This window comes from Myotis myotis, unplaced genomic scaffold (assembly GCF_014108235.1).
Source record: "Myotis myotis isolate mMyoMyo1 unplaced genomic scaffold, mMyoMyo1.p scaffold_m19_p_2, whole genome shotgun sequence".
NCBI lineage: Eukaryota > Metazoa > Chordata > Mammalia > Chiroptera > Vespertilionidae > Myotis > Myotis myotis.
The window spans coordinates 62,317,572-62,436,288 of record NW_023416324.1 but is presented as its reverse complement, the minus strand read 5'-3'; the positions used below and the strand labels follow the sequence as shown (position 1 = coordinate 62,436,288).

The window sequence follows — 118,717 nt, the reverse complement described above, 5'->3', positions numbered from 1 at the left end:
TAAACATCATTACATAAAAGGGTACAGTCTTTTTTTTTTTTTTAGTTTTATTCATTTCAAACGGCCGGATCCGGCCCGCGGGCCGTAGTTTGCCCACTGCTGGAATAGGCCATTGCCCTTGCTGGTTTGGCTCAGTGGATAGAGTGTCAGCCTGTGGACTGAAAGGTCCTGGGTTCGATTCTGGTAAAGGGCACATGCCTGGGTTGCAGGCTTGATCCCCAGAGGGGGCGTGCAGGAGGCAGCTAGTCAATGATTCTCTCTCATCATTGATGTTTCCATCTCTCTCTTCCTCTCCCTTCCTCTCTGAAATCAATAAAAATATATATAAAAAAATAAAAATAGAATAGGCCATGATTCATAACTTCTCAATGAATATTAGAGCTTCAAAAAGCTTTTCTTGCATGGTCTATAAATGTGCAGATCCATTCACCTGGACCAGCCAGAGAGATCTTTATTTCATAATGAGCTCACCACACAGGTTGGTGAACTTTGTTCTAGTTAGGACTTTCTGTGTGCAAATGTCTCACATCTAATTCTGTCCTGGTGGCAATAACCAGCTCAGCTGTCAAAAGCTTGCACTTAGCTGTGGATGGGCAGAGATATGAGCAGCCTAAGTGTCCTGTCATTAGGGATAAAGCTGTCAGTCCTGATGGGAGGCTTAAGGTCTCCAGTGTGCACAAGGTGTCAAAACCCTAGTCCTTCACCCAGGGCAAGACCCTCCATTCTCTACTAGAAGCCCATTGCCCTAACCCAGCGGTTCTCAACCTGTGGGTTGCAACCCCTTTGGCGGTCAAACAAACCTTTCACAGGGGTCGCCTAAGACCATCCTGCATATCAGATGTTTACATTACGATTCATAACAGTAGCAACATTACAGTTATGAAGTAGCAACAAAAATAATTTTATGGTTGGGTCACAACATGAGGAACTGTATTTAAAGGACCAGAAGGTTAAGAACCACTGCCTTAACCAAATGTGAGGTAGCAAATGAAAAAGGGTGAGAGAGGATGTCCAGGAAAAGCTCTTAATGAGACTCAAATCACTACCCCCCAACCCTCCCGAGAGTCAGTATCATAACAACAGAGGAGTTCCTGACCTGGTGGAGGCCTAGGGGCAGAATATCAAGTCTAGGAAAAGCACAGCAGCCCAACCTTTTGATGTAGGAGCAAATGGTCAGTCACCCTCTAGTGCCTGAGGTCCTCCCTGTACAAGTAGCCCAGCACTGTCACTGAAATTCAGGGATCGCTATAGTCACTGGGGAAGTATGTTCAATGAATGGCTATGATGGTCTTGACCACAGATTGTTCCTGTCAATATAAAGAGCTGTGATGCTTGAAGATATGATTCCATTTGAGTGGTGGACACATAATGCAATATACAGATCGTGTGTCATAGAAATGTACACTTGAAACCTCTGTGATCCTATTAACCAATGTCACCCCAATAGATTCAATTAAAAAACATATGACTCCAGATACCTGAACAATTCAACTGGGCCCACCACTTACTCCAGTAAAATTGCATGACTAGACCCCATTGTACTGCTATCTGTTTCACCTTTAATTTCATAGAACTTGAGCAAATTTTATTTTGCTACTCCTGACTTGACATTTGAACATCTCAACCACAGTAGGCCAATGATGCTGAGTCTTTCTCTACTGAACATCTAGAATTTCACACTACTTGTGAAAATTGCATGAAGTAGCTCTATGTGGCAGGTGAGTGAGACCCCTACACATGCCACTCTAAGCACAGCATTCAGATTTTAGGCACTGGAAGAAGGACAGTGAACCATAGGCACAGGATTGGGAAACTGGTGATTTGACATGTTGCATTAAGTCCTGAGTGCCTTCACTTTCCCTTTTTCCCCACTTGAGATACCCTGGGCTCTGGATGTTGACCATTAGTAGGGCCATCTTTGTGACCTGTGTGTTCCCAAAGGACCAGCACTTGGTTTAAGGCTCTGCTATCACAGTCTTGAAAATTTTAATAGGTTTTTTTTTTTTAAATAAGGCACCCCCCCCCCCCCCCCAGTTTCAATATCCGAAAATGTTCAGTGGAGCTTTTGCTTGAGAAAGTAATTTCTCTACTGTTATGTAGCACATTCTGATGATAAGAAAGTATAACTCAGTGAGTCACTCAGTGATTAGAACATGCCCTTTTAGGGAAAGGCTAGGAAATCAGCATTGTACTTTTTCTTTAAAACAATTTAAATGTAATAAAAGGAAAGTGTGAACCTGAGAAGGAATTGCTTTTGAACAGACATTTGGATACACCATTTTTCTCAGTCTCTGTCCTCACAAGTGGCCATGAGCTTCTTCCTAACTCAGAGTAGAGATTAAACTGTGGTTGGAGATATTGATCAATATAGTTTCCATATTGCACACATGGACAGGTTGGATGCTGGGCTGCTTAATTCCCGCTCCTGCCCGCCCCCCACTCCCACCCCATGCCCTACCTCCTATTGAGGCTTAGCCTCACTTTATGGCTTTCCGTTTAATGTTTTTTGCCTTGACAGAGAATCAGCTAAAGGTTGTTCATCTCCTAAACTCAAGTACATTTGCCCAGTTGCCATGTGACCTCTGACCTTGAACAGAAAAATCCTTTGGGGCCTGCTGCACACATGGACTTTCCAGCACTCTCTCCCAGCTCTCTACAGCCACTTGCGTTCAGCATGAAGGGCCTGTCTTTGAACAGGAACCTGTAGAATTGTTCAACACGCTGTATTGGAGAAAATAACCTATTAACACTGGGAAGGCTTCAAATCAACCAAATCTCAAAATAGACACTCAGGTTGTTAGGGAAAGCAATGCAGTTCATGGCTGTTCTACCATGGGCTCATTTACAGCAAATGCTGCTGCAAACCAGTGGGTAAAAATAATGGCAAATGTTTCTCTGACCATCTGTCTGTGCCAGAGAACCAGGGAGTGAATGAGAGGCTAAATAAGTTACAGACGAACATTTGCTCGCCACCTCACATAACAAGGGCAGCAAAACTCTGACTTTTTAAAGACCCCTGGGAGCTATTGACTGCGGTGAATGGGAGAGACAATTTATTAGTGTGATGTATGTTTCTTAGTTTCTAATGACACATAAGTTATCCCATGAGCCAGGATACATATGGTTTAAAGAGAATTTTAAATGAAAGCCATTTTTTTTTTCTGGCAACACTAATTGCCTAGCAGCAGTAAATTACTCATCCCCCGCTGGCTGTGGGCTATGGTCATCACTCTCTCCTGGAGGTTGAGTGGATGCCCCCCAAGAGGAATGTTTGCTCTGACAAAGGGAATTTACATCCTCACTTATGAGTCTGCCATGTAGGTCTGTCTATAGAAGGAGAGCGAGTTAATAGTGCCTTTCAGACTCTGCCCCCTGCGTTCGTGCCATCCTGCCTGTGTTGTCTGTGGCAGCAGGACAGCAAGTTGGGCCTTCGCTCTTGGTTGCCCTGGAGGGAAAGTAGTTAACTCCTGCCTGCCTGGAGTATACATTACGGCCTCTTGAAGAGAACTAGACAATGCTAGGAGTGAGACTTGAGTATGATACTGTATTTGACCAGATGGCCAAGGTGTGTGTGTGTGGGGGGGGGGGGGGCGGGCGGGGGGGAGCTTTCTAGATAAAAGGAACCCTGGGGCAAAGGCTTGGATGTCTGAGAGAGAACCCGGAAAATGACCGAAAACTAGAGAGGTAATAAGAGAAGGCCATAAGGACTGTGAATACTGTGGGGAAGTTTTAGGCCTGGGTGCTACATGACTGGGAAAGGCCGAAGTGTGAGGGATGGAAGGGGTGGAATGAGCTAAGCAGGGACATCAGATACAAAGCTGCTGCAATCATTCAGATTAAAAAAGACTGATGCTATAACTCTATAATTAAACACAATAACAAACACAATGAAAAATTTGCCTGAAAACTGTCTCTAAAGAAAATACCAGATCTCACATATATGTTTGATCTATCTGCACACATATATATTTTTTCTTTATTAAAAGACTTTTCAGCTAAATACTCTGTCATTTTCTTGAGAGTTCATGGTTTGGACTCTGTATTTAGGTGGGAGGGTCTCTTTTCATCACTTTTATTATTGAGAATTATACTTATTAGGATGAATGGATTAAATGTGTTTTTCTATCACACGGGTCGTTCTCCATCCCACATATTTAAAAGAAGCTTATCCAAGACTTCCTGTTTCTGCATCATCCCTCCCCACCCATCCTATACATGCCCATATTCTGAAGAACTGACCTTGGCCAGCCACAATTTGTATCTATACAGGTGGCGAGACTTGTGGGTGTAACTGCTAACAAAGCCAGCCCGTTGTCTGTAGTCTGAAGCTTACAGACCAAACGGAGGCTTCGTGAGGAGTCCATCCTCCCTGCCCCTCCCCATGACCACCGTCAGGATTTGGGTGCGGGATCCCAGAGTCTCAGAGCTCAGTGTGGCGGCCGGGGAAAGGAAGGTGGATAAGTAAGCACACAGTGGTGCTGTGTCTTATGTCTCCCTAAGGCTGGGCAGTGTATGTGGGGTGCAGGAGGTTGAGGGCTAGGGCACAGGGAGGTGAACTGACTGAGGGACTCTGAGAAAGGATTGCATGGTGCTCCCCCCACGGCCTTGCTATGGAGGGTGGTAGTGAATGTAGCCATGTTAGAGGCTTGCTCCTGCCCAGGTAGACCGAGATGGGTGGGCAGGACAGAGAGGGTGGCATGGCCCCTGCCTCACAAATGTTCACAGCAGGCAGCTCAGAGGGTAAGTTACTGAGACAGAAATGGGTACAAGCCAAGTGGGCTAGTATCATCAACCAGTATCATCAGGAATGTGTCTTAAACAGATAACTAGTCATCACCTTACAGCCATGTAGCCAAATACATTCCAGGTGGAGTAAAAAGGTCAGTGTGAAAAACCTTGTGAAAGTGTGCTTAGCCTGTAAAAGAACTAGAAAAACACAAATAAATATAGATCTGACCCAAGAAGCAGAGGAGGGCTTTCTGAGTTTAGAGCTAGCCATCAAAGAAAAGTCAGATTACTACATAAACATGAAAAATTTCAGGGAATTGAGAACGTAAACAACATGTTTAAAGTGCACCAGGAAAAAATAATTGCGGCATATCTGAGTGGCTTTGTACTTTTACTATATGAGGAAACATCACAGGTTCCTGGAGGGTCACCCCATGGCAAGGACTAAATTTTCCATGCCTCTGTATTTCATGCAGAGCAAGGCTCCTGGAAGGTAGCAAGCACTCAAAGTTGTATAATTTTATAAGCCCTTTTTGGTTGAGTCCCTACTATGAACACCTATTATTTCTACTCATCCCAACAAATTTAGAGCATATGTATCAGGATTCCATTTACCAAACAGAAAAACTGAGCACAGAGAAGGTGGCAGAGCCCGGCTTTAAATCCAGAGCTTGTGACCCCAAAGCTCCCCCCCCCACCCCACTTTCCCTGTCAGCCTGCTAAATAATACTCACTGAATAGAATTATATGGCAGGAAAAATGTTTGACCTACTTAATGAGAAATGTGACTTCTATTTTCAAACAACACCTTGTAAAGCAGCATTCCTTGAACTCACACAATACTGGTGCTAATGAGAAAGAATCCGTATCTTCATGGGGGAGTGGAAAGCTCCATAGAAGGTCCCAGCTCAGCACTAAATTCCCAAGTGATTTAGACAAGTTGTGAAGCTGCCCGAGCCCAGAATCCTTATCTGTAATACAGGGATAATAAAATTGAGGAGAAGCAACTTGTCCAAGGTCACACAATGGTAACCACCAGAGCTGGGACTCAGACCCAGGCAGCCCATCTTCAGAGCTGGATAGTTCACAAGGTTGATGTCATGTCTAGAAGATGATGGATGTAAGCAAGGTTTGAAAAGAATGAACTGGACATGCTGGGGAATGGAGATAAACTTAAAGTTATGAGCCTTTTGATGCAAGAATTGTGAAAGCCAGGGCCTGATAGGGACATCACAGATATTTGACTTAGCTGACTATTTTTAAACTCTATAGCTTAAAATGTACACTGGCAGACTGATCATCCCCCCACCCCCACCCCCTTTATGTAAATCAGCATGGTAGTGCTGATTAATGAATCAAAATCAACAAGGCCACATTTAGAATCTTATCTAGCCCGCCTCTTAAAAGAAAAGAAAAAGAAAAGCGATAATTGCATCCACTGGTATGTGCAATAATGAATCACCAGGTAGTTGTGATGGAAAGAAGATAGCCACCCCATAAAACCTCAACCCAGCACCTCTTTCCTCACTGTGGCCAAAAGCCAGGAAAGTGGGTGTTAATAATGTGTTTTAATATTGCTCATGTACTTTTCATGCCTCAGTGCAGTATTTGATCATTGACAAAGTCAGCGATTGTATGCGCATCTCAATTCGTGTATCTTTTGGGAAATGCCCTTCATATTCTCTGTCTCTCTAATTTATTTTTCTGAGCCATTTGAGAGTTGGTTGAATATATGATGCCCCTTTATGCCTTCATACTTCGGTTTGTTATTTCCCAAGATCAAGAATAGTCTCTTATAAAAATCACAGTACAATGATCAAATTTAGGGAATTTAATATTGATACAATGCTTTTTATCACATCTGCAGCCCATAATTCAATTTCAACAATTGTCTCAATCATTCTCTTTATAGCATGCTCTTCTCTCCAGTACAGGACCCAGTCCGGGCTCACTTCCTCAGCCTCTCTTTGTCTTTATGACACGGAGATTATTGAAAAATACTGACCATTATTTTGCATAGAGCTCCTTAATTTGAATGTGTTGATCTTTCCTCGTGATTAGATTCAGGTTATGCATTTTTTACTTGAACACCACAGAAACATTGCCGTGTGCTCCTCGGTGTATCATATCCAGGGGCATATGACATGGGTGCCCCTCACGGGTGATGTTTGGTTGCCCAGTCATGATGTTGTCTCGTTTCCCCATCATTGTGGTGGCCATAAAAGCACACCGCTCGGGTCTCGTGCGGCGAGAAGCAGGTCCGATAGCTGCCTCAGCAGCTGCGAGGAGACTCACCTCCCAATGGCGGCTCGTAGCCAGTGAGTGATGCACAAGGCCGGGCCCTGCCAGGTAGGAGGACCCGTCTGATGGACTCCCCATCATCCTGGCTGATTCCCTCTTAGAACTGCGCTGTATGTAAGACTCCTACCCAAAGCTTCATCTTTCACGCCCCCTCCCCCAAATTCTCTTGCATTTCCAATCCTGTCTTGGCGTCTGACTCTTGAAGGGTCTGAACAAACGCAAAGTGATACCAAAAGAGGTCGGAGAACACAAGCGCTAAAACGGAGGCTCGGGACTGGTTTACTCGTTGCTGGTGGGTCAAGAGGGTGCTGTCCTGGGTGATAGGACAGATACAAGGTGGTGGCCCAGTTGCCAGCGATTTTCCTGGTGGCGACCTGGGAAAGGGTCCTTGTGGTAGAGAGTGCATCGCAGCTGCGATGATTCTGGGTGATTCCTGCGTTTGGGAGCTGTGGGAAAGGGATGCATACAAAGACAGTAGAGGTAGCTGATTACTCGTAAGTTGATTGACACTCTGCGGAGGGATGAGAACTGAGGGCTGAGACCAAGTAGTTAAAGGTGAAGTGGGAGAACCAGAAGTCTGGGTGGTAGCTTACAGGGAGGCCCTGGTCCCCTGCAGTGTAAGAGCAGACCTACTGAGCAGCAGACTGAAGCTCTGTGAGACTTTCTTACCCGTGTTTTATAGATGAGGAGATGGAGGCTCGGAGAGATGGAGTAACTTTGCCTTATTCATTCCGCTTTTTGGCTGGTGTGCCTACCTTCAGAGCTCTTACTCCTTCTGCAGATACATTTGTGTGGGCCCTGGCTTCTCCAGGGGAAGAAAGCCATGGCCTTGGGAGGGAACATTGCTGTACCATAGTCACTGTGTATTCATTCTATCTCATCCCCCTTTCACCGCAATTTTGACTCTTTTTTTTTTTTTTTGTCTGATTCATGTTCTCCACCTCAAGAATTCAGGGTTATCTTATATAGAGTAAAAGGATCAAACTGTGGAAAAGTACAGCAAGACATTCTAGTCATGCTTACAAGAGTTAAGCATCGACCTATAAACCAAGAGGTCATGGTTTGATTCCCAGTCAGGACACATGCCCGGGTTGCGGGCTCAATCTCCAGTGTGGGGCATGCAGGAGGCAGCCAATCAATGATTCTCTCTCATCATTGATGTTTCTATCTCTCTTTCTCCCTCTCCTTTCCTCTCTGAAAACAAACAAACAAACAATTAGAAAACCCATTGCTAAGAAAATACATTCCTTTAAACTAAACACTGAAATGAGTTTCCTTCTCTTTGGGTGTACACATAGCTTTAACTGTGTGTGTGTCCAGTGAGAGAAAGGTGAATGCTGAAACCGTTTTACTGGGCCATGATTTGCTAATATTTGTGTAAATATGTAAATAGGAGTAATTTTACTTTGAAGATTAGATAAAGCACAATAATAGGTAATTGAGATTTTGCAGGCTTGTTCAAGAAATGGTGAGGAAAGCTTTTAATACTAACAATCCCGCATAGGATCATGGATGCATAATAATACCTTCCATTTGCATAGTACTAAAAAGTTTGCAAAGGCCTTTCACATGTATTATTTAGTTTTATTCTCACAATAATACTGCACTGGGGAGGGCAAGTTTTATTATCCCTATTTTATATACAGTATAGTGAAATTACATTCTTTCACAAACAGATAAACTAAATAAAGCTCATTGAAATGTCCATGCATTACAAGAAATGTATCTGAAACCTGGCATAAGAGCAAAGCAATTTCTGAAGCAACCTGCTGTTCTGCCTGGAAACTTCCATTTGTTTTATAATATTTAATATTTAATATAATTGCTAATACACTGGAGTCAGTATTCCCAACCTGCAAACAACCCTCACTTAAATCTATAATTCCTTTTGCTGCTCTTTGCAGTCAGAATTTAATGAATAAAATAACACGAGGACTCAACACGAATCATTTTCCTTTGACATTGTTAACATTTTCAAGTGTCCTTAAACCCTGTAGATTGCCATGGGGTTAATTAAAAAGGAGAGAGAAAAGAACTAAACCTAGTATTCCTAGATATGATCTATTTGGGAGGTGGGATAGGAAGGTGTTATTATCTTTTTCCCACTTCTCTGAAGGGCGCAATCAAAGTTTTGAGAGAAGTTTTATAGACAAAACTCTGCTTTTTAGCAAGTAGCTTCTTGGAGAATGATTTCTTTTATGTATGTGTGAGTCTCTTTATCCCAAATAGTACTTTTTGCCTTACGGTCTTTCATTTAACATTAACAGAGTTACACAGGCTTTCTATTGGCATTTGCTTACTCTATATTTCTTCTCATTATGACTGAACTGTGTCTCACTCACATAATTTGTAGCCGGATTTGTTGGTTCAATTACAGTACAATATCTCTCTTTGAATATCATCATTTAGTTTGTTTATATTGTTGTGATAACAGATATTGAATTTATTTCTACACCCCTAATTTGTGTTTTCCATATATCATGTTTGTTTGTTTTTTCTTGTTTCTTTCCCTCCTCTCTTCCTTCTGTTGGATTAATGGAGTTTTTCTTTATTCCCTTTTATTATTTTTTTTTAGTATATACTATTTACATAAATTATAAAAATCTAAAGTTAATAAAAATCTCAGGCACCCTCATTCTCCATTTACTCTCTGTCTTACATGTTTTTCTTGTGTAGTAATTAGTTCCTTTTTCCATCTCCTTTTCCCCATAAATTGTTATTTTTACTTATTGTCTGGCATGGGCAATGCTTATTCAGATTTACTCATGTTTTTAACCACTTACCTTAGTCAAAATGCTTTTTGTAAACCACTTCTTCTTTCTGGGTTCAATTTCCTTCTTTCTGTAGTAGCTTTTTTATTGAGCCTCAATCTTCATCTGAAAAATATCTTTATTTCTCCCTCGTTTTTCAGTAATTCTTTAGCTGAAAATGAAATCCTGGGTTGCCCACTCTTTTCCTCCCATACTTAGGCAATGGCATTGCATTTCTATTGGTCTCTGTTGTTGCTGGGAAGTGTTATCAGTCCTAGTGATTGGCCTGTTCTTGCTGGTTGCTTGTAAGATTTATTCATTTTTAAAATACTTCATTGTGTGAATTTGCGTGCATTTAAAAAATGCAATAATTTGAGGTAATTATAGTTCCTGAATCAAAAAATGCATGTCTTTCTTCAATTCTGAAAAAAAAAAAATAAGTCATTTGTTTTTAAAACATACTATTTCCTCTGTCGATGCTCTCATCTTAATTTCTGCAACTGATTAAAAACATGTTAAACCATCTTACTCTTTTCCCTATCTCTTACTCTCTTTCCTATTTGCAATTCCTTTTTCCTCTCTGCTACAGTTTAATGAATTTCTTTAAATTATATCTTTCAGCTCATTGATTTTCTCTTCAACTGTTTTAAAATTTTTGTTTAAGAAGTTCATTGAGATATTTATTTATTTCCAGGACTCAATTTTTCATTTCTAGAAGTTCTTCTTGGTCCTCTTTATATGCTCATCTCTTTCCTTTTTAAAGTGTCTTATATTTTCAATATATTTTTGCATGGGCTGGACTCATTAAGATGTAAACAGAATAGAAATTTTTTCCCCAATTGCCCATTTAAACCTGATATATGATTGGCCTTTTTTCTGCCTTTTTGATGAAAACTTAGCCAAGTCTCATAAACGTTCTAGCTTTTATTAGATAACTAGAGACTTGGTGCACAAAATTTGTGCACAGGGCGGGGGGGAGGGGCGTCCCCTCAGCCCAGCCTGTACCCTCTCCAATCCAGGACCCCTTGGGGGATGTCTGACTGCCAGCAGTCGAACATCCCTCTTACAATCCAGGATCACTGGTTCCTAACTGCTCACCTGCCTGCCTGCCTGATCACCCCTAACTGGCCCCCCTGCCAGCCTGGTCACCCCCAACTACCCCCTCTGCCAACCTGGTCACCCCTAACTGTCCCACCCCGTTGGCCTGGTTGCTCCTAACTGCCCCCCCCCCACCAGCATAGTCGCCCCTTACTGCCCCCCCCACCAGCCTGGTTGCCCCTTACTGCCCCCCCTGCCAGCCTTGTCACCCCCAACTGCCCTCCCCACCGGCCTGGTTGTCTCTTACTGCCCCCCCCCTGCTGGCCTGGTCACCCCAACTGCCCCCCCTGCTGCCTTGATCACCCCTCACTGCCCCCTCACCAGCCTGATTGCTGCCAACTGCACCCCCTGCTGGCCTGGTCACCCCTCACTGCCCCCCCTGCCAGCCTGGTCGCCCCACTCAGCCTGTTCAGTCATCCATTTGGTTGTTTCGGATGTGACAGCCCCTGGCGCTCTCTCTCTCTCTCTCTCTCTCTCTCTCTCTCTCTCTCTCTCTATATATATATATATATATATATATATATATATATATATATATACACATACACAGTGGGACCTTGACTTATGAGTTTAATTCGTTCTGAGACCGAGCTAGTTAGGAGCTCGTTAACTCAAATTACTCTATCAACTCAATGCAAAAAATTGGCCGAGAGACAGCTGGTATCTCAAAAAACTCATTAGTTGGGACACTCGTAAGTCAAGGCCCCACTGTATGTATGTGTGTGTGTGTGTGTGTATGTATGTATGTATGTATGTATATATATATATATATATATATATATATATATATATATATATATTATATATATATAGTATCTTGTGATTACTTTTAGATACAGAAATGGTTCTGTTTCTATCATTGTAATTTCCTACCTGGTATAATTATTAAATTTCTGAATTTCATTTGAAGTTAAACTTTTTCTCCTTCCAAGGCTTGTTTTTTTCCAGCTGGCAAATCTGCAGTGGGAGAGGGGAGCCTGGTTGTCCTTGGTGCTATTTTTCCTTTCTGTGGCTCTCTTTGTTGTTGTCTTAGTTTCTAACCTCAGGATCTAGCCCAAGAGGTTGGGGGAATAGGAGAAGGGGCACACTCTTATATGGCTGGTACCCTCTTCATCTTGCTTTGGGACTCTCTGGATAGGAAATGTTTAATAGCAATTTCTTTCACAGGATGCTTTTCTGGGTTTTTCAGAGATTACCCACTCCCCACCCCCAAACACCCTTAGGCAAATATAGCTGCAGCTACCACGAATGGGCAAAGCCTCACTTGTAGCCAATTCTTCCTTGTCCAGTCTTGGCCCTGGTTTTCATAACTTTTTACTTGTATGGTTATTCCTACATACATGGGCCATTTATCCTTTCTACTGATACTCATACCTTTTCCCCTCATTGTTATTTGCCGCCACAATATCTGTTCCCATCAAAATATAATCAAAGTAAGCTATGCCCCAGTAAACTCAGAGATTTGAGTTTCCTAGAAAATCTTGTATTATAGCAAGATAATTTATCATGACATATTTTCTTTCTTATAAGCAAACTATTTATTAACTAGAGGCCCAGTGCACGAATTCGTGCACGCGTGGGGTTTAGCCAGCCCACTCTGATCAGGTTGGGGGGGCCAACTGGGGGCAGGGCCGGTTGGGGGGAGGGTTCGCAGGCGGTTGGCCAGTTCCCCCCCCCCTCCCCCCCGGTCAAACTCCAGGTTGAACTCCTGATCAAACTCCCAGTCGAGGGTACAATTTGCATATTAGCCTTTTATTATATAGGATGTTTGCAACACATTTAAAATTATGCAATGTGATTACTACAATATGATTCTCTCATAAAATTATAAAATCCTATTTTATCCTATTTATTTTAGTACATTAAAAAAGAAGGCTGAAAACTCAACTCTTGATCTTCCATTTTAAATGAACCAACCTTCTCTTTTACATGGACTACAGATTAACAGCTCAGACTGGTTTTTATATGGCATTTATGTCTTAGTCTATTGTGTTAGTATCCAAAATACAAAACCATTAAATATTAATCTGGCCAGTAGTCATAAAATCCAATTGGAAAAAAATCAAGGCAGGGGATGGGATCTTAGTGTCATATTACAGCTTTCTTTCGCAAAACAAGAAAAAAGCTTAGTGCATAGAATGCAGGAAATTCTAACAAGATTTATTTACAGCTATTTTCTTTTTCTTTATCAGGTTTACCAGAATAAATATTTGTACAGCTGAAAGTGTTGCTGGTAGCGAGTTGTTGGTGGCTGCCTCAGGCAAGGCAAATATCTGTAGCATCAGGTTTGGAAGAAGTTAACCTTTTCTTTTTTTTTAATTAAAAAAATATTTATTGTTGAAAGTATTACATAGCCCCCTTCCATTGACCCCTTCCAGCCCGCCCCAGGCCCTCGCCACTCTAATGTCTGTGTTCATGGGTCATGCATATATGCATACAGGAACTTTGGTTGATCTCTTCCCATCTACAGAAGTTAGCCTATTATAGAAGTTGTTACCACACATAGCTTCAGCTTTGCCTGAGGGGACCCTCAGCACCCATATGTTGACTATATGCAACCTTCTTGATGCTTTCTTAAAGTATCTTGGTGCAGTACATACACATTTCTCAGGCTGCAAACTCTGCTGGCAAACATATAATTATTTATCTAAATATAAACCTAAATTCTATTTTGAACCTCCCTATTTCTATCACTGACTGAAAATTTACTTGTCTTACATTCCAGGTAAATGGATGCAAATTCAGCAGTCTTGGTCATTTGATGTTTATACTTATGCTCCTGCCCCTCACGTTTTCTTCATTGTGAGATATGAGTTCTGAATGGACCTCATAGTGTTCAGGTATTGGGGTGGGGTGGGTAGGCAATGCATGCCTGGTTCACTACATCCTTTGGAGAAGTGAGTCCCCTCCGAATCATGCTGGCCTCTGTGTCTGCTGCATCCATAGCCAATGCGTCCCTTTAGGTACTTTTCCACAAGGTACTGACTTTAGTGCTGTTCTCATGCTGGGGCCCAAAGAAAACTCAGGATTCAGTTCCTCTTATGTCTAGATATGTCTGGTCACCACTTCAATATTGCTGTTCCCATATCATCATGGCATGGAGCACTTGTGCATGAATGTTCCTATCCAAGTCTCAGATGGACAGTTGGGTATAGTACATTTTTGTTCGTTTGTTTGTTTTTTGTTAATCCTTACTGGAGGATATGTTTTTCCATTGATTTTTAGAGAGAGTGGAAGGGAGGGTGGGAGAGAGAGAGCTAGAGAGAGAAACATCAATGTGAGAGACACACATTGATTAGTCCCACCCATGCATGAATTCACACACCAGGCCTCTAGTTAATAAATATTTTGCTTACAAGCAAAGAAAACATGTCATGATAAATTATCTTGCTACAATACAAGATTTTCTAGGAAACTCAAATCTCTGAGTTTACAGGGGCATAGCTTACTTTGATTATATTTTGGTGGGAAAAGATATTGTGGCAGCAAATAACAATGAGGGGAAAAGGTATGAGTATCAGTAGAAAGGATAAATGGCCCATGTATGTAGGAATAACTGTACAAGTACAGTGGGGCCTTGACTTACGAGTTTAATTCATTCCGTGATGGAGCTCGTAACTCAGATTACTCGTATGTCAAATCAAAAAGTGAACGAGTGAGACATGTGATGCTGGGCTGATGTTGTGGTGTTCACTGTGACATTCGCTGCGCCAACTAGCGGTGGGGTATCTGAAGCTGGCTCGTAGCTCGAATTTTAGCTCGCAACTCAAAGCAAAAAATCGGCCGAGAGACGGCTCGTATCTCGAAAAACTCGTTAGTCGGGACACTGGTAAGTCAAGGCCCCACTGTACTAATCCCAGGTACCTGCCCTTGACTGGGAATCGAAACTGACACCCTTTGGTAAGTGGGGTGATGCTCTAACCTCTAAGCAACACCTGCCAGGGTTATAGTACACTAGAGTCCTGGTGCATGAAATTCGTGCACGGGAGCGGGGGGTCCCTCAGCCTGGCCTGCACCCTCTCCAATCCGGGACCCCTCGGGGTTGCTGGCTCCTAACCACTCACCTGCCTGCTGGCCTGATCCCCCTAACTGCTCTCCCTGATGGTCTGATCTCCCTAACTGCTCTCCCCTGCCTGCCTGATCTCCTCTAACCGCCTCTGCCTCAGCCCTGCCACCATGTCTTTGTCCAGAAGGACATCCGGAAGGTTGCCTGGAAGATGTTCAGTCTAATTAGCATATTACCTTTTTATTAGTATAGATGCCACCTTGCCTAAAAATTTAGGTTGTTAGCAGGTTTTCCTATCATGGAAGGGGAGCCTGCAGTAGCATCCTGGGTTCTGACCTGGGCTTATGCACTCGTGCTTTATCTCAGCAGATGAGATTCCTAGAAGAAGACTCTTGGATGTACCTTGAACATTTCTATCAATTTTGCCAAATCAACCTCCAAAAATGTTGAACCACTTTAAACTCCCACCAGCAACCATGCATGTGCCCTCTGTCCTACTTTGATGCCAGTATCATTGATTTCCCTCTAGAAGCTTCCCTCCCCTCAGTGGGGACTGCTTGGCACTTGAGCCAAACTAACTGTTCAGCCCAGGACTAGAATTATGGAGGAGGAAAAATAGTTTTCCTCTACCCTTCTGAGTTCTTAGCGGAGGCCCTTGTAATGAAAGACAGATTACCAAGAGAAAAACCAAAGTTCATTAACATGTGTACCTCGTGTATATGTGGGAGATCCCAGGGAAAAATGAACAACTCCCCAAGGTGGCTTAGAATTCAGATTTAAATACCTTCTTCCTAGGGAAAGGGGACGGGAGATGTAGGCCTCTTAGAGGAGAGTACATGATTTTTAGGAAAGATGAATGGGGGCAGGGGAGATAGTTTGTAACAAAGTTTGGGTGTGATGTCAACTTCTAGTCTCCTGTCCTGTGACAGGAGTCAGTCTTCACTGGCTTATGGCACTTTTCCAATCAAGGGAACCTTTTTGGGGGGTCTGATTTTAGGCAGAGCAGGAGACTTCAGTGAAAACCTCTCCTTGCATTTGTTGTTTTTCAAGCATCCGCAGGTCAAGATCATCAATATAACAACATGGCATATCTTGGGGTGGCCTGTTCTCTGAGCTTCAGAATAAACCCAACAAAAGCTTGTTTCCTCTCTTAGATGATTTGCCACAGTAGCCTTATTCCCTGGAGACAGTATTCTGACCAGACCTTCCTGGGAGTGGTCATAACATACCCTGTGCTTGTAGAAAGGTGTGGGCCATATCACTAAATAAATCAGGGTCAGTTTTCTCATCTTGTGGAAAGGGAGATAAAGTTATGATAGTTTATCTCTCTTTCCACAGGTTTCCTGCTGGTTTGTGTCTCTGCTGCAGCCCCAGTGGCCCCAGCGCCTCTGCGGCCTCTGGGCTTGGGGCTACTGTGTGCCAGGCCCCTTGAAGGCTTGTGTCTCTGCTCCTCTGACCCCAGCACCGAGGTGGGGCTTGGGGCTGCTGGCTGCCGGCCCCCCTGCGGGCTCTGTCTCTGCTCCTCCATCCCGGCAGCAGTGCTGACCAAGCAGGCCCAGAGTCCCTCCACCAGTGGGTTGGGGCAGAACGCCTGCATCGTCGCCATGACCCTGCCGCCGCCATCTTTGTCATGGAGTTACGGCTAATTTGCATATTACTCTTTTATTAGATAGGATTTTTTTGTGTTAGAATGGGCTAGGTTCTGCTATGGTGACAAATACTCCTTAAATCTCAGTGGATTCAAAGGACAAAGGTCTACTTGCCACTTGTATGTCATTCCTGAGTCAGCGTGGTGCTGCTCCCTGCCCTCTGGGCCCAGGCTGCTGGAGCTGCCTCTATCTGGGACACTGCTGATATCAGGGTAGAGCGAAGGAGAACACAGTGACCTCTGTGCTGGCTGACACAGCTCACACTTTATTGGCCAAAGTAAGTCAAATGGACAAGCAGCGAAGTATCATTGTCCCTGAGGGAGGGGCAGCTTGTATTTTCAAATAATACAATCTACCACACTATTTCTGGGTTTCTAGCCTCAGGGAGAATGTATGTTTCTCTAGTAACTTAGCCTGAGGAGTGGTGAGGGGTCAGAAACCTCATGCCCATGTCTTTTGTTGTTTCTTCTCTAGATCAAATCCTTCTCCCTGGTTGGGAAACTTTATCTAGTCTTCAGGGAGGGTGGTCTGGTTCTTCTGTTTTCTTCTGATTGATTGTTTATGGGAAAATAAAGTTTGTGTTCGACTTTTTTTCAATGCTTAGCCCTTTGAAACTCCAGAGAACCCACCTTTTGCAAAGCACAAACCCTGCTGTTTAGATAACTTTTTTTTCTACTGCTCTGAGCTTCAAAAAATCTATTTAGGAACCCAAGAGCTAAAAACTGTTTTCTTTTCTTCTTTGGGGTTTTTCTCTTAAAGATCTGTTGTTTTGTGTCCTCCTGTCTTAAATGCTCCCCAAAACAATGAATGCTGAGGGATCAGGAGGGCAAAATAAGAAAAGGTAGTAAAAGAAAACCTCAATTATTATCTCCAAATGCAATTTATCACAGTCGTAAGAAAGTGAAACAGTTGCTCAAATAAAGCCTGCTTGGGGGAGGAGAGATTGAGGGCATTATTATCCTGAGAGAATATTTCCTTGGTTGTGGGGGATTACCATTTCCCACCCCATGATCTCCAAGGCTCACTCTAAAGGAGGTTTGTAAACAATATCTAGCTTTTGCTTAACACCTTTCTTCTGAGAAGTACAAATGTTTGCCTGTGGCAGGAATCTAATCCTCTGCACACGGAATCTGGTTTCTCGGACCATATAAAATTGAACAACCCCTCAAATCTCAATTTGACTGTATACACATTTCTTTATAATTATTGGCTTGAAAAATCATGTGATCCAATATTAAAATTATTGTATTTAGAACATTTAGGCTATAAATGTTATACATGTTCACTGCAAAAAAATTTGAAATTATGGAAAAGTATATAAAAATAAAAATATGATAATTCCACCTTCTCATGATATCTACAGTTAACATATGGGGGTATTTATTTGTAGTAATTTTTCTTTTATACAAAGACATGTTTGTTTTTAAAGGGAAACAGATTTAGTTATATAATTTTGAATTCTACTTTATATAAAAATTTAATATGAAATGATGAGTATGTCCCTGTCATTATATATCCTTTGAAGACATGATTTTTTGTTTGTTTGTTTATTTTTTGTTAATCCTCACCTGAGGATATTTTTCCCATTGATTTTTAGAAAGGGTGGGAGGGGGAGAGACAGAAAGAGAGAAATATCAATGTGAGAGAGACATATCGATTGGCTGCCTCCTGCACATGCCCTGACCAGGGCCAGGGATCAAGCCTGCAACTGAGGTACATGCCCTTGACTGGAATTGAACCCGGGACCCTTTAGTCCACAGGCCAATCGCTCTATCCACTGAGCCAAACCGGCTAGGACTGAGGCATGATTTTTAAGGCTGTATAATATTCAGTCCTATAGATGCATAATGATTTATTAGATCAATTTCCTATTGGATTTTTAGGTTATACTTATAGGTTGTTTTTAATATGTCAATTGTATAAATAATACTGAAATATTGATATTTGTATTAAAACCTTTGTGTGCCTTCAATGGCATCTTCAGGCTAGTGAATTTACTGAGTCAAATGGTAGGATCATTTTTAAGGTGCTTGATTTAGCATAGTACATTATGCCCAAGATCTCATAAAGTGTAAGGTATCCCAATATTTTATGTAACACAAAGAAAGAAAATGATGCCAATTAAACGTAATGTTATCTTATCTCATATACCTTTTACTTTATAATAATTGAAAGAGCTTTTTTGGACTTATTTAAACATACAATCAGCTTATATTTTATTTTTGTATACCCATAAAAGAGAAGCAAAATGGATGACTATGGCATTTGTTCCTAAACTTTCTCCTTTTTTTGGACTCACTTTTTGGCTCTGTGCAGTCCTTGACCTGAATGCCGTCAGAGCATTTGGATGCAGGTTTTTTTTTGTTTTTTGCTTTTTAAGTGCTCTATTGTTTTGCTCCAGGATTTTCTTCCAAAAGCCGATATCCATTCTTTAAATATTGGTATGTACGGGCAGGCAATGACAGCTAAATCACAACTGTGGCCTGTCTGACAGTGATCATAAACCTCATCTCAACTTAGAGATATTAGCCCTGACTGGTTTGGCTCAGTGGAGAGAGTGTCAGCCTGTGGACTGAAGGGTCCCAGGTTCCATTCTGGTCAAGGGCATGTACCTTGGTTGCGGGCACATCCCCGGGGTGTGTGTGTGTGTGTGTGTGTGTGTGTGCAGGAGGCAGTTGATCCATGTTCCTAACTCTCCATTCCTCTCTGTAAAAAAATCAATAAAATATATTTAAATAAAAACAAATCTTAGAGCTATTAGCACATGAAAAAAAGTACTTCTGAGCATGAATGAAAGCTGCTATACTGCAAATTGCCCACCAAAAAACTTTTACCCATGTATATTCCCAGCAGCACCACATGAAGTTACCTATTTCCTTTAAACCTTTGTCAATCTGGGGAATTTCTATAATCAGAAACCTTTACCAATTTGATAGGTGACAAGTAGTATCTCATGTTAATTTATATTTGTTTTACTACTTTACACTTGTTGACATTCATTTTTATATACTTTTGGTCATTTGTATTTCTTCTTTTACTCATTCTTCATGTACTTGACTTATTTTTCTGTTTCAATGTTAATCTTTAAACATTGAGATTAACAAAGATGCATTAAGAGTTCTCTACATGCATCTCAGTAAGTAATGTAGGACAGGTATTCACCTTTACCGATTATATGCTGCAAATAGTTTTCTCCCCTAGTTTTTACTTTTATTTTTAAATTTAAACTTACAGGATTATTTTTATTATGTGCAGAAGTATCTAATTTGCACACAGTCAAGAAATTAATATTTTCTTCCTTTGCTTAAAAACATCCACCCCAAACCTCAAATCAAATAAATAGTAACCTTTATTTTCTTTGAATTTTTTTATGGTTCTTTCTCTTTTTTAAGAAATTAACTTTTTACTGCATATGAAAATCACTTTAGTAAGCATCTAACCTTATTTCTCCACAAAAGTAAATACACTGGACTGAATAAGCCTCCCTTTCTTACTGATTTAAGATGCCAACTTCTTTAAATATAAACAGTTTTATACTTACCAGAATCTGTATATGGGATAGCTATTCTGGTTAGATGTTTTTCTCTCTAGTTTTTGCACCCACTACCATATTGTTTTAATTATTAATTAAATTCACTATATAATTTGTCAACCAAACTAGGATGCTTTTGCAAGTGGATGACAGGCACAAATCTGGGCCCTGGGGCACCCTAGTCATTATGGCTTTATAATAAATTTTCATATCTCATAGAATAAGAGATCCACCATGACTTTTATTCTCAACATTGGTCACTCTTTTTTCAAGCACAAAAATGTGCATAAATTAAGTAGTGATGGGATGAATATCTAAGAAGTATTTTTGAAAGATTCATGCATGTCATATGAGATGGTTTGTTCAATTTAAATGAAATTAAGTTGATTTTGATTTTTGATTTTTTGGTATTTGTTGACTCTTTCTGTGGCTTCCTATTGCTTCCCACTTGAAGTTACAGGCAATTGAAAGACACTCTACAGGCCATCACATGGCTTCCTGCCATCTCCTTTTCTTTGATTTCTGTGGTTAACCATTTGCTCAGTCTTCCCTCAGAATCTTCTAGCTCAGCGCTCTTCAACCTTTTTCATTTCATGGCACACATAAACTAATTATTAAAATTCTGCTGCACACCAAAAAATATATTTTTTGCTGATCTGAAAAAACACACAATAGGTATAATTTTGAAATCATTCACACCAGAGGACTATTGTTGTGTTGGCTATTGCCATTTTTTCACTTGACAATCTAAGGAAAAGGACCAGTGCCCCTGACTAAATACTCAGTTATTGCATGTTTTACAAATCTTTGTGGTGCCCGGCCTGCAGGCATGGCTCAGTGGTTGAGCGTTGACCTATGAACTAGGAGGTCATGGTTCAATTCCTGGTCAGGGCACCTGCCTGGGTTTCGGGCTCGATCCCCAGTGTGGGGCGAGCAGGAAGCAGCCAATCAATGATTCTCTGTCATCATTGATGTTTCTATCTCTCTCTCTCCCTCTCCCTTCCTCTCTGAAATCAATAAAAAATATATATATTTTTAAAAAAATTCTTGCAGCACAACGGTTGAAAATTGCTGTCCTAGCTAACTGTTATTTCAGGTACCAGTTATATCCCTTGCTTAATAACTGCCTTTCCGCTTTCTCACATTATTCTGTAGGCATCCTAATTGCTAATTAGTACAGATTAACAAAATATAACAGTTTTGTTACATTTGAGTAGAGATATTTCAGTTCAGTCATTTCCCAAAGTTAAGAATGCAAACTCTATGAATTCCTGTCCCTATGATCAGAGGTCCAAGCCAAACTGGGGGGCAGAGGAACATGGGCCTCTTTCCATAAATCCAGAAAGGAAGAAGCTTGCCTGAGTCCTACAGCGCTCCTCACTGGGCAGGAGGCAGTCTTATTTTTAATTTAATTTGTTTATTTATTTTTCAGCATTCATTCCCTGCCAAGCACAATGCTGGCCGACACAGGGTCTCCAAGGCCATCACAACTCTTCCATCAAGCACTGTGGAATGCCCCCTTTCCCCTTCCAGAAACAATGTTATAAATCTCCGCGTCTCCAGGAACACAAAACACAGCATTATACAGGGGGCTGGCCCGCAAATGAACAAGTTCTGAATGACTTTCCAGCCAGTGATCTTTAAGGCAAAGTATACCCTCAGGCTTTGTGTTTGCCATTTTTTATATTGGTTTTAACTTGTTTTACTAAGAAAAACTTTCCGGTAGAGACACCACAGACCCTACAAGGACTTAAAGAAGGTTCTGGTGGTTTAATCCTCGAGCTTCTTTCTAAAAACTAGGATTTGGGGCAACACCTTTATTTGTACTATCCTTTGCATCTTGTCCCTTTTCTCCTGTCCTTGTGTGTAGGTCTGTCTATATGTAAGCTGGGTGTTCTTCCCTGCCCTCTTCCTTCGGCTTCTATTCTTTGCCTTCTGCTCAACTATAAACCACATTTGTTTTTTTAAAAAAAAAATCTAGTTAAAACGTCTTTCTTTTTGCAGCACAGCTCACCGTATTCCCTTCTCCTCTCTCCTCTGTGTAGGATTCAGACGTGAAAGGCAATCCCATCTGGCTTTACCAACTCCCTGTTCTACTTTGCAATGCTCAGGTTCAGGAAGTTCCAAGTGACAATAATGTGTTTCCAAACTGCCTTTGCTAATGAGTTGTTTGGAACTTGGAACACATTTTTCCAGCAAAAGTAGTCTCTACCTGGTGTTTACAGGCCCCAGTTCAGCCTGCAACAACTTACTGGACATGCTGCGCATTTGCTGAGTCAAGTGTTTGCTAAGTGCTTGCTGGCGTGGGGGAATTTTGGGGTTCACCAGGTTGCCCTTCAGCATTGTGCTACTTGTTGAGCTGTTCACTCCCCTGACCTCGTTCTCATATGTCATCTGCAAGGTTTTTGCTTGTTCTGGTGAACAGATCTTTCTTTAGTACTGGCTTTGCAAGTTGTAGCCCTCTGTACACAGTTCATCTGTAAGACACCACAGTACTTTTCTGAACACTCAGGCGAGGCAACAATGATTTGTACATGTTGGTCAAAATTTAGCCACATCGCGGGGAAGGTTTGAGGCACACCAGGCCGTCGTGGCCTTTGGGATGAGGTCCGCTGTATAAGGAATAAAACATTATTAAGACATGATCTTCAGAGAGAGCAGAATTTCTTTGGTTGTAGGGGACAGGCTGTTTCTTAGAATATGGTTCCTAGTTGGATACAGAAGTGGAATGAAGAATGAATGAATGAATGAATGAATGGCAAAGGGTTACAGGCAGTCCCCTGGGCACTCAGGGTTGCACAAGGTTTTGAAGCATGGATAAGAAGGGCCTCGCATTACAGTATTTCCCTTCTGTGAGGTCACCAGGAACACCGAACTTTTAGCATGTCTGTGATTTTATTTTACTTTTCAGAGTTCAGAAAGAACAAAGGCTTCATGACATTGTTTTACTTTGCATCTTTCTTCTTTAGCAAAGGTGGGTCAGTGGAGGCATTAGATTTCATCTCTCAAGAACAAAGTATTCAGGACTATTTACCCCAGGAGGCCAAGAAGCCTCTCTCATAACTTTAAATCTTTTTTTTTATTTCCTGTTTCAATCAAAAGGTGCCTAGGAAAGCCCCCCAAACCAGATATACGTGACCATCCTTGGACTCTGGGGCTGCCTGCACCCTCCCTCGGGTTCGAGTTTTAGAACAAGTGCTCCTCTGACAGTGAGCCTGCTTCCCACAGAAGGTGGGGGCGGATGGGTGTGGCTGCACTTGCCCGCAGCCTCTTCAAACAAATCCGAGGGACAGAGAGAAAGCACTGAACTCGCAACTCTGAGGTATGGCTCCGTAAGCCCTGCGGATGGTAGCGGTCCTCTGGCTCCTTCTCCTCCAGGCTGGCCACCTTCTTGGGGACCAGTTCCAGGCAGCAGAGCATCTGCATTAGAACCCGATCCGTGCCTCGCCGGTGGGGGGCGCTCTCCCGTGGGAACGGTCGGGCTCCTGGGGCGGGCAGGGCGGGGCAGGGCGGGGACGAGGCCCCTCCGCCCCCTGGGCGCCACCCCTCGCTTCGCCAAACTTTCCTTGGGCTCGGGACGCGTCGCAGCCGCAGTTGGCAAAGAGGCGCGCCGCCGCCACCACCGTGTCCTCCGCTGCTCCTCGCGCCCGGCGGAAGGCCAGCGCCCGGCCGCCCCGTCGCGCACGGCCCGAGGGCATGCGGCAGCCGCAGGGGCCCCCCGCTCCCGGGCTCGGCGGCGCGGGCGAGCGTGAGCGGTGAGTGGGGCGCCGGGCGCGGGAGGGCTCTGGGGCGGGCGTGCGGAGGCCGGCTTGCGGGGGGCCTCCGCCGGGCCCAGCTTTACGGGACTGCCAGCTCGGGACCCAGATCCACTGCAGGCACCTGGGTCAGGACCCTCCTGGCGGCGTGAGGCGCACCCGGCCCGTTCTCCCTTTTTTCCGAGGAGTAACCAGCCGTCGGAATGCCAGCGCCGGTGGCTTCGCTCTGGCCGTGGGCTGTGGGCTGGGCGCAGGGTTCCGCTTGCGCAGGTGCTGCTTCTCCAAACTCGGTCTTAGCGCCTTGGTTCTCCCGCGGGGCCCGGGGATATAACATTCTTCAGCCTCCAGTTACTCCCCGTACAGTGGTGTGTCAGGGAACAGCTCGAACCAGGCGAGTCATCTAAACACTCGGGAAATACTTATTATTAACTAGTAACACTGTTAGGGGGTTGTGCTCTGTAAGGGAAGGTCCCGGGTGGCGGACAAACGGGCTTTGTTCTGTAGCAGTGTTACTTTATTGCTTTTCCTCAGCAAGCTGCGAATACCCAAAATTGTTTAGAAATTTCTCAAGCATGTAATTCGAGGAGTGACAGTGAATAATGGAAACAATTGAATAGAATAAGGTAATCATTAAAACGGTTCCCCAGACCATTTGTAGGTCAACTTTTAAGCGAATAATTTCCACGAAATGCCCCCCACCCACACACACACACCCATAATTTGTTGTTGGCATTGCAACACGTTTGCCTCCTTAGTCCTTTGCCACCCAGAACAATACCTGGTCTTGGAATGTTGCTTTAGAAGTTAAGGGCCACCTAGCAGCTCACGGTTCCTACTTGTTTGTATAAATTGGAGAGTAAAGTGAATGTTGGCCACAGACAGATGATTCCTTTGTAAGTAGGCTGTTACTCCATGCACGCACCACATTTCATTAATGCATAAGCTCTTGTGTTGCTAAGGTTTCCCAGTGAAGTGTCTATCAGTAGTTGCTTCGCCTGCTTCCCATGAGACATTGGATCCACTTTTGTGTGGTCCATCCAGTGAGTAGAATTTTCCTCACCGCCCCTCCTCCACGCCCACAGAAGTGATACAGTTAGAAACACACAACCTTGGCTCTGCTAACACCATGCTTGTCTAAACAAACTGGGTTATTCTTAAAAAACCAAAACAAAACAAAAAAAAAGCAACAGCAAGCAAACCCTGCCAGTGAGGCTGATGTATTTGAGATAACCGTCTAGAGTTGTCTTTTGTGCCTTGAGTCTGGGACCCAGTGTCATGTCCCAATATCTGGACATCTAACCACCTGGACATAATTTGATTGTCACTACCATATAACTAGAAAAATAGATCATTTAGGCACACTTTTTTCTTGATTTATTTTATTTTATTTTGTCTTTAGAACTTTATAACTTTAACTACAAATGACACATCCTCTTTTTTAATTCTGACAAAAGCATAAATCAACTACCACACGCTATCAGATCAGGTCTCTTTTAGGTATCTGGCTGTTTTACAAGATGTTGGATAGAACAGATCTGTGTATGTTTTCTATGAATGAAGACTGAAATGAGAACACTAAACCACGTGATCATTTTCCATGTACGTTCATCAGAACCTGTTCGAAAGTCTACAACATGTTCATTCTCATTTTCCCAGAACACCCATGCTCACAGGAACAAGTGTGCACACAGCATTGTAGCCAGGCACAACCAAGGCACACACTCTCAAAGTCATGTCCACATGCCTAGGGCTGGCTGGGTCTCTCCCAGGTTTTCCATCTTCCTGCTGAAGAGCAGAAATCCACCACAACTTAAGCCCAACCTCTTACTTCTTTGGGCTGGAGCAAGGGGGAATCACTGTAATTCCAGTGGGGATTACAATGGCTCAGATGACCTATTAGCCATTCTCCTGGGAGTGTACATTAGTTCAGAATGCTTTCTGGCTTGTGATTATATCCACCAGGGTGGTTAAGGCTGATTGCAAGCTTCTACATGGCAGAGCCCAGGCCCAGGGCATTATGAATGTGGTGTGAAGGGAAGAGAAGGGCTTTGCAGTCAGACCAGCCTTTGTTCCAGGCCGGGCTTTGTGACCTGGGCTACATGGCTGTGCCTCTCTAAGCCTTCATTTCCTTGTCTGGAAAAACGAAGATGACATCCACCTCCCGAGATTCACAGAGAAAAGCACTTAGCAGGGTACCTGATATACAGGAAGTGCTCCTTAGATGTCGGTTGCCTTCTTTTCCTTCTAGATAGATGAACATTAAAGTATTGATATTTCTAGAAACATGGGTGCAACCCTACCTTTTTCTGGCAAAGGTGGATCCTTGAGAAGTTTCGAGCACTTTCCTCACTTGCTTCCCCCACTCCTGGCTCTGGTCCTTATGTATCCCCCCTCCCCTCCTCTCCCTGACTCCCCGCCACCACCCCCCCCCCCCCCCCCCCCCCCGCCCCGTCATCCCTCCTGCAGGTAAGACGCTTCCTTTCTGGCCTCGCTGATCCTTTGTCCTTCGTACTGGAGTCTATATGTATGGGGAGGAGGCCCCTGGAACTTAGTCCTGTTGTAGATGGCAGAGGTGTCTGCAGAAGCCCTGAGAGTTTGTGGTTTTTACGGTGCTGGTTAGAGGGGAGTTGGAGTACAGGAGTCTGGGTTCTAATCCCAGCCCCACTTTTGTGAGTTCTTGTGATCTTGAATAAATCGCTTGTCATCCTTGAATTCGTTTTTTCATTTACATAATGGGGATGATCATTCCTTTTTACCCAGCTGCATGGGTGGTTGTTGAGGCCCAATAAGTCATGTATGTGAAAGAGTTTTGTACCCTGTGAGGATACATTGGAATTAAACATTGGGATTGAAGAGGTGGACCTCCAGATGTGGGACACCCCTGGCAGGCTGTAGGGGGTGGCAGGATGTCCCTGTGGGTGTGCTAAGTGTGCAGGGCTGCAGTCCCTCCGCACCCCTCTCTCCTGGCCTCTGATGTGGAATGAGACATCAAAGATGAAGTCCTGCCAAAGGTTGAGAAACTGCTCTGTGGGGAATACAAGAGGAAGATAAATTTCAGGACTGAGACTATCTAATACTGTGCAATCGAAGACACAGGACAAAGTTTCAAAAAGGCTTTATTTCCCTCTTACAATTACCTTACTGGCTGCTCGTCTCGGTTCTTAATGAACAAAATCAAGGAGCACCCAGCCAGTGTCAGAGGAGAGCGTGATGGCATTCATCAGACATCGAGATGGGACGCCCTACGCCGTCCTCACTGCCCTGTGCTTTCTTGCTAACTTGGGTCTCTAAGGTTCACTCTGCAAGGCACTAAACCAGCTGTGGGCAAACTACGGCCCGCGGGCCGGATCCGGCCCGTTTGAAATGAATAAAACTATTGAAAAAAAAAGACCGTACCCTTTTATGTAATGATGTTTACTTTGAATTTATAGTAGTTCACACAAACACTCCATCCATGCTTTTGTTCCGGCCCTCCGGTCCAGTTTAAGAACCCACTGTGGCCCTCGAGTCAAAAAGTTTGCCCACCCCTGCACTAAACTGACTCAAGCATTTTCCTCTCGAAAACAATTAATCTAATTATTTCATTCCATCTGAAAGATATGTGTTGCTGTCTGTGGGAAGCCAGGTGAGCAGTAGCCAGTGAGAGGAAGTTTCTGACTTTCTGAGTTGTACCCACCTCCTCTTCGCGCCCCAGGCTGATGTCCTCCTCCTTATTCCTCTTCCTCTCCTGGCCTGGCCTCTGGAGCACCTGGCCCCTACCCTCCTGTCCTGCCTGCCTCCTGCCTTGAACTCCTCGCCTGTGATCCTGACACTGTCCGGGCCCCATGGACCTTGCCTCTTCTCGGATGTGAATCATTCGGATACCTCAGGCTGGGCCAGATTGAGTCAGTTTAGTGCTTTGCAGAGTGAGCCTTAGGGCCAGACTGGGTGTCACTCTGGAAAACAACCCGCCCAGTAGCCAGGTTAGCCTCCCTCACTCCTTCCAAAGGGTATTTATCAGCGCCAACCCACCTCTCAGGCTCCCCCCAGACACTCATCAGCTAGGCCTATGTCTTCATTGTTTCCTGGGACACTGGGCTGCAGTTTTATTAGCCCTGGCCTTCACTAGGCCATGCGCCAATTCAGTGGTATCTTCAAGGGCTGGCTTGGTGGGTGGCAGCCCTTGGGTTGGAGGGCACTTTGGCCCCTCCATAAGCTATACCAGTTTGCCCAAATAAACATGAGATCGAAATAAAAGCAGTGTGCTTGCTTTGTAAATGCAGCTTTAAGGCAGCCTCCTCAGGCCCCCTTTGACTGAGACTGCCCCAAAGCCCCTTCTCTACAGAGATTCTGGAGCTGCCCCAAGATGAACGAAGGCTAGGTGATTCAATGGCCTGTGGAGTCGGTCGGAGTCTTTCACTCTCCAAGGAGAGCTAGAAATCCAAACACAAGGTTCAGAGGGAGAGAGAGTGGGGGGGGGGGGGGGAGATTTACTATAGAAATTGATTCCTGAGATCACAAAGGCCAAGAAGTCCCACAATCTGCCGTCTACAAGCTGGAGAACGAAGGCCCGAGGCCAGGAGCACTGATGTCCAAGGGCAGAAGATATAAGCCCAGCTCAAGCCACAGGGCAAATTTGCCCTTCTACCTTTTTGTCCTATTCAGGCCCTCCGTGTGTCACCTGAGGCCCACCCATATAGATGAAGTCGATCTTCTTTATTCAGTCTACTAATCTCTTCCAGACACACCCTTAGACACACCCAGATAATGTTTTACCTGGGCATCCCTTAATCCAGTCAAATTGACACATAAAATTAACCATTGTACTAGCAAATCAGGAAATTGAATTGGTACAACACTACCATCCAATCCACAGAGCCCATTCATATTTCAACAGTTGTCCCCCACATGTCTTTTTTTCCTGTCTGATCCATATTCAATTTGCCATGTCTCTCCTGGAATAGTTTCTCTTTGCCTCAAGTCCTTGTAGATCATATATTCTGCAGGATGACTCAGCCTGCATCTAGCAGGTATTTCTTCAGAACCAGACTCAGGTCTTGTGTTCTTGGCAGGAATACGTATTCTGCTCTTCTTAGCGCATAAATTAGGTGGTATAAAATGTCAGCCTGTCGCACCACTGGAATATTGGCCTCGGTCACCTGGCCGGCTATGTGGGTGTCTGCCAGATCTTCTCACCTTAAATTTATCATTTTCCCCTTTGAAATGTGTTGGTGTTTGTGGGGAAGTATTCTAAGGTTATGCTAATAGCCTATTCCTCATTAAATCTCCACCTCCAGCCTTATCATATTAATGACTTCTGCCTGAGTCAGCCACCTCTATTAAGGCTGCCAAATAGTGATGCTTTATTTCTATCACTCTTATATTTATTAGTTGACATTCTACTGTAAGGGAGAACTTTTTTCCTCCCTCATTTGTTTATTAATTTATATTAGGAAGTATTCATGGATTTCCTTTGTAAGCAATAAGTTGAAATCTGTTACTATTTCTTTTTATGCTCACATGATCCTCAGTTTGGCCCGTGGGAGTCCCTTTGGGCTGGCCTTTTGACATCCCTATCATTCACTGAGCATTTAAACAGTTCCTGGCACTACATAATATTCCAGGCTCATCTTGTACTTTCTCTGAGTTAGTTATTCCTCCCTTTTGGGAGAGAATGGTATTTAGAAACCAAGATTTGGAAGGTTGATGTGCCTATTGTTACTGGGATGTCATTGCTTTAGGTTTTTTAGAGAACAGAGCTAGGAAATATAAACAGACACATTTATAAATTTTTCTACATTAGGCCCCTGTATTAAAATCATTCATACTAATACCTCCAATTCCAATCCACCACCCAGGGATCTTTCTATTCTTTCCTCTTTATATCTTTAAAATATATATATATATATATATATATATAGAGAGAGAGAGAGAGAGAGAGAGAGAGAGAGAGAGAGAGAAAGGGAGAGGGAGAGAGAGCCAGAAACATTGACATGAGAGCAAAACATGGATCAGCTGCTTCCTGCACGCCCACTACTGGTGATCTAGCCCGAAACCCAGGCATGTGCCCTGACCGGGAATCAAAACAGCAGCCTTTCAGTGCACAGGATGACACCCCAACAAACAAACCACACTGGCCAGGACTCCCTTCATATCTTTGTACATATCTGCTCTGGCAGTTAGAAACTTGACCCCATTATCTTTAATATTTGTACTTATTTGCTCAAAGTAGCCCATTCCTCAACCACAGAGGCCATCCTGTCTCCTCCGTGTCCACCTCCCCACCCACTGCCTCTTGTCCTTCGCTGCCTGGCCTGCCAGCCATGTGTCTTTGCAGCTTCATTATCAGCCTCCAGTCCCTCCAGCTCGCTGCTCTGTGTGGCTTCCCAACCAAGTTGCCCAAGCCTGTGCACAGTTCTCCAAACTCCTTCCCATTGTGTTTCATTCTCAACCACAGGCTTATCCCTCAGTTCTGGGGAAGGAAAGAGAAGGCAAAGGAAGAGCTGGGGATGAAAAGGAAGCAAAGATAGAAATACTATATTTTTAAAGCTTTTCATACAAATTTCCCTCCCAAAAAGTTGTATCAATTTACATCCTCACCAACATATTATTAGAGTGCCATTTTCCCTATTCCCTTCCCAACACTGAGTTTTATCCACCTGTCTAAATGTTGTCTACCTGATCACACTTAACTTTGTCTCTGTTAGAGCCCATGCCATACTCAACTCTGTTTATACTTCACTAGAGGCCCAGTGCATAAAATTCATGCATGGGCGGAAGTGGGGGGGAGGGGGTGTCCCTCAGCCGCGTCTGCACTCTCTCCAATCTGGGACCCCTCAAGGGATATCTGACTGCCAGGGATCGGGCCTAAACCGGCAGTTGGACAGCTCTCTCACAATCTGGGACCGTTGGCTCCTAACCACTTGTCTGCCTGCCAGCCTGATTGCCCCCTAAACGCTCCCCTGTCGGCCTGATTGACACCTAACTTCTCCCCTGCCTGCCTGGTCGCCCCCAACTGCCTTCCCCTGCAGGCCTGGTTGCCCCCAACTGTCCTCCCCTGCAGGCCTGGTTGCCCCCAACTGTCCTCCCCTGCTGGCCTGGTCACCCACAAATGCCCTCCCTTGCAGGCCTGGTTGCCCCAACTGCCCTTCCCTGCCGGCCATCTTGAGACCACATGGGGGCGGCCATCTTGTGTGAGGGTGTGATGGCAATTTGCATATTACCACTTTATTATGTAGGATTGTATGTCTCATCTTACCCTTTAGATAAGGGCCTTTCAGCCTTGGCACCACTGCCGGTGGGCTGGGTAATTCTTTGTTGTGGGGCTGTCCTGTGCATTGTAGCATGTGTAGCAGCATCTCTGGCCTCTGCTCTCTACATGTCAGTAGCACCCCTCAGTCCTGTTACCACAAGTACCTCCAGATATTGGGAGATGTCCCTGGGGAGAGTGGAGGATTAGCCCCTACTGAATCTCTGCTCCCCTAGATTATGAGCTTCCTGAGTGCATTTTACATCTGTATACACGGTTTTGTGTATCTGTCTTTCTCCTGCCTATAGTGAACAGTGGGGAATGTGACCTGGACAGGGATGAGAGGGGCCAGTGGTTGGGTAGAATACACTATAACAGGACCAGTGGATCTTTCCCATTAAATGTATGCAACTGTCTACATATGCAAAATCCATGAATATCTAACAGAGGGAAAGGACAAGGAATGTCAGCAAGGATGCTACCACGTCATTACTAGTCTTTCTCAGTTAATTTCCAGTCTGATATCTAAACGGCAGATAATTGAAGTCTGTGGCCCAGTTCAACTGGTAGACTGTTTGGTTGATAGGAAAGTTAAGGGCTTTAGGAGAAGGTGTTTCTTAAATTACATCATTCAAAGTGTTAGAAGTCAACCGGCTGCTTGCTCTTCCGAGCTTTCTCTGAAATAGGCCAACTGACTAATCATTGCTATTTCCTATCATGCATTTAGAATTTTATTCTGTCATTTTCATTTGATTATGCGAACTTTTCCCTCATAAACTTCTGTCAAAAATTCTCAGTAGAGAAACACTTACAAATTTTTATTGACATTTACCCTAATCATAGTGTACTTTTAGTATCATTATAAATGTTTTTAAAAGGCATTAATGTTGTTATAGAGGACAAATCTGCACATCTCTCAGAGGGGCATAGAATTAACCACTGAAAAAAGGCTGCAGTGAGCGGTGTGGGACAAGCTCCCTGGGCCAGAGCAGTGGCAGCTGGTCAGAGTGAATTGGGGTCTCCAGGTTGTAGAGCAGGGAATGCTGCTCTGCCCACCTCACCATGGAGTAAATGGGCAAAGAAATGTGCACTCACTTTTAATTCATTCGGTGGTATGTCAATGACTATATTTGGGTAGATTATTCTAAGATCTGGATAAAGCGCATGATCTAGAGCAGCGGTTCTCAACCTGTGGGTCGCGGCCCCCTGTGGGACGACCCTTTCACAGGGGTCACCTAAGACCATCGGAAAACACATATATAATTATGTATTGTTTTTGTGATTAATCACTATGCTTTAATTATGTTCAATTTGTAACAATGAAATTGGGGGTCACCACAACATGAGGAACTGTATTAAAGGGTCGCGGCATGAGGAAGGTTGAGAACCACTGATCTAGAAGAAGTATAGTAACAGAATCAGAAGGTTAAACATGAGGTGATAAATGTTCTCCGTGGTAGTGAGAACGCCAGCTCATGACTCTAGACGGGGTGATAGAGGAGAGAAGGTGTGGGCTTTGGGGTGATTATGCCAGGGACCCACCCATCCTGAGGGAGGGGTTCCCCCCTTTGCTGTCCCCTCCCTGGTACTCTCTGTTGAGACCCTCTCTCCCTTACCTCTTGGAAACGGCTTGCTCTGTTGGTTTCTGGACTTGTCTGACTTCTCTGGCCCAGAGGTGAGCGGAGGCCTTCCCATTAGCTGTATCATTCACTTTGTCCCAATAACACAACAAGTTAGGGCTTGTCTCCCTCTTGCAACAGAGGAAATTGAGTCTCAAAGAGGTTAAGTAGCTTTCCTCAGGTCCCGCTGATAATTAGTAGTAATGAAATGAATACTATGTGTCAGAAGCTATTCTAAGCACCTTATTTAAATCTCCCAACAGTCTTAGGAAGAAGGTACTAGTATTATCCCCATTTTATAGGTGAGGGAATTAAGGCACAGAGAGGTTCACTAACTTGCTGGTAGGCAAGCCTTCAAACTCAGAGCAGCTGTCTTCAGAGGTCATGCTCTTCTGCGTGTGGATAGCTCGTTTCCCCAAAACCATTTGTTGACGAGACTGTCTTTTCCCTATTGTTTATTGCTGGCACCCTTGCTGAAGATCAGTTAACTGTATAAGCATGGGTTTATTTATGGGCTGTCTATTTTGTTTCATTAGTGTATATATCTCTCTTTATGCCAGTACCATATTGTTGTTGTTATTTTTTTAAAGTTTTGATTGATGTTAGAGAGGGAGAGAGAAACATCTACCAGCTGCCTCCTGTAGGCCCCTAGTAGCGGGCAGGAGGATGTACTGGAATCAAACCAGCAATCTTTGGGTGCACGAGATGATGCCAGCCTGCTGAGCCTCACCGTCCAGGGCAGTACCATATTGTTTTGGTTACCAGAGCTTTGTAATAATATATTTTAAAATTAGGAAGCATGAGGCCTCCAAATTTGTTTTTCTTTCTCAAACTTGTTTTGGCCCTTTGGGATCCTCTGTAGTTCTATATGAATTTTAAGATTGTTTTTCCCTATTTCTGTAAAAATTTGAGTTTTTAACTTTCTTGGGATATATTATCTGCCATTCATTGAGTCCTTTCTAGGTTCTGTGCGTCATGCTGAGCACTTTATAAACATAAATTTAACTTAGTCCTTTCAACAATCCCATATGGTAGGTGTAGCTATGCCATTTTTAGAGAGGAAGGAAAGGCTCTGGTGAGACCAGCAATGTGCCAGGTTGGAGTCATTGATGAAAGTGACGAACCTGCATCTGACTCAGGTCCAGCTGATGTAAAGCGTCTGCTCCCTTCCCCTCACTGCTCTGCCCCTCTTAGGGTCACAGGCCACCATGCTTTCCTTGAAAGGGCTTAGTTTACCAGAACTCCACAGGTCTGGCCTTCCTTTCTCTAACCTTTTCTAGTAAATACCTATGTTCATTATTTCTTTATTCTGACTGAGAAACATCCTATATAATAAAAGTGTAATATGCAAATCGACCAAATTGCCAAACAGCGGAACGACCATCCAGACGACCAACCGGGACCACGCTATGACACCCACTGGTGCCAGGCCAGCCAAGGCGGTGCGATGAGATTGGTTGGGGGCCGGCCGTCACCCCATGCAGAGGGAGGCCCAGGCCACAGGCCGGCGGGGCCATGAATAGGGGGCTCCATGATAGCCAAAGAGGGAGGCCCAGGCCACCTACCGGTGGGTTGTGGTGGGTGAGTAGGGCCTTCCAATTCTTAGTGGCCTCTATTGTGAGGACTTCTCACACATGGACTTGGGTGGGCAGCGGCACCCTTACTGGATCTTGACCGTAGGCCTGTGTTCCTTTTGACCCACGGCAGCACCTCACTGCGTGGCCTGTGAGGGCTGTGGCAGCGATGCTGTTTCCTGCTCTTTGGAGATATACAAGCTTACGTTCTCTCACCTTCCAAGGAGCCCAGTGTCTGGGTGCTGTCTATTCTTTTCCACCTTTGCTTACAAAACTTACAAACAGTGTTGGCCTGAGCCCATCTCTTTCCTGAACTGCCTTGCTGACAGCTGCATGGAGCCCCCAGCTCACATTCTGTTTCTTTCCAACACCTTCCCCTAGAGCAGTGATGGTGAACCTTTTGAGCTCGGCATGTCAGCATTTTGAAAAACCCTAACTTAACTCTGGTGCCGTGTCACATATAGAAATTGTTGATATTTGCAACCATAGTAAAACAAAGACTTATATTTTTGATATTTATTTTATATATTTAAATGCCATTTAACAAAGAAAAATCAACCAGAAAAATGAGTTTGCGTGTCATAGGTTCGCCATCACTGCCCTAGAGCAGCATTTCTCAACCTGTGAGTCGTGACCCCTTTGGCGGTCGAACGACCCTTTCACAGGGGTCGCCTAAGACCATCCTGCATATCAGATATTTACATTACGACTCATAACAGTAGCGACATTACAGTTATGAAGTAGCAACAAAAATAATTTTATGGTTGGGTCACAACATGAGGAACTGTATTTAAAGGGCCAGAAGGTTGAGAACCACTGCCCTAGAGCTACAGGCTTCTTAGGCAGAGAGGCCCCCAAACACAGTGACTTGATGAAAACAAACGTTTATTTGTCTCTTGTTAACCAGGCTAGCTAAGCAGTTCAGGTTCAGGGTTCCTTGCTTCTTATTTCTCCACCATTTGCAAGGGCCGTTCTTCAGAACTCGCATCATTTACAGACTGGTGTCTTTAGCTCCACTGTGCCAAAGAGCAGTGCTTCTGCTTTATACTCCACTGACCACCCACTTGATTGTAGAGTAATGCCAAAAGCAGTCAACATTCGTAAGTGCTTATGCACAATTCCTGTGCTTATCTCCTCATTGGTGGAAACTAGTTCGTGTGTTACTTGGAGTCATGCTTCCGGGCTTGGCCTGGTCTGAGCGATCAAGGCTGGGTCATAGGCCTGTTTGAGTCCAACTTGCAGGAGGACGAGAGAGCATGGAGGAGCACACACTGTGTGTTTGAGGGCTCACCTTCCATTGGCCAAGGACCTAGTCACGGGCCACCCTCGCTACCAAGTCTGGAAAATGGAGTTTATTACTTTGTAAGAAAATGAAAACACAGTTTAGCAGTCTGTGCTATAGAACATAAAGCCAAATAATGATACAAAAAATAATTACAAGAGGAGTTTCAGGGCAATATACAATTATTAACGACTTCGAACAGCTGAGTTTGGTGTCGCACCCAGAGCAGGGTTCCTTAGAAAAGGGAGCCTGAGGTCTGAGGCTGGTGGTGTGGTGAGGTTAACAGGGGGAGTTCACGTGAAAAGAGGCTGAGCACCCTTCTCAGGGGAAGTCCAGAAACCACATACCCGGGTTTGGAACTGAGTTAGAACCCATGAGGTGCTGGGCAGAGCTCTCTGCAGGTCTGAGCACTCCCATGGTCAGGCCCCAGTGGGGCGCCAGGGAAGGGAGCCCCAGGGTCCACCCTGAGCCCAAGCAAAGCACCGGAAGGGGGGAACAAAAGGTCCTGGCCAGTGTGAGTGGGATGAACCCTCTCCAGTTCCAAAGGTCTCTGCCCGTCTGTGAATGCTCCTGCGGACACCCGTGAGGCCCAAGGCCGGCATCGTCTCAGTCCCCTGCGTTAAAAGCCTGGTGTTTAAACTGGAGACTCGATTCCTCAGTGTGGCCTCCTCATGGAGCTGAGGGAGACTGAGAGTTCCAACCTGCATACCTGCTACCCTCATGGTGACTCACTTCTTGTTTATTTTGAAGGCAATGTGGGAGCTCAGCCTGAGAGAGAGGGGACGTGAGGCAGTTATTCAGGAGTCATCACAGAGAGGACATAGTTGAAGCAATAGTAGTTCAAGTGGAAGAAAGTTTAACGGGACTAAGGGAGGCTGGGGACTGAGTCCAGGATGCGCACGCTGCAAGGCGGTGGAAGAACAGGAGGGGAAATGCTGAGCATAGTGGGGTGCGGTCCAGAGCCACACAGGCTCACAGGGGAGTTTCAAGAAGGGAACTATTCCTCGATTTCCACAGTGAAACTAAAGAAAGAGAGGGCTGCACACGGGATTTGGGAATTATTCAGTCAAATTGAATACATTTTTACTCTGTGCCAATGACAAGCAAGTTTGTGCATTTGTGCTTTAAAGAACAGGGAGATAATGCCAGTCCTGCTCCCAGCAGATTCATAAATGAGGTTAAGACCAATCAATATTTAATAACGTATGCTGGGTACCATACGAGAGGTTCCAGGAATTTTTCAACCGGATTTCTTGAAAGAATAGCCTATACAGTACTATCTTTCTACCTCCTTCTAGCCCAAGCGTTACTCAGTACAGTGTGATCAGGTTTCCGTCTCCACTTCCAACCAGCTCACTGCAGCTAATCACTGCCGGGGTCCAACCCCAGCAGGTCCAGGGGTCCCCAAAGGTGTGGATGGAGTCGGTGAAGAAGAAATGACACAGAGACAGCGTTCCGTTGATCAGCAGCCTAGCCAGGATCTCTAGCCAGGATCTCCAGCCAAGTTCTGGTCTGGATCTCCAGCGAAGTTCTGCTGTTTATTGTCTTGTTACATCCATATTTATACCAGTTGATTTTAATCCTGTCAATTTCTATTACAAAGGTTAGGGCGTTTCTTATCTCCATTCCAGGGAGTAAAGATTATGTAGCTTAAGCATGATTGTTTGTAGTTAAAGTGATTAACTACCCGCCTGGCACTTAGTTAAGGAGTTTCATCCCCTCCCTAACTTCAGGGAAAAATCCCTACCTGAGGAAACAACCTTTCTCGGAGAGGTGACCTTGGTTAAAACACACTGCGCTAAGGGGAGCAAACTTATTAAGAACAGTATGCTATATACGCCAGGTCCCTTGAAACAGCAAGCATGGACCGGCTCCCGGCAAATCACCATGCGAGCCAAGCATTGGCTGTGCATCGACTACATGCTCCATGTTGGGCATCGAGGCACAAACATGAGTCAGACTCTTCTAGCCCTTCAGAAGCGCACAGTCCGGTGGTAAAGGCTGGCACGGAGGCAGAAAATACTACCACGGTGCACAGCCAGGATTTCCCTCCCTCCCTCGTGGCTGAGAGAGAGTCTGAATCTAGTAAATAAAGAGCCACTTCAGGAGGATCAGTGACGCATGCACGAAAGGTCCAGATTTGTATAGGTTCCACATCTCGGACTGATTGCCTCTGGTGTTTGTATTCCTGTTGGAAGGATCAGGTGGAAGAGCGGAGGTGAAAAATGCTAGAATACAATGAGGCTCAGGATGGAATAGGGACCAGCTTATTCCCGAGCCCCCAAGCTTTTTTGACTACTCAGGGACTCTGTCTGGCTTTTGTGTCTCCAGGGACTACAGACCTATTGAATTTATAGCATCTTCCCCAAGGCTACAGACTACAGAGCTTCTGGGAGAGTGGCAGGTACCCAACATCCCCCAGGGCTAGTCCCACCACTGGAAATACCACAGGAGGCCCTAGCTGGTTTGGCTCAGTGAATAGAGCATCAGCCTGCGGGCTGAAGGATCCTGCATTTGATTCTGGTCAAGGGCACATGCCCGGATTGCGGGCTCAATCCCTAGTAGGGGGCGTGCAGGAGGCAGCCGATCAGTGATTCTCTCTCATCATTGATGTTTCTCTCTCTCTCTCACTCTCTGAAATATATTTTAAAAAAAGAAAGAAAGAAAAGAAATGCCACAGGAGGATGCAGCAGTGGCGCCCACCGAAAGGCAGCCCTTGCAGCTAAGTCAGTGTTGCTTTTGGCTCGCACCAGGCTGCAGTGTCCCCTTGGAAAAATCTACTGCTTCCCTCTCTGCAGTGTCTTGTTTCAAACCTGGCGAATCCTTCGGCCCAAATGAACGCAAATCCGTGTCACTTATTTCCATGGCACACAAGACCAGGAACACAGGGAGGGTTGGAACTGACCCTGGCTTGCACTGGGCCTCGGGCGCACGCTGCACTATGCAGGGGTCTGCTGAAACCCAATGCAGTCATCTTTGTGTTATGTAACCCCTTTCACTGTGGGTAGGTCACTCATTTATTGGATCCCTATGTGTAGAAAATTTAACTAGGGTTCTGGTAGGTGCAAGGGGACATGGAGGGCATCAGAATTGTGCCACCGGTCCATGCCAGAAAGAGGCTTTCTTCCTCTTTCCTTCTCGAAGAGTTATGTTTACAACCAGGAAAAGTTGTGCATTCTAGATCTCACTGAGAGATTTAAGAAAATCCATATGCCAAAACCGGTTTGGCTCAGTGGATAGAGAGTCAGCCTGTGGACTGAAGGGTCCCGGGTTCGATTCTGGTCAAGGGCATGTACCTTGGTTGCGGGCATATCCCCAGTGGGAGATGTGCAGGAGGCAGCTGATCGATGTTTCTCTCTCATCGATGTTTCTAACTCTCTATCTCTCTCCCTTCCTCTCTGTAAAAAATCAATAAAATATATTTAAAAAAGAAAAAAAAAGAAAATCCATGACATATTAAAACCTTGCAGATAACTTTGGTTGTATTCCAATGTGCTTTACATGACATCTGTATTACTCAGAGTCCCACAGGAAACAGATGACCCAGCCAAATGGTAACTGGGGAGGGCAGAGTTCGTGTAAACCAACAAGAGAAGGTACAGCTGCAGGCCCCAGAGCTGGAAACAGCATAGAGCAGTGAACAGCCCTCAGCCTGAAACCCTGGGGGGGGGGGGGGGGGAGAAGGAGAGGCTGCCTGACAGGAGCCAACCCAGCCAACCTGCAGCCACCAGGCAGGGAGGGAGCAGGGGGAATCCTTACCTCAGCCTCCTCCCTTCTCCAGATCTGTCGCTGTGCCTCTCATCCGGGCCTGTCTTTGGTGGGAGCTGGAAGGGGAGGAAGCCTATTGATTCACCGCCTGGAAGAGTAAAGAACACAGGGAGGATGGAGAGTGGAGCTGGAGGGGCCAACAATGAGATCAGGCCCAGCATTCAAGTACCTTTTCCCTGCGTTTCTATGACCTATCTTTACACAGATGTGCTATTTGACTACCAGCTTGGCCCAGGTGGGAGAGCGAGGTGGGATGATTGGGGGTTGCGGGGGGCGGGGGTGGCTCTGAACCTCCTGCTTTAGTGATGAACCTGTGTCCTGACCTGCCGGGACCCTGACTTGTTTGTTTAGCAGTAGCTCCATTCTCCTTGCCAGCCTCTGAGGCCTGGATTAAAACATTGCTTCCCACGATAGCCACATGCTTTGGGAATATGACTTCCCTTCCTGTACAGAGTTTCAGGCTTCTGTCAGGCACTAACCTGGGCGGTCGTGGCATCCAGAGCATGGAGGGATCACTGCAGGTCACCACTGACCTCTCCCTGGGGGGGTATTTGGAACCAACCATGTAGACCAAGAGTCATTGGAGCTGGAGACAGGAGATGGGTCATGAAATGGAATAAGCAAGGGAAAGCAGGACCACGGTTAGGTTAGGACAGTGGTCGGCAAACTCATTAGTCAACAGAGCCAAATATCAACAGTACAACGATTGAAATTTCTTTTGAAAATTTTTTACATTTAAATTTTTTAAACTTAAACTATATAGGTAGGTACACTGTTATTAACTTAATTAGGGTACTCCTAAGCTGGCCTTTGCTAAAAACGTCCTCAATCTGATTGAGGTACATTCGCTAAGGTCGACCCCTTCCAGCTCTCCCATCCACACTCGTCTTGTATACTTGTTTCGTCTGTCTCCTTTCCAAAAACTGACTTCTGCGCATGGGCCACGAAATTTCAATCGCACTGTACGTGCGCGCCCGCATGTGGTGTTTTGTGGAAGAGCCACACTCAAGGGGCCAAAGAGCCGCATGTGGCTCACGAGCCGCCGTTTGCTGACCACTGGATTAGGACAAACAGTCCGGACCAACGTTTTGTCTGTTGTCAGTTTTGCAACATGAAGAAATCTAATTTTCTTCTCACGGGAAGTCATTTGCTGTGAACAAGCACTGAAATTTCTCAAAATACATTTTCATTCTTTGTACAAGAAGACTGTCTCTTTAAATGTTGGCATTTTCTCCTCCTCCAAAGCTAATGACATGATTACACAACAGTCTAAGGGTTGTTCCTATATAATAGAACATATGCAGTTATGTTACTAGTATATATACATATTAATTTTGAGAATTTCCATTGACATATTTACTTTTAAGATGGTCAAAGGACAAAATCTGTCATCTTTCTAGCCTAATGAAGTAGATGAGATTAAAATTACATAATTGGCGTGGTGAGCACACAATACAATATGCAGATGATGTCTTATAGAACAGTTTACCTTAAAACTTTATAATTTTATTGACCAATGTCATCCCAGTAAATTCAATATAAAAGTAAAAAAAACAGTTGTATAACAGAGAAAGCTAACACAATGAAATATTTACGTTTGGATAAACTAAGCCAGCAATTTGCTGACCCATATAAAATGTGGGCCTCACCTCTTTTATTTGGTGTAGTTCTGTATGTTTGCAGGTTTGCTTTCCTGTTTAATCACGAGGTTTAAGACAGCCTTTAGTCATCAGTGACATCCAGGGAACAATAAAGTTGATTACAGTTGTTTATTAAACAAGTCCTAGGGTAGAAGTGCGTGTGCACCAGCGCCTCCTGTAAATCCGCCCACTCCGTGGGGAGAGAAGCAGCAGTGGGTGAACCAGCGGACACACAGCAGGCTGGCCTCCCGACCTGAAGGGCCCACAAACCGTGCTGACACGGGAACCTGTTTATCCGTGAGGCTCAGGCAGTGTTCCTGTGTGTCACCACCTCTGAGCTGAAGGTGACTTGAGGCACGGAAGTTTCTCGTTTCCCAAGCACACCCCATGTGTGCATGCCTCTCTGTGGCTGCTGTCTTTACGACCACGCAGAGGCACTGGGTGTGTGTGGAGAGCTGTTTCTATGTCGAGGACAGGGGATCTAAATCAGAACAATTTTGTGTTGCCTGAGGCTACCATTGGCTCTTGAAGAAAGTCAACATTAGCAAGGTTGAGTTTAGCTTTCTTAACCTTCCTAATGCCGGGACCCTTTAATACAGTTCCTCTTGTTGTGGTGACCCCCCAACCATAAAATTATTTTCGTTGCTACTTCATAACTGTAATTTTGCTACTGTTATGAATCGTAATGTAAATATCTGATATGCAGGATGTATTTTCATTGTTCGCGACCCACAGGTTGAGAACCGCTGATTAAGATAGGGTAGCAGATTTGTGACAGCCCTACACTTCACAGGCATCCCCAAAGTGAACACACAAGCTTTACCCAATAACAGCAGAGGCTTCCGATGCTCTGATTACAGACAACATCCTTTTTAATTGAGTCTCAAATTGCTACCCCTCTGTGTATTTTATCATAGCAAAGAGTAAAGAAAGTGCTTATGAAACATGTGGGCTTTATTTATTTATTTTTTTTAAATGACTGTTGTAGAGTTGATAATAGCCCCTCCCCCTGCCCCATCTTTTTTAAAAAGTTTAAAAATTATTTATTTGTAGAACAGTTTTATATTCACAAAAAAATTGAGCAGATTGTATACTGAGTTTATACCCCCACTTCTGCACACAATTTTTCTTACTATTATCATCTTCCATTAATGTACATTTGTGAAATTAATGAACCAATATAGATACATTATTATTAATTTATCCATGCTTTATTCAGATTTCCTTAGTTTTTACCCAATGCCCCTTTTCTGTTCCAGGATCCAGGGTACACATTATATTGAGATGTCATGTCTCCTTAGGCTCCTCTTAGCTGTGGCATTATTTCAGATTTTTGTTTTGATGACTTTGATGGTTTTGGGGAGTCCTGCTCAGGACTTTTGTAGACTGTCTCCCAGTTGGGATTTGTCTGAGGTTTTTCTCAGAATCAGGCTGGGGTTGTGGCTTTTGGGAGGAAGATAACACAGTGAAGTGCCATTCTTAACATTCTATTAAGATTACGGACTAGCAACATCACTTGTCACTGTTGATGTTGACCTCAATCGCCTGAGGTCCTGTTTGTCAAGTTTCTCCACTGAAAAGTGACTCCCACCCCCTTGCCCCCGCCACCTTTCCATACTGCCCTCTTTGGGAGGAAGTCTCTGAGCACAGACCACACTTAGGGAGTGGGGGTTATGTTTCCCTCCTTTAGGGTGCAATAGCTACATCATTTATTTGCAGCTCTTCTGCATGGGAGACTTGCCTCTCCTTTCTCACTTATTATTCATTACTTTATTCAGTCATTGATTTATATTAGTATGGACTCTTGGATGTTTATTATATACTTGGGGTTATAATGCTTTGATTTTGTTGCTCGTTTTGGCCACTGGGTCCCCCTCTCTTTTGAAGTTATGGTCCAAGGAGGAGCCCTCGTTTCTGATGTCTGTACTGACAAGGGAGAGGTCTCGTGGTGGGACTGCCCTTCAGACCACCCTGTCTTGTTTTCTCTGATGAAGCCACTGTTCAAGGGTGGCAAACACCCCTCCTCACACCTCTCAGCCAGCAGGGATGGAGCCAAGCCTCTAGAGGGAAATGAAAGAGTTCTGAGACCCAAATTAGAAAGTGTGCCCAAGAGGAAAGTAATAGTGTCAGTGTGGGTAAATGGTTAGGGGGCGTGCGGGCACATGTGCACAGGATGCTTCATCTACTTCTACATTTAACAAGTGTTTACTGAGAGCCTGCTACCTGCTGGGCGTTGTCCCAGGTACAGGGGATGCACCATCACAGCCCAACACCCCTGACGTCCTCAGTGCATGCGGAGATGGACCGTCCTCAGGGAGTGAGAAATGCTGTGAGGACAGTAAAGCACTAAGGGCAAAAGTGCAGCAGGGTGGGGATGGCTGATGAAGTGACATTTGAGCAGGAATGAGGTGGAGATATGAGTCCTTTGGGTATCTGGAGAAGAGGCTTCTGGGAAGAGTGATCAGCAAATCCAAAGACCCAGAAATTAATGGCTAAAGTGAACCTCAGGGGTCATATGTAGGTTTAAATCTCCCGGGCTACCCTGATTTTTCCATTAGTATGAATTATTAATGAGAATTCAGTGAGCAAATGTGTTTGCTTTTATGCAGGAGTGGTCTCTTTCCTGGCTGTGAACATGCCAGCTAACCTAGCCTCCAACTCCCGTGTGGCTGGGTGTCCAGAACGGAGAGGACTGTTCTACATTTGTGGACCAGAGGGAAAGAAAATATGCCCGGCGCCAAGCCACCTTATTTGGACTGCACCCCGATTGCTCCTAGGAGGAAGAGGAGAGTGGCTTTGAAAGCCAGCCGAAAGGCCGGCAGCCACTCGTCTCATAAGATGTAGCTAGAAATAAAAGCTGCTGGAGTGGTTTTCAGATGTCTTAATTTTCATAATTGTTTCCACATTATGGGCTGGCTGGACTTTTTTTTTTTTTTAAAGAATCAAGTTTGGGAGAGTCTAAATGAAAGCTTTGCTCATGAAGTTTTCATTTGGATTCCACATATAGACTTTCTAAACCTTCATTTCATGAAGTCTTAAATTACTGAAGTTCGAAGTTGTGGTAATAGCTCCAGAGTCTAACATCTTTTGTTTCTGGGTCAGAACTACACAGGCCCTCTATACTTTTAGTATAAAAGAAAAGAAGAAAAAGACAGCTGGGATTTGGCAGAATAAAAGTTTAGCAATGTTAATGTTGTCTTGATATTGACCATATTATATGACCTGTTATTCTAAAATTTGAAAATATATTTGCAGAAAAGTGCCTTTTTTGTGTGCTTCTTAGAGCTATTAAAACAAAACAAACAAAAACCCTAAAGACCACTTAGAATACCCAATTATTATTTTTTAATAATCCAAGACAGTCTTTGAATGTCATTTGATCGGGTCATTCTATAGTTATTTAAGTGACGCTTGGTCTGTCTGGTGTTTTGTTTGTCTGTGGAGGGAGAATGTGTAGTGTTGCAGAAAAGCATGTGCGGCTGGGAGCACAGCTGCCTGAGTCTTCCACTCACTAGTTGTGTGACCTCGGGGAAGGGTACTTCAGTTTCTTTTTCTGCAAAATGGCTACGATAAGAGCATCTACATAATTTCTGGGAGGACTGAATGAGACCCATGTAAAATACTTAGTCCGGCACCAGACACAAAGTAACCACTCAAATATTAGCAATTAAACATGCAGTAGTAATAATGAGGTAGAGATAGTAACTAAACCAAGAACAAGTAGTTAATAAGTAAGGAGTTCCCTAATTGGTATATTTAGTGGGTGACGTGTAAGTCAGCAAAGGCATTTAATTGAACCTTTTCATTTTAGTGAGGGGAAGAGATAGTGTAGGACGGAGATTCATTCATTCACTCCACAAATGTTGATGTTATCAACAGGAGCACAAAAGGCATGGTGCCCGCACTCCAAGAGCAGACTGGTTAGTCTAGGGTGGGGGCTGGACTATAAATGCATAAACACAAAAGAAAATAGGTAACAGATGATAGGTGCTTTGGTGAAGCTACAACAGGCTCTCTGGTCGTGAGAGCTGTAGGGTTACTCCCCTCCCCACTTTCTTTTGGCCACCATGAGCTTGTTCTCTATATCTATGGGTTTGTTTCTGTTTTGTTTCGTTTATTCATTTGTGTGTGGGTTTTTTGGTTTTTTTTTTTAGATTCCACATGTAAGTAACATCATATGGTATTTGTCTTTTTCTGTCTGACTTATTTTACTTAGCACTATACACTCTGTCCATCCATGTCATTGCAAATGGTAAGATTTCATTCTTTTTTATTGCTGAATAATATTCTACTGTATATACAGCATGGGGCAAAAATAGGTTTACAGTTGCTTTATGGAAATTAATATAATAACTAATAATTGATAATTCAAGAATAAACTCTATGTTTCTCATACTCACAACTGTAAATCTACTTTTGTCTCATCTTGTAAATACCACTTCTGTATTCATTCATCTACTGATGGATATCTAGGTTGTGTTCATATCTTGGCTATTACTAGCTATCCTATCTAATAAAAGAGAAACATGGTAATTGGTGTATGACTGCTACCCTTCCCATTGGCTAATCAGCGAGATATGCAAATTAACTGCCAGCCAAGATGGCGGCCGGCAGCCAGGCAGCTTGAAACTAACATGAGGCTTGCTTGCTTCAGTGACGGAGGACTCCAACGTTCCCCGCCTGCTGCTGCAAGCCTCTGAGCTGCAACTCTAAGCAACTATGTAACAAATATAGAAGCTAAACAAAACCCCAGAAACCTACTTTAGTCCACCGGGCTTCAGCCAGCAGGATCGCAACATTGTAAGCAAAGGCCAGAAACCTACTTTCAGCAGCGGAGGCCTATGAGCTGGAGCCAAGCCTCAAAGCTAGAGCTGGCCCAGAATAAAAAAGAAAAAAAGGAGCAGTTGGGAGCTTCAGTCACCCCCAGCCTGAAAACAGCCCTCAGCCCCTCACCCAGACTGGCCAGGCACCCCAGTGGGGACCCCCACCCTGAAGGGTGTGTGACCAGCTGAAAACAGCCATCATCCCCTCACCCAGGCTGGCCAGGCACCCCAGTGGGGACCCCCACCCTGATCCAGGACACCCTTCAGGGCAAACCAGCCAGCCCCCACCCGTGCACCAGGCCTCTACCCTATATAGTAAAAGGGTAATATGCCTCCCGGCACCAGGATCAGCATGACAGGGGGCATCGCCCAAACCCCCTGATCACCCTGCGGCTCTGTGTGTGACAGGGTACAGAGCCCCAACCCCCTGATCGGCCGCAACCTCCCCATCGACCCTGCCTTCAGTGTGACAGGGGGCAGTGCCCCAACCCCCCAATCGGCCCTATCCTAAGCGTGACTGAGGGTGGCATTGCAACCTCCCAATCCGCCCTGCTCTGTGCATGACAGGGGGCGGTGCCCCAACTCCCCAATCGGCCCTACTCTGAGCCCGACCAGGGGCTGCACCTAGGGGTTAGGCCTGCCCTCTGCCACCCGGGAGCAGGCCTAAGCCAGCAGGTCGTTATCTCCCGAGGGGTCCCAGACTGCGAGAGGGCACAGGCCATGCTGAGGGACCCCCCTCCTCCCCGAGTGCACAAATTTTTGTGCACTGGGCCTCTAGTGTTGTAATAAACATAGAGATGCATATATCATTTCGAATTAGTGTTTTTGTTTTCTTTGGATAAGTATCCAGAAGTGGAATTGCTAGATTATATGGCAGCTCTATTTTGAATTTTTTGAGGAACCTCCATACTGTTTTCCATAGTGGCCATACCAATTTATAACCTCACCAACAGTGTGAGGGTTCTCTTTTCTCCATTCTCACCAGCACTTTTTATTTGTTGATTTATCCATGATAGCCATTCTGACAGATGTGAAGTGATATATCATTGTGGTTTTAATTTACCTGATGATTAGTGATGTTGAACATCTTTTCATATGTCTGTTGGCCATCTGAAATGTCTATTCAGGTCCTCTGCCCAAATTTTTATTTGAATTGTTTGGGTCTTTTGGTGTTAAGTTGTGTGAGTTCTGTATATATTTTGGTTATAACCCCTTATTAGATATACTAGAGGCCCGATGCACGAAATTCATACAAGAGTAGGCCTTCCTTCTTCCAGCTGCCAGCACCAGCTTCCCTCTGGCACCTGAGACCAGCTTCCCTCACAGCCTTGGCTTCATCCGGAAGGTCGTCCGGAAGGAAGTCTGGTCTAATTAGCATATTATGCTTTTATTATTATAGATAACATTGGTGAATATCTTCTGTCATTTTATAGGTTGTCTTTTCATTTTGTTTATGGTTTCCTTTGCTGTACAAAACCTTTTTAGTTAGATGTAGTCCCATTTATTTAATTTTTCTTTTATTGGCCTTGCCTGAGGAGACACATCCAAACAGATATTACTAAGAGAAATGCCAAAGAGTTTGCTGCCTGTGTTTTCTTCTAGGGGTTCTATAGCGTCAGTGTGGAGTTACTTTGGATTGGTCAGAGAAGGTATTTCTGTGAAGGGGGTATTTTTGTGAAGGGGGTATTTAGGCGAGGATCACAGAATCTTATCTTAAGGTCTGAGAGGGGTCAAGAGATGATAAATCTGATCATTTGTTGTAAGTTCACCAAAGTTTTTGGTAATTTCCAGCTAAGAAAATATGATGATCTATAGTTGATATGTACTGGGGTTGGTCAACAAGCTTGGCAGCATATGGCAGAGGAGAAAAATATCAAAAGTATTTACTAATTTACAAAACTTCCAGTTATTCATTTTTGGAGCTCCGGGATGATTGCATTAGGAAATGTTTTATAGGAGAGTTGGGGGAAATGATGTCCTGATTTGGTTAGTTATCAACATATAAGGTTTTATGGCTACATGAAGCTTTAAGTAGAAAACCATTTTATTTTCATTACCACTGAAAAACTCTAAAGTGTGCTTTGCTGATAAATGTAGTAATAATGAACATAGGTGAATCCTTGAGGCTTTTCTTTTGAACATTAATTTTGATGTTTCAGACTGTAGTTGTCAAGAAAGGTAGAATGCATTAAGTAGAATGTGTGCTTCTCAGACAGAACTTTTAAAGTAGCATTTAAAAGCCTGTTTTTTACAGAAAATGTTGAACAGAAAAATTTGTAAAGAATTTTTTAATGACCCTCAATTCCACCATTCTTAATATTACACTTCGAGACTTTTTCTTATATTTTTTCTGTATCTTTAAAAAAATAGTCAAGACATCACACATATTTATGTATGTATATATGTATATAAATATATGTATACATATACCTAATATATAATTATTTGTAATTAAAATAATGGCATATTTTTTTCTCATATTACCACTACTTCATGGTAAATATGATTTTTTAATGGCTGCACAATATTCTATCCTCTGGAATATTTTTAACCAATTCCCTATATATGTTTCACCCAAAAGTAGAATTCAAGGCTGAGAGATAGGGAGCTGCTTGGAGGAAGTTCTGGCTAATCACGGTTTCTCTACTTTGTCAGACAAAACTACTTCTCAGTCTCAGGACAATTTTTGTTAAAATATGTCTAAGAATGTGCCATTTCAGTTTTTATGGAGGAAAGTTGAATTTGAAGATTTTTGAAGTAAAAATCATTGAGGTTTTAAGACATCATATAATTACAAATGCAACCAAATTTATGAACCCAAACTAAAATATTAAGACTCCTTCGGAAGGAAATTGGGAAACCTTAAAGTGTTGTGTGTTTTTGGTTGTTTTTTTTTTTTTTTGGTAGTATTATATTTCCAACATCTTCCTGACATATTAATCTTGACATTGCTGATGAATTAATCAAAGATATAATTTAAAATTAGAAATGTGTTTCTCTTAGGTATTTAGAGCATATAGCAAAATAAAATACATTATTTTTCATTAGTGAAAGGACACATATTAATTGCATCATTAAAATTTCTCATGTGTGCTTTTTATTGTTTGTCTTGAATTTCTATATACTTTCAACATTGTTGAAAGCTGAATTTTCTCCTTGGATATTTAATTTTATAGGTTAGTATTGTCTACTCAACTCTTATATGCTGCTAGTAGAATTAGAAACACAATCTGTCTCAAGGACAGTTCGACAATATGTATCAGAAACCTTTAAATAAATTTACATGAATTACTTCAACTTGAAATCTATGGATTAATCTTAAGGAAATAATTGGCCAAGTATGTAAAGATTAATGCACAAGAATGTAACCTTGCTTATGAAAGCAACATATTAGAAACAACCTAAGTGTCCAGCACTTAGGGATCAGTTAAATAAAGTGTGGTGTATTCATAAACTGAATATTAGGAAGCTATTAAAATGATCAAATATATCTATACTTTTAATTTTAGAAAATTATCACACTAAAATGTAGATATGTTGGCCTGTTGTATGGAGTTATCTGATATTGCCAATTAAATACCAGTGGATCCTGCGAAAGAGAGTAATTTTTGTTTTGTCATGGTTAAAATTGAGTCCCCTTCCTTGTAATGGAAAGGCACTAGAACTATTTGTCTCTTGAGACCACTCTCAGTTTATTTATTTTAAGCATATAAAGTCATATTCTTACCTTCCATTTGCTATGGCAGAGAGGCATGTGTCCAATTCATTTAAAGGTATCATATGTCATTAAAATGTAAATAAAAAGAAGACTGCCTAAGATACATTTCTGTTTAGTAGTACTGTAAACTGATATCTGATACGCTTGTCCTGATTCTGTATGTGGTATTGGATTACAGAATTTATAAGATCCTGAAAAGCTGGGGATTTCCATGAAGCTTTTGCTGTTAGAACCACTTCATTCCCAGCAGGGAACTGCTCAGGGCCTGAGCCTACTGGATCTCCCGCAAATACATTGCAGCCCCATTCCTTGTGAGGGAGCCCATGGTTATTCTCTCCAGACGCTAGATTTCCTGACCTTCAACCCTGGTCTTCTTTGATAGAAACTTACATGGCTATACCCAAACCCTTGTGAGGCAGAACATCTGGTCTTCCCACCATGGACAGGAGGATGGGCAATCAATCTTAGAGCCTGTGCCCAGACCCTTCTTGGCCAAAAGCCCTCACTTTTGGGGTCCAAGAGATCTTGGAGCTGAGATTAGTATCTTGCCTGTCTGCCTGATACCCCAATTTGGAGTCCACTTTCAGACGCATGTCCTGAGGATTTGCCCTTGCTTGGCAGTTATGTTCTCACATCCTTGGACTTCTGTCCAAACTCCAGATCTCAGTCTTTCCCATGAAGGCCTGCCCTCCCACCACCTACTGTGTTGAAGAGAGCCCAGGGAAGGAAACTGGCTCAAAGCAATTGAGTTGGAATATCCAGTAAACAAATTCGCATTGGTACAATTTGGACTAGGAGAATAAGAAAGAAGTAAACAAGGTAAGGAAGGAGTATTGAGACCAGTCTCCAGCCTGTACCACATGCTTGTCAAGTGAGTGTTGTCATTGTACTTGAAACCAAGAGATGGCAAAAGCAAGATCAAGGAGTGGAATCTGAGTGGTGGAAAACTGAACTCTTGGGGAAGCCACTTGGTCATGTGAAAAGTAACTCAACACCCGTTATCTTGGCAAGAATGTGCCTGCCATTGCCAACCTGCCTTTGATTAATGAACAGAACCCATAAATAAGAAATGAGCTGGAAACTGCCAGGAGAAAGCATTAATATGCTGTACTGCAATCATTGCCAGGACTGAGTGGATATTGCAGGGCTCAGAATATTTGACTTACTGCTGCCTCCATGATCATTTATTCATTGATTTATTCAGCCAACACTCAGCAAAGACCTGTCTTGAGGCAGCCAGGGAATATAAGTTCTGGGGTTATAATGGTGACATTTCCACTCCTTCACTGAGCTTGCACCTCACCTGGGAAACAGACAACAATTACCCATGTGAGATAAATGCTGTGATAGGAGGTCAGGGTTAGGGTCTGGAGCAAGGGACATTTACTGAGATTGGAAGGATTGAGAGGAGCTGGCCAGACAAGGGGCAAGGGGTGGTTTATTGATTGATTTTGCAAAGAGTGATATTTGTTTCTTCTTTAAATTTCTTTCTAGGATGTTCAGTTCTTCTCCACAATGAATGAGTGTCACTATGATAAGCAGATGGACTTTTTTTATAACAGAAGCAACACTGACAGTGACACCGCCGATGACTGGACAGGAACGAAGCTTGTGATAGTTCTATGTGTTGGAACATTTTTCTGCCTGTTTATTTTCTTTTCTAATTCTCTGGTCATCGCAGCGGTGATTAAAAACAGAAAGTTTCATTTCCCCTTCTACTACCTGTTGGCTAACCTAGCTGCTGCAGATTTCTTTGCTGGAATTGCCTATGTATTCCTGATGTTCAACACTGGCCCCGTTTCAAGAACTTTGACCGTCAACCGCTGGCTTCTCCGCCAGGGGCTTCTAGACACTAGCTTGACTGCCTCCCTGACCAATTTGCTGGTGATTGCCTTGGAGAGGCACATGTCAATCATGAGGATGCGGGTCCACAGCAACCTGACCAAAAAGAGGGTGACGTTGCTCATTTTGCTTGTCTGGGCCATTGCCATCTTTATGGGGGCGGTCCCCACACTGGGCTGGAATTGCCTCTGTGACATCTCTACCTGCTCTTCCCTGGCCCCCATTTACAGCAGGAGTTACCTCATTTTCTGGACTGTGTCTAACCTCCTGGCCTTCTTCATCATGGTCGTGGTGTACCTGCGGATCTACATGTACGTCAAGAGGAAAACCAACGTCTTGTCCCCACATACCAGTGGCTCCATCAGTCGCCGGAGGACCCCCATGAAGCTAATGAAGACAGTGATGACTGTCTTAGGTAAGAGGAGCCCAGGGAATCATTCTTCCCGTTCATTCAGCACATATTTATTGAGTATCTACTGTATATAAGGCACTTACTAGGGAGTAGGAATGCAGCAGTGAACAAGAACAGATATAAATCTCCACCTGCCTCCAGCTTATACACTAGTAGGGGAAGACAAAAATGAGTATTCTAATAGGGAGAAATAAAATGATTTTATAAAAATGTTAAGATAACATTTATAAAATAAGAGGTTGATGAATCTTATTGGGAAAATTAAAGCAGGGGAGGGAGATGAGGAGTGCTAAGCAGGTATAGTTTGCAATTTCAAAAAGCACTGTGTGGACCAGCTTCATCTAGAGCAGCGGTTCTCAACCTGTGGGTCGTGACCCCTTTGGAGGTCAAATGACCCTTTCACAGGGGTCGCCTAAGACCATCGGGAAACACATATATAATTACATATTGTTTTTGTGATTAATCACTATGCTTTAATTATGTTCAATTGGTAACAATGAAAATACATCCTGCATATCAGATATTTACATTACGATTCATAACAGTAGCAAAATTACAGTTATGAAGTAGCAACGAAAATAATTTTATGGTTGGGGGGTCACCACAACATGAGGAACTGTATTAAAGGGTCGCAGCATTAGGAAGGTTGAGAACCACTGATCTAGAGGATGACTTTTGAGCAGGAACGTGAAGGTGTTGAGGGAGCCAAGCTCATGGATGGGGAAGGGCGTTCCAAGCAGAAGATGCAGTAAGCACAGGGGCCTGAACAGAAGGAGGCCAGCATGGCTGGAGTGGTGTGAACTGGGGAGAGTAGGAGGAGATTAGGTCAGAGGCCTGAGGATAGAATGGGGCAACTCAGATTATTTATGACTATGTCATGATCCTACTTAGGTTTTAATGGCCTCTCTCTGGCTGCTGTTTTGAGAAAATGCTACAGTGGGGCCAGGGCAAAAGCGAGAGAATGTCTTACGAGGGTGCTTTCAGTACTCAGGAGGGATGATAGTGCTGGGGACCAGAGGGCAGATTGGAGTGATGAGGTCTGGTCAGATTCTGGATGTTTCTAAAGGTAGAGTTGATAGGTAAGGGATGAAGGAAGTGAGAAGAAGAGGGGAAGGTGGGGAGTGTTATTTACTGAGGTGGGGAAGACAGAAGAGGGGGAGATTGGGGGCAAAGTCAGGAGTTTGGTTTTGGACAGACTAAGTTAAGGATCTGTTAGACATCTCAGTGGAGTTACTGAGTAGGCAGTGGGATGTATGAATCGGGAGTTCAGGATTAGGCATGGGCGAGAGATCTATACATGAGAGTCACTGAGGAAAGAAATTCTATTTTAAACCACAAGACTGGATGGAGATGAGAAGAGGACCCAGGAATGAGCCTCAGGACACTCCAATGTGAGGAGGAGGGGAGGCAGGGGACAGCCAGCGAAGGAGCCCCAGAGGGTAGCCAGAAATCCCGGGAGAATCTGGTGGCCCAGAAGCCAAGAGCGGGAAGCCCTGGAGGATAGGCAGTTTCAGCAGTGGAGTCCTCCTGCGACATGGAGTCTGATGTGCTTATGGGGTTTAGCAGAGTGGTCGTATTATAAGGACCGTGAGAAGACTGAATTTAGTGTAGCCACGAGCCCAATCCGAGCAAAATGAAGAAGAAAATGGAGGGGAGGATTTAGGACAACTTCTGAGAAGTTTGCTTTGACCTGTGAGCCCTGTACCATGAAGTCACATTCAGTGCAAAGAGTGTTCCCTTCATTTTGTTTTTTCTATGGCAGATGGCTTGTTGTCCCCCAATTCCAGTCCTGGGTTACAGGTAGAATTTGGGATGTGTGGGCAGATACCTTTGTGGTTTCCCAGGCCTTGTATTTGAAGTTTGGAGGCCTTTCCTCACCATGGCTGCAGCAAGGGGGACTGTTAGTGAGAGACCCAGGAGTACGGTCAAGTCCCAATGTAAAGGAATTAAAAAATGAGTTCTCAGGAAACCATCCACATTAGAGGAAATAGGGTGTCTGCAGTGTGGTGTGGAAACCATCATCATGTCTCTATGTCCTAAAACTGCTAGTAAGATTTACAGATCAGCAGACACACAGCGTGATTGTTAAAATAATTTCCAACTCAGGATTTATTTTTGTTAACTAGTATTTATTTATTGGTATATTTATTATTATTTTTGTTACTCCTTACCCAAGGATATTTTTCCATTGATTTTTAGAGAGAGTGGAAAGGAGAGGGAGAGACAGAGAGAAACACTGATGTGAGAGAGAGACATCAGTTGGTTACCTCCAGCATGCACCCTGACCAGGCGGGGGAACCTGCAATCAACGTATGTGCTTTTGACTGGATTTGAACCTGGGACCCTTCAGTCCATGGGCCGACACTCTATCCACTGAGCCAAACTGGCTAGGGCTTAGTTAACTAATATTTATGTAGTGTTTCATACATGTCAAACATTGTCCTAAGTATTTTACATGTATGAACTGAATGCTCATGGCAACCTCATGAGGTAGGTACTACTATTACCCCATTTTCCAGATGGGGAAACTAAGCAGAGAGTTCAAGCAGCATGCCCAGGGCCATTTGGCTGTTACTAGTGGAACCAAGACTGGCCAGTTGGCCTTTGGAGTCCACATGTTTAACACACACTCTGCAACTACTTTTGGTTGTTTGGACTTTTTACGCGTCTCATCTTTGTCCTGTCTTCTGCTTTGACCATCTCCTCGTTCTTTGAGTGCCTTCACAAGAACATAGACAAGAAAAAGAAAAGAAGGGGTCGGTTAATCAATGGTTCTGCTCTTGAGCGAGAGAGGATATTTTTGGTAAAGAGTAAAGTTTGTTATTTACTGGTAGTGTGAATGGACTCTGCTGCTTTCCCTGCTTCACTTACAAACATAATCGTTTGCTTGGCTATGTGTCTTGAGCAATTACCTGCCCGATTAAGGAGAAAACTTAACTTTTTCAGTATATGATATTCACATGCAGCATGAGATAGAAGAAACTTCTATAATCCTAGGTGAAGAGAGTAGGACTCTGTGATGTGGTCATGGTCACGAGCTTTGGTTTCTTAGGTAACTTTGTCTGGACCATAAGGAAGAGTTTAAAATAAAGCAGCTGTGTGGTTTTGGTAGGTGTGGTATTGGATAAAGGAAACACTGGAATAAAAAGTGAAATTGCCCAGTGGGACAAGAGAAGTCGTGACATTGAGATGCCACAACATCAGGGAATTGGTTGATGAGAGGAAGACAGTTTGGTGTTGACTTGGGGAAGTTCCTCAGTGGTGAGACTGAGGGATCTGCTGGAAGACGGGAAGTCTGGAGACCAGGGAAGTGAAACTGAAGAGCTAGGTGGTCTGAGGTTTTGAGCTGATTTCTTTGGATAACAGAAGATTTGTTTGGGGTTTGAACCCCAACTCTGTCATTTTCTACAAAGGTGATCTGAAGCACGTTAGCTCACCTTTTTTGGTTAAATTTTCTCATCTGAGGTGGAACAGATAATCTTTAAGTTCTTTCAATGTTATAAAATTCAATGATCCTATTATAACCAAAGGTCACCAAAGCTGATACAGAGTTCTGTGAATTGACTGTGTATCAAGCACAGAGTCTTCTTCCATGAGAGCATCTACCATAGCGTCCGCTCAGGGGGGAAGCTGCTCAGTTGCTCTGTCTGATACATGGAAAAATTCAGTTGCCTGAGACAAGTGTCTCCCATGTGATAGTGTATCAGAAAAATCAACAGTGCCGGCATCTACCATTATGGTTGTCACTGGTGCTGAGTATATGGAAATTAATAACTTAATGCTTCTTTCTATAATGATTACCCGATTTAAATAGCTTCATAGTAAAATACTAAACCTTTCTATTTACTCCTTGCTACGTATGTTGTAAGAAAGGTTAATTTAAGATTAAATTTTCTTATAAACACACCTTTTAAGTATTAGAAAGTCAATCAATGCCTATTAGCTGTTTGTTAAACAGCATCTAAGAGGCAAAAGGTTGCATGAATTCAGTGAGCTGAATCTCATTTCAGAGAAGGGGGAAGGGATGGACAGGCCTATAGAATTTGGGGGAGACTTCTTAGAGCACTTGGGATGTGATCTGGAAAAAATAAATGGAGTTTGTATGGGCAGGAAGGAAAGACATTCTAAGTAGGAGAAACAGTATAATCAAAAGTGTGATGGTAGAAACATCTAAAGCTTTTGCAGTACCACAAGGAAAGCCCTTAGGAGCACAGATGCATGTTGTGGTACAAGGAGAAATAGTTCAGCTGTGAGCTGGGAAAGTTTAGTTGGCCATCCTTTTGGAAGGAGAGAGGTAGACCAGAAGACTTGTGTGTTTCTCTCCAGCTTTAAGATTCTGGTTGGACACAAAGCATGCAGAGCTGGATAGGGAGCAGATTCTTTCCTCATTGAGGGAGGTGCAAGCGTGAGGATGGTGCTGTGAATTTTAAATCTGTGCATGATTGGAAAGGCATCTAGTCATCGTGTTCCCATCTCAGCAGCCCTGGGGCAGAATGCTTGCTCACTTCTGGGTTATGAAGTGTGATGGGCCCTTTACATGAAAGAAGTTGTTTATTGAATGTTCTCATCGCAAAGGCATTGGGGACATAGGATCTTACTTTCCACAGGGCACCAAGACCCTGCCCAAGAGAGAGTCCTGTGTTTTGGAATTCTGCTTGTCGGCATGCTAATCATCTGTAGCAACCAAACACACAAGGAACCCCCCGTGGAAAGCTCTCCTGTACCATCAGCACAGCATCAAGTGAACTGAGCAAACGGGTGGTTTGTTTCCCAGAAAATGGGCTGGACTTGCTTCTATTTTGCAATGACTTGAAATGCAAAAGAAAAGAAAAGCTGAAGGGATTCGGGAATTACACTTTTGAAATCTTCCATGAAGCTTCCTGTCTCTTAGGGTGGTGTTTTTCAAACTGTAGGTTGTGAACCACTGTCAAGTAATGAAATCAGTTTGGAGATTGTAACTGACACTGTTTTACAATGTGTGTGTGTGTGTGTGTGTGTGTGTGATGGATTATGGTATAAAATGTATTTCTTACTATGGATTAGGGTCAAGAACGTCTAAAAAGTCAGGGTTTTAGGGTCAAGGTTTCTTTTTTGGCCAATAAAGAACTGAACTCTTTTATAATATGAGAAACATTACAGGTAAGGGGCTTTCAAAAGATCTGTGGTAATTGAAAGACAGAGCTAGACGCTTTTCTTCTCATTCCTCCCTCCCACCTCTCCACTTAGATCAGTACTCCCTCCCGTTTGCCTTCTCTCAGGGGAGGGAGGAAGGAGGTAAGGCGGTGGTAACAGAAGAAATGATATTGGGAGTTCTCATGCTGGGAAATGGGTGAAATTAGTACCATAAGGAGCCTTGCTAGAGCACTCCTGACAATCATACGTGACATTTATGTAACATGGTGTCCCTTTCAGTGTTTTAAGGCATTGTTCTCATCAAGTCTCACAGAAATCCTGCAAGGGAAGTGGGGATGATGTTATCCAGTCTTGCTGCCACTCCCCTAGATGCACCCTGTACTCAGCCGTAATTAATTATTTACAGTTCCTCGTTTTGCATCCCTAAGCCTTTGCCCGTGCTGGAATACCTCTCCTCTGGTTCTGCCGGGAAACTCCCATCCATCTGTAAGACTCAGCTCCAGGGCCTGTCTTCTCTGAATCTTTCCTTGCCCTTCGGACTTCGGGCCACCTGTGTGTTGTCTATACCGTAATCTATGCACTTCATTGTTTGCCTGCCTTTATTTTTAACTAGAATGTGTGTTCTTTGAAGTCAGGGACTGTACCTTATCTTTGCATCTCTAACATGCAGCACGCTGTCTGTAACACACTTGCTGAGATTATAACAGGTTGAATAAATAAGGAAGTCGAGGTTTAGGGGAGGTATGTGGCTTTTCAAAAGCAGGAACTATAAGTAGGACCCAGGTTTCCTCACATGCAGCCGGGCGGTTGGCTCGCTCTGGCTCTGACATGACCTGCCTATGAGGTCACCAGGCTGGGGAGTGAGGGAGCGTCTCACTTTATAACATGGGAGACAGGTCTCAGAAGACCACGTGAGAGTGCTACACAGGGAAGAGGAAAACAAATGAACATTTCTGAGTGCCTACCACAAGGAGGTCTGCATGTGACATGCTTTCAGGATTTTATCTTACTTAATTCTCATAGCAACTCTGCTGATTTTTTATAGACGGGGAAACTCGGGTAGAAAGCATCTGGCCCGCCGACTCTGACTGGTATAAATAATTATCGGTAATACTCATTTGGGCTCTATGTGGCTCTGGGCATTTTACATGTTTTATTTCATTTCATCTTCATGACAGCCCGAGGAGGGAGGTTCTGTTATTATTACCAGATGAGGAAACTGAGGCCCAGAGGGGTTCGGTGTCTTGCCCAAGATTAGAAGAAAGCAGAGATTAGAGTCCCAGCAGGTTGGCCCCAGGACCCCACTCTTCAAGGTTAGTTAGCAGCCGCTTGTAAGTTGCGGGGCTAGAGCAGCATCGAGCCAGGTGATGAGGTGTAGAGCCTGTATGTCCCTTGATTCTTAGTTAAGGTTATTTCTGTAGAGTCACTTGATTGCTCAAGGTTTAGCTCACTCTTGATTGGTTTCAGAGATGTAGCAGCATGGCAGTAACGGTCATGGCGTTATATCCCAGGACGGACAGCTCCAGTCTTCAAACCGTATGTTCACTGAAGTAAATGGCGAGAGGAGGGGCCCTGGAGTAGGGTGGGAACCAGATTAAATTCTGGCCTCGCCACTTCCAGGTTGTGTGACGCTGAACAATGTGCCTGCCCGCTTCCCCCTCCGTTAGATGGGGATGACAGCAGTACCTCTGGCATGGCCAGGTTTTGAGGGTACAGTGAGATAACACACACAAAGTACCTAGTGGGGCGCTTGGCACACAGTAAGTACTAAGCCACTCACATAATAAGCAGTAAGTGCTAAGGAAAGTAAGCTACTCTTAGGCCTTCGTTTGACCCTGAAGAGCCTTGCCCAGGATTCAAGCAGCGCGTCCTTTCCCCCAGGTAATGTCACAGGCACTGTAGGGATGGGGACTAGACACTTCCTGATGGCGCCATCATGGTGGCAGGTTTTGTAAAGTGGACAAGTAGCCTGGAGGAAGCTAACTGGGGGTGCTTTGCAGAGGCTACCAGACAGCTGGCGAATGGCACCAGCTTGGTTCCAGGGGACCAGGGCCAACATGTGGTCACCACCACCCCTACCCCCAGTGAAATTCTGTTAAAGATTCCACTTTTGCAACATTTATGAATGAAAAATTATAAGCGAGACCCTGACTATCAAGTGTTAGCTTAATAAAAATCTCATAACACAGCACCAACACCTGTGTGTAGATCGACGCGACAGTCCACGTAAGACACTGTCCTCATCTTGCTGATGCCACCTAGCAGGGTGCCTCGTTAGTCAGGTACTATTACCATCCCTAGTAGGATTGGAAATTTCACCTTTGTCAGAACAGAATGGGGTCCAGAACCCAGACCTTTTATACTTAAGTTTCTGTTTCTGAACTTCATCAATGAACTGTCCTTGCTCCATTTAAAAAAAGGGGGGGGGCACCCACACATGCACACATGCACACACATGCAGAAACCAGGAGTCAAAAGACACTAACCAGAGCCCCTGGGAATTCTGAACATTTGCTTTCAGCCTTTGTGGACTTACAATGGCCTCCGTATCACAGAAGCCTGCTCTCAGTGTTTGCTGCCTTGCATGCCTTAGCAATCAGATATCTGTTAAAAAAAAAAAAAAAAAAAAAGTGAAAGCTTTGCCTTAAGAAGTGCTGAGTGAGGCGATCAGCTTGTTGGCACACAGGAGCTGTCTTGTTGCTGTGCAGTCATGTCAGAATGCCTCATTCTTTTCACAGTCAAGCCGCCCAGGCACCAACCCTGAGTACACTGAGTCCAGGGTGTTCATACTTTTGTCTTGAAACAGCGAATCAAGGAGCATCTATGTGTACTTCAGGACATTGCAGCGGGGACGAGGGCCTTGAGGGAGAGAGGCAGTTATTCCAGGGCAAACTGTGAATGAGAGAGTGCAAACATAACCTCCTCCCAGTTGCTGCTCCTTGCGATTCTGCTTGACAGACCCCTCCATTCTGAGGGGGAGGATGGTGATTAAGAAACCTCAGCGTCTGATGTTAGAGGGAAGACAGCTTCAAATTAAAAAAAACAAAAAAAAACAAAAACACTCTTGCTCACCACCGCATCCCACCTTTTCAGATTGTCTCCACTTGTTGAGTACTCCCACCCCCACGGGGTAGTTCTGTCCCAGCCTCTCATCTGCTGCCTGTGGCCCTTTATCTCATGCCTGGCTGTTGGTTCTTCTTTTTCCTGCTTCGCGGTTGCAGATGCCTCCCTGTGAGTCACTCCCAGTGCAGAAGTCATTTTCCCAAATCGCCATCCTTGTTTCCAGCGTAATGACTGCTCTGCTCTCTTCCTTCCATTTCCTCCACACGCCCCTTCAGTCCTGCGCCTCTCGATCCACTCCAATCACACGTCCTCCTCCAGAACGTTCTTTCTAGCTTTTCTTCTTTTTAGAAACTTGAAACCCTCCTCTTCAGCTGGGACAAACAATGATTGAATATTGCCTGGGTGCAGGGTAAAGAAACACTTTTCAAATTCAATCTCCACCCCCCCCCCCCGAAATAATTGATAGGTATAATTGTATATATTTAAAGTGTACAGCATGATGATTTGATATACATGTACATTGTGGAATGATTACCAAGATTAAGACAATTAAACATCCATCTCCTACTATAGTTAATTCTGTTTATTTTGTTGTTGCTTTTGGGGTGAGAATACTTACTATGTACTCTCAGCAACTTGCAGGTAAACAGTACCGTATTATTAACCATGATCATCATGTCCTACATTAGATCTTCAGAATTTATAACTGAAATGTTGTGCCCCTTGACTTACATCTCTCATTTCCCCTCCCCGCAACCCTGACCACCACTACTCTACTCTGCATTTAGCAACTCCCGCCTTCCTCTCAACCTATCAGTATCCTCAAGCTCCTACAGGGGTCTTCATTCCATTTCTTTGGAATTGGCTTCTTTCTTTGCTTTGAACTCCACATATAAGAGATAGCATACAGTGTTTGTCTTTCTCTGCCTTGTCACTTAGCAGAGAAGTTCCATTACCCAGCGACGACCAACCCTGCTGCCAACACCCAGGCTCCTGGGAAGCTTAAGGGAATGCCTTCTCCTAGAACCTCCATTTCTGCCAAAAGGAGAATGGGATTATTACCTGTCACACCTCCAAGCTAACACCTGGAATAGCCTGGTGTGTACTGACCCCTTGGTAGAATTTTATCAAATCCGTGCTAATATTGTTTGTACTTAGAAAATGTTGGCCGAAACCGGTTTGGCTCGGTGGATAGAGCGTCGGCCTGCGGACTGAAGGGTCCCAGGTTCGATTCCGGTCAAGGGCATGTACCTGGGCTGCGGGCACATCCCCAGTGGGAGATGTGCAGGAGGCAGCTGATCGATGTTTCTCTCTCATCGATGTTTCTAGCTCTCTATCTCTCTCCCTTCCTCTCTGTAAAAAACCAATAAAAATATATTAAAAAAAGAAAAAAAGAAAATGTCCACTAGGGACTGTGCAACTAGTGTGTAGCTAAAGCACACCGGTTGGGTGGGAGTAGGGAATGAAGGGTGTTTACTAGAATCCCAACCTGTCACAGACCCAGGGATCTACAGAGAAGCCGGGAGAAAGGGCAGGCGAACCCGTAGTATTGGTTAGGGACACCAGAGGTGAGCAGCCCTTCTCCCTGTTCTGAGAGTTGTCCCTCTGGTCCAGCCACCCGCTCTCCCTCCCCACCAGATGGTTATTATGATTGCAGAGTGTGAGGAGGAAGGATCCCATTACCTTGAAGAATCAATAGCTGTTGAGAGATTTGCCCAAGGTCACTTTGTAAGTCATTGCTAGTGTGTGGCCAGAGCTCTGGCCTTCCTAGTTCCTGCTTCTTCTGGTGGCTGTCCCTTCTAGCCTGGTGCAATACACCTGGCCTCGGTCGCCTGCGTGACAGTGGTACACAACAGGGGTTGTTTGTTTCTATCGAGTCAGACTTTACTGCCCACCAGTGGGACTGTTTTAGCCTTGATGTTTTCGGAACAAGAAGAGATTTCTGCTTTTTGTACTTATTCATCATAAACATTTATGGAGTACCTACCAGGTTTTAGGCAGTATACAAACTAAAGATGCGGCCTCTGCCCCGAAGGCTATGCATGTGTGCTCATTCTGATGTTTTACGGTTCTCCGGAGACGGCCAAGGTCTATGAGTCAGTGGTTGGCTCATGTGCGAGACAGATTACTCAGAGGCAGATCTGCTCCACATGGCCTTTCGTATCTACAACTTATAAGGGATCCTTTTTATGGGCTTATCTGAGGAAATAGGCAACTTACCAAAAAGAAAAGATAACAAAGAAATACACACAAGCGTCAAGTTGTAGGCATCGGGGACGGGGACGGCACCAGGTGTTAGACCCATGGAGTCAGACTGGCAGTGGGTTCCGCAACCTTGGTACTTGACTTCCCGCTGGGAAAGAAGTCAGAGCCAAGACCCAAACAAGAGAGCATTTATTTGGTAAGTCGCAGAGGTAGAAAAAGTAATTCCTAGAATAAATGGGCTTAGGAAACAACTTATAGAGGTAAAGGGAGGGCCTTGGAGCTTGGGAGTGAGGAAGCCAATGGTAATGCCCACGGCAGGGAGAGAGAGGGAAGGGGAAGGGGAAGGCACAGGTATGCTCCCCATGGGGAGGGCTACTGGGTTTTCCATCCTAAAGGATTTAAGGGCGGAGATTTTAGGGGCAGTCCCCAGGAAGATCTCAATAGAATATTCAGCAATTTTCCAGGCGTGTCCTTTTAGGGTTGTGGTCTCCCCGGATTGATTGGTTGGCCAAGGCAGGGGATCATTATTCAAGGCAGGTGGACCTGAGGTCAACCATGGATGGGGTCGCTGGCCTGATTTTGCTGCTTTTCTGGGCCTGGAGCTGAAAAACAACTGAGGCCCAGATGTTATCTCTGGGGAGGAAAAGGTCAGGGGGTCCAAACGTCAAGATCAGCCATATGCTAGGGGAGAAAAGGTCACCCTGGGGTCAGGGTCCCACCCGTCAATTGTCCATTGGTAGACACCTGGGGCTTTCCATCCTGGTGACCCTGGCCCATCGTCCTTGCTCTGCTCATGTCTGTCTCACTGCCTATCACAAAGTGAGGGGAGTCCAGGCAAAAAAGTGCTGTGGATTTTTTGAGGCCTCCTTGAAGAGGTAAGATTGAGCCAGATCTTAGTATGACAAGTGCAGAGGAGAGGGCATGCAGACAGGAGAGGCAGGGTAGGAGACAGGCATGCACATAGCTAGGGAGACCTACGGCCAGGAATGCAAAGCGGGGACAGGGCAGACTGGCTTCTGGAATAAGGGGTTTGCAGGATGCAATATGGTTTGAGAGGCATTCTGGAGTCAGAGAATAGGAGGCCTTGAATCCTAAGATTGTGTGGACTTTATTGTCAAACACCCGCAGAGAGCAGTTGGGCATCTTGTGTTTGTGAATTGGGCCTGAGGTGGGTATGATGCAAAACAACAAAATGAACAGAATTAACTACGTGAGGCGTTGGATGTGTTAAGTATCTTAAGACATTCCTCTCTTTCGTGCCACCAGCTGAAGCATCTTCCTAAAAAGGGTGACACATGTGACTAACTGGATAGATTCAATTTTTGTTAAAACGTTATGCAGGCCAAATTCAATAGGTCGGTGGCCAGTCTTCAGCCCACAGCTAAATTGCCTTATCTGGCAGTGGAGAGCGCCTGTAGGATCTTGGGGGTACTGGTGGGTTGAGAGGAAGGTGGGAGTTGCTTAGATGCAGAGCAGAGTTTTAGAAATATGGGAGAGAGAGAGATATCATGATGGGGACTGCTGGGAGTGGCCCAGGGCTCTGTGGGTTGTAGGTGGCTGAAGTGCCAGAGAGAGAGAGGCAGAGCTGGCCAATCATAGTAGGCACTGCAGGAAGGTACATGTGTGAGCAACAGGCTGAGTCTACACAGAGAGGGGGAGCAGTGGGAAGCCCAGCAGGGGCTGTGGGGAGCAGTACAGTGGGTGGGTGTGAGCTTGTTGAACTTGGGCAGGAGGCAGAGATGGAATAAACAGCTGACCAAGGTCCCAGAAACCTGGAAGCAGGGAGCAGGTCTCCACCCTGAAGCAGGTCTCCACCTTGGAAACTAAGATGCCTTTTTAAAAATATATATATTTTTGTTGACTTTGGAGAGGGAGAGAGAGATGGAAACATCAATAAAAAAAAAAAAATCATCAATAGGCTGCCTCCTGCACAGCCCGTATCGGGGACTGAGTCTGCAACTGGGCATGTACCCTGATTGGGAATCGAACTGGGACCTTCTGGTTCATAGGTTGACACTCAATCACTGAGCCACGGCAGCCGGGCCTAAGACTCTTTAAGCCTTTGAGCTTTGCCCTTTCTCACCTCCCAGCTGATGTCAACTTCCTGCTTCCTTCTAACCAAGAACATCGGAGACATCTGGCATGAATATCCCTTCACCAGCTTAGCCAGCCCACACAGGCCCTGTCCCTCCCTTTACTAAAGTAGCTTTCTAGTAAAGCTACTTCCCGCCTCCCCAGGAGCCTGTTCTCATCCTTATCTTTGCTCTCCTATATATTTGACCATTAAAAAATATAGCCCCTGCCCTAACCAGTTTGGCTCAGTGGATAGAGCATTGACCTGTGGACTGAAGGGTCCCAGGCTCGATTTTGGTCAAGGGCACATACCTCTATTATAAGCTCCAGGGTGCATGTAGGAGGCAACCAATCAATGTTTCTCTCACATCGATATTTCTCTCTATCGTTCCCTCTCTCTTCCAGTCTCTCTAAAAATCAATGGCAAACTGCTCTTGGGTGAGGATAAAAAAAAAGATGTTGAAAACAAATAAATAATAAAATAATTTAAAAAATATACAAATATTTATAGTCCCTGACCTTCCCTTCCCTTTCTAACTGTTCTGTCTCTCTCCTTCCCTTTATTATCCTATTAATACCTGAAACCATGGTGGGCGATCTGCCGCCACCGAGACTGTGCTGAGGAAGCAGAGCCCTCCTGGTTGCCGAATTTAGTGACCTGGCTTGACTTCCCTGTGGCGCGGCTGCCTGCTTCCTGCTACAGTTTGACGGTCTCTTCCCCCTTCTGCTCCTTCTTTATCTGTTGGCCAGTCTCTCCCATCTCGGGCTATCCCTGAGCTGCCCTTTGCTCCTTTGACTCCCCATGCTCTCTGGGGAGGTGGTCGTACTCACCCCTGTGGTGCGGACCAGCGCCTCTGTGTGAGTGCCTCCCAGAGCAGCGTCCCCATCCTCAGCCTCTCTCTTGGGTCCAGATCTGTTTCCAACTGCCTGTTGCACACACACCTGGACGTCCCGCAGGCACTGCAGCCTTCATCTCCCCCATGCACCTGCCCCATGCGTTGTGTTGGATTTCTGCAGTGCAGGTCCCATCTGCCTCGTCTTCCAAGACAGAATGGTTGGCAGCGCTCTCTCTCTCTCTCTCTCTCTCTCTCTCTCTCTCTCTCTCTCTCCCCCCTACATCCAGTTACTGAACAAGTCTGCTGGAGTGGTGTCTCAGATGCCACCACCGCCCTTAGACAAAGCCTTGCCATGATGTTGCTTACCACTGTCTCTGTCTGCATTCCCTCCTCTGGTGTTACCTGCCCCTGGCCTTCTTCCATACCACCAGCTGAACCATCTTCCTAAAAAGCACAGTTAACACTGACTAATCTTTTCTTCTCTCCTCCTGCATACGAGATAAAGCCCAGATTCCTTAGCTGGTTTTCAAGGCCCTTTTCACAGTTCTGTTCCCAGCCTTCTTTTCCAAACACTTCCCTTCCCACACAGCCCATGCTTTCATTGTGCCAGGCTCTCCCCATCCTGCCCGTGACAGGTGCGCAGGGATGGCTTGATGCTCCTCTTGTTTTTTCTTAGCATGAATGGGGAACTCCTATCCATCTTTCAGGGTCCTTCCCTGAGATGTTTTCTGACTCCCTCAGGCAGCATTGATTATCCAGTGCTCCTGTAGCACCCTCTATATATGCATACAGAAATTTAGCTCATTTTATTATAATTTATTCACTAAATCCTCATATCTCTTGTCAGGGACAGGACTGTGTCTCTTCATCTATCTCCACAGTGCCTGGCGTACAGCAAGGACTCAAAAGTGTTTGCATAGTGAACTAGCAAACACATTCACTGGGTGGGTCCCGGGACAGGAACAGCACAGCTGCCCCAGCCTCGGTCCTTGTCCAGATCATGACCACAGGGCTGCTTCCACGGCCACTCAGGGCCCTTCTCACCAACCCTGTGGTGTCACAACATGATTCGCTTCCTGGGAGGCAGGGCCCCTATATCCTGGTTCTCACCAATGGACTTCTTTGATCCGGGGTGAGTTTGAAGAAAGTACCAGGTCATCCTGGGACTGGAATTGACTTGATGAGTGACTCTAAGGCACGGGTGGGCAAACTTTTTGACTCGAGGGCCACAATGGGTTCTTAAACTGGACTGGAGGGCCGGAACAAAAGCATGGATGGAGTGTTTGTGTGAACTAATATAAATTCAAAGTAAACATCATTACATAAAAGGGTACGGTCTTTTTTTTTTAGTTTTATCCATTTCAAACGGGCCGGATCCGGCCCGCAGGCCGTAGTTTGACCACGGCTGCTCTAAGGCATAAAAGATTTTTATTTTATTTTATTTCTTTGGGGATTAGAGGTTGAGGGGTCACCGGAGAGTTCCTGGTGATTATTATGTCTTTAATTCCCTCTTTCACAGGTTATCTGGTTACTTGGGAGGTGGTTCCATCAGGGCTACTGACAGGACTGGGCCTCTTGTAAAAAAAAAAAAAAAGGCAGGAAAAAAGTGCCACTAAAGATACTAAGATACAAGTTCTGTACTTTCTTCTGCATGTCTTCTCTGCTCACACCCGGGCTCTGTTGTGCCATCAGGCCACACTTACACAAAACAAGTTCAAGGATAAAATTACTGAGGCTGGCAAGACGGCCACCGCAGAGCTCTAAGCCAGGTGCAGGGCCCTGTGTGACCGGAGAGGCCACACACACACCGAGGCCGGCTGTGCTACTCACTGCACCCCCTCGGCCTTGCCCAGCCCAGGACCAAGTTACTACGATGCTGGGCACTTTGGGGGACTTAGGTCCCATCCATTTCGCTCCCCCAGGGTGACACGGGCCAGCCGGGTGCGTTGTCTCAGGATTGAGCTCCTTGACCATGAGAGGGATTTTCTTAGGGCCTCCTTGTCTTCTCCAGGGCAGGGCCTGTTTCCAGGGCGAGGCTCCTTATCCCTAGATGAGTGCCAGCAGGAGGTAGACTGAGGCTGTGCAGCTGAGACAGTCCTGGGGCTCCGACTTACAGCCCATACGAACTGGGTTCACCAGGAGTCAGGGAATGGTCCCTGCTCTGGGTCTGTTCTGAGCCTGCTTATCAGGGCCAGGACGAGGCTCACGCAATACAGTGTTATATCCAGACTGGCTGTAAACGGACTGGGCTCACCTCAAGCACCCCACGGAGGGGCCTGGTAGGAAAGAGCAGGACTTTCCGTGTGACTTGACCGGCTCCTGCCTTGGGAGGCCAGTGTTTTCCTCCCAGGATGTGTCCCAGCTCCTGGCTGCTGGGCTCCGTATGGTTAGCCCAAGGCTCTGTTGCAGGCTCCGGGCTCCAGAGGAGTGACACTGAGTTTATTCGTGAGGATTCAGACACTACAAAAGCAAAGTTCCTGCGATCTGCACGGCCCCTTGTATGTCTCGGGACACACGGCAAACTTAGGGACGCGGTCTCAGAGTGGAGTCAGTGTCCTCTTCCCGGGCCCGGGGACCATGAGGACGCCAAGGTGGCCAGCAGCCCGAGTTGTTCTGGGTGCAAACTGAATCCCTGTGCAGCTTAGACGCTAAAACTGTGGCTCTTCAGTAGCGCGGGATGGACCCTCAGAAGGACATAGAGGTGGTCCTACAGGAGGTTAGTGTTCATTTCTGGGGCGGTAACTGGCCTCTTCTCCATTTGTTCTGACTTGGAGGAGAAATGTTTCTGCTTTGAGGCTCCTCGCTGTTCGGGAGCGGAGCACTGGCAGGACCTGGAGAATCGTCAGGCTTCCTGGTCTTCTTTGCTGGGTTCTGTACAACGAGGGATCGTGCAGACCTGACTCCGGGAGCCTCTCTGAACGTGGTCCCCAGGGACAAGGCCGAGAACTGCCTGCTGGATCCTGGACTTCTGTCATCTGGGAAGGGACCGCGGCTAGCCTGGGGCCCCACAGGGACAGTCTGGGAGTTCTTAAATGGAAGGCTTTCTAGGATTCCCTTCAGCTCAGGAATGAGGTAACAAGGAGAGTTCTCTGCTGGGGGGTGGGGGGGAGGGAGAATCAGGTCTAGGCCTGCCACATAGGGAAACTCGATGGCGGGCTCCGCCTGAGGGGCCTCACAGATGGTGGGGTGGACGGGCTGTGGTCTTTAGGATCTGGCAAAGAAGGACGGAACCTCTAAACTGAGGAATTCGCTGGGGCCTGAAGCCCCTCTGAAGCCCTTTGGATTAGGCTCTGGGACCTGGGGGTTTAAGGACAGCCTCAGGAGGCAGCAGGGCCTCAGGAGAGAGCAGCCTTCCTGGATCATACAGAGACTGGCTTCACTAGGCACCGATGTGCAGAGAGCACAGCCGAGCGGGGGGCATGGGGCTCACCAGCCAGAGGCAGCCTTGGACAGTGGGAAAGGGAGTGGACTAGGGCCCGAGGGTTCTGCAAGAGAGGCCGTAAAGTCCCTTAAAGACTTACTGGAGTACTGATGCATGTCTTATATTGACCACTCAGGGGGCAGTAGGCTGAGAGCTTCTCCCAAGCTGGGCATGAAAGGTAAGATGTAAAGCTCACCGCACTCATGTCTCCAGAGGAGATACATTCTCTACCACCCTGGTCTCCTCCCAAGTTTCCCAGAAAGCTCTCTGAGCTTTCCCTAGGCATGTGAGGTCATCCCCTGACCTCTCACAAATGGCCCCTGGGATCCGGGGCCTACTTAGGTGGAGCTTCCCTAACACCTCCAGGCCAGGAAAGGCCACAGAGTGATGGCAGGACCTGCACTGAAGCTTACGGACGGACGTAGTACAAGTGGGGCCGCCCCGTTCGGATGGGGAGCACTTGTCCCCTCGAGCTGCCCCTGTCTGAGCTCTGCAGCAGATGAAAGGCTGGGCAGCTGGCGGGCTGGGCCAGGGCTGCTGGAGCGTACACTGGCTGGATCTGGGCAGCACACAAAGGCCCGTGCCTGCTGGTACAGGCAGAGCTGGGGGAGTGCCATGGGCACATCAGTGTAAAGGGTGGATCCCGGGGGACAGCATAGCAGCATGGGCCCCAGAATAATGCCTAAGGGCCACCCAGGAAGGGTTGGGGTCCAGGCAGGACAACAGATGCCACTTCCTCCAACAACCAGGAGCCGCAGGCCCCCTGGGGATGAGCAGGAAGTCAGGGTCAGGGGAGACAGTATTACTCAAACTATTAACGCAGGTGGTGGGAACCTGGGTACTGACCTGGCCAGGCTGGGGATCAGGATGGGTGGATACATCCTCTGAAGGGCCCGCAGGTGCCTGAGAGAGTGACAGGAGCTGGGGAGAGGCCCAGCCCCAGCAGACCAGAGTATCCAGCAGGTTACCATGGAGACATAATTAGAGGGTGAAGATGTAGTAGACACCAGTGTCAGGGCTAAACTGAGGCTTGGGGTTCCTCAGGTTCCTCCTGACCACAGATGGGCTCTTGTTGGCTCCAAGGGCTTGGTTTGGAGGGCTGCGGAAAGAGGCCCAGACCGGTACTTGTAGGAATGTGGTTTCAGGAGGTGGTGTGGTGCTTTGTGTCAAGATCCTTCGGGCAGCATTTTGAGCATGTGCACAAGTTCTCTCCCGTCCTGTACACACAGACCAGATTCTAAATCAGAGGACTGCTGATCAAACCCTCGAGTGTCTATTTTGAAGAAATTTCTTAGGTATTCCGAATATCCTCATCCATGCAGAAACCCTTGAGGGGCAAGAGTTACTGTGAAAACAGTGAGAACGGGAAAGAAAGATGGATTTTAAAAACATTAAAATGGCCCAGCCTGTGTGGCCCTGTGGTTGAATGTTGACCTATGAACCAGCAGGTCACAGTTCAATTCCTGGTCAGGGCACATGCCCGGGTTGTGGGCTCGATCCCCAGTAAGGGGCGTGCTGGAGGCAGCCTATCAATGATTCTCTCTCTCCCTCTCCCTTCCTCTCTGAAATCAATAAAAATGTATTAAAAATAATAAGAAATATAAGACATTAAAATGATAGACGCCTCAGGAGGTGGAGACACGTTGGGCGAGAGGGGAGCAGCAAAGGATGAATCCAGCTGGCTTCAGAGTTTTACATTTGAGTAACTGAAAGAAGAAAGAAAATGGTCGTTTAGAAATGAAAGTTCATTGAAATAGAGAGGCCCCAGGTGGAATCTCTGCTATTCCTAGAGAACAGAAGCTATCATTTCTTTAAAACCTTTGGAAAATCCTCTCCAAATCCTGCCTCTAGGAAAGTAAACCACAGGGTAGCCCCTCAAAACTCTCAGCACGTTGAAACTGCATACTTGCAAATCAGGGGCCCATCTATTTAGTACATTTGCGCTTTTTTGCTTGTCTAAAGAGACTTCACACATTTTTGTCATTGCCTTGTTCTGTTAGTTATTAGGAATAAACTATTTTGTTAGGTTGGAATGAGCCAGTTTGAATTTGTTTCACATCTCATTTGTGCCGACACCAATGATCCCTTTGTGGGTAATGAAAACAATTTAATGGTGTGGTCTGAAGGAGAAAACAGTATTACTCAAACTATTAACGCCAGGGGACTTCTCACTGACCTCGCACAATGACCCGCAAACTGTGCTTCCAATATTATTGCACTCTTGAGGAAGCAGGGAATGAAATCTTGCCCCAAATTATGTTAGAGAATGCTTCCTATGGAAAAGTCATTAAGAGAGAAGGCAGAGAGATATGAGTCGCTATAAACGAGAGGGGAGAAGGGACTTCTGAAATTAACCCAATGGCAAGGTTTATAGTTTTGAGCCGCACGTCTGCAGCACCAGTGTGTCTGAATGGGGCCCGGGAGCCTGTGGGTGTAGCATGTGGGAAATAAAAATTGCATGGGGACTGGAACTTTCAAAGAAGTGCAGATTAGGCCCATCATTTCTAACTTTAAAGCTCCGCGTTGGGTGAACTTTTTTGACTTAGGGACTGGAGCATCTCCTTTATCTTTAGATTGCACAGAGCGCTGTACGTGGTTGGGCTCAAGAAATGTTTATTGAACTGAATTATCTAAGCAGAGAAGCCTTTGGAAGACAGTCTTTTATTGCTGCGAAACATCCCTGGATGACACTCCCAAGGAAAAGAGAATAATGATTATTCTTTAAGAAATAACATCTAGGGGCAGGGTAATGGGTAGTTGCCTACTGTTTCAGCTTTAAAATGCCTTTTCCACACTTAGGAAAATTTATCTTTTATGATCAATAAACTTACTAGCTTGTTTATTTTCTTACTAGACCCCCTGGTGCTGGAAAATTAATAGAACTTTGTAACATTGGGCTAAAATGTGCTTGCTTGAAGCTGGGGGAATTGGAGCCCACCTGCCTTATTTGGAAAGGGGGCCTCTTATTCGAAGCCTTGGTAAGAGTAGTAACTTCTAGGATTGTGGCCATGTGGAACAGATAGGACATGCTGTCCAGCCCTCGTGTTTGTACACCTTGTTTGTCGATAACAGTAGCATCGCTGTAACAAGCGAACCTTTAGGAATTCCTGGTGGATAAAGTCTCCCTTTCCGCTGTTTGGTGCAGTGAATCACTGCCTCTGCTTTCCACGAGGCTCATATTTCCTCCAAGTAAAGACATGTTCGTTTCATCAAAGCCAATACATTTTCATATTTTTTTTAAAAAAAAAAAATCTTCAATATTCTAAAGAGGTTTTCCTAAATTGTTCTGGTTTCTGGTTTTAGATGCATCAAAGCATTTATTTGAGCATAATTAAAACATTAACTGAGATGATGGACTGACACACTTTGCAGGATAAGAAACACAGATTTTCCCCTGGAGTTGTATTTTATTTTATTTTATTTTATTTTATTTTATTTTATTATTTTATTTTATTTTATTTTATTTTATTTTATTTATTATTTTATTTTATTTTATTTTATTTTATTTATTTTATTTTATTTTATTTTATTTTATTTTATTTTAATTTAATTTTATTTTATTTTATTTTATAGTGGCAAGGATGCTCATTACTGCTCCTGACTCTATCCAGTCCCTTTCACCCTGTAGGGGTCATAGTTCACAGAGCCTTGTCAACTACCTTCTCTCTGATGAATGGGATGGCACAGGGTTTAAAGTCTGAGTATTTGATTCCTGTCCTGCTGTCCAAGAGAGAAACTTAATTTCTCTCCTCCCATCTTTCCTCACCGGTACCAGTCATAACACAAAGCCTCCCGGAGTGTTTTCTTAGGAGTAAATTAAATATAATGCTAACAAGAAACTCAGACAATAACATAATGGCTTCTTGGAATTCATGGTTTTAAAATGTTTTCAAAATGCTCCGTATGCATTTAATTTAGCCACCCAGTAACCCTGAGCAGTAGACAGGACCAGAATTCCTAGCCTCATTTCATGAGTTAGGAATAAATAAAACCTAGAGAGGTGACAGAATTTGTTAATCTAACTGTTGAGCGCAGAATGTAAATAGTTTTATAAATATAAAGATGCTTTGGCACCTTTTAAAACTTCTATCAGCTCAAGCTAGTAAAACCTGTACTTCTATACTGCACCGCCATTACTGCATTTTGTCATTCAGTTCTTTATTGATTCTCTAAAGGGAGCCGATTGGGTGGTTTGGTGGGAGATGGGACAGGACCAATAGGAATGAACCTCTTGATTTCTACTATCCTGGGCTTTGGATTCGATGCGTCTGCTGGTTGACTTGGCCTTTCAATGCTCAGTGGAAGAAGTCCAAACCTCCAAGACAAGATGAAGGCATTTCAGTACCATGAACAGGAAGCTGGGGGCCCAGCAGGAGCTGAATGTACTGCTCCTGGGGGTGAACTGATTCTCTGTACCAGTAACCAGTCCAAACAGAACCTGACAGACAAGAAAGGGGGTACAGAAACATGGTGGGTTTATGGGCCGGTTAAAACCACTTCTGTTAGTAATCAGTCACTTTGTGATCAGCATCCTTTTGGGGAACATTCTTTTCAGTGTGTTAATGCTTAAAAATTACCACCTGTCAGGAAAAAAAAACAAAAAACTTTAGCTTGAGCCCTGGCTGGTGTTGCTAAATGGTTAGAGCATTCAGCATGAACCAAAGTGTCTGGGGTTCATTTCCTGGTCAAGGGCACATACCTAGGCTGCAGGTTAAATCCCTGGCCCTGGTAGAGGCCTGTGTGGGAGGCAACCAATCCATGTGTCTCTCTCACATTGATGGTTCTCTCCCTCTCTCTCTCTCTCTCTCTCTCTCTCTCTCTCTCTCTCTCTTTCTCTCTCACCTTCCCTCCCTCCCTCCCTCCGTCCCTTCCACTTTCTCTAAAAATCAATGGAAAAAATATCCTCGGGTGAGGGATAACAACAAAAAAATGCATTAGCTCCAGAATGATGTTTAAAACCTTTATTATTTTTCTTGAATGTAGTACTTGCTTGTTGCTAAAATTTACACATTATAGAAATGTATGATTTAGAAAGAGAAGTCTCCTCAGTCCCCTCTATTTAGAGAGATCAGACCCATGGTTAACAGTTTGATACGCCGTCTTGCAGACACTTTCCCTGCAAATAATAAAAGCATGTATGTACCACTCGCACACTCTTAGTAATGGTTTTAGTACAGATGTGTGTTCTTAATATTCATACTAGTTCTCCAGCATGCTTTTTTCACTTGACAATATATCTTGAATATGTTTTTAAGTCAGCATCAACACATCTAATTCTCTTCAGTGACTGTGTAAGATTACATTGTAGTCCATACTGAATTGTTGATATTTTATGGGCTACTTCTAATTTCTCACCATTACAAATAGTGCTGCAATAGGCATCCTTGCATATAGATCTTTGAGCATTTGTGGGACTTTTTTATGGACAATATTTTTCGGGAATTAGTAGGTCAAGAAAATGCCTGTTTAAAATTTTTGTTAGGTATTTCTAACTTGTTCTCCCCACAGAGATTATCAATCCCCATTCCCATACACAATGCAGTAATCTTTTGCTTTCCATCAACACCTAACACCAGTTTTAAATTTTTTTAAATTTATTTTTATTTTTTTAATATATTTTTATTGCTTTCTTAGAGGAAGGGAGAGGGAGATAGAAACATCAATGATGAGAGAGGATCATTGAGTGACTGTCTCCTGCACACAACCCAGGCGTGTGCCCTGACTGGGAATTGAACCATGACCTCCTGGTTCATAGGTAGACTCTCAACCACTGAGTCACGCTGGCCGGGCAACACCAGGTATTTATAATGCACATACCTTTAAATGACGCATTTCTGCTTTAGCACAAGATATTTGAAAGCATGAGATCTATTTATCTATCACCCCCTGTCAGCATATCAAGGGCAGGAAGCATAGAGGAGCACATTAAAGCTGACGAGGAGATGAGCACGTGTTAAGTTAGAAATTGAGATATTTGGCTTCTATTCCTGTTCATTCATTTAAATAGGATTGACTGCGGGCCAGGCCTTATTGAGGCCCTGGGAACAGAGTGATACCTAGAACAAAGTCCTTGCCTCCAGGAGCTTACATTCTAGTGTGGGTGAACCATAAACAAGTGACTTAGAATGAAATGTCAGGTCGTAGTAAGATCTCTGGTGAAAAATAAAGCCGGGCAGGGATAAAGAGTGACAGGCAGAGCTGGCGGGAGGGGCAGCTGCTTTAAATTGGGCGGCTCTGGGTGGTTCCCTGCTGACCTGATGCCTGAATAGAAACTCAGACACAATGAGGGCTGAGCCCAGGGATGATGTGGAGGGAAAGTTCCTTCCAGAGCAAAAGCCCCGAGAATGAAGCGATTTGGAGGGCTCCAGAAATAGCCCCAAAGCTTCCCTGACGCGTGCTCTGCCAAAAGGGAATAGTTGGGCTGCTCGCTCTCAGGAAGGCCACGTTCAGGTGAATGAACATGTGAAATGCCTGTGTCTCCTTAGAAGAGCAGTGCTGTCGGAGTAGAGTAGGATTTTGACCAGTAAATTCCATCAGGGAGTGTCTGCCAGGCTCAGCAGCTGTGGAGCTCCTCCCAGCCTCTCTCCCCAGCAACAGGACTGTCTGCACTGAAGCGTATAACAGGGCCGTGCGGACCCACTGCCCCTCCGGCAGGGAGAAGGGGAGACAGCGCACTCGTGGCGGATGGGTCCTTCCTCCTGTTCCTTGGCGTCGTGAGAGCCCAGTTCATTATTAGATGTGTTTTAATACAACTGGAGAGAAGAAGTCACAATTGAAAAGGAGGCTTGTTAGAGGATTGCCACAGAGAGAAGCTGCCACTCACCAGGCCTGGGAATTTCTCCTGTGTCTAAAGACGGGTCACTCCCCCCCACCCCCACCTTTCCCCTGACTCAGTGACTCTGGCATGGCCTGAGAACAGCAGCCAGGAGACTGAGGGGTGGCCGTGTGGAGGGTGGATGAGGAGATGGTGAAAGAAGCAAAGGCAGTTGTGAATGTGAGGTTGAAGGCAGGAGTTAGAATTTTCTGCAGGCACTGGACTTTGGCTGAACCCTGCTACTAAGCCAGGCTTGGCTTACTTCGAGTCCTGTGAACACCAAGACAGGAGTTTGCTTTCCCTTCAGCACTTGGTCCCCTCCTTTCAGCCTCATCTTTTAAGGAAAGGTGAAATGGACTTGATATAAAGTTACAGAGGCGTAAGCAATGCTTACTTACTGGGTGGCTTACGTTTCCCGAACACCGATTCCTCCATGTCTCAACATGTAGTGAATCTCTTTTCTCTGCTCTCCTGTAAGTCTTATGCAAGAGGGCTCCAACAAGAAAAACCTCCTTGTGAACAAAACAGCACCCCTGGAAGACTTTGAAATCCGTGCCAAATGTGATATTGAACTTGAAATTCAAACATAGAACTGTTATTATTATCTTCTGCTTCGAAGAGGAACTCCCAATGCTACCCTCCTTTGCCTACATACAGAAAAAAATGTGCTTGCTCATGAGTACGTTAACAGATAATTGTTTAAATGACAATTTTTAAAGAGTGCTATGAATGAACAGGCTGATGGGGTTTATAATCTGCTAAAATACTCTTCATTTTATTTTAAAAAACTAATCTGCTGAAGTGCATTTCTTTAATACATCTCTTCAAAGCTCTAGCTTATGAAGCTAATGGAAATGTAAGGAAAATGCTTTCTGCTAGTTCGCTTGCATAGCCATATATTATAGGTTGTTGGTTTTCTCATGGTTGCAAACTCTCTGGGAACTTTCTGGCTTTTGACCAGTAACTGAACTTTTTTGCCTGAGACTCTAACATTATAGCAAATGCTTGATATGATAGTGGTGGTTATATCATATTTGGAAGAAACTATATATATTTCATGGGTTGGTCCTTTACTTAAGTATAGAACTCCATTCGTGTGTTAACTATTCTTCTGATTGCAAAAACAGGAGCCAGCTTATGATGCTTAAGTGAAAAAGGAGAGAAACAAGGATGTCTGGGTATGTTCAATAGAACCCAAGGGTGTGTAGATCACCCAGCCTAAGGAATAGCCTGGAGGTGGGATTGGAAAGCCCCTTGTTATCCAGGAAATGCTGTTCACTTTTAATCTGAATGTCCCCCAATTCTTTTATTTTATTCATATCTCCCTCTGCAGACTGCTTTCCCCCTCCCTGGTACTTCTGTGTATATGGCACAACACATGGCAGCCAGCAGTTCCTAAGTGTATCTGTCAAACGTCTCTCTCTTTCTCCCCTGGACTCACCTGGCCCAGCCTGGAATTAGATGCCAACCCTTAGACCACTCACATCTGGCCAGAAGCTGAGTTCTAGGAGGGGATTTTGATTGGTCCATTCTGGGTCCGGGGCTTCTCTGAGGAACCAATTTTGGTCGGAAGTGGACTCAGGTGTGCTAGGAGCTTTATCTATGTAACCATGTGACTGGAGGGTGTGTGTGCACCCGTGCAGATGCAAGAGAGACACAGAGAGAGAGAGACAGACAGACAGACAAGAAGAAACTGAGCGACAGAGACAAGGGATGCAATACTTAATTACTCCAAATCTGAGACAGAGAAATTAATGGAGATGGGTGCAGGTAGGAGCAGTCACCAGAAAAAATGGGATCCTGATTGTAAGTGTCCATTTCAGTCCCCAGACGTGAAGCTGTACACACTGATTGACCTGAAAGTGTAGAGGCTGAAGCTTGGAGAATGAGAGAGGAGTCCTTGAGAATTTTCTAGAATCTCATGGGGGCTTTTTTCATTTTTTCTCCCCACTAAAGGAAAACTCCACTTCAGCAAAATCCAAGGACTCTCCAGCCTTCTATTTTTTTCAAAATGTTTTTATTAAGTTAATGAATAAAATATTATTTGACATAAGGCACCATTGTCTTGGCAAACCTCTCAGGCAAATAAAGATTTTTATGATTATTCTTTATTTTAAGTGGGATTTTCATCTGTATCACAAAAATGAGAAATAGAGTTTTGGCCATTCATTTTTATTTTTTGGTTAATCCTCACTGGAAGATGTTTTTCCATTGATTTTTAGAGAGAGTGAAAGGGAGAGGGAGAGGCAGAGAGAGAGATACATTGATGTGAGAGAGACACATCGATCGGTTGCCTCTTGAATACACTCTGACCATGGCTGGGGATCGAGCCTGCGACCAAGATACGTGCCCGTGACCAGAAGAATTAAACCCTGGACTCTTCAGTCCTCAGGCCAACCCTCTACGCACTGAGCCAAACCAGCTAGGGCTGAGCATTCATTTTGACCTGTGCTCTAGAAAGAAAGATGAACTTCAATGGATACTCTATTATTTTTGCCACCAAGCATTTCCAAAGTATGGGGTCACTGTTGAGAACTAAGGGATAACGTTTATGGTAAAACTTCCGGTTGCTGTTTCCTCACCAGGAAATTCCAGGGGGTATTCAAATGGCTCAACAGAGGGTCAATCTGAGGAAAAGCTTTTTGTATTTCTGTGTCTCCAGCCACACATTTGCAGCAAATAGGGTCTTCATTTCAATAATCTCTGAGCAAAGACAATGCTCTTAACAAAATCCTGGCATGGTTTTCACTCCTTTGGTTATATCTTCTCCTAAAAAAAAAAAAAAAAAAAGTTTTAATAAGACATCTGCTTTGTTTGTAAAAACACACAACTAACTTCTCTGTGGAAGTCTGAGGACACAAGTTTTTTTCACTCTTAGTGAGTAAATTGTATAGGAAATTTCCCCATAACATGGAACTTCTTTGGTCCTAAAGATTCTCATAAATCTGAGATTGTACTATTAGTCTTAGGAAGCATTTTTTTTGTAACTTTCTTATAAATGTGGTTTCATGTGTAGGAGTTCCTTATGTAAGTTGGTGTTATGCCCTGGAATTTCTGGGTCATTTCCCCTTTTTCAGTGGGTAGGAGCCTACTCATTCACCTGCTGGTTTTGTTGTTGTTTGTTAAAAAGTTTACTGCTAGCCTGTGTTGTTGGAATCATTAAGCTATTTCTCCAATGGTTTGTAACTGATCTTTGGGCAATATTTAATTATAGGATCAGCATATATTTGAAGATTGTCACTTTCTCTTAGTTCCTCTTGCCTGTAAAGTGGAGCTAATGGTATTAATTCCATTTCACAAGTGCTTTTAGTTCCTTCATTAACACCAGGCTAATAATAGCAAACACACAGTCCTTGTATGTGCCAGGAACTCATCAAAGCACTCTACAGATATTAACTTATTTAGGTCTTTTAGGAATATGTGCTATCGTTATCTCGATTCTAGGCAGAGAAGTTAAATAACTTGGTCAAGGTCACACAGTTAGTAATTGGAAGAGCTAAGATTTGATTGTAAGCAGATTAGTTCTAGAATGTACTCCTAACTCTTAAACCATATTCCTGAGCTTTGTCATCATATATCAAGTCAGCAAACACTCATTGGCCTTCCTTCATCTAGGAGACCACCAGAAATCAGGCATTCTTTTCCCTTCAAGACCTACGGTCTGTGGTGCAGAAAACTGGGAAAATAGATAATGCTAAGTGTTATGATAAGCACAGGTGCTCTGGGGGCACTTGGAAGAGGCATATAACCTAACTTTGGGAGATCATTCGAGCTCATCGATAAAAGAGGAACATAATACCTACCCCAAAGGGTTGATATGAGGATTAAATGACCAAATGCATAAAAATGCTTTGAACAGAACCCCTCATATTAAGTATAAACTGCTATTTTTATTAAACCAAGCACTGGAAGCTGTGGAGTTGTGTGGGAAGCCAGGTTGTGGACCTATAAAGCATGCTGAAGGCAGAGGGAGCTATAGGGACAAAGACCCAGAAATGAAAGCTGGCCTGGCCAGTTCAGGGCAATTCAAATAACAAAAGATGAGAACAAGGTGTCAGAGGAGCAAGGAGGCTGACAGGTCAGTTGGGGTGAGGTCATGAAGGACTGCCTTTCTGGCTGTGAACTTTGGGATAGTCCTGAAGACCTTTAAGCAAGGAGGTGGCTTTGTCATACTTGCCTTATGTAGAGATCACTGACCACACTTTGGAGAAGGAATTAGAAGGAGTAAGACTGGAGGCAGGAAGAAGGACCGAAGGTGGAGACTGCATAGAGACTGGTAGGAGGAGGGGAGGCGCAAAAGGGCTGGCCGGATAGCAACTGAAGTCTCGGAGAGATATCTCAGCTGTGTGTGTGTGTGGGGGGGGGGGGGGGGGGGGGAGCTACTGGGATCTCTGGGATCTAATCCCAAAGCTGGGCTCCTCCTTAGAGAACTGTGAAAAGTAGTGGGGTACTGTCTGCCAGGGAGTGGCAGCTTGAAAGTTTGGGAACCCTCTTAAAGGGCCAACACACAAAAATTCCCTGTGGAGCCACCCACCTTGTGCTGTGGCAGAGGGAGAGTGAAGTGGACTGGAACTGTGAAAGCAGAACCCAGAACTGGGGTCTCAGGGGATAGACCTCAGAAGGTAGACACCCCAAGTTTCCTGGGTTGAGTCATTCCCTCACACAGTGAAGGACATCTTTCCCACACAGACATTTGCCTTGCCTCAGGGGAAGACACACCCTATTGGGAAACATCTTGCCCTGAGGCCACTTAAGAGATTAAAAGTAACAATTAGCCTCCAGGCAGAAGCAATTGCCCCACCCTGTTGAAAAAAACTCTCACCACACCTGAGTATGATTGCTTTGGGGCAATTCAACTCAGAATCCTATTAGCCTGGGAATCCTATTAGTCTGTAGATAGAGGTGGTCTCAGGAGACTTTGAATCTTTGCCTGATCCAATTAGTCAGAAACAGCCTTTAACACTGTCCTGCACTAGAGGTTGAGAGTAGAGAACCTACCTAAAACATAGTCACAACCCAAACAGACAACTGAATGAGGAAACAAAGAAAGACTGGAGGCAGGAAGGCTATGTGGAAGGCTATTAAAAATGAATCCAGGCTAGCCAGCATGGCTCAGTGGTTGAGCTTTGACCTATGAACCAAGAGGTCACGGTTCAATTCCAGGTCAGGGCACATGCCCAGGTTGTGGGCTCGATCCCCAGTCGGGAGAGTGCAGGATGCAGCTGATCGATGATTCTCTCATCACTGATGTTTCCATCTCTCCTTCTCCCTTTTTCTCTGAAATCAATAAATATATATTTTTAAAAAATTAATCCAAGCCAGAGATTATGGGAATCTTGTCTAAGGGAGGGAGAGGATGGTTTGGAAATAAATGAATGGATTAGAGAGATATTAAGGAGGTAGAATTAATAGTACTGGGCGATTGTTCCCATATGAGAGTAGGAGAGGAAGAAGTCAAGAATGACACCTGAATTTCTGTCCTGGAGAACTGAGTGGGCAGTGATCCTGTTCCTGTAACTCAGGGCATGTAATCCATATGTAAAAGTACAGGTTCTGGAATCACTGAGAGATGGTGTGTGTGTGTGTGTGTGTGTGTGTGTGTGTGTGTGTGTGTGTGTATGATACATATAATCAAGATTTTGCTCATGGGCCTCATTTCCATGTCTTATGATGAGTAACTCCTGCCAAAGTTTGGCATTTTATCCACTCTCTGTTGACTCCATAGGAGTTGATGTCACCTTGGTTTTTCTCAATGGGAAAGGAGCCCACATTCTCCTTGCTGGCCCCACACTGGCTTCCTGCAGGCCATGGTTCTCCACCTTCCTAATGCCGCGACCCTTTAATACAGTTTCTCATGTTGTGGTGACCCCCAACCATAAAATTATTTTCGTTGCTACTTCATAACTGTACTTTTGCTACTGTTATGAATCATAATGTAAATATCTGATATGCTATATGTGTTTCTGATGCTATATATGTGTTTTCTGATGGTCGCGACCCACAGGTTGAGAACCGTTGGCTTAGAGGAATGTTCTGTTTTTCTTTAAAGAATTAAAGTGCTGTGTGCATATAAGTGAGGTTTTTTAAATTAATAAATGATGAAGTAAGTGATTTTCTTTCAGTGATAGAGTTCTTTTTAAGAACATAGGGCTTTTAATTTGCAGGAGAGATCAGCCTTAATTGTGTCATTTGCTAATAAGATTCACTTAACACCTCTGTGTCTCAGTTTCTTCATCTAAAAAATGAGGCAATTAGGAAGCACAGAAATGGCTGTTCATTTGGAGACCTGTAGTTTTAAGATTTTGTTCCAATTTTCTAAATTAAGTCCCAAATAAGCTATTATGGCTGATTGAAAATGAAATGTTATTATTCTTCCCCGGGACACAATGTATACGCTAAAAAAGAATAATAGTTTTGAACTTCAGAACTTTACATTTCATATTCTGAGCATCTTTAGAAAATTTTTGAATATTTTATAATATGAGCCGTTTTGTATAAAGTCAGAAAATGAGTCATGAATTTTTGAGTAAAAAAAAAAAAAAAAGAAGTGGTGTTCATAATATACCACAAAAATGAAATAACAAGTTAACCACACAACTTACATTTTGTGGTCAGGTTGCGAGGCAAGTAGATGCAGAGGATGTTATAAACAGTATAGGTGTGGATGCCATGCAGACCTTTGACAATTGACATAATATTCTGGTGATCAAGAAGAGCTGGGGTCAGGCGGGTAGGTCAGGAGATTCACCAATAACTGAACAATTACACCTGAAGGCTGGTGATTAGCGATAGGACTAATGTCAACTTAGCAAGACTCTCAAGCATGGCCAGAGAACTCTGCACTTGGTCTGTATTTCCTCAGCAAAATATAGTGACTTGGAGAAGATGGAAAGAACATTGCTTGTAGGTGGCAAAATATGTAAGGGCCAAAAAGAGGAAAGAAGAGCTAATGTGTTAGGTAGGAGGGTTCAGATTCAAACAGCTGTCCCAAACAAATAAGCAAGAACAGCATTTTGTAAGAATAGGTATGGTCATTAGGTTTAGACAAAACACACGTGCATGCAACTACCCAACAACAGAGATAAGGAAGAGCTCCTTAAAAATAGTGCGTGTGTGAGGAGGAAAAAAAAGACAGTTTTTATTGATCAGAAGTATTATGGTGTGGAGGACATCGTGCTGTGCGATTATGAGAACGTATACTGCAATCACAGACGTAGTAATAAAACATGAAGAATCCGGAGTTGGAGAATTCCCGCTTTCTTCGGACACAAGTAAGTCCCTGATGGCACTGTAAGGCCAGCTCTTGACATCACCTTTTGAGAGGAATATTGTCAGTGCAGTATGTACCAGTATCTCCAGGAAGTGACTGGGGTTTTTTATTTTATTTTTATTGATTTAAGAGAGGGAGGGAGATTGAGAGTGAGATAGAAACAGCAATGATGAGAGAGAATTATTGATCGGTTATCTCCTGCGTGCCCTTACTGGGGATCGAGCCCACAATCTGGGCATGTGCCCTAACTAGGAATGGAACCATGAACTCCTGGGTTCATAGGTCAATACTCAACCACTGAGCCACACCGCTCCAGCAAGAGGCTTTGAAGGATCCAAAACAGGAAGGAATTAGGGAACTGTCACCAAAGAGGAGATTAAATGAGAACCTAACAGTTATCTAAAAACAGTTTAAGAGTTATTACCTAGAAGAGGAATTATATTACAGAGGTTTGGAGGTTAAAGCTAGGATCAAGTTTTAGAAATAACAGAAAGGATATTTTAATTTATTAGAAAAATGTTCTAAAAATTAGAGCTGTTCTCCAGTGGATCTGGCTGCCTACTACAATGGGGTGAGCTCTGCCTTGTTGGAGACCCTTTTGGAGGTAGATGTTGGTTGACCCTCATGGGTAGTGGTACTTAGGGATGCTTTCACAGGGTTGGAGGATAGATAGAGAAACTAAGAGTTCTTGCAAGCCTCAGAGTCTCTGAGTCTACAGCAAATGTTTTATTAGATTTATTGATAAGATTTTTTTATAAGCATGAGCAGATGACTTGATCTCATTTGAACTGGGAACAGCATTAAATATTTTAATTGTATGGGTGTGTATCTGCTACATAAAGCAATTTTGCCCAAGGCTCCATGCAGTACATTAGCTCTGGCTAGGCTCATTGGAATTGCCTAACAAACAAGATGACTCATAATAGAAGCTTCGTATGGTAAGAACTAGGCACCGTGAAATTGAGGTCCCAGGTTATGGGAACATCATTCCTGTTCATCTATCTTCTCCTTTGCTATTCGCTCCTACCTGGTGACCCCCGAGTCAAGTTCTGCTCTTTAATAATAAAAGGTCTTCTTGCACTTGGATTAATATCTACATGTACCTATATTCTTTTACTCCCTCATTTGATCATTCGCTCATGAGTAAGTATTGACTAAGTGCCTGCTTTATTTATGTCAGGCACTATGCTAAGAGCTGGGAATGCAAAGCAAGTCGACTGTGTATAGTCCTGGTCCTTGAGGCGCATATGGTCTAGTACAGTGGTCGGCAAACTCATTAGTCAACAGAGCCAAATATCAACAGTACAACGATTGAAATTTCTTTTGAGAGCCAAATTTTTTAAACTTAAACTATATAGGTAGGTACATTGTTATTAACTAAATTAGGGTACTCCTAAGGCTTAGGAAGAGCCACACTCAAGGGGTCAAAGAGCCGTGTGTGGCTCACGAGCCGCAGTTTGCTGACCACGGGACTCTAGTAGAAGAAACAAGCATGAAAATAAAAAATATCTGTGGCCTTTCTAGTGCTGTAATGGTGATAAGCGGAATGGAGAGGGTTAGCATGCTACTCCTACCACTCAGGTCTTTCTCTCTTAGTTCCATCTGTAGAGCTATGTCTTAAAAGACTAAATTTATTTTAAAAATCATTATCCCTCTGGGATTACTTAGATAACAACTACCTGTTGTTGTTTTAATCTGCATCTTGAATAACGCTGGTTACTTAGTATTTTTCCACGCCTCGCCAGACTCTTGAGTTTGCCCCTGACCATCCTTACACGTGGGGAACAGGGCCAGCAGCAGGAATGGCTAATACCCCGAGTCTTGCTCTGTGCCGAACACTGCTCTAGGTACTTCATACATCATCAGTCACGTACCCTCACAGCAACCCAGGAGGTGGATATTCTTATTGTTTCCATGTTACAGATGAGATAACTGAGGCACAAGTGGGCTCCACAGGTTAAATAAAAAGTGCCCAAGGGTCTGGGATTTGAACCCAAAAGCCTAGCCCTTGAGGGAAAGCTATTCAAACGCTACACCAAACTGCCCCTCTGACCAGTGCCAGTGTAGGATTTCCAAATCTCAGAGGCCTTTCCTGGAGCAGTAAGAGGTCAGGATCATGGGGACGGCCCTAATGCTAAATGCTGCCCTGAAGGACCTCACCAGCCCTGGGACGGGGATTTACTGTCCATGACGGATGGGGAAGAAAGGCTTAGAAAGTTTAAGTGAATCACCCACGTTGACCTAACTAGTAAGTCCTTCAGGATATGTGTATCATTGGGTAAACATGCCCAGTTAATCACTGTACACAGTAATAAATAAGCCCATTTGCTTCAGGAAAATAGAAGTTGTTGTGTTGAAAGAGGAAGTGTTTTATGTTTCTCCTGTGGGTGAGAGGCGAAGGGACAAGAAGGTGAGCGTTTTGTTATTTGAGTATCAGGTCTCCCGTTCCATGGTGTGAGTGGGACAGCACCCTAGACTCCATTTATTTTCCCCTTGTTAAATGTAGGGTGTCTGATTTGTCTAATACCCTGGCTAAAGTGAATGGATGGTCTCTAGTTCAGAGACGTGGCCCCTTAAACTTTTGAATGATCTTTCTCAGCATCTAGACATATGTGATTTAAATGTTTCCTCTTCACTGATGAACAATTTATAAATTATTTTTTGTTGTTTACACATTTTGACTTACTAATCTCATTTGATTACTAGGACAGTAAAAGTAATGTTTTAAACAGCAGATTCTTTCAAACTATGATATAATTAGAGGCCTGGTGCGCGAAATTCGTAAACTGGTAGGGTCCCTAGGCCTGGCTGGTAATCAGGGCTGATCAGGTTCCCCACCTCTCTGCTGTCACCACTGGTGGTCACCTGCCATGTTCTGTGCCACCCCGTGGTGGTCAGTGCATGTCATAGCAAGTGATGCAACTCCATTCTCCTGGTCAAACTCCCGAGGGGACACTTTGCATTTTATTAGCTTTTTATATATATAAATGTGGTTTAAATGTGTTTGATGAACCCAAATGTGGAAACACATGGACTGTAAGGAAAGCTTCAAACTCTTTTTCCCTAAATGATAATAAACCATCCTTAATCAGACCAGCAGCCTTGGCTTCCAAGTACCTGTGATAGCACAGTTTGCAGTTCCTGTAGTGAAACGCACAGTGTTGTCCCAGCTCGCTGTTATTACAGCCCTACGGTGTGGAGCCTGATCCTAAGGCGTTTGGTATATTTACATATTATGTGTTTGGCTAGTGGGTTAGGGGACAAATTGAAAGTGTTCTTCCCACCCAATTCCTGTATTTCTTTCCTGACCCCCTCAAACCCTGTCTTCTCCGTCAATTCTTCTCTCACCCCATCCTGTAGAAATTTCTCCTCTGAATTACTTTATCGTTGGCTCATTCTACTCGATGCATGTCATTTACTACCTGACGACAGTTATTTTTATGTGTGTGCTCTTTTTGGTGTACTAGAGGGCAAACACGTCGAGGGTAGGAATTGTCCCTAAACCACCCTGTTTTCCCAACACTTGTTACAGAAATGAATGGTGACCACGGGAAGAAAACGATCCCCTTGCCCACAGGAGGATGAGGTGGGTAGGCTGTGCAGCCCTGTCTGCACAGGGAGTCCTCATGCTTACACTTCCTGCTCGTTTCTGGGATAAAATGAGGGAAACTAAGTTCAATAGAATTTTCAGTAAAAACAATCTCTTAAAAGGGAATTATGTTCCTACCCAAGGGCCTGGAATACTCATTCTCTCTCTAAAGGAAATTTTTACCAATACTCTATTTTAACAGCTCTGAATAAAAGATTTGTATGTAACATAAAGCCTGTGTATGTATTTAAAATGTGAAAGTGTGTATATGAATATGAATATATGTATATGTGTATATGAATTACACAGGATAAATAGAGTAAGCAATTGTATGTTTTAAGATTTAGTTTATTTTCAAAAATAGAGGTGTAAGGGGTACATGGAGTTCTGGGAAAGGGCTGAGAGTCTTGAAGAAATAACCAGAAGAAACAGAGACAGACCTCTCACGCCCTTTGCAGGAAGTAGCAGGGCCTTAGGCAAGAAAAGGCTCACAGTTGTGAGGAGACTGCTGGAAGTTATTTCAAATATTAGCAAGGGTAGAAAGGGTTTAACTGGCCAAGAATCAATCAATGAAAAATCAACTGCAAATTAAATTGCTGTGAGTCCAGAATCACCTATAAAGTAATCAACTGTCTGTGGGTGAACAGGCTTTTCTAGGTGACGTAGAGCCCCAGGCATCAGTTGTGCTCATGACAAAGTTTTGAATCCCACCCAACCAGCTTGTGAAGTTTGGAAATAGAATAAGCTATTGAGTAAATTCATAAGGTGGGTTTCCTGTGGTGCCATATCCTTGCACTTATCTCCATGGCATAGAACAGTGATCAGGACCCTAGCTGATTTGGCTCAGTGGATAGAATGTTAGCCTGTGGACTGAAGGGTCCCAGGATCAATTCCAGTTGAGGGCACATGCCTGGGTTTCAGGCTCGATCTCCAGTAGGGGGCATGCAGGCGGCACCCAATCGATGATTCTCTCTCATTGTTGCTGTTTCTATCTCTCTCTCTTCCTCTCCTTTCCTCTCTGAAATCAAATATATACACATACATACATATATATACATATATATATACATACATATATATACATATATATATCCTATATAATAAAAGGCTAATATGCAAATCGACTGACCACCAGGGGGCAGATGCTCAATGCAGGTGCTGCCCCCTGGTGGTCAGTGCGCTCCTACAGGGGGAGCGCCACTCAGCCAGAAGTTGGGCTCGTGGCTGGCGAGCACAGCCCCGGAGGCGGGAGTCTCTCCTGTCTCCGCAGCAGTCAGACATCTCCTGAGGGCTCCCAGACTGCAAGAGGGTGCAGGCCGGGCTGAGGGATGCCCCCAAGTGCACAGATTTTGTGCACCGGCCCTCTAGTATATATATAAAGTTATTAGGGCCTGTTGCTTGAGAAATGTTCTGTCTGAAACCAGTGCATTGCAATGGATCACTCTAAGTGAAAATCCAGCAAGCAGTGCATCTAATTTTCTCTTGTATTACCTCTGCGATTCCTGCCTGTGACATTTCAGCTTTCCTACTTCCTTGAAAATGGAGCACCTGCTAAGCATACAGACCCGATCAGGTGTGGGGACCCAAGGTGAAAATGGCAGCATTTCTGCCTTCGGGTGCTCTCGGACTGGCTGCCAATAGAGGGATGATCCACTGATGGTGTCTGATCTGACAATAAGCGTGTAGAGAGGGCCTTGGAAGCGTGGAATGGGGAGCAGTTGACTCAACCTGAGGGGAGCAGCTGGGGAAAGCTTCGCAGAGAAGGTAACACATTGGCAGTGAAGGCAGCAGAGGGAAGAACATGAATAAAGTGTGGGCCTCAGAACTAATTTGCCTCCTTCCTTCCTCCGTTTGCCTGTCCTTTCTCTGGATGGCGTGCGTGCGTGCGTGTGTGCATGCATGTGTGTGTGTGTGTCTGTGTAATGAACCAGATGCCAACATATTTATTTGGACTAAGGAAATATAAGTACCACAGGGTTTGGATACTCAATACATGACAAGGTCACTTACAATCAGAGGCTGCCTTTTGAACAGAATCAGAACAGGCTGATCTTGACCAAGCACTTTTCTCCCTGGAAATTGCATAGGGTCCTTCTAGACATCCTGGCTCTCGTGACGTTCTTTCTTCTAAGATGTTATTGCTTCAGTCAGATTTCAGTAAAGGTCCTGCAGGCCTGGGGACGAGTAAGATCTCTTTAAGGTGACTTTGGTTTAGAGCTTAACCTTTTTTCTCTCACTTTCAGGTTCCTATGGGAGCCCTTAATGGCATCTCCTCTATGCTCTTCGTGTCCACCTTTCCTGTCATCATCACCTTTCACACGTGCTCTATTTGTGTTTCCCAAGCTTACTTTATCTCCTTCTGTTTTAATCCTTACTACAGATTTAACCACCCATTTCCTCATATTCTATCAAACTTTGAAAGTTTGCTCAAAGCAAACTAAGAATATGTTTCCAAATAGCATGATATTTTTCTTTTTTCAGATTGCATAATTTGTTCATTGTAGTAAATTATTAACCAGGTCGTGTTTTACCAATACTTTTCTTCTTATTGAGTATGAGCCTGACTGATAACATTCAAGTGCTTGTGCCCCATTCCAGATTCCTAGAATCAGAACTTCCAGAAGGGATCTAGGAAGCTCTGTGTACATGGAAGATGTATGTAGGTGAATAAAATGGGCAAAGCTTCCATTGGGGTGATGTGAATTAGTAAATCGATCGATCAACCGGTACACCAATAAACTAGTGCCGAGAGTGATACAAGGAAATCAAACAGAGTGATGTTTGGGGGTGGCTGGGCTGCGTGCTACGTTCTATGACACAAGGGAAGTCCTCTCCCAAGGGCACTTTTGGGGCTATCAGAAGGAACGGGTGAAATCAGGAGTAAGGAAGAGCTTGAGTCTAATTTGTTTACCTCCATGTCCTGGGTAATCCTTGGGTAATCAGCACTCTCCCTGTACTGCTGGTTCATAAGCAAATCAGTAAATACTGACATATTCTTGGAATTTGAGCAGCATGCTCTTACCAGCCTTGCTTTCTTTATTACAAAGTAATCACATTACATTCCTTTAAAGCAAATTATGGTAAATACCAACTCCAACTAGCTTAGGGAAAAGTTAATGTGATCAGAAATATAAGTGGAAGATATTTCTACAGAGTTTGAGTGGTGCTCTGATTCATACTCCTGCCGAGTTAAAACTGTAGATGTTTGTCACAGGATCTTTTCCCCTCTCTTGGCAGCAGGCAGCATAAGCAATGCAAACTGAGTTATTGGAGAAGAAGCTGGCTGTTTAAAAAGTAGCAGGGTGTACTCACAGCAGAATATCTCCACATCTGTGTGTGTGTGTGTGTGTGTGTGTGTCCACAGCTTGCGTAGCCTGCTTTCACGGCGAGGGCTTGAAATGTAAGAAAAGATGTGAATCTGTTTTCCTGTGCCCTTGTACTGGTTTTCAGATCTCAGATGAAACTGGAACTGAGCTGCAAATGACTTGCTTAATAACCATTTTGCTTGCTTGCTTAAAAAAAAAAATAATGAATGGTAGTTAGCTAGTTTTCATGTTTCATGCCCTAGCTGGTTTGGCTCAGTGGATAGAATGTCGGCCTGCGGACCGAAGGGTCCCGGGTTTGATTCCAGGTCAGGGCACATGCTCGGGTTGCAGGCTCAATCTCCCTCTCCCTTCCTCTCTGAAATCAATAAAAAAAATTTTTAAAAACATATATTTATATATATAGATAGATTTTTTAAAATTGATTTCAGAGAGGGAGAGGGAGAGAGAGTTAGAAACATCAGTGATGAGAGAGAATCATTGATCCACTACCTCCTGCACGCCCCCTACTGGGAATTGAGCCCGCAACCCAGGCATGTGCCCTGACCGGGAATCAAACCATGACCCCCTGGTTCATAAGTCGACACTCAACCACTGAGGCATGCTGGCCAAGCAGGAGTGAATCCTTAAAATTAGCCCATATAGATATGAATTATGTTTTCTGAGTGTCCCCGCATTTATTTAATCTCTAAAACAATCTCTGGCTCCTACCTCCATCATGGAAAATGTCCTCTGAGCACAAATAGTTGTCTCAAAGCCTTTTAATGTGCTCTCCCCTCCCCCATCCAGGTCATTCTTCAGGGCTCCATTGACTTGGTTCAGCTACCATTCTTACTGCACCAGCAAACAGAAGGGCAGAGGGGCTTGTCGGAGGCGCAGGGACTGCTGGCTGTGGGTGGCTGATGGCCTGCACCATGAGGGCACAAGGCAAGGGCAGCTGTCAAGTGTTGTCACCCACTCTGGGGGTAAGGATGCTCGCAGTGGTGACACAGGTACCAAGGAAAGGCAGAGGTCTAGTCAGTGGGCTTCCCTTCATAAGGAAGGGAGGGGGGGCTTATTTTAAAAGGTTTTTAAGTTTCATTATCTGGGAAGGGGAGTATGTGGACTCTCATTCTTTGATAATAGATCAATGAGAGCGTCTAGCCAGCATCGCCCACTGATATGTAATCTGTGGTGGCTTCCATCTGCCTAGCCCCTGCTTGCAAATGGAGATCAGCCTAGGTATGCTAGGTGGGAGGGGGCGTGACCGTTTGGGACCTTCCGCTCAGGGCACAGCACAGTATATTTCCCTTCCTGTACCTTTGTGCTTTTTGTGATTAATGTACAACTAATGGGAAATAATTGAGTATTACAGTAACAAACCTCAGATTTTACACAATTGATTTTTATTGATTCAATTTCAAGGGTTATGGCATGGCTTTACGATTTAATGACTTTCTCACACTCTTGCTGTGTGTTTTCTTACTTAGTAAACTGCCTGAAGGTAAAAGGGAGTGAAATTGCCTTGAAGAGTTTGGTTGGGAAAGGCAGTCTTTGCCTCATTTCTCAACTACGTGGGATCAATTTTATGGCACTTTTTTTTTTTTTTTTGCAGTAGAAATTTAGTGCATGCAAGTAAATTTGTTCCCAAAATAAAAACAGAAATAGCTTTAATGAGAGCTTATTATTTAAAAAAAAAAAAAAGACATGCTCAAAGCAAAAAATTAAGACAATGATAAAAGATATAAGGAAGGATAAACCTGTTGGGTCAGTCTGCCTATATCTACCAGAATATTTGGATGTATATTTCGAGATCTTTTCTAAGTGCCCATATGTACATTCACAACTGCATGCTTAATTTATTCTTTTTAATAAGAATGGAATCTTACTATTTATAGTATTTTGTAACCTTTTTTAGTAAACTCAGCAATATGTTATGAGCATCTTTTATATAATATTATTATTGTTTTAATAGCTGTTTAATAAGCAATATTATAATTGTTTTAATAATATTTTAATGACCATTATTGATTTCAATATTGTTATTGTTTCAATTATTTCAATATTATTTCAAAAATATTGTTTATATTGAAAACAATTTAATAGTAGCTGCTATTCTTAACATCTCTCTTCCTTTAAAAATTCAATCCATGGTGACCCCATAGAGGGCAATAATTCTACCGGTTGTTGAGACCATTAAGCGGATGGCCTTAGGGTCTCTTGTGTGCACCTTGCATGGTAATCATCAACTCCTCTGTCTCCTTTGTCTCATTATTCACAGTGCCTGACATCACAATTGCTCACTGTTATGTTAGTTGGATAAATACCGAATATGCGAGATATTCCCATCTCCAGGTGCCAGTTTCTGCTGGAATCATGTGACATACATGCATCATAAATTTGCTACAAAATGATCTCTGTCACTCAGCGCTGTACAGACCGTCTATTTTTGCCTTGCTGCTCCATTGCGTGGACTATACATTGGCCATGAAGCTATCTGTGGGTGAGACCCAGAACCGTCAAAAGGAGCCTTTGCAGGTCATTCAGTCCAACCTCATTAATACACGGATGAGGGAACTGGAAGCAGAGCAATAGAATGGACTTTGAAAAAGCATATTCTAGTCCAGTGGTCTGGGTTTGACTCAGGATCTCTCACTTTTTCATTTAACAAGCTTTTTTTTATTAAATACCGTCTATGTATATGGTGCTTGACTAATCCCTGGGTGTCCCAAGTTAAATGAGATATAAAAGGGATTTCTCCTGAGGCTGTCAGCCTAACAGCAGCCACAGGCACACAGAAATAGGGTACAGTGTAGTGAACTGTGTGTGTGAGTGCATGCAGGTGTGGCACAGAGCTGCTGGAGCCCCTACCAGATGTGTTTGTAAGTTACCTCAGGAAGTGCAGCAGGGGAAGTAGCCACCCTATCTGGGCAGTTGGAACTAACATTTTCTGTGAGGGCACTCTCCCCACATTTTCTCATTAAATTCTCAGAAAACTCCAGTTGGGTCAGTATCCACATGCTCATTCCATAGCTAAGAAAATGGTGGGAGGCCCAGGAAGGGGAATTGATTTTCCCATGGGCGAAAACCAGAATTTCAACTCAGGGTCTGCTCCCTCTCAAGCCCATGCTCTTCTTACTATACAGGGATGGAAGTGGGGTTCATTCCAGGGGCAAATTCCAGCCGATGGCTAAAGGCCGCTCGGAGCACTGTGCTGCGGAGGATCCAGGCACATCGGGGTTCAGAAGCAAGTAGTGTGGTGGATTCACGATGGCAGCCTTGGCAGAGGATGGAAAGTGGTAACCGTATGTCAGGACGCTGTAGTTCCTTAGTTACACCATGCTGTCACTTTTCCAGGCCCCACTATCTCTAACTCACCTCCCCCAGCTCCTTCTACTTTCTGTTTCCTTCTTCTGAGCTTAGACTGGTGTTTTGTGGCATCTGGGTGTCCAGAATCTTGTCTCCTAGTCAGGTTAGCATGCAGTGCCTTATGCTGTAACCCTTTCAAAAATTTTAACCCTCCCCAAAGGTACCCCTTTGCATTACCCCAAGATACTCGGTGGTAATGGCAGTTCATGTGAGAGAATAGTACATGCTTACAGCGTAACAGGTTAATATTTTTAGGTAAGGGGCAGCATGGGCCTTCTAATTCAAAGCAGTGACTCTGGCCAGAAGGATCTCAGATCCTTGGGCAGGCTAATCGGGATCTGTCAGTCGTGAGAGTATAGCAGCCAATATGCCAATACATGGCTGTCCTCACACCTTTTCTTAGATGCCAGAGAGCCCCGGACATAACAGGGAGGTGCTGAAGTCTGGTGGGTATGGGCCTGCGATGCTTAAAGAGGAATCTGGAGGAGGAGATGGTGTTTTCTTATGCACTTTATGACTTCCAGCTGTTGCCCCGAGTTAAACACTAGAATTAGGTCTAGGCTGTGGTCCTAGCTGGTATGCCTCTGCTTTAAATTTTATTTCATAACCACTTGGCACCAAGATTATCAATTTCCCAAAGCTGGCCATAAATTTAAAACAAGTGTCTAAAACCAGCTGTCAGAGTCAAAAGATCCAGCCGTGGTAACAATAGTGTTAAATGAATCATTTGTGGAATGCTTAACTGCTCATCAGCTGTTTGAAGTGTCTTGGTGTTTTCTTGTTTTCGGCAATAAAAATAAATCAGGTTTACCAAAGGTATATATTTTCATTCCTTTCATATACATGACAATCTATTTTCTGAGTTATTGAACTTCTAAAACACTGTGGGTAAGTGAGTATGCATCTGCATGCAAACCACATTTGCAAGTGTTATTTTTAAATTATCAAATAAGTTCTTAGTGTGTAAAGAGCATTTCATTTGAACATTCTATTAGTGTGTAACTTACACGTTGTAATGCTTCTGACCAAGAGCCATTTACTTTTCAATTTTAGCTTTAAAGTTCTTTTCAAATAAGAAGAGAGCTTCCCGCCCTAACCGGCTTGGCTCAGTGGATAGAACGTCGGTCTGCGGACTGAAGGGTCCCAAGTTCAATTCCAGTCAAGGGCATGTACCTTGGTTGCGGGCACATCCCCAGTAGGGGGTGTGCAAGAGGCAGCTGATTGATGTTTCTCTCTCACCAATGTTTCTAGCCTCTATCCCTCTCCCTTCCTCTCTGTAAAAATCAATAAAATATTTAAAAAAAAAAAAAGAAGAGAGCTTCCCTGAGAAGAGGTTCCCAACCTGATTTTTATGGCGCGTTGTCATTTTCTATTTCAGTAAATCAGACAGTGCTGTGGCTGACTAGGTTGGCATCATTGCCTGTGCCCGGCCACTTTTTCCTGGACTAAAAACAAAGATAACAGAGGGAACACGTTTAAAATATATCCTCCTCTTTGATGAAATGAGCGGTCCATGTGCCAAAGCGAAACTATTCAGTGTGAGTGATTGCTTTTGCTACGGATGCTTTGTTTGTGGGCCACTCTGCATGTCAAGGTTTCATTTTAATTGCATGTGTGAATTTTTAAACAGATGAAAAAATGGCCAGCTAGCTGGACTAGAACAGTATGAGTCTGGAAGAATAGGCTTCATGCAACTTGAGGCCTCAATCTTCTTCGTATCCTGTCACTAAAATCCCAAGAATGCTGAACTATCTCAAGTACATTCCAGTGAGGGGCCCTTCTCCCAGAGAAGGTAGTCTTCTTTCTTATGCCGTATAATGTGGATGAGGTATTAACCAGAGTATTGTCTGAGATATTTTGAAAACTTCCAAATAAGAGGGGTGGCAGTTATAGATTATTTAAACCTAATATTGACTGGAGACTTTGAAAAATCTTTTATTTCACTTGTCACCAATATTTTCATTTGTAATTGTATCTTCCACAGTGTTAGACATTCCTTAAATTGATGTTTCTGACTGCCTTAAATTGCAGTCATAAAATACCATTTCAGTACTCAATTGGATAGTCCAGTATAAGATTCACTATACTTTAAAAATTAACATTGAACTTCTTGTGTTTTGAGTATAGCACTGAAGCTAGTTTATTTAATTACTAGAGGAAAGCTCATATGTAGTCTATTTGGATGACTGGTGAGTCTCTTCAACAGGCACTGGAAGAACATAGAACATATTAAAATGAAAAGTAGTTGCTTCTGATCAATATAACTGACCCGTCACTCGGCAATAGAAGGAAATGAGAATTGTTACCCAAATGCAATCATCATGAAGACATTTACCCTGAGTAGCTGGCACATGGTAGGTGGTTGCTTAGTAAATATTTATTAATGGAAGAACATATGGCTTCAGTGCCTGCCCCCTGCGGATGACTCCCAAGTCAGCATTTCCCTTTGGAGCTCTCAGAGTTCTCACACACATCTGGCTGCCTTCTCCGTGTCTCTGCCGGGAGGAGCCACAGGCCCTCTAAGTGCCCAGTGCCTAAAACCGAACCACTTTCTCCTTCCAAGCCTGCCCCTTCTCTCTCTCCCACTTGGTGTCAGAACCACAAGCTACCCAGTCACCCTGGACTTTTCCTCTCCCTCACTTCCTAGACCCAGTTCCTCATCAAGGGTTAACGTTTTTCCTCCTTACTGACTCTAACCCATCCACATCTCTCTTCCACCACACTACTTTTGCAAACCTTGTCATTTCTCCTGAGTTTTAACCAGTCTTTGGATGAATCTCCCTGCCTAGGCCAGTGGTTCTTACACTTTAACGACACTAAAGCATTTCCCAAGGAGCTGATGAAAAAATGGAGATGTGCCCGGCCAGCATGGCTCAGTGGAAGAGCATCCACCAATGAACCAGGACATTGTGGTTCAATTCCTGGTCAGGGCATATGTCCGGGTTTCAGGCTCAATCTCCAGTGTGGGAGACAGCCAATCAATGATTCTCATCATTGATGTTTCTATCTCTCTCTCCCTCTCCCTTCCTCTCTGAAATCAATTACACACACACACACACACACACACACACACTGGAGATGCCCAGGTCATACCTTCATCAGTTCCTCATTTGGTAGGTCTGGGTGGGGCCCAGAAATCTGAATTTTGAGCAGGCACCCAGGTGATTCTGATGCAGGTGGGAACAGGCTGTGAGCTTCACCTACCTCCAGTCCATCCTGAGCACTCAGACAACGCTTCACTCTGAGATATCAGACTTCACTATGCCCCTGATCAACAATCTTCAAAGAACTGCTATTCTATAGGAGCAATTTTCAAATTATGCTCCATGGGGTTCCCAGGGGTTCCTCAGAGGTGTGTGTGAGTATGGGGGTAGGGGTGGGGTATCCTATCTAATAAAAGAGTAATATGCAAATTGACCATCACTCCAACACACAAGATGGCCTGCAGGGGAGAGCAGTTGTGGGAGATTAGGCCAGCAGGGGAGGGCAGTTGGGGGCGACCAGGCCTGCAGGAAGGGCAGTTAGGGGTGACCAGGCCTGCAGGGGAGGGCAGTTAGGGGTGACCAGGCCTGCAGGGGAGGGCAGTTGGGAGCGACCAGGCCAACAGGGGAGGGCAGTTAGGGGCAACCAGGCTGGCAAGGAAGGGCAGTTAGGGGTGATGGGGCCAGCAGGAGAGGGCAGTTGTGGGTGACTGGGCCAGCAGGGGAGGGCAGTTGGGGGTGACCAGGCCTGCAGGGGAGGGCAGTTAGGAGCAACCAGGCTGGCAAGGGAGTGGTTAGGAGGTGATCAGGCTGGCAGGCAGAAGCAGTTAGGGGCAATCAGGCAGGCAGGCAGGCAGGTGAGCGGTTGAGAGCCAGCAGTCCTGGATTGTGAAAGGGATGTCCGACTGCCCGTTTAGGCCCAATCCCTGCTGGGATTGGGCCTAAACGGGCAGTCGGACATCCCTTTAGGGGTTCCAGTTTGGAGAGGGTGCAGGCTGGGCTGAGGGACACACACACACATCCCGCCCCCCTCCCCCCTGCATGAATTTCATGCACTGGGCCTCTAGTATAGTATGAAGATGAGACTGAATTTTGCTACAAAGAGCTTTAGTCAAACTCCCCCTCCCCTTTTTTTCTTTAGTCAGAGCAGCTCTGATTTTGAAGTTTAACACATTGTATGCGGGAAACGTATTTATACGTTTTACGTATTTATACGTTCTACCAGTGTAGTAGAGAGCGGGACACGTATTAATACGTTTTTTATAGACTAGTGGTAGAATGCGGGTAACGTATAAATATGTAAACTAAAGTTATTGTAATTTGACTGAACATTGCCATTTGCGCAAAAAATTAGCAAAAATGGCCCGCGCCACCTGTTAGCGCGCGATAAAAACTACCCACAAACAATGTATTAACAATAGATTTCCTTTGGGAAGTATTCCTCTACTTGTTTAAAGAATGATTCGAAAAACCACTTATCTATAGAAGTGGATTTCCAACTCTTTTTTTTTTTAACTTGGTACTCACAATAAGAAATAATGTATATTCTGTATCATGGCTTAATACACACACATATTTTTGTGTGTAACTGAAACAAGTTTCATGAAACGTACCTTACTGTACTTGTACTGTGATGTTTTCTGTTCTGTTCTATTTTGTTTTTTAAAAAATTGCTGGTTGCAATTTTGCAAAAATTGCAAATTTGATTTCACAACCCACTAGTGAGTTGCAACTGAGCCTGAGAAATCTCTGATCTAGCCTTTTTCAGTGGGATTCCTTTATGAACCATGGACCTTAGAAATATTTTCTTAATCCTCCCAAATATGGTATCTGACTCATACCAGACCCTTCTAGATCCTTGGGAGAGAGGTTAACCCACTACATACAATGGGTACCTGAGGGCATTCAAGCTTAATTCTCTTGATAAACTCCTGGTTTAAAAAAAGGCTTACAGGATCAGATCTATACAACAAATTTATAGTCCTGACTATTGCCCACTGGGTCCTTCCAAATCTAACCTAGGTTCATCTCTTAGACGTCATCTTACTTCCTCAGTTACCTGCCTGGATTAAAACCATCCTGAACTAGAATTCCCCGAATGCATCATGCCTTTTCTCACTTCTGCACAGTCCTCATTGACATTCAGCACTCAGCTCAGCTGAGTGTCAGTTCCCCGGAGACCTTCCTTGACAGTAGTCAGAGTCATCACATCTAGGTTCTGTGCCTGTCGGTGCCTGGGTAGGACTTACACTCTTTGCATTAGCAGGTGCTACAGCTACTGAAGTACCTGGCCCCATGTGAGCACCTAATAAACCTCAGTTATGTTCACTGTTCCAAGTGTGGGGCTCCGGGCTTAGTTCTAAAGATACAGCCAGGTATGAGGCACAGCCTACATGCTTAGGGAGCTTAGCCTATGAGGGACAGGACATATGTATTTTTAAACTACCTCAAGCATAGCCAATGTTCAAGAGGTTGTCTGGGGAGTCAGGCCTGGGTTCAAATTATGACTCTTCTGTTTGTTGGCTTCTGGACCAAGACAAACTCTTAAGCCACCCTAACCTCCCAACCCATCACATGGAAGACGGGAATAATAAGAAGAGTAACCATCTCATTGGACTGGGGGTTTTAAAAGATGGTACATGGGATGCCCTATGCACACTGGCCCAGAGCTCTCGGAGTGTGTTGGAGGGAATCAGGCTGATAGCATGCCCAGTGCCACAGGGATGTTGTAGGTAGAAAGTGGCGCAGGAGTTGAAAGGAGGTGATGGTTACTGTGGGCTGGGCAGATGGGCGAGGTCCGGTGGAGAAGGCGGCATGTGAGCTAAGCTTAGAAAGAAAAGTAGATCTTAGATTAGGAGGTGGGAAGGCATCCTGGTAGGGTGAACCAGCGAACCAGCAAAGGCCAGAGGAGGGCTGTGTATGCCTTGACTGTAGACTGGTTTCACCGCTAGTGTTTGTGCATTTATTTATGTGTATGATGTGCTCAAACATTTGTCCAGATGGAAGCTGAAGGTATTGATCTCAAGAGATGCTTGTTGTTGTTTTTTAATTATTTTATTTTAAAGAATTCTGCCTCCTTTCTCTTTCCCATGACTTTTTGCTGAGTTTATAGAGTCTATATTTTGCTGATAGGATTAGTTTGAATAAACCATTTTGGGTCAGCATAGAGAAGTGGTTTATAAAACTGGCTTATGCATCATAATCACCCAGGGAACTTTTGAGTCCTACAAATTTCTGTGCACCACCCAGCACTTACGACTTTTGGGTCTGATTAAAAAGCTCCCCTCGTAGTTTTGATGTCCAGCCAGGTTTGAGACCTGCCAGCTCAGAGAATTCACCTTAAGCAGTGGTTAGCCATACAGTCTTATAATAAGTTTGGGAAACAAGTCACGTATGTTTGAATGTTATGGGAAGTGGAAACTCATAGTTTTACAGAATTTAGCAATTTTCTACCTGGAAAAGAGTTCAGAAGCCACTTCCTTCCTCTCATTTAGGAAAAATCGCTTCCCTTTGAACATCTCAGGATAATCCAGGCAAGGAAGCACCCTGCTCAGGGAGGCTGTCTGGCCTCTGAGCTGCCAGTTCTCTCCTAAACAGCTTCATTTACTTAAAAGAGGTTTTACACCCAAATTCTGCCTCTTTGTACTGTTCCATTTCTTTCAGGTGACCTTCTGGACAAGGACAAGTCTGCACTTCCACTTTCTATGTGATGGCCCTTTAGTTTTTGGAGACAGTTAACAATACATCCCGTCTTTCCTTAGCCTTTTCTTCTCCAAGAGAAACATACCTGATTTCCACTCCTGTTTGTTAACTAGAGGCCCGGTGCACAAAATTCGTGCACTAGCGGGGGGGGGGTCCCTCAGCCCAGGCTGCACCCTCTCCAACCTGGGACCCCTCAGGGGATGTCCGACTGCCAGTTTAGGCCCGATCCCACAGGGATCCCTCTCATAATCTGGGACTGCTGGCTCCCAACTGCTCACCTGCCTGCCAGCCTGATCACCCCCTAACCACTCCCCTGCCAGCCCGATCACCCCCAACTGCCCTCCCCTGCCGGCCCAATCACCCCCAACTGCCCTCCCCTGCTGGCCATCTTGTGGCAGCCATATTTTGACCACATGGGGGTGGCCATCTTGTGCGAGGCTGTGGCAATTAGCATATTCCCTCCTTATTGGCTGTGGCCGCCTCCATCTTTGCAATGGCATGAGGGTCAATTAGCATATTCCCTCTTTATTAGATAGGATGCCCGATTTTTTTAAAACATGTGGCTTGAGCCTGGCATGCTGTCTTTGAAAACTGTTCCCAGTTGTCATGGTCTGAGCATTGGGTCTACTAAAAATATATATATATATTAGCATTTTCTTCCAAAATTTATTGGAAATTGAGGGGTACTGACTGAAATATATTTCCCAGGACCCATCATCTGCTGGCCAGGTGACTCAGTTGGTTAGAGCATCATCCTGACACACCAAGGTTGTGAGTTCATTTTCCAGTCAGGACACATACAAGAAGCAACCATGAATGCATAAATAAGTGGAGCAACAAATCTCTCTCTCTCTCTCTTCCTCTCTCTCTCAAAATCTATACTAATAGCCCTGGCTGGTTTGGCTCAGTGGATAGAGCATCAGCCTGTGGACTGAAGGGCTGAAGGGTCCTGGATTCGATTCCAGCCGGGGGCACATGCCCGGGTTGCAGGCTTGATCCCCCATAGGAGGCATGTAGGAGGCAGCCGATCAATGGTTCCCTCTCATCACTGATGTTTCTATCTCTCCCACCCTCTCCCTTCCTCTCTAAAATCAATAAAAACATATTTTAAAAAATCTATACTAATAAAAGGGTAATATGCTAATTAGGCCAGATTGACCGGACGTCTGACATCCTTCCAGATAAAGCCCCTCCTGCCCCTCCTCCCTCCTTCCTCCCATAACCAGAAAGTCTTTCTGTTAGCAAACCAGAGAATGACTTGTGAAATATGCAGCCTCACAGTCAGATATGTCACACTATGAGGGGACTTTAAAGGCCAGAAGTGGCTTCCCCTCCCCCCTCTTCCATCACTCACTTTAGTAATAAGATCCTCATGGCCCCCTGCTGGGCAGCCTAGACTGTGGACTGGAGCACAGGCTCTGGTGCCAGGTGCTTGGGTTCGGATCCTGGCTCCTCCTCTGATCAGCTGTGTGGCTTTGAGCATATTACCTCACTTCTCTGTGCTTCCATTTCCTCGGGTTTAAAATGAGGATAGCATTAGTACCTATTTCCAAGGGTTGCTATGAAGATTGAATGGTTAATTTATATAAAATGCTTGTAACAGTGCCTGGCATATAATCATTGCTCAATGAAGTTTGTCTGGTGTTGATTGAATGAATTACGTAACTCAACACAAAGGGAAAATTTGTATGAATTACCACATATAACAAACAGAGCATAGATCTGAACATTTATTTAGAGCGTTTCAGTTCTCTGACTAATCCCAACTGGAGTTTCATGCTGAAGGGGAAAAAAGCTTTTATGATTTTTTTTAATCCCATTTAGAACAACAGTTTTTAGGAAAACATACTGTCAGTTTACTTTTATCTTTTTTTATATGTATACGTGTGTGTGAAATATATCAAACAAAATTAGAGAAGATATAGCTACAGTTTAAATAAAATATTGTTTAAATACCTGTGTACTTGCCACCCAATTTCATAGAACATTACCATTATCTCTAGAACAAATGTGCCCCATCCCAGTGGCCCTCTGTCTCCTGCAGAAGTAACCAGATTGTAAATTTTGTGTTAATCATCTTGCTTTTTCCTCATGGTTTTACCACATATGGATGCACTGTTAGACATCATATTGTTTAGATTCACCTGCTTTAAGAAAAAATGTTTTTTTGGTTAATCCTCACCTGAGGATATTTTTTTCCACTGATTTTTAGAGAGAGTAGAAGGGAGGGGAAGAGATAGAGAGTAACATTGATGAGAGAGACACATCAATTGGTTGCCTCCTGCACACACCCCTACCAGGCTGGGGATCTAGCCTGCAACTGAGGTACCTGCCCTTGACCCTAATTGAACCCAAGACCCTTCAGTCTGTGGGCCAACGCTCTGACCACTGAGTCAAACCGCCAGGGCCAGATTCACCTGCTTTTAAAGACTATACCACAATTGCCCTGGCTGGTTTGGCTCAGTGGATAGATAGAGTGTCGGCCTGAAGACTGAAAGGTCCTGGGATCGATTCTGGTTAAGGGCACATGCCGAGGTTGTGGGCTCGATCCCCAGTAGGGGGCGTGCGGGAGGCAGCTGATCAATGATTCTCTCTCATTGATGTTTCTATCTCTCCCTCTCCCTTCTTCTCTGAAATCAATAAAAATATATTAACAACAAAAAAAAACACTACACCACAATTAAATCTGAGTTCGGTGTTCGGTATATTTGGACTCATTTCCAGCAACTTATTTTGTTCTTTATTTGTCACACTTTTCTATGTTTTGCTCCTCACCCTCCTTTTTTTTTTTATTTTATTTGCAGTCTGTTTTCCTTTCCTTTAGTTCCGGTCTTCCCTTCCCATTGGTTTGGAAGACTTATGTATTTAACAAAGAGTAAAGTTAATATTTTACTCATTAACACAACAACCTTAAACACTCCTAAAGGAATTTCTTTGGAAATATGCACCGTACACGGCAAGGACTCTTGACATCAAAGTTGGTAGCTACAGCTTTTGATGCCTGGCTCTCACTAGTTCTTCCCTCTTGACAACATAGTAACCCTTTCTTGGGAAGAGCAGACAGAACAAAAGTGATACTGTTATGAGAAATACAAACCAGTTTAGCTGATTGGAGCCTTAAATATTACCTAAACTAGTATTTTTAAAACTTTTTTACTTAGTCCAACAGTAAGAAATAATGTTTTACTTAATACCCAATACACACATTAATATAGTTTGTAAAATTGAAACAGAAGTTCATGAAAGAATACGTCCCTTAGTCTAGGACTCAGTGGTCGGCAAACTGCGGCTCACGAGCCACATGCGGCTCTTTGGCCCCTTGAGTGTGGCTTTTCCGCAAAATACCGACTTCTGCGCATGGGCCACGAAGTTTCAATCACACTGTACATGCGCGCCCGCACGTGGTATTTTGTGGAAGAGCCACACTCAAGAGGCCAAAGAGCCGCATGTGGCTCGCTAGCCACAGTTTGCCGACCAGGGGTGGATAGTACAATATGAGCCTTTCCATTCCATTCCTTCCTTTCATTAAAATAAAAATTTAAAAAAACTTGTCCAAACCCATTAAATTGATTGCACACCCCCTAAGGGTGTACAATCCTTAATGTAAAAAACCCAGAACTAGCCTGAAGTCCCCATTTTACGGCATTGGAAGCCGAAGCCCCGACTTATGATGTGGGTCTCCTCGAGTTGTACAGTAAGTGAAGAGCTGGATCCAAATCTCTGAACTCTTGGAACCTCTGAGTCCACTTCTTCATTCACATATGTCAGCCAGACCAACAGTCATACAGGATGGAGAAAACAGAAGCTGTTGGGGACCTTTAAGTATGACATGGGAAATTAAGTCTCCTGATACCTCCTAGACATCTGTGTTCGGCATTGCAGGGTAACACTGCTTGCTGAACCCAACTCATTGGTGGGACCACTTTCTATTACCTCTAACCCTCACAACCACCTGCACAATTGAGATTATTTTCCTTATTTTATCAGCGAGGGAATGGTGGCTCACATAAATGATGTGCCTCCGTCATGCAGCTCATAAGATGAGGACCTGGGCATAGCTGTCTGACCCCAAAGCTTATGGAGTTTCATGGCCTCACACTGACTTTAGAATTCTCGACTTGACTTGCTTATTACTATTCCTCTCCAAAAGAAGACAAAGCAACAAGAGGAATGTTGTCCAGGATGAATTTTAACCAATAAGAGAAACTAGTTGGTGATGTGGTTTGTAGACTCACTTGCTTATTCTCTCCCCCGTTAGCCCGTTAGCGCCTGGAGCACATGGTCTTCACCTCCTTCACTGCCTAGTATAGCTCCTGGCACATTGTAGACTCACAGTGAATATTTATGGAATAGATAAGCCAGGGCATTTAGTATGGAGGCAGGTCACCTCGTGGCTGGGAGCACAGCCTACGGTGAAAGACTGCTTGGGTTCAAAATTAGATGTCCCTTATAAGCTATTTGATGATGAGCAAGTCACTTCTCCTGTGCCTCAGCTTCCTGGGGAGGCTAATGGTGCCTACCTCATAGTGTGGTTCTATGAGTTACTAAAGGAAAGCACTTCTACCAGCTCCTGGCTCATAGCAAGTACTGTATGAGCACTGTGGTCCGAGGTTATGATGACAAGGCACGGGAATATCGGACCTATGTCTCATATTTTAGGAAAAACATGTCAGAATGTTTAGAGGTAAGCTGAGTATAATCAGATGGCTAGAGACTCAGAGAGACTGCCTTTCATGTGCAATTGGTGCTAAAATTGTGCTAAATAAATAAATGTGCTAAAAAGCACATCTCTGTTTCATCATGAAAGAAATTTATTTCTGACTCAAAAAAAATCTTAGTCTAAAACAGATTTTAAGCAGATGGCCTCTGAATATGTTAGTGCTTACTAAGCACCAACATGGATTCATAAAGAATAAAATTTTTAGGAGACAGCCATAGATGCACTGTGTCTTATTTTTCAGGAAAACGTTTAGGAATTCTGGTTTAGAGAACAGCAGAGTGTTTGGGTAAGTGTCTGAGGCCTCCCTGAAGATGCCCTTGGATCCGGGCCTCCGGTTTCTCATTGGCACAACGTGGATAATGACTGCAGTGGCCTCCTCGTGAGGCTCACAGTGGTTCTCAACCTTCTGGCCCTTTAAATACAGTTCCTCATGTTGTGACCCAACCATAAAATTATTTTCGTTGCTACTTCATAACTGTAATGTTGCTACTGTTATGAATCGTAATGTAAATATCTGATATGCAGGATGGTCTTAGGCGACCCCTGTGAAAGAGTCGTTCGACCGCCAAAGGGTTCACGACCCACAGGTTGAGAACCGCTGCCTAAGAACTAACAGATAAGGTGTGTGTAGCGCCGAGTTAGCAGGAGGCAGGTGTAAGCCCTAATGACCAGACCTGAATAATCAGGTAAGAAGGTGCAATAGAACGTGTAATAGTCAGAGGGTCCTCAGCTCTTCGCCTCTCACAAGCCCAGTCTGACGCTCAGGTGAAAGGTGGGCATTTGCTTGGCAGTTGTCAAAACAAATTCCTAAGGTCCCTTGATGCCACTGACAGGAGGCTGGGCCCGAAGACCCTACAGAAGCAGCCCGAGGTCTGAGCGCCTGTCGCTTGCTTCTCTCTCCCTCCAGGGGCCTTCGTGGTGTGCTGGACCCCGGGCCTGGTGGTGCTGCTGCTGGACGGCCTGAACTGCAAGCAGTGCGACCTGCAGCACGTGAAAAGGTGGTTCCTGCTGCTGGCCTTGCTCAACTCCCTCATGAACCCTGTCATCTACTCCTACAAGGACGAGGACATGTACAGCACCATGAAGAAGATGATCTGCTGCTTCTCTCAGGAGAAGAACCCGGAGAGGCGGCCCTCCCGCATCACCTCCACCGTCCTCAGCAGGAGCGACACGGGCAGCCAGTACATGGAAGATGGGATCAGCCAGAGCACCGTCTGCAACAAGAGCAGCTCCTGAACCCGGTGCCCGCCGCCCACCCAGCCTGCACTGGGAGGAGAGCTGTTGAGACTGGTTGCCTGTCTCTAACAAAGCCCCTGTACAGTGTTATTTGAGGTCTCAATTAATCATTGCTAGATTTTTTTTTAAGGAATTGTTTTATGTAGTTTAAAAACCTGGGCAGTAAAGGGAGGACACCGTGCATTTAGAGAAAATGCACAGGAAGAGGGGGGATCACACGGTGGATTCCTGCTTGCCATCCTGTGAGATGCTCGGAGCCCTGCTGGCCTGGACTCGCATTCTGGGCTCCGCCACCACCTTGTAGCCATTCTCGTTGTGTTTAAAGATGTTGGGGAAGGGCTTAGGCCACAATAAATAATACTGTTACTTGAGCCAGTTTGTGTAGCTGCTTGGAAAGCCTAGGTAGTTCTTTGTGCATGCATTTACAATTTTAAAAAAATGCTTCAGCAATGATATTCTTTTTGTTCGAAGAAACCGTGGCCAGTAGCTAGGTATTCAGTAGGAATCTTAGAATAACAAAACAGAAAGGGCTTCAGATAAAACTTGATTTTTAACTTAAAGAACATTCTGAGGAAAATTATTTACTGTAAAGTTAATAACAAAAAAGGTCAACATTAAAAACTTCTCTTGAAGCAAAAAAAAAAAAAAAAAAAAGTCCCATTGTGGTCCTTTAATTATGCATGAGTGTGTAAATGCAGCTGTATATTCATACATTTCAAATTTGTATTTAAAGACATTAAGAACAGTGATGATGACATAAGCTCACTGGCCACCTAGACTTCCCAGTCTAGGATTATAGCTGAAGAAATGACCTGTTGTGTTCTCAAAGAAAAGAGAAAGAGGTGAGTCATTTGTAACAGGCAAAAGGTATATTGGCAAGCGGGCTGAAGTCCTTCCATGTGGGATCCAATAGCTTGACTCAAGTCCTCATTTTCAGCTACCTCCATACCATTGGTGGCTTGTCAGAGGTAGCCTGTGGAATAATTTTCACATCTCATATTTTGCCCACGGTTATGGACATGCATCTGGTTCTTGTCTTACTTGTGGACTGAATTTTGATGTGGGTCCTATTTAAAATGTTTCTTCTTCAAAGACCTCACTAAGTAGGCAACATGAAAGGCAAGTCAGTAAGAAAAAGAAACTGTTTCATACACATAAGCTACTGACCAGAGTTTTCTGTGTAAAGCATTTAGAGTATAGCCTGATTTTAAAGTAACAGTAACTTCAAGGCAGATATATAGTATTTATGTAGTTTGCAAAATAAGTTTACATTTTTTTGCTATTGTGATGTAACATTTATGTGCAAGAACTACTTGTAATAAAAGGATTTGAATAAGAGAATTTGTCATGCTTTTAGATATAATGGCCTAAAATAGTGTTATGATTTGAAGGTATAGATTTCACAAACTCTGCATAGTACGTGGGTCTATCTGAAGCTTATATCAAAGCTATCTATGAAATAAAATTTAAGAAAGAATCTCTTCTCTCTTGTTGAGGTGTATTATTGCTTTGTGTATTTTCTTTAAAAAAAAATGTTTTTATTGATTTTCATGGGAGAGGAAAGGAGGGAGAGAGAGAAACATGGATGTGAGAGAGAAACATCGATCAGTTGCCTCTTGCACGTGCCCCATCTGGGAATCAAACCCGTAACCTGGGTATGTGCCCTGATCGGGAATCAAACAATTGACCCCTCAGTGCACAGGAAGACACCCAACCAACTGAGCCACACCGGGCAGGGCTGCTTTCTGTATTCTCTAAGGAAAAATATAGTTTGTGGTAACTGTAGCACACATTTTATTGCAGAAGGAAAATCACATTTGCCATGAAGTACGTACCCTTTTTGTTTTATGTAAGTATTTTGAATCTACAGCTGGCCAAAGGGTGGGGAATTGAAATTGAATTTCAGTCCCCAAATAGCTACTAAGGGATCTTTAAAGGTTTTATTTTGAGGAAAACACCATTTTTAGTGCCCTGCAACAGAGTGTCATATTCAGAATCGTGTCTGGAGGGGATCCAAGTGTGAAAAGCTATATATTTTGTGGTGGAAATATATAGCTTTTGTTTCTATGCACACACATGTCTCAGATGGTGCAGGAATAGAGAAGTCATATGTATTTGGATATGACAAATGGCAGTGGTCACAGGACTCACCAAGGACACAGCAAACCCCTCTCTTGGGAAACAAAGATAGAAAAAGAAGGTTTCTCCTCCGTTTCTAGGACCCCAAGCTTATCTGCAAGTCATTGATCAGATGGTTCTAAAAATTTGATTTAAACCTTTCAGACCAGTTCTTTTTTTAAAAAAATATTTTTTATTGATTTAAGAGAGGAAGGGAGAAGGAGAGACAGAAACATCAATGATGAGAGAGAATCATTGATCAGCTGCCTCCTGCACACCCCACACGGGGAATCAAGCCTGCAGCCAGGGCATATACCCTGACTGGGAATCGAACCATGACCTCCTGGTTCATAGGTTGATGCTCAACCACTGAGCCTCACCGGCCGGGCTCAGCTCAGCTCTTGACTCAAAGCCTGGACTATTCCCTAGTCAAATAAGCTTTAATTTTCTTCGATTTTGTAGCACTGTGCAAGGTGTTCTGATAAGTCTGTATTAGAGGAGAATTTAGTCCATTGTGAAGGCTGCCTGCTAGGAAAGACAGATTTGGGGGGGGGGGGTTGGAAGTAAATTGTTGACATTTCTTGGTGAAATTGTTTTAAAAGTGGGTGGTAGACTTGGAGCCCTAATATAACCTTTAGACGCTCTAAGCACTGGAACGATTATGGCGCCACCCTGCCCCCATTTGTGTGGTGGTTCCAAATAAGAACGACACTAAATGTACACCTCCATCAAAGCTCCAATCTCCCTCACAGTCAGCACTTGGGCGTGTTTGATAAACACTAAAAATCAAAATGTAGAAATGTCACTGCCCCTGCTTCACAGGTACTGAGCACGTGCACAGCCCATAGGTGGATGGCCCAGGACCAAGGACTGGGGGAAGTCAGCAGCATCCACTTCAGGCTGTGGTGGGGTGTGAGGGGCAGCTCTGTTTATCTGCTGATGGCAGCCCACATAGACTACATACAGGGCATGCCCTGCCCCAGGACTGTAGGCTAATTTCCTCATGAGGTTGACAGTATTATGAGCTTATTAGCTCATTAATCCTCTAATTATTCAGGGCGGGGACAATAAAAACACGTGGCCCTCTTTTATAATTGAATGAACAAGCATAATGAAAGTAAGCCCTGTAGATACCCGTGAAGGTGACTTACTGGTAGCAACAAACTCAAGCCCTGTTAGTGCCTGGGGTAAAAATAACCAAAGCATCATTCCACATGCTGATGCCTCTCACCATCTACTAAAAAGAAGGGGGGGTGGGGGATACCCAGAAACAGATCTGATTTCTGGGATGCTTAGCAGAGAATTCTATCCCCATGGTGGACCACTAAATGTGATGCTAAATTGCAAACTTCAGGGCTCCTTCCAGTTTTACAAATTGTCTTTCAGGCTTAGGCATTGGGGTTAGAATCACTTAAAGACATGAAGAATTTTTAAAGGGAAGCTGCATTTTGTGTGAGGGGTGCTCTCCTGAGCACACCATATAACTTAAAATACTTATCATTTAAGACCAGTTATCACAGAGGAATAATGTTAGGTAGAGATCCTGTTACTGTATATGTGTGTGGGGGGGGGGGGGGGGGCGGGGGGCTTGAAGGGGTTGCTAAGTCGATATTTGATTTTCATAGCATCCTCTCTAGTGCTGTGTAGAGTGTGCTGTTTCCCAAATCAGCAGATGGCAAATGACTAAAGGCAGTGGTTAGAGGTTCAGAGGGCTTTAGTATGTGTAACTTCTGAGCTAAAGGCTCATAGTACAACGATAGCACAATGGTCACTGAAGATGCAGGTAAAGACTCCATCCAGTACACACCGGTGGGCATGTGCTTCACATCATGCTGTATAATGTGGCACCTCTGTGTGCCAGTCCATGGACATGATTTGCAACCTACAGGGCCAGCCAGTTTTGGAATTTGCAGTTCTTGGAAGCTTTTTAGAGAGTTTTATGCAGCAAAACTTTGTAAAATTTTTCTTTATCAGCAACTTCAAGTTTGCATAATTTAAATTTCCATAACTTGCATCTGTACTGTATTTGTTATTAAAATTACACATTCTATGCACATTCTATGTTAACCATAAGGTTGCATTAAAGATAAAGTGTGTGTGTGTGGGGGGGGGGGGGTTGGGGGTGAGGGACTGCCTGTCACAAGCCCAGGTCACATCTTTGTGCATATTAGAAAATGGTATCTCTCCCTCAATATACTCTACTTGCATCTAGCGGAAATCATCTAATACACTAATTGTATTAGAACTTTACTGCTTCATTTCAGGAAATGGTGGTAATACATATGCATGTCCTCAGTATGACTGGCACACATAGGCTTGTTCAGTTCACCACTCACACAAATGAGCATGACAACCATCTTAAAGAAAGTACCAGATTAAGCCCTGGCCAGGCAGCTCAGTTGGTTGGAGCATCATCCAATATCCAATGTGCCAGGGTTTCAGGTTCAATTCCCAGGACACATATAAGAACCAACCAATGAATACATAAATAACTGGAACAACAAATCAATGTTTCTCTCTCTCTCTCTTTTCCCCCTTCCTCTCTAAAAACATCAATAAAAACATATCCTCAGGTAAAGATTAAAATAAAATAATAATAATAAATAAAAAACATATATACAAATAATCCAATGGAAATAGAGTGAAAGGGAACTGAAAATATTAAGGATAAACATGTGTGGGTGTAGCCAACCTCAAGGTATCACCATGGAAGATGGGTGATATTGGTGTTACAGTTTTTAGATCTGATCTCTGTAGTATTGTGGAGTTCTCCAAGCCTAAGGGAAGAAAACGAAGTCACATAAATGTGTGACCTTTTGGGTTAAAATCAGCTTACAATCTATTGGATGGGGGTCTGCAAATGATCATCTAAATCGGGGTTGTGTTTTTCTTAGTTAAATGGATGCCTGACCACCTGTTTGTATAAATTAGGAGATGGGACATATCAGTCAGTCATCTGTTAGAAAAACAGAAAGCATGCTGGGTACTTGAAGCAAGAGGTATCTATAATAATAAAAGCATAATATGTTAATTAGACTGACAACCTTCCAGACGAAGCTGGGGCTACGAGGGAAGCCTGGGTCCTGGGTGCCAGAGGGAAGCCGGTGCTGGCAGCCAGGGGAAGAAAGGCCTACTCTTGCACGAATTTCATGCATTGGGCCTCTAGTTTAAAACAAGCAGTTAGGGGCTTATTAAACAGTTGAAGAGCCTGGAAGATATAAGGTGAGGGGAGCTCATAGCTCTCATATTTGCAGCTAACTTTCAGGGAAATATTGCTACATAGGTCAGGAACATCTGGAAACTGCCTCCTGAGACAGATGATTTGTGGAGGGACCCCCAGAGGCCACTGTAAAATCTCTAATCTGCTGCTTCAGGAAGAATATGACAGCTTCGCCCTAGCCGGTTTGGCTCAGTGGATAGAGTGTTGGCCTGTGGACTGAAGGGTCCTGGGCTTGATTCTACTCAAGGGCACATGCCGGGGTTGAAGGCTCAATCCCCAGTGGGGGAAGTGCAAGAGGCAGCTGAATAGTGATTCTCTCTTATCATTGATGTTTCTATCTCTCCTCTCTTCCTCTGATATCAATGAAAATATACATTTTTTTTTTAAAGAAAATGACACCTTCTGCTTCCCTTCTGCCTTCCTCATCACTCATAGTTGTCTGCCACTGGGATATTCTCGGGCTTTGTATTCCAGGAAACATAGAGTGGGGCAAAAGTAAGTTTACAGTTGTTTGTATGGAAAATAATACAATCATTAATAAGTAATAATACAAGAATAAACTGTGTTTTGAATACTCACAACTATAAACCAGTTATTTTTGCCCAACCCTGTATAGTTCTCAGGCTTCCAACCTTTTAGATTCAAGGTAGAGCATAGAAAGGACCAGCAGACAGCTGACTGCCAGTAGCTAACCCAGCACATGGAAGGGAAGGGCTCTTCTTGGCTTCTGACACTTTCCTTTCCTGAGATATGGGTCCTGTCAGTTCTTCTTGACTGAGAGTATAAGATAACATAGCTACTTCTAGAGCAAGGGGAGAAAATTCTCTAAAAAAAATTAAATGTTGGTGCATACAATATACAGGTTCTGCATGATTGCAGTTGACCTTCTGAAGGCTGAATGGGAAAAAGACAAAAAAGAACATAAGAGCATAGTTTGCATATTATTGACTATTCATTATCCAAACCTGTGATGTCTAAGTTAAGATTAGAACATGAGAAACAAAATATTTGTGGTCACAGTTAATATACAACCATGGCAAATTTCACTCTACTTAATTTTCCCTTCAGGTCCAGATGATGAATAGAAGAGGAATAACAAGTGAGCCAAAGTAGGCCTCAAATTCCGATGTGTGAAAGCATTCAAAAGTCAGACTTGAGTGTTCTATGGTCTGAAAGATGCAATGGATTAACCCCTTCCTAGAGTGGAACAATAATAAATCTAAGTTTCAGAATTTGTGGTTTGTTGGGGGAAAGTAACATTAAAGTTTTTCTTCTGATAGAAATAAGGGCCTGAGCCCTGACTGGTGTGGTTCAGTTGGTTGATTGTGGTCCCATGCACAGAAAGGTTGCAAAGTTTGATTCCTGGTCAGGGGACATGCTCAAGTTGCAGGTTCCATCCCTGGTCCAGGTGCATGATGTTTCTCTCTTGCATCAATGTTTTTCTCTCTTTCCCTCTCCCTTCCTCTCTCTCTAAAATCAATAAAAAGATATTTTTAAAAAATAAATAAGTGAAAAGAACTAAGAACTCCATATAATTATATGAAAAAGTAGAGAGGGACCAAAGATGGTGGCCAGCAGGACAGCAGTGAGGGAGAGAGTGTGAGAGAGGGAGGGAGTAAAAGTGGAGTATATAGATGTGGTGTGTATGTGTGTGACAGTTAGATCCTGAATGACTTTCAGGGACTGATGGACCAGGCTTTCCTAGATGGGGAGCCCCTGCTACTGCTACACTCACTCCCAGAAGGCTGGTGCTAGCACAGAAACCATGCCGTCTAGAAGGGGAGATCTGCTCTAACTAGAATCCCAGCCTCATCACCACCCAGACTGGCCTCAGACACCATGCTGGACCCTACAGGCACTCTGGCCAAAGACCTGCTACCTCAGCTGCAGATTCACAGGCACCAGAACTCCAGCCTCCCCAGTTACAGGCTCCTGTGAATTCCAGAGCACACTCCCCTCCCACCCACCTGCGGCTTTGGCCTCTGTCCCAGGCCCCGTGCATCCCAGCGACTGGGATCCCTGCTGAGTCTTGGACTGCATGACACTCCCACTATGCCCTCTACTTTGACCCCGGGCCCCGCCACTGCACAAACCTCTCAACAAGCCCTCTGCTTCAGCACTGGGCCCCACCAAGCCTGCCGCTTCAACCCTAGGCCCCACGCATCCCGGCGTCTGGACCCTCCAGGGAGTCTCAGAGTGCATAACCCTCCTGCCAAGCTCACTGCTGCAGCCAGAGGCCCCGTGCAACTTGGCACCTAGATCCTTCGGTGAGAGAAAAAAATGGGGAGACAAAGAAACAATCCCCAAAGGAAAAAAAGGAGGGGTCACCAGGAGAGGTACTAAATGAAATGGAGGCATGCAATATGTCGGAAAAAGAATTCAGAGTAAGAATTCAGAAATCAGGAGCTTCACAAACAAAAAAAACCAAAACAACAACAACAAAAGACTACAGGAGTTTATCACTACCAAGCCAGCAAAGCAAAACATTCTAAAGGGACTGTTGTAAGAAGAAGAAATAGTAAGGGAAGAAGGAACACAGGCACAAAAAATAAAAATGGCTACAAACAAGTACCTATCAATAATAACCTTAACTGTAAATGGACTAAATGCTCCAACCAAGACATAGAGTGGCTGGATGAATAAGAAAACATAATATATAATACTAGAGGCCTGTTGCATGAAAAGATTCGTGCAATAGGCCTTCCCTTCCCCTGGTTGCCGGCACCGGTTTTCCTCTGGCACCCGGGACCCAGGCCTTCGCTCTGGCCGGAGCCACCTTCAAAGCCTTTGCTGCTTTGGCCAGAGCCACCTTCAAGCCTTCACTGCTCCGGCTGGAGCTGCCTTCAAAGCCTTCCTGTTGCGGCCGGAGCCGCCTTCAGTCTTCGATCTGCTGCTTCAACCTACATATGCAAATTAACCGCCATCTTTGTTGGCGGTTAATTTGCATATCTCGCTGATTAGCCAATGGGATGGCATAGTGAAGGTATGGTCAATTACCATGTTTGTCTATTATTAGATAGGACTAGAGGCCCGGTGCACAAAAATTTGTGCACTCGGCGGGAAGGGGGGGTCCCTCAGCCCAGCCTGTGCCTTCTAGCAGTCTGGGACCCCTCAGGAGATAACGACCTGCTGGCTTAGGCCTGCTCCCGGGTGGCAGAGGGAAGGCCCAATCCCTAGGTGCAGCCCCTGGTCGGGCTCAGAGCAGGGCCGATTGGGGGGTTGGGGCACCACCCCCTGTCACACTCAAGGCAGGGTCGATGGGGGGGTTGGGGCACCACCCCCTGTCACACTCAAGGCAGGGTCGATGGGGAGGTTGCGGCGCGACCCCCTGTCATGCAGAGCAGGGCCAATCCGGGGGTTGGGGCACTGCCCCCTGTCACGCACAGAGCAGGGCCCATCAGGGGTTGGGGAGCTCCCCCCTGTCACTCACAGAGTAGGTCCAATAGGGGAATTGGGGCACCATCCCCTGTCACACACAGAGCAGGGCAGATCAGTGGGTTGGGGCGCCGCCACTGTCACACTCAGGGCAGGGCTGATGGGGAGGTTATGGCTCTACCCCGTCACACACAGAGCAGGGCCGGGGGGGGTGGGGGTTGTGGCCCCGCCCCCTGTCACACACAGAGCAGGGCGATCAGGGGGTTTGGGCGCTGCCCCCGTCACGCTGATCCCAGTGCCGGGAGGCCTCGCGGCTCCGCTGATCCCGGTGCTGGGAGGCATATTACCCTTTTACCATATAGGGTAGAGGCCTGGTGCATGGGTGGGGGCCAGCTCGTTTGCCCTGAAGGGTGTCCTGGATCAGGGTGGGGGTCCCCACTGGGGTGCCAGGCCAGCCTGGATGAGGGGATGATGGCTGTTTGCAGCTGGTCACACACCCTTCAGGGTGGGGGTCACCACTGGGGTGCCTGGCAAGTCTGGGTGAGGGGCTGAGGGCTGTTTTCAGGCTGGGGGTGACTGAACTCCAATCGCTCCTTTTTTCCTTTTTTTTTTTTTGTTTATTCTGGGCCAGCTTTAGCTTGAGGCTTGGCTCCAGCTCTTAGGCCTCCGATCCTGAAAGTAGGTTTCTGGCCTTTGCATACAATGTTGCGAATCTGCTGGCTGAAGTCCAGCGGTGTTTGTTAAAATGTTTCAAACTGCAGGCTCAGAGGCTTGCAGCCGCAGGCAGGGAACGTTGGTTTCCTCCGTCACTGAGGCAACCAAGCCTCATGTTAGTTTCAAGCTGCCTGACTGCCGGCAGCCATCTTGGCTGACAGTTAATTTGCATATCTTGCTGATTAGCCAATGAAAAGGGTAGCGGTCATACGCCAATTACCATGTTTCTCTTTTATTAGTGTAGATATGCTGTCTACAAGAGACCCAGTTCACAACAAAGGACTCACACAGACTGAAAGTGAAGGGATGAGAAAATATCTTTCAGGCAGATGGAAATGAAAAAAAAGCTGAGGTAGCAATACTTACATCTGACAAAATAGACCTCAAAGTGAAGGCCATAACAAGAGGTAAGGAAAGCAACTTCATAATACTAAAGGGGTAAGTACAACAAGAGGATATATCTCTGGTAAACATATGTGCACCCAATGCAGGAGCAACCAAATACATAAAAAAACTCCTGGAAGATATCAAGGGAGAGATCGACAGCAACACAATCATGGTAGGGGACTTTGATATCCCATTGGCATCACTGAATAAATCCTCTAAACAAAAAATCCAGCAAAGAAACATCAATCCTAAATGATTCACTAGATCAGAGAGAATTAATTGACATCTTCAGAACATTTCACCCCAAAGTTACAGAATATAAATTCTTCTCAAGTGCACATGAGACATTCTCAAAGATAGAACATATATTGGATCACAGGCAAAGTCTTTCCAAATTCAAGAAGATTTAAATCAGATTAAGAATCTTCTCAGATCACAATGGATAATATTAGAAATAAACTACAAAAAAAAAACACAAAAAATTCAAACACTTAGAGGCTAAATAGCATGCTATTAAATAATGATTGGGTTACCAAAGAGATCAAAGAAGAAATTAACAACATCCTGGAAGCAAATGACAATGAAAACACAACAATCCAAAATCTAAGGGATACAGTGAAAACAGCCCTGAGAGGGAAGTTCATAGCAATACAAGCCTACCTCAAAAAATAAAATAAAAAATAAAAACTGGTAATAAATGATCTAACTCTACAACTTAAAGAATTAGAAAGAGAACTCCAAGAAAAGCCCAGAGTGGGCAGAAGGAAGCAGATAATAAAGATCAGAGCAAAAAATAAATGACATAGAGACCAAACAACAATACAAAAGATCAATAAAACCAAGAGCTGGTTCCTTGAAAGGATAAGCAAGATTGATGAACCCCTAGCCAGGCTCACCAAGAAGCAAAGAGAGAGGAGGAGCCAAATAAACAAAATCAGAAATGAAAGAGACCAGGAAACCAAGATGGCGGCATAGGTAAACACCGGAGATTGCTGCCTCGCACAACCACTTCAAGAATACAACTAAAAGACAGAATGGGCATCATCCAGAACCACAGGAAGGCTGGCTGAGTGGAAATACTACAACTAGAAGGAAAGAGAAAAGCATACCGAGACTCAGAGGAGCTGCGGTGCAGAAGTTAAGTGCACAGGTACGGAGGCGGAAGCAGAAAGGGCTGGTGGCTGAGGACATGGTTGGCTTTTTCAATCGAGAGGGAGTCTCAAACTCCCTACTGCTCTGAACTCCAGTTCCGGGCGAATCTCTGGGGACGCTGACTGATACAGAGAGAAGGTAGTCTGCCTGGCATCGTTCGAATCTTGAGGGCGGCTTTCTCTCAGAGGTGCTTGCAGCAATTACCTGGACACTGAGACTCGGGGCCGCTTAGGGAAGGACTGATGATCAGCCATAGCTGTTTTCTCCACCCTATTGATCCTCTGGGACCTCGCCCTGCCCAAGCTGTGCACAGAGGCTTTTGCAATCTGAAAATTACCTAACAAACTTGAAGCTGGCCCAAGGCCCCAGGGCAACTTGCATTCCTTCACAGCTGAGCTCCAGCTGAATAGCCTCAGGCAAAGGCTAGATTAGCACCTCCTGAAAGATCCAGGAGCCAGTATACCCGGTGGTCAGAGTGACTCAGTGAGCACCAAAGCCCCACTGAAGCAAGTCTTGCCCTGAAGGGGTGTCTCCAGCCCAGAAGTTTTCCCACTGAAGACGTAGCTGATTCTCACAGCCAATTGGTTAATTCCTCCCAGTGATACCTACAACAATCAAGGATTAACTACAACAGGACTGTGCACACAGCCCACAAGGGGGTGCACCAAGAGAGTCCACCTCAGATAATTGGGGAGGCTGAGCCACTGGGCCCTATAAGACACCTAGCACAGAAAGGCAGTCCATCAACACAGGGAAGCACAAAAAATGCGGAGACAAAGAAATAGGACAGAAATGGAGGAAAGCAAACAACTGGATATAGAGTTCAAAACCACACTTTTAAGGTTTTTCAAGAACTGTCTAGAACAGCCGTGGGCAAACTACGGCCCGGGAGGCCGGATCCGGCCTGTTTGAAATGAATAAAACTAAAAAAAAAAAAGACCGTACCCTTTTATGTAATGATGTTTACTTTGAATTTATATTAGTTCACACAAACACTCCATCCATGCTTTTGTTCCGGCCCTCCGGTCCAGTTTAAGAACCCATTGTGGCCCTCAAGTCAAAAAGTTTGCCCACCCCTGGTCTAGAAGCTGCCGATAAATTTAGTTAGACCCTCGAAAAGACGGGTGAGACCTCCGATAAATGTAGTGAGATCTTCAAGAAATCTAGTCAGGCCCTCGATGTTATGATAAAGGACCAACTGAAAATTAAGCATACACTGACTGAAATGAAGGATATTATACAGACTCCCAACAGCAGACTAGAGGATCACAAGAATCATGTCAACGATTTGAAATACGAAGAAGCAAAAAACACCCAACCGGAAAAGCAAAATGAAAAAAGAATCCAAAAATACGAAGATAGTGTAAGGAGCCTCTGGGACAGCTTCAAGTGTACCAACATCCAAATTATAGGGGTGCCAGAAGAAGAGAGAGAGCAAGATATTGAAAACCTATTTGAAGAAATAATGACAGAAAACTTCCCCTACCTGGTGAAAGAAATAGACTTACAAGTCCAGGAAGCTCAGAGAACCCCAAACAAAAGGAATCCAAAGAGGACCACACCAAGACACATCATAATTAAAATGCCAAGAGCAAAAGACAAAGAGAGAATCTTAAAAGCAGCAAGAGAAAGAAACTCACTTACCTACAAGGGAATACCCATACGACTGTCAGCTGATTTCTCAACAGAAACTTTGCAGGCCAGAAGGGAATGGCAAGAAATATTCAAAGTGATGAATGCCAAGAACCTACAACCAAGAACACTTTATCCAGCAAAGCTATCATTCAGAATTGAAGGTCAGATAACGAGTTTCACATATAAGAAAAAAAGAATTCATAACCTCCAAACCAGTATTATATGAAATGCTGAAAGGTATCCTTTAAGAAAAGGAAGAAGAAGAAAAAGGTAAAGATACAAATTATGAAAAACAAATACACATCTATCAACAAGTGAATCTAAAAATCAGGTGAATAATCTGATGAACAGAATGAACCGGTGATTATAATAGAATCAGGAGCATACAAAGGGAATGGACTGACTATTCTTGGGGGGGAAAGGGGTGAGGGGGATGCGGAAAGAGACTGGGCAAAAATTGAGCACCTATGGATGAGGACAGTGGGTGGGGAGTGAGGGTGGAGGGTGGGGTGGGAACTGGGTAGAGGGGAGTTATGGGGGGTAAAAAGAGGAACAAATGTAATAATCTGAACAATAAAGATTTAATTAAAAAAAAGAAATGAAAGAGATAAAATAACAACAGACGCCACAGAAATACAAAGGATTGTAAGAAAATACTGTGAACAACTTTATTCTAA

The 118,717-nt window shown here is 44.3% G+C and overlaps 1 protein-coding gene and 1 long non-coding RNA gene across 2 annotated transcripts; one reads left to right on the top strand and one right to left on the bottom strand.

Annotated features, from left to right (window-relative positions):
* The first annotated feature begins 23,640 nt into the window (after window positions 1-23,640).
* LPAR3 (lysophosphatidic acid receptor 3) lies at window positions 23,641-106,777 on the top strand. The gene is made up of 3 exons (XM_036351621.1): window positions 23,641-23,819; window positions 50,966-51,728; window positions 105,111-106,777. Exons 2-3 carry the CDS (start codon window positions 50,987-50,989, stop codon window positions 105,437-105,439), a joined length of 1,071 nt encoding a protein of 356 aa, XP_036207514.1. The 5' UTR covers window positions 23,641-23,819; window positions 50,966-50,986; the 3' UTR covers window positions 105,440-106,777.
* Window positions 77,220-100,989, bottom strand: LOC118676953. The gene is made up of 3 exons (XR_004974269.1): window positions 100,838-100,989; window positions 88,140-88,303; window positions 77,220-78,039 (listed from the first exon to the last, which is right to left on the bottom strand). It is a non-coding gene; the product is annotated as an uncharacterized LOC118676953 (long non-coding RNA).
* Window positions 106,778-118,717: the final 11,940 nt, after the last annotated feature.

What these genes read in the sequence shown, in the direction of transcription:
- LPAR3 (XM_036351621.1), top strand. Translation starts at nt 50,987, where the DNA reads ATGAATGAGTGTCACTATGATAAGCAGATGGACTTTTTTTATAACAGA. An exon ending in GACAGTGATGACTGTCTTAG is followed by an intron (nt 51,729 to 105,110) that starts GTAAGAGGAGCC and finishes CTCTCCCTCCAG; the next exon opens with GGGCCTTCGTGGTGTGCTGG.